At 36.4% G+C, this 144179-nt stretch overlaps 3 protein-coding genes across 6 annotated transcripts; 2 read left to right on the forward strand and 1 right to left on the reverse strand.

The window, feature by feature from the left end:
* Positions 1 to 49342: 49342 nt before the first annotated feature.
* LOC142528336 (uncharacterized) lies at positions 49343 to 49888 on the reverse strand. Its single transcript, XM_075633380.1, has one exon. The coding sequence runs from the start codon at positions 49886 to 49888 to the stop codon at positions 49343 to 49345; it is 546 nt and encodes a 181-aa protein (XP_075489495.1).
* Positions 49889 to 67083: 17195 nt separating this feature from the next.
* On the forward strand, positions 67084 to 76929 carry LOC142529047 (uncharacterized). 4 transcript variants are annotated; one of them, XM_075634416.1, is made up of 15 exons: positions 67084 to 70098; positions 70186 to 70314; positions 70410 to 70601; positions 70695 to 70738; positions 70836 to 71151; positions 71265 to 71349; positions 71446 to 71628; positions 72233 to 72328; positions 73948 to 74129; positions 74258 to 74473; positions 74604 to 74879; positions 75026 to 75173; positions 75307 to 75440; positions 76061 to 76147; positions 76231 to 76929. In XM_075634416.1, the coding sequence occupies exons 1-15, from the start codon at positions 67357 to 67359 to the stop codon at positions 76315 to 76317; spliced, it is 4917 nt and encodes a 1638-aa protein (XP_075490531.1). In that variant the 5' UTR covers positions 67084 to 67356; the 3' UTR covers positions 76318 to 76929. The 4 variants fall into 4 exon arrangements, with proteins under 4 accessions (XP_075490531.1, XP_075490533.1, XP_075490532.1 ...); XM_075634418.1 differs by having other exon boundaries at positions 71280 to 71349; XM_075634417.1 differs by having other exon boundaries at positions 70848 to 71151.
* Positions 76930 to 78040: 1111 nt separating this feature from the next.
* LOC142529576 (LOB domain-containing protein 27-like) lies at positions 78041 to 79682 on the forward strand. Its single transcript, XM_075635144.1, has 2 exons — positions 78041 to 78913; positions 79429 to 79682. The coding sequence occupies exon 1, from the start codon at positions 78275 to 78277 to the stop codon at positions 78887 to 78889; it is 615 nt and encodes a 204-aa protein (XP_075491259.1). The 5' UTR covers positions 78041 to 78274; the 3' UTR covers positions 78890 to 78913; positions 79429 to 79682.
* Positions 79683 to 144179: the final 64497 nt, after the last annotated feature.

The following is a 144179-nucleotide window of genomic DNA, read 5'->3' on the forward strand; positions in this document are numbered from 1 at the left end:
AAAAATGTAAAAACTTCATAAATCCTTTAAAAGTGTCATTTTCTTCACTTGAAATAAAATAACACATTTTAAAATTGCCAAAATCGTCTCCGGTCTCTTTCCCTCGATCCCGCTTCGAATATTCGCCTGAAACATAAACTCGAGAAAATATTTTAACGTGCATCAAATAAACATAAATAATTAAAATAATGAAATTTCATAAATCATGCATCTCTAAAATCATTTTAAACTTAAATAATTAATTTAAAAAATTAAATAAATGCACGGGTTTTACGTATACTGATTTTGGGCTCTACACCAACTCTATTGGATAAGATACGGACTTCTGAAGTGACTCGGGATATAGCATTGAGCATTTGTTCTTGCATCAAATCCATTCTCTTTGTCATGCTAGTTTGTATGAAATCAATCCAGTTACTAAGCATGTCTTGAAGTTTGGAAAAGCGTTGGAACTGTCACTCTGTCCTTCTTCAACTGATCTACTAAGAGAAATAAGGAAGTGATATCCTTAGTAACCTGGTTTAGGCTCTTCATAGTGTTCTCCTTTGTAGAATCAATCTTCAATGTATGAAGTAGTTGAGTTGACTTCATATCGGAATATTTGAAATAAGATTGTTCAAACTGGACTGAATTTCTTGAAGCATAAGATCAGCAGCCATAAGTATTTGAGGAGACATGGCTTCAGGTGTAGCTGAAGCTTCGTCCTTGTCTTCGTCACTTAAAAATACCATGGCCATCTGTTGTGCTTCAGTCTCAGTTTGAGCTAGTTCAGTAGTGATTTCTTCAACTGGTTACTGAAGAATGACTTGAGCAGAGAGAGAGGGATGATAAGCAGTGGAGCTAGCTGGCTCTTCAGTCGGCACATGAACATCTTCAATTTGTTCTGAGTGCAACTGAGGCATTTCGGATTTATTCTGTTGTTCAGTCGTGGCAGCCGACTGAACTAATTATTCAACTTCTTCTAATATAGCCTTTGAGGCTATTTGTTCTGTTGTAGTCTTGTCTTCAGCTGGTTGCTCAGTTGTAAGGTTCAGCTGGATGTCAGTGGCAACTGACTGGATAACTTCATCAATATTTTCCAATGACAACTCAACTTCTATATACAGCTGAAGACTCACTGGAGGAGATCTCGGAGGAGCAAAAGAGAAAGATGGTTGAGCATCCTGAATAGTAGGAACAGTTACTTTCTCAGCAGTTTGTTCAGCAACTAGTTCCTTAGATGGCTCTGTTTGAACTCTAGATGTTCCACCCTGCTCTATTGAAGTTGGGCTTTGTGAATCAACTGGCATGTACAGTTCTTGATCCATTTTCCAAGCTTTATTTGCTGCGATAATAAATCAGAATCCAACTACTGAAATACTGCTCTATCATTGTCGACAGTTGGACTGATTGGATCATAATTCATTCTGAGCTGAGCTGCTATTTCAGCTAGCATTTTCATGGGAATCAGATCGAAAAATAAGTTCTCATCTCTAGTGCTTGAGTTATTGTGACAGATTTAACTGTATTCAGAACTATTGTTTCCAAGGCGATGAACTTGCTTAAAACTGCTGACTTCTTCAACCGCCTGGCAAACACTTCAGTCCTGAATCTGACCCATTCATCATATGTTTCCAATTTCGATTCAAAAAACTCGTTTATTTCATTCTATATCAGAACAATGTGAGTTTGAATCGGATTGGTCGGTCTGGGCTCTTCAATCAACTTGCCCTTACCTTTGGGGTCAGTTAAGGCGTGAGAGATGCTCAGCCCTGAGGTGGTGGCATCCATATTTCTTGAATCATCACATCCTTTGATCGAGCAACTGGTAGAACAGTCGGTCTGTTGAAAGTGATGGGTGCGTGGATTCCAGTCAATTTCAATCTTTCATAAGATTCGGTGATGATCTTCTTTGGAGAATCAGTTGGAGTCCGTTGCTGAGTCTCTTCAGCTGCTGATGTAACTGGAACTACCCTAATAGGTATAGCAATAAGAGGCGGTTCAGCTCCAGTTGTGATCAATCTATCAGCTGGAATAGCTTCTACAACAGTTGGTTTGGTCTTTTGGGACCTTGACTTCTTCGTAATTTTCGGAGATGGAGTTTTCTCCGAATCAGTTTCAATGTCAATCAATTTCCTCTTGATTGTCTTCTTCTTAGACAAGTCCTTTGTCTTTTCCTTTTTAACTGATTTGGGAGCTGCCAGCATCCCAATCTACTTCTTGATCTTCACAAATTGCTCAGGAGAAATGTCCAGCTTAGTATTTGGTTGCTGAACGTTCTTGGCATTAAAAAAAATTTAAATTTGGATGACTTCTCAGCTGAGTCATCCACAAGACCATTATTTTTCAGCAGGTAGCTGATTGGCACAGCATAATCATTGGACTGCTTGGAAGACTGAACCATATTCTTCAATATGTTAAATATGATTGTGGACCAGTTCAGTCTCATTCCCTTCATGATAGCAGTCATCACCTGAATCTTATCAAGGGTGAGGGCAGCAAATGAGCCCACCTTGGCGAGTACACCCTTGGCCACTATATCTGCCAGCAACTGAATTTCTGGCTTCAGTTCTTTCTTTGGATCATATATTTATATCTTCCTCCCATCAGAAGATAAGAGAGAGTGCATTTCTTCAATATAATCAATTTTTATCTCAGAAAAATGAGATAAAGCATCATAAGGTAGCTGGAAGAGAGAATTGAAAGATTCTTCATCTATTGTCAGCAACTAATTGTTTACGGTTGAGATAATTTTACCATCGCCAGAGATTGTTCTGTTGGCATAGATTTGTTGAATTTCCTTTGGGTAAAAATCTTGGGTTGCTAATCCAATAAATTTTTTTAAGCCAGCTGCTTCGAGTTTCTGAAAGACACCTCAAACTTCTTCATCTTTGACATAATTAACTGATTCGAAGTCAATAGCCATCACCCTAAATAAATGCATAAAATAAAATAGAATAAGAGAATATCATCCTCGATAATTTAAATGTAGACGGTTGATGGAAGTCTCTTCATATTCTTCAGTTGGTTTGAATCTGTCTATAAATAAGATCAAACTCATTAGATACAAAATAATTCAGCAGATACTATAAGTGTAGATGGACAAGGCTAGCAGTTCCAATCAGTCCAATCTTGCAGAGAGGCTGTTATTTGAAGAAGCTTGGAAGAAGGATATAGAAAACTTTGTCTTCGTGAAAACCATGTCCACCTGGACGAAGATTCAAGAGCTGCAATCTCTTCAGAGAGATAGACTAGTTGCCTCAGATGAACAAAAGGCAACTAATATCAAAATATAAGTGGCGTCTCTCCGTCATGCATACCTCAGACCTTGCCATCGATGAAGGTCTCTACTACTTGATGCTTGTCAAGGAGTATAGAATTTTAGATAAAATTTCCTTTTCAGAAAACTTTAGGAGAACTGCCTTTGAGATGTCCCTTTGGAAAGATGCAGTAGAAAGGGAATTAAACCATGTAATAGCAGATCTGTATTATCAATAAAATTGATATTTTAGTTCATTGTTGCTTATTGATTTACTGCTTTATTATTCTGCAATCTGACGGTAATAATTGATTAACAATAAGAACATATTCAATTGATAATAGAATATATTCAAACTGAATAATATTAAGACAAATCAATTAAGCCAAGAATATTGCGAAAGTAAGAAAACTTAGTATCGGGAAGTGGCTTGGCGAAAATGTCAGCTGCTTGTTGTTCAGTTGATATGTACTCCAGTCTGATTTCCTTCTTGAGCGCATGATCTCTGATGAAGTGATGTCTGACATCAATATGTTTGGTCCTGGAATGAAGAACTGGATTGTGTGTAATCGCAATTGTGCTTGTATTATCACAGAAGATTGGTGATGCTTCTACAATGAATCCATAGTCTTTCAGTTGTTGTTGAATCTAGAGCAGTTGGGTTCAGCAGCTTCCAGTAGTTAGGTATTTTGCTTTAGTTGTGGAAGTTGCTATGGATGTTTGCTTCTTGCTGAATCATGAAATAAGTCTGTCTCCTAGAAACTGATATGATCCACTGGTGTTTTTTCGATCAAGTTTACATCCTGCATAATTTGCATCTGAATATCCAATTAAATTGAAAGATGGGTCCTTAGCATACCATAAGCTCACCTTTTGTGTGTCTTTAAGATATTTTAAAATTCGTTTGGCAGCTGAATAATGCAATTGTTTAGGATCAGCTTGAAATCTAGCACACATGCAAACAACAAATACAATATCAGGACGACTAGCAGTTAGGTAAAGTAAAGAACCTATTAAACTTCTGTAAAGTGTCATCTCAACTGATATTCCCTCTTCATCTTTATCTAATTTAATCAATGAACTCATGGGAGTAGTTGCGACTGAAATGTCTCCATGCCAAATTTCTTAAGCAGTTCTTTCGTATATTAGTCTGACAGATAAATGTACCAGTTTCCAGTTGCTTCACTTGCAGAGCAAGAATGAACATCAATTCACCCATCATGCTCATCTCAAATTTATCATGCATTAACTTGGCAAACTTCTCGCATAATTTTGGGTTAGTTGAACCAAAAATAATATCATCAACATAAATTTGCACAAGTAAAATATGATATTTCTTTGAAAATTTGAACAAAGTCTTATCAACTGATCTAATAGTGAAATCATGATCAGTTAACAATTTTGATAAAGTCTCATACCAAGCTCTGGGAGCTTGTTCAAGACCATACAACGCTTTGTTCAAGTGATAAACATGATCAGGAAAAGAGTGATTTACAAAACCTAGTGGTTGTTTTACATACATTTCTTTGTACAACCGACCATTTAAAAATGCACTCTTGACATCTATATGGTATAATTTGAAATCTTTAAAAGAGGCCCAGGCGAGGAATATTCTGATTGCTTCCAGTCGTGCAACTGGTGCATATGTATCGTCATAATCAATTCCTTCTTCTTGCCTATATCCTTGTGCTACCAGTCTTGCTTTGTTACGCACAACTGAACCATCTTCGTTCTGTTTGTTCCTGTAGACCCACTTTGCACCTATAATGGTTTTAGAAACTGGTCTTGGAACTAAAGTCCAGACATTGTTATGGGTAAATTGATTTAGCTCTTCTTGCATAGCATTTATCCAGTTAGGATCGGCTAGAGCTTCATCAGTTTTCTTCGGTTCAATTTGAGAAATAAATGTTGAATGAAAAAATAAATTAAACATTTGGTTTCTAGTTCTTTCCGTATCAGATGGATTACATATCACCAATTCTTGTGGATGTGATTTCTTCCATCTGTAATTGGGATAAGTCAGATCAATTTCAGCAACTGGTTCAGTTTGTAACTGAACATCAATTTCAGTTGCAACAGCTTCAGTTGGTATTTGAATATTATCGTGTTGTTCCACCAACTGAGTGTTAGGAACAGCTTCCTGTTCAGCTATTTGATCATTATCTCTGGTTCAAGTGTTTGAAGGATATCTCGATTGATGTGAACCTCATCTTCACTATTATCCTCCAAACTTATTTCTGTAAACCGATCAGTTAGCTCAACTGGATCAGTTGGCTTATCAGTTAGTTCCGATTCATCAAATGCAACATGAATTGACTCTTATACATTTAAAGTACATCTATTAAATACTCTATAGGCTTTATTAACTTATTAATATCCAAGAAATATTCCTTCTACAGATTAAGCAACAAAAGTTTTCAAATGATTTTTCCATTATTATAGATAAAACATCTGCAGCCAAATATTCTGAAGTAGGATACCACGCTTTTCTTTCCATGCCAGATCTCGTACAGTGTTTTCAAATGATTTTAATTAATCATTGATCTGTTCTGAGTATAACTTTCTTTGTTTACTAGTTCTTCCCAAAATCTTTGAGATATACCGGAATAAGCAAGCATCGTTCTAGCTACTTCTTTAAGAGTACGATTTCTTCATTTCAGCTACACCATTTTGCTGAGGTGTTCTAGCTGCTGAGAACTCATGCTTAATTACAATATTTTCTAAAAATTGAGAAAAAATTTGATTGACAAATTCAGTCCCTCGATCAGACTTTATTCTGTCAATTCCAACTGATTTTTCATTTAATAATATTTTGAAAAGATTAATCCGTTGTGCAGCAGTTTGCTCTTTTGATTTGAGAAAGATAACCCAAATAAATCTTGAAAAGTCATTAACGATTACCAAGGTGTATTTCATTCCCCCTAAACTCATGACTGGTATAGGACCAAAAAGATCCATATGCAGCAGTCCTAGGCATCTGGAGGAAGATTTACTATCATTGTTTTTGAATGAAGATCTTAATTGTTTACCAAACTTATATGCTGAACAAATCTTTTGAAAAATCAATTTTAGGTAGATCAGTTACAAGATCATGATTACTCAGATGAGCTATGGATTTGAAATTCAAGTGGTTCAACCTTTTATGTCACAACCAGTTTTTAGAAGATTTTGAAACTATAACAAAAACTGGTGCATTAGGTTGATTAGTCCAACTCACCTTGTAGGTGCTACCACAACGATTGCTAGTTATAATGATGTCATCAGTTGAGTTCTTAACTGTGCACGTGTGTTTGTTGAACTGAAAAATTATTGTCGCATAACTGACTGATGCTAATAAAGTTATACTTCATATCAACAAGTAAGACATCATTAATAATAATGTTACCATGGATAAGCTTACCCTTACCCACAGTTTTACCTTTAGAGTTGTCTCCAAAACTGGTGTTTGGACCAGAATATTTGATCAGTTTGGATAGAAAATCAGCATCCCCTGTCATGTGTCGCGAGCATCCACTGTCCAATTACCAAATTGATTCTTTTGCTGATGTACTTGTCACCTGCAGTCACACACAATAAATAATTTTGGTACCCACATCTATTTGGATCCTTAACTGATTAGTCCTTTAGGAACCCAGACTTGGATCAGTCTAACTAACTTTCCAGTTGCTGTGTTTCAAATGGTTTTTCTATATCTGTGTGTGTTTGGTGAATTGTGTGCAGAATAAACAATATATTTTTTAATTTTTTTCAACTGATTGTTCTTCCGATATCTCTTCTGAACTGGCTTACAGTTGTAATAATTGTAATAGTCATTCCTAGAGTGATGATTTTTGTAGCTGAACCATTTAGGTAACCAGCTTCGTGAATCAGTTGGACTCTCAGGGCTATATCCAATTCCATACTGTTTTCATTGTTCGTATTTTCAATCGGTTGGACAATAGGTTTACTTGTTTATGAGAATTTATGTACCTCGGTTGATTTCACAAAGTTAGTATAATTCCCTTTGTGTTCATTCAACTTTGGCATTGTATCACTTGCACTGGTTTCATCATGACTGTTAAAGCCCAAACCAGTTCTGTAAGCAACTGATTTTTGTAAAACTTGCATTTCAGTCAGCGTGAATGATGACTTGTTCCATACTTGAATCAAATCAGTTTGTTTTGAAATTTCGGTTTTTAACTACTGAATCAAGGATCGGTTTTCTGTCATCTCAGCTTTTTGCTTCGCAATCTCCCCTCTTAGACTCAAAAATTCAACTGATTCATCAGTTTCAGTTATGTTGTCTTTGGGATTAGTTTTCTCAGCTTTGGTTTTTTCAAATGACAGAGCAAGCTTGTGATACTCATTAACCATGTCATGAAGTGTGGTAATGAGTTTTTCTCGTGTAAAGTCAGTAGAACTGAAATCAAATACTTGTTCACTTGTTGATTCCAGTTGTGCATCATCTGCCATTAGGCATTTTACTTCCTCTTCATCACGGGAGCGAGCTACTCAAGCTCTCAGATTTTGACTCTTCACAGTCAGTCTCTGCCCATTTTTTTTGCTTTCTTCAGCTAGCAGGACTTCATGTCTCTTCTTGAATGATATTTTTTCATTCTTATCTCATTTTTTGTATTCAATTGACTTCTTTTCTTTTTCAGTTGAATTTCGACTATCTTTCTTTGGCTTTGGACAGTCGGCAAAGAATTGTCCTGATTTGCCACAGTTTTAGCAAGAGTTTGGTTCCTCTTTAGATAAGTTTTTCTGATATTATCGTTAGAAAGAACCTTGATTTCTTCTCATGAATCTTCCAAATTTCTTGACAAATAATGACATTGCGTCATTACTCAGTTGTTCAGCAGACTTCTCAACTGAACCAGTTGGTTCCAATTTGGTTTCACTAGGGGCAGTTGTGATTTTTGGAGTGGATGACTCCCCTTCTCTTGTTTGCAATTCAAACTCATAGGCTTTGAGATCAGCAAACAAATCATGTAATTCAACCTTGTTCAGGTCCTTAGATTATCTCATAGGCATGGTCTTGACATCCCATTCTTTGGGAAGACCTCGAACTACCTTTAAAGCAACTTCTTTGTTTGAATACACTTTCCCAAGTGCATTTAGTTCATTTATGATGCCGCTGACTCGTTCATCATATTCAGTCATTGATTCTCTTGTCTTCATCTTGATTTTGTCAAATTTTTGCACGGCGACTGAGAGTTTGTTCTCTTTTGTTTGCTCATTCCCTTAGCATAGTTTAATCAACTTTTCCCAAATTTCCTTTTTCGTTCTGCACATGTTGATTTTACTGAATGTAACCTTATCCAAGGTTTTGTACAGAATGTCATTTGCTACGTTGTCCAAGTTTGCTTGCCTCTTATCTTCAGTTGTCCACTCATCTCGTGGTTTCTCTATGCGATGGGGAGCTTCTTCAGTTATGAAAACTGTTGTGTTTGCCTTTAATATCTTCATTGGTCCGTCAGTTATGATGTACCACATGTCATCATCCTGTGCAGCTATATGAGCTTGAATTCAAATCTTCCAGTCATCAAATTATTCTATGAAAAACATGGGGATTTTGTTGAAGGACGACATGGTAATCAGATTGTAAAGATAGAAAGTATTCAAAAACAAGATTGATTCAAGCTCTGATACCACTTGTTAGGATCAGTTGGGTGATTGAAAGTGTTTAGAAAGAGGGGCTGAATAAACACTTTGCAATTTTCGAATCTTTTCGAAAGGGGTGAATCAGTTTAGTGATAAACTTAATTCGATAATCTTGTTGTCAATGTCGGTAAGTTAACTTTAAAGTACGGAAACAAACTGAAGGATAGATTGAATACTTGAAATATAAACAACACAAAAATTAATGGATTTTGGAGTCTTCAAATGCTCCTATGTCACCCCTTCTATCTTAAAGATAGGATATTCAATCAAAGACTTTGATTAATTACAGAATCTGTAATAACCCACTTCAGTTTGGCCTTAAACACTGTCAAACTGAAACTCTTAATATCTTTACAACTTTTATCAGTAAGCAACTGATATGTTTGCTAAGCACAACTGATCTAAAAAGATCGAATAAGATAACAATGAGTGCTTGTGTTGGTGCTCAAAATATAGCTTTAAAGCTATGAATATATCTGATAAGGGTGAGCTTCTTGTAACTGATCTTTAAAAGATTTTAACTTAAGAATTAATGTACGCGCTAAATTTCTTTTCTCAGCTGATCTTCTCGGCTATTTATAGGCTTTGCTTCCCAATGGTGATATTGAATTCGTTCAAATAATTATATCCATTGATTTGTCCTTAGTAGACACGTCATCATTCTTCTGACAATCGTACACTGTGGCGTTCTGATATGAGGCGTTCCCACTACAAGTTGCAGTCTGCTCTTGGACAAATTGTCATTTGATAGATACGCTCGTTAACTGATGATGTGTCAAGCTGATTTATCAGTTGACTTTCATAGTCGATTAATGAACTGAATGTGTAACTGATCAGTCTTAACTGATCGTCCGTTTAACTACATAGTTTCAGTTAGATTTTATCAATTTAGTTGCCTTCAATTTTTAACGCATTAATAATCAGTTCGGGCAACTAGAGTTACGTAATTTCAGTTACGTTATGTTCAGTTGAGTCGATAAGTTCGGTAGTCTTGAATTGCTTAATTTGTCAAACTCCAAAATTCTGATTCCAACAGACTTCTTTTTTATGATTTTGTGGATTATTACTTTTATTTATAGACTGTTAGGATGCTAGAATTTACGTAATTAAAATTTAGACTTTTATTGCTTATTATACTTATTCCACATGAATGATTATGGATATTTTGGGAGTTCATTTAATTTGACTATTTATGCTAGTTTATGGTGAATTAATTATGCATGGTTTAGGAAAAAATAGTTTAAATTAAATGAACTTAGAAGTTAGGGTCGTTTCAACCTTGCAAAAGCGTTTGCAAGTTATTGAACCGTTGGATCGAGCTTAAACTTTCATAGTACGTTCAATAGTGTTACTAAATTTCTAACAGTAAAAGTTTGGGTTTGTAATTTGCTTAAGATCATGTTTGGAATTCGCCTAGATATGTAGAGCCCGAATTCAGTACACGTATAACCCACGCATTTATTAAATTGTTAAATCATTTATTTAAGTTGAAAATGATTTTTTTTAGAGATGCATAACTTATGAAACTGCATTATTTCAAATTATTATGTTTATGTGATGCAAGTTAAAAGTTTTCTCGAGTTTCATGTTTCAAGCGATTATTCAATGCGGGATCGAGGAGAAGAGACCGGTGACGATTTTGGCAATTTTAAAATGTGGTAAATTATTTTTAAGTTTAGATTGGGAGCATTTTAAGTGATTTATAAGTTTTAGTATATTAAAAGCCTAAATTATTTATTTAAGTGATTTTAGAATTTTAAAACTTTTAAAGTTATGACACTTGTGCAAGTTATTTTCAATTTAAAGATTTTATTATAATTAGGGGAGGGTTAATATTTTTAATTAGCTGTTAATTATTAACTAAGCAAAACTTTTCCCCTAATTACTATCAAACTCATGCACACACACACACTTTTACACACACTCACTCACGATATCACACACACACACATTTTATTCCACAATTCAGATTTTTGTTTTTAGAACAAAACCTAGGGTTCTTAGAAGGAAGAGCCAACAAGTTTTCGTCACTTTCTTTGCAAGAAAATCGTTACACGATCGTCCCGGATCAACCCTCGCTTCCTTCCCGCTTCGGTGTCGTCGCTTCGGTAACGTTAAAGATTTAAAGGCATGTATATTCTATTTTTCCTGCGTCGATCTCGTCATATTATGCGTTGTGTTGTTTATTATGCGTAAAAATCCATGTGTGGTGTGCAAAGTCTGCGCAGAAACTTGTTAGGTTGATTTTTGGAAACGTTTTTTATCTAAAACTCGAAATTTACTGTTCTTTTAAATACTACGATTCTTCGGTCGCTTTTCTGGAAAAACTTTCAACATACCAAACGTAGAAATTTTTGATACATTCGATTTGACAGTAAATTCGAAACATTTTGATAAGAAATGAGTGAGTTATGATCGTTTTTGTGGGACTGCTCAAATTGCGTTTTCTGAAAATATATGCTATTGACGTGTTCTTGAAGTTTTATTGTTGCAGGCTTCGTTGGGGATCAACGAGTGATCGCTTCTATGTAGGTATATTGTTAATGATGTTAGGATGGTTATTGAAGTTTTTTTTCGTGTCGTTAGGCACTTGGGAGAATGAGTAGTCGTAAAAATTGTTTTGTTGTCAAAAGTCGTATTCGCGGGTTTATTGTGTTACTTGTGATACGTGGTTGTTTGGGGCAATTGTATAGGCTTGAGTCAGTGTTATAGTATCCTAGGATGGGTCTCGAGGTGTCGATTCATGGTCGGGATGATCGAGCTATGGGGATTAAGTCACAAGCACAGAAATTTTCGTTGGTTTGCTCCTCCCGCAGGTATACGGACCCAGGCACGGGGTCCGTGCCTTTGTTTCTTCCGAGATGTCAAAATCCAGTGGGTACACGGACCTGTAGACGGACTCTTACACGGAGTCCGTGCCTGAGTTATTTCAGTAGAGTGAAGATATAGTACCTACACGGGCCCGGACCCGGAGGGGTGCACGTGGTCCGTGTACTCCATTTTTTGGAAAAAGTTTTAGTGATTATTTTGGGGTTTTATGTCATGGTTTAGTACGATTAAACGAGGTCAAGTCCCGAGTAATCTAGAATGTCATAAGCTATTTATTTACTTCGGTAGTGAGCACGAGTACCTATGTCTAAGTTATGAAAGATAAGGGTTTGAACTCACGTTAGTATGTGCAGCAGTGGCCCCAAGCGAGATCCAACGAATCCCTCAACGCCAAGTAAGTATGTTCGACGTGCAAAAAAAAAATATTTCAAGTTTTTGAGGTATGTTAAATGTCTTGTGACCAAATTATGTATGTGATTAGAAAGCGATAAAGCATGACCAAGGACCAATCCACCCCGTTAAAGCATGAACGGGTTTAGATCAGGATTGGAAAGCGGTAAAGCATGACCAGAGACCAATCCACCCGTTAAATCATGAACGGGGATCTCATGTATGTGGCAGTGGATCTTCCCTGTCAGCCCAGTACTGTCGTTTAGTCTGATCAGGCGTATTTATGTATGGGTCACTTGCTTTGAAACATGCATCTACGCAAAATGATAAAGTTTATGTATGTTCAAGTATGTACTATGTAAGCATTTTTAAGAAAAGTTTTATATTGATGGCACGTCTATGTATGTATTTACGTAAGCTCAATCTTATTTATGCAAGTTCCAATATGTACGTTCTATTTTAATGCTACATGTGATCTTATTACGTAGTACTTGCTACTTTCAGTTTATACATGTTGAGTCTATAGACTCACTAGAATTGATCGATGTAGGTGATGATGAGTTTGAAGAGACGAGAAGTAAGGACCAGTGAGCTGGCTTCAACTGAGCGGGAGGCTAAACCCGAGGACCGCCATATTTTAAGTTCTTATGAAATGTTCAAAATACTCTGTTTTCACGTTTTGATTACAATGTTTAAACAAGTATTTTTCTTTAGCAACTTTAATTGTGTTCACTCTGTTGCAAATACTTTTGGTTGGACAATTCATTTATGATCACATTTTGAAAGTTTATTGGTATTTAAAAAAAATTTTATTTTTCCGCAAATTTTAAAGTAGTTCAGAAGTACGGTACGTTACAAGATAAGTGTCTTATTATATCCTACTATACTGTTTTACCAACTTACGAGCTATCTTGAGATTCTACGGGCAGTACCCTAATTGCAAATTCAACGACTATCATTTACTTAAAATGTCCAACACTTGAGATTTGTGTTTGATCTCACCTTTGTTTTTTTGGGCACTGATTTTCGTTAGATATCCCTCAGGTAAATTGAGCTCAACACTATTCAATGTCCCTTATCTTTGATATTCATTTCACGAATAATTTTTTTTTAATATCAATAGTTTTACAAATGCGTTTTCTTCTACCGCATTTTCCTTTTACGAGTCTTATTTCTTTCACTTACAAAACACAAAAATGAATTATGTTGCATTTGATTGATTCCATCGGATTAGTAATTCAATACAATCGAATGTGTGTAATTTTTTGTATTGATTATTTAACCAACATAAATAAAAATCAATAAATTAAATTACAATGTTATTATTTACATCTTTCTTTTCTTTATATTATTTTTTTAAAATAAAAAATTATAATTTTTCATCTTATTTCAAATATAATCAATCAAACCAAATATATTGTTATTTATTCAATATTATTCCACATCATAATCAAATATTTTAAATTCACAATATTATTTATCTATACAATCTGATCAATCCAACTAATATAAATCTTAAATATGAGTAAATAAAAAGTAAAATAATGAATGCGGGATTCCTATTAAATCTATTCTAAAACCATATAATTATGGTGGTGGAACGTATTAGCTTGGTTAAATTAATGAACATGTTTGAGTACAATAATTGTCCTTATTTAATAAATCAATTGAAACTTGGTGTTTGAACTGCTATACGGTTTAAAAGTTTTAAATTTCTTTGTTATCACCAGCTATAAATTTGGTAAAGCGACAAACGCTCGATCCTACAATTAGTATCAGAGTCAAGGTCACGAGTTTAATTAACCTTGATTGTAATAAATGCAATTTTTGGGAGAGAGATTGTTATGTACAATAATTGAGTTGTTATACTGTTTAAAATATTTGAGTTGTATCGTTACCATCAACTATAACTTTTGATAAAATAGAACGCGTTCGGTCTCTGAAAATATTGATGGTCTTCTAATTTTTACAATACCAATTATTGTGGCTCTAGATATGCTGCCTATAATTTGGCTGTACACTTTATAACACACGAATATAGATGGAAAAACGTGGAAATTCCAAATGCAAATTTGTAAATAATTAAATAGGAACTTATAGTACTTGTAATTATATTACTTCCAAATCGACCATCAATCAAATGGATTTTGATTGTTCACCTCTATTAATTTTGTATAGCTCAAACTCAATCTATTATTTAAAGAAAAGACAATTGAATTATATATAAATTGATAATCCCTGGTGTTTGTTGTGTAGATGATATTTTTGTGTATACTAAGTTTTGGTGCAGTAATTATTATGTAAAACATAAGGATTACATTAAAATTCAAAACCTTAAGATGATAATTCGTACGTGTGATATATATATTTATATTTATATATATATCTCTGTGTGTGTGTGTATGTATAATTTCGATAATCAATAAATGTCCAAAGTGAAGTTTACTTATATATGTAAGACTTTAGTTTCTTGTCTATCAAAAGTAAAGTTGAGCTGTAATATCGAAAATGCGATAACATAACCCAACTGTATGTAAATTTAGAAAAATAGAAAATGTCTAATGAAATTATTTTAATTGCATTAATTAAATATGGTAGGCATATTTACATATAAAAATATGGTTTGCTACTAGAATGTAAAAAATTATGTTCTTAAGAGTTATTCTAGACGCGGTCGAGGAACTGAGACAGGAGACCGTAAAGGAAAAATATTTTATTTAATGATTATTTTTAATTATTTAATATATGGTATATTTAAAATTAAATTTTCGAAAATGGTGCTTTTTGAAGTGTTTTTAAACGCCGATTTGTATTTTAAACCGGTAATCGATTTTTGACGAAAATAAGGACTTTTTGGGAACTCGGCTATTATTTTCGAAAACTTTCTTAAACGAAATTATTTCCTACATTCTAGGGATAATGGGCCTATTATACCAAGGTTTTTGGGCCAAGCTTTCCAACGCACATTTTATATCAAAACTTGACCTTTATTCAAGCCCTAAAAACCCTAAAACACACTCACAACGACACTAGGCTCCTAGTTTTCTCTCTACAGCACACGACCACACGTCCAAAGGGGCTTCCTAGCCCTTTAACATCCTAAATTGGCAGCGTACTCGAGCATGTTCATATATACGTAAAACTTTCAAAACTTTAAAAATAATCGTCAAAACGTCACGCCATTTAAACCCTGATATTTTTCATGCAAAATAAGCAAAACATGCATATTATGGATTGACTGATGTGTCAAAGGAAGTTAGAAACGTGCCTTTGCGTTTTAAAATGCTCGAATACGCGATTGTCGGTGTGGGGCGCGAGGAAGAACGAACGGGCGATGAAGACTCCTTGTTTTTCCTCCTCCAAATTTTCGAAAATATGTGGTGATGTGTGTGTAGTGTTTCGGCTGGTTATCATGTAAAAAGACCTCGATTTCCTATTTTATAGATTTTAATTTGCATGATAATGGGCTTGGAAGTTTAGGAGTAATTGAGCCTACTCTTCCTAGGTATATTGGACCCAATAGCACCTATTTTGTTGAAAAATAAAAGTTTATAAAAATTAGTTTTCAAAAATAATGCATTGATATTATAAAAGCCCATCGTTTTCCCAAAACCAGCTTCTCGGATAAAATCGAACTCGTCTCGTAAAACAATTTGAACTCTATCATTTTTAGAAAAAAATAATCAATTTTTAATCGTATTAATAAGCCTTTAAAATATTTATTGAAAAACATTTATTTTGTCCTAGTCATCTCCAGTCTCCATTCCCCAGCGTATTATCGAATATTTGGGTGAAATCCTTCAATTTCACGAAATCATGCCATATAATCATGCAATCATACCTTTAATCATATAATATACACCATGCAAGCATTTAAAATCAATTAACTAAAACAATTATGTAATTTAATTCATTTGCATGCATGTGGTTTTTACGTAGGTTGGTTTTTGGACGTTACACTACTGTACCCTCTTGACCCATCTAACCAGCCCCTAGCCCACGCCACAACCCCCTGCATGATCCGCGGTCGTTCCTTGGAGTCTACCGAACTATGAATCTTCTACTCGAGCCACCACCGAACCCGAGCCCTCCTGACACTCATTGGACCACCCTCAGACCTAGCCTAGACCACCCTAGCCAAGCTGACCAGCCCCTAGCCCGTGCACAACACTTGGCGCACATGAACAAGAGCCGCGCGAGTTTTCCCTCAGGCTTTGATCGAACCACCTTGGACCAAGCCGCACCAGCCTCTGTCCCAATCCTTGACCATCCTCCCTAGACCCTACTGGACCAACCCTGGGCCGCCCTCATGACCAAGCCGCGAGCCACCCTAGCCACAACCTCCCTTGAGCGTGCATGGGGATGATTCCTAACTTATGAGGGCTCTCCATAGCCGCTATACTCGAGCCCTAGCCCTGCTAGGATTCTTCCCAGCCCTTGACCACCACCAGCAAAACCCCTAACCGAGCCCTGGGCGAGCCGCATGGTGCAAAGCTACCTAGCTAAAGCCCTTGCACATCGAGTAGCCTAGGAAAACCCCAGGACTCTCCTCCTTTGCCAAGCTCGATTTCCAGCCGTTGTTTCAACCCTTAACGACTCTTTTCCCGTCCCTTAAACACTTCCGATTGGCATCATGTCCTTAGTAATCATATCGTTAAAGGAACAAGCGTAAAAATATCAAAACTTTGAAAATATTCGTTATATCATTAAACTCATCGAATTCTAATATGTTAATGGGTAAAAGAATTGGAGTTGGTTCTTGCCTGCCCATGGATTCAGCAGCAGTTCGTTAAAGTAAATATTTTTCATGCAAAATAATTCAAACATACATAAGTTTGAATGATGCGTCAAAGGAATTTAGATACGTACCGTTGCATTTTAAAACGCTCGAATACGCAATCGTCGGCGTGGGGCGCGAGGAAGAACGAACGAGCGACGAAGACTCCTAGTTTTCTCCATTCCAATATTTTGAAAATATATGTGTGTGGTGTGTGTAAATTTCGGCTGGTATGGGGGGTTTAGAATCCTATGTTTTTATTTTATAGATTTTAATTTGCATAATAATGGCCTTGGGTATTCGGCTTTCAAGTTTAGGAGCAATTGAGCCTACTCATCCTAGATAAATTGGGCCCAATTTGAAAAATAAAAGTTTATAAAAATTATTTTTCAAAAATAACGCATTTGATATTTTAAAAGGCAATCGTTTGGCCAAACCGGCTTCCCGAATAAAATCGTGCTCCACTCATAAAATAATTATAACTCTATCAATTTAGAAAAATTTAATTCATTTTTTTATCATATTAAGAAGCCTCGAAAACATTTGTTGAAAAATATTATTTTGTCTCGGTCGTCCCTGGTCTCTTTTCCCAGCCTATTATCGAATATTCGGAAAAAAATCTTCAATTCTCATGAAATCATGTCATTTAGTCATTTAATCATGGAATCATACCTTTAATTATATAATATGCATCACGTAAGTATTTAAAATCAAATAAATAAAATAATTAAGCAATTTAGTTCATTTGCATGCATATGGTTTACTTATGTTGGCTTTTTGGACGTTACAGTATTAGGACAGTATCTCATGTTTTCTTTTAGTTGGATATTGCAAAACATGATACCAACTTAAACGTCCACTACTCGATTTTTTTTAAAATATACTAGAATTTTTTTCCTTACAACACTTCGGCTGAACCATAATATAATATATACATATATTTGCATCATTTAACATAAACCAACCAACCTAATATTTGAAAACCCAAAACACAATTCAAAGCATAAATTCGTAAATCGTCAAACCAACCTAAAACTAGTATTTTTCAAAACAAAGCATAAGCATCTTAAATATTTTCATCAAAAGTATCAAAGGTCATAAAATCTTTAAAGTATTCTTAAATCATAAACATAATGCGGAAAACTAGCAAATATGATCGGGTTATGTACATCATCAGTCCAGCTCGTTCAACCATCAAGTCCTCCATCAAAATCATGTTCACTGTGCATCGATCACACCTAGTGAGTCTAATAAATCAGGAAACTTTAATCGTGATAACAAGTAGTACATATACAATCACACACATCAATAACATAATTTTACTAAAAATAGATTTTCATGAATACGCATAACTATAAATCTTTCATCATAAACATTTTCTTTCATCATATACATATACATTTTTCTTTTATTGAATTCAGATCGTTAATTGTGACTTTGTTTCAGCTGTAGGTCGATGGATCCATCTATGTATAACCATGGTACCAGGCGACGGAGACATCAACGACACTCTTCACCTATTAACTGATCATTGGCCTTACATATCATCATATCATTTCGATGGAAATACGATGGTCGGGCTCTCTCTGGGGTCTTTTCCTGTAAATGGGCTCCCTTTGGGGCCTTTTTCTGCATCTGGGCTCCCTCTGGGCCTTTTCCCTCACGATATCCTCAATTATATCCTTTTATGTCACAATCAAGTCACATTCTTCAACATTTTCACCATTTAAAAAATTCATGCATATACATATAATTTTTCTTATAAAACCAAGCATGCAACATGTCTTTTAGCATTAAAGTTTCATCATAAAAATTCATAAACATTTCAAATAAACATTTTAACATTCGTTACAAGCGTTCAGGGTACTGCCATGATATCTAACATTTTTCAGGGGTAAAATGATCGTTTTGCTCCTGAAACCCTAACTTTCTCAATTTACCCTTGAATCTTAACAAGACGACCCAAAATCATTCAAACTTAACATAACACCTTAAAATGCACCCATAAATATTTCTTAGATGTAAATTTAAGCTCCTCGGCTAATTTTCCAATTCAGTTTTAAACCTTAACCCTACGCCTCGTTTTTAACCCGTATTGACCCAAAAGTTAATCAAACCTTACCAAATTTGAACCATAGCTTATTAACACCTAACCATGCCATATACAACACAAATCAAGCCAATTATAACCCTTGCACAAGCCTAGAACCTTGCTGTAATTTTTGCACCTATTATCTCAAAACCCTAGCTTAACTTTCCATGCACCCTTTCGGCCCTAGCACTCAACCAACAAGACCAGCCCCTATGAAACCTTCCTAGGACCATGAATGAACCCTAGAGACCTTGTTGGACCGAGCTTAAAGGACCTAGAACACATATCCCCGAAACGCGATCCTCGTGGCATGCACGACCCCAACCTTCACGCCTACAACCCTCCTCCTTGCACAAACACCCATTTAATCCCTATAGGACCATCATACAACCCTCTTGAGACCCCTGGATGTTTCCCATATGCAGCACGCAGCCTTGCCCTTCTAGAACCCAAAATTCGAAAAGCCTAGTTTATCAAAAACCCAAATTTTCATTCAATATCTTGCCCTAACTTGTCCAGCCTTTAAACATGCACCTAAGGACCTTTAAACATGTGGAAAAGCATCTCTTCCCATAGTCCTACCATGGCACCCCCTTTGTGCAACATAAACAAGAGTTTTAAAAGATGAAAACTCTAGTTTTGTCATGTTTATGTCATAAAAACAAAAATATAGAAAGTGTATCATGTTTTTCGTGCAATCACGTATCAAAGCATATAATATGGTGTGAAAGATGAGTTAAGAAAGATTAAGACGTGCCTTTTCGTATTTCATGCACGAAATTCAATCCTTGACGCGAGGGACGTTGGCGGAGAGACGGAGGAAGAAGATTGCTGAATTTTTACTTCAAAACTCACGTGAAGTGTTGCCCTAAACGTGTGTGTGTGTGTTGCTCGGCTGAAGGAGGAGTCCTAGTGCTCTTCTAGGGTGAGACGTGCATTTTTTGTAGGAGTTGAGGGTTTTCAAACTTTATTTTTAATATAAAATACCATGTCAAAGATTTAGGTCCAATAACCTAGTATAATAGGCTTATTAGGCCCATTAATAGTAATTAAAATATTTTGTCTAGGATTATTTTCAAAAAATTTAACCGAGCCTCCAAAAAGTCCTTATTTTTGTCAAAAATCGAATACCGGTTTGAAACACTACTCGGCGTGTAAAAACACCTCAAAAGTCATCATAGTCCTTTAATAAAAATAATTTTCCGTTACGGTTCCAAGTTTTCATTCCTCGATTACGTCTCGAATAACCTTTAAAACGTATTTTTTTATGCATTCTAGTAGAAATTACATTTTAAACATGTAAACATGCCTACCATAATCATTTGATACAAATAAAATACATAAGAATTTGATAACTTTCATGTATGTGGTTCACGTGGACCTTCAAATTTTCGGGACGTTACAATCTCATGTTTTCTTTAAGTTGGATATTTCAAAATATAAATATTTGTATCATTTACTTAAATTTATGCTTTGATAAAAGTGATCTTGAATGAGCTTGCGACGTATTATTATGGAAGCATATTGTAGTGTGCTCGAAAAAATATACAAATTTATAATAAAATTTTTATAAGATAAATTTATTTGTATCTAATGGTGTTTGAGAACATGTAACTTCTAAATACATCTAAGTTTTTAATGCCCTTACGTTTGTGGCAAAATAATTCAAAAGTCGGGGACATGGAACAATACAAATTAGGTTATATAGGAGATAATAACATGCTCTAATATTGGTTTGCGCTCCGGTCGGAAACACAAGTACCATGATGATGCTACTACACATGATTATCCACATGCCTCTCAAATTGAGTTACATCTCACTTGGACACAATAATAAACAATATTATAAAAACAAACACATGGAATGGAGGTAACACAACCGAAACAACAACTAACTTCCTCTTCCGTAAATGTTAGGTCTGTCTGGAATTGTAGAGGGATGATTGAGGGTGAAAGAAAATCATGCTCTTTGGTCGATGCACAAGTCTCGACCCTAGATGACGAACTCTGTCTCAATGGATAATGGTTAGGTGGCCTAGGTGGCACGATAACAGTAGGCTTGAGGATTATTTCCAACACCGAGCTTGGAGTTGGTGTCTGCATGTACACTGGACTTTCTTTCTTACTATTGCTACGAACTTTGATGGGCCCAAAATCCCCATTGTAATATCTAGCCTCGACTGCACTTGTACTTGTTTGAAAGGGCTATCCATCCGCTTCTACCACCTTCACATCGTCTTTTTTCCAAAATAATAACAGCTGGTGCATTGAGGATGGGATGCACTGGTTTGCATGGATCCAATCCATGCCTAACAACGCTTGGAAGTTGGCGGACGAGTTTACCAGAAAAAATGCACACAAATACGACATGCTCCCCACAGTAACATCAGCGGGGAATACCCCAATCGTCTTGGTGGTTTCCCCTGTAAATGCAACAACCAAAACTTCTGTAGGAATCAAGTCCTCTTCGTTTTTCCTAGACATTTTAACATTCATACTGAAAGAACATTCACAGCTAAACTATTGTCAATCAAAACCCTAGACACTGACTTCCCATTCACGTGGGCCTTGATTTACAACTGCCTTATTTGCTTGCTCATGGCCGGTGTAGGCTTCTCAAGTATCACTTGTTTAGTCTTATTTGGGTGATCGTTCTTAATAACCACTCTTGAACTCCCTTCAAGGAGTTTATTTGCATGATCAAGGAGTTTATTTGCATGATCTTCCTTTTGCACTGATTCCTTGGGGATCAACTCCCCATTCTCCTCTTCCCTCATTTTAAACCTCTCTGGTAGTATCACCACTCTTGTGGCACAATCCACGGTGATGTGAAACTCTCCAACACAAAAATTGATTGTTTTCTTCTTTGATCATCCTCCTCAGTTAACAAATCATCATCACCGTCCACTAACTTATCCTCATTAGCCGATCTTCCAAACTTGAACTTATTCTCCACCTAATCCCTGGTGACTGAAATATACACTGTGAGTTCATTTCTCAACTTAGCAGACTCTTCTCTTTTTACAATAGCTCTTTCTCTCAACAGCCATCTCTCCTGAGTCCTATTCGGTGGCCTAGGAAACTTTTTGTTTTGGGCCACTCTCCAAGACTCACTGAACTCGCATCTAGCTGGAAGGAAGTACCTGGGCTTTGCTCTCCTGCTCTCAATAATTTTTCCTTTTGAGACTTCATCCACACGCCGCTCTCTATCTTGGTCAGCTGACTTTTTCTTGATTTCCATCCTTCGCGACTCGACTTCATATGCATTTCTCCTGTCCGAGTATCTTTGGTGTTGATTGCGAGATGACTCCCCTCTAGACAATGTATTCTCAGGCACTGATCTCTCAAGGAAATGTTGGTTCCTCGGCCTAAAGGCCGCAGATTCACAAACACTTCTAGTTAAACGCCGCGGAAATGTTCTTAGTCGAACAGTACTATACCTTCTAGTGGCTTCATACAGTTAACCCTTTGGTATCCAGCATTTCTTAATTATTCGGTCTTTCAGTGCAAAAGATCGGCTTCTTTTCTCATTGAGAAGATCCCTCAAATCTGTCACATTCACATTAACCGAAGCTACTGGGGGAAAAGGATCATCATCCACTGCCATGGACTCTTGTTTGTTAGGGAGCTTCACGACTCCCTTGTTAATTATGTCCTGTAAAATGTTCTTGAACGCCCAACAAGATTTAGTAGCATGATTGTAAGAGTTGTGGTACTTAAAATACTCTCGATCTTTCAGCTCTTCCTTGGGTGGTACCCTGTGGTCCGGTGGAAAGGTGATTTTTCTTTTACCCGGAAATCAAAAACTTCATCGGTTTTTGACACGTCAAACATGTACTACATATCCTTGGGGAGTTGAGAGATATTATTTTTTTCAGGTTCTGTCGGCTTCTTTTTTAGCAGGGGAACCGTACATGAACCAGCTGATCGAATTTCTTCCAACACAAGATCTTCCACCTCTTGATAATAAGACCCCAGATCAGTTCTCTTCTTGTACGACTCCTCCCGTAAAAGTTATTCATTTTAAACAACTTTGGTAGCCAACTCAAAGAAATACCCGAACTCCATACCTTGGAATTTCTTCCTTAATCCAAAATCCAGCCCTTTTTGCGCCATCTTCACGAACTCGGTTTCAGGTAGGAACACCTTGCACCTATTCTTCATCCTTTTGAACCTGTCGATAAAAGACTCCACAGATTCTCCTTTATTTTGGGTGACCCTGGATAAATCAGTAATACACACTTCTGGTTTTGTTCTATAGAATTGAATGTGAAATTGTTTTTCCATCTCTTGTCAATTTATCACTGAATTTCTAGGGAGTGAGGCATACCAAGCAAATACGGTCCCTGTGAGAGAATTTGGGAATAATCGCAGATTTAAGTTGTTGAAGTTATCCAAGTTGGCTAGTTCCCCGCACTGGATGGTAAATCTAGCTATATGTTCCATGTTGGACTGGCCGTCCTCCCCAGAGAATAGGCTGAAATCGTGAACTCTATATTAGGATCGAATATACGAGTGAAAGTGTTTAGAAAGGGGTGTTGAATAAACATTTCAAGGTTTTCAAATATTTTTCGATAGGGTGAATTAGTTTATTGATAAACTGAATTCAAAAATCTTGTTGTCGAGGTCAATCAGTTAACTAATGTAGTGCGAAAATAACCTGACTGAATGACAGATTTGAAGGATCCTTTGCAGAGCACCTTGAGGTGCTTCAAACAAAATATTCTCTAAGAGCTGCAATAGCTCGTGTTCTAAGAATGTATACACCGATGAATTAGATCGAGTTTGGTATAGAACCAAGCGGAAAACACTCGAAATAATTCTTCGTTAAAGAACACTGATATATTTGTATATCTTGTGTAACTGAATAACCAAAAGACTAGATTAGTTTTTGCATTCATTAGTTCAGCTATGGTGAGAACTGAACCAACGGATGCTCTAAATAGTTAAATAAGTTTGAAAACAATAGTTAAAAAGATAAATACACAAGATATGTTTATGGATGTTTGGAGACTTCAACTGCTCCTATGTCATCCCTTCTACCACCTTGGATAGGATTCACTAGAAGACTTTGATCGATACAAATACTTGTCCAAACCCACCCAGCTAGGACTTACTCACTGCTTAACTGAACTCCTAGACTAGACTGAAAGCAGCACCTTCCAGTCAACACTTCTTTAACGTCTATGTGAGAAAGACTACATACAAAAGTTTAACGTCTTTGTGCAAGACTGTATTTGAGTGGTGGTGTGTGTGTGTGTGTGAGAACTGATCTCTGAAAACTACCCGAAAGTGTTCTCACACACTGAGGGAAATATGCTTCTAAACTAAAGCTAATAACACGTTTAAGTGTTCTATCGACTAGGCTAAATGCTTCTCTCTTAAGCTGATATAACTTTTAAGCTTGCCCTTTTCTTTTTCTCTTGTGTTATTTCTTCACTGATCTTCACCCTCTACTCGTAGGCGTGAAGTTTGATCGTACATTGAGACTCAATTATTGTGTCCGTTACATTTTGAATCTGTTCCTCGAAATTTTTCTTGTTCTTTCTGGAGCACTTTTGTCTTTAAGCTCTGATGTAACGTCCATTATTGTCCTTTGACTGTACAAATGTTTTTGTACCTTTGCGTACATCTGGATTCCACTTATATCATCTTGTCTTGATCTGCAATTGATTGCTCCTAACTGATGTTCTGAACTGGTCAGTTGAACTGGTCTTCAGTTGGGCTGGTGAAATCAGTTGACTCGTCAGTTGAACTGATTTCACTCTTGTTCAGTTGAGCTGATCTTCAAATGGGTCTTTCATCAGATGAACTCTCCTTCGACTTACCGGGCTTCTGAGGTTCTCCTGCTAAATCCACCTATCAACTGAACATTCAATTGAAGTCAATTACGACTCATCAGTTGAACTAGTTCAGTTTCGGTTGATCAGTTGATGCTTTCAATTGGCGTCTTTGACAGCTTCAATTTTGGTTCGTAACTGATTATTTCAGTTTCAACTATCTGTGCACTAGGGTAGATTATTAAAAATAAACAAACAAGTTTTGTTAACATCAAAATTAAGATTGCGAACATGAAATGTTCCAACAAGATTGAATACTCAAAATAATTAAAATAGAGAACACGGAGATTTTATGGATGTTCGGAGACTTCAAATGCTCCAACGTCACCCCTTCTATCACAAATATATGATTTTACTAACAGACTTTAATAAATTAAAGAAACTGTAATAACCCACTTCAGTTTGATGTTAAACACTGCCAAACTGAAACTCTTAGTATCTCTACGAATTTATCAGTAAACTACTGATATCTTTTCTTAGCACAACTAATCTCCAAAAGATTGAATACAATAAAGAGTTGTTCTAGTAATTTTGCTCGAAAGATAGCTTGAAAACTATGAATATATCCGATAAGTGTGAGCTTTTTCGTAACTGATCTTTTAAAGCTTTAACTCAAAAATTTACTCAGAATGTATGTGCACAAAATTATTTTCTCAGATGAACTCCTCGGCTATTTATAGGCTTTGCTTCCAACGGTAATATTGAATGCATTTGAACGATTTATATCCGTTGATTTTTCTTTTTTGATTGTGTCATCATTCTTCTGACAATAGTACACTGTAGCATTATGATATGCGGCGCTCCCACTATAGGTTACAATCAGCTATGTACAATTTGTCGGTTTTTGGTTATGTTTCAGCTGATGACTTGTTCAACTGATTATCAGTTGAGTATATAGCAGAATAGATGTGCTGAGTATAACTGAGCTCTCATAAATGATAGTTCAGTTGTCTTCATACTCAGTTGGCTTTGATCAGTTCGGTTTGCCTTTGATTATTTAACACATTAATTATCAGTTCGAGCAACTTCAGTTCGGGTGTTTTCTGTTTGAGTAGATTCAGTTAAACTGATAAGTTCTGCAATCTTCAATCACTTAATTTGTCAAACTTTGAAATTATGATTCCAACAATTTTCCCCTTTTTGATATTTGACAAAACATAGAATTCAAAAACTGATATGAACTGAACTTTAGTAGATAAAATAATCTCTCATTGTAAATAATCTTTCATTGTACAGATTCGTACAAAGAATGAAAGAATTATCTTCTAATCGATCTCTGTGTAAAATGCTCTTCCATTGTACAGATTCGTACAAATCAAAGAATAAAACAATAAATAATGTCTTCTAATTGATCTTTACTGCTCTTTTGTCAGCAGGTTCTTAATCAGTTGGTTGACTTGGTCTTTTCTTTATTTTTCGCTGCTCCTCTTCTCCCTTTCTGTCAACACCAACACGAGCCGATAGAATACGGACTTCAGAGCTGACTTGTGATATGGCATTCAACATCTTTCCTACATCCAATCCATGCGCTTTTCCATACTTGTTTGTACGAAGTCAATTCATTGAACAAACATGTCTTGAGTTTTAAAGAGAGCTGGAACTGTAACTCTGTCCTTCTTCGGATAATCTAGAAGGATAAATAGTGAAGTAATATCTTTTGTAACCTGCTGGAGGTTCTTCATTGTATTCTCCTTCATAGAACCGATTTTCAGTATGTGTAGCAGCTGTGTTGACTTGATATCAGAGACAATTGAGATAAGATTGTGCAAACCGAACTGAATTTCTTCAAGCATAAGGTTAGTAGCTATAGGTATTTCATGAGATAAGACTTCGGATGTAGCTGGAGCTTTTCCCTTGTCTTCTTCACTGAAAATGACCATGGCTAATTTTTGTAATTCAGTCTCAGTTTGATTTTGTTCTGTTGCAATTTCTTCAACTGCTTCAATCTGAGGGTCTTGAACTGAGGTAGAGGGTTGAGCAGCAGTGGAGCTAGATGGCACATCAGTTGGAACTTGTAAATCAGCTTCTGGTTCGGAGTATAACTGGGCTATTTCAGCTTTATTTTGTTGGTTAGTCATGGTAATTGACTGAGCCATTTCTTCAATATTTTCCAACATAGCCTCTGAGGCTAGTTGTTCTAATAAGCTTTGGTCTTCAACTGTCTCAGTTGGTTGATAAGTTACAAAATTCAGCTGGATATCAGTGGCAGCTGATTGGATAACTTCGTCAACATTGGCCAGTGACAACTCAGCCTCTGTGTACAGTTGAAGACTAACTATAAGAGATTTTTGAGGAGCAGGGGATGACGATAGTTGAACACCCTGAGGGATAGGCTCAATCAATGGCTCATAGCTCTGTTCAGCAACTGCTTCCTTGGATGACTCTGATTGAACTCCAGATGTCTGAGCCTGTTCCACCGATTTTGGGCTTCGAAAATCAACTGGTATATACAATTGTCTTTCCATTTCCCAAGCTTTGATATTCATTTGCAAAGATAATATATCTGAGTCCAGCTGCTGGAAAAATGCTATGTCATTGTAAGCAGTTGGACTGATCGGATCATAATTCGACTTCGGCTGATTTTTTCATTCAGCCATCTTCTTCACGCACATCAGATCAAATAAATAAGATCTCCTTTCCAGTGCCTGAGCAATAGTGACAGCTTTTACTGTCTTCAGGACCATTGTTTGTAAGAGTGATGAATTCATTCAAGACTGATTTATTCTTCAATCACCTTGCAAACACTTCAGTCCAGAATCTGATCCAAACATCAAAATGTTCCAACTGCAATTCAAAGAACTCATTTATTTCGTTCCAAATGAGATCAATATGAGTTTGAATCGGGTTGGTTGGCCTGGGATCTTCAATCATCGTGCCATTGCCTTTCGGAGCACTTAGGGCATGAGAGATACTCTGCCCAGAGGTAGTCGCATCCACCTTGTCACGTATCACCACGCCTTTAGTTCGAGCAAATGGCAGTACAGTTGGCCTAGTGACAGTGAAAAGTGGTGCTCGAACTCCAACAAGTTTGAGCTTGTCACCAGATTCGGTGACTTTCTTCATTATTGGATTAATTGGTTTCTCCTGCTGAGTCTCTTTAATGGATTGCGCAAATGGAACTGCCCGAATAGGTATAGAAGTTAGGGGTGGATCAGCCCCAGTTGGCATCAGCCTTTCAGCTAGAATGACTTCAGCAGCAACTGATTTGGTCTTCTTAGACCTTGGCTTCTTCACAACTTTCGGAGATTGTGCTTTCTCCGATTCACTAGCACTAACAATCATTTTCCTTTTGATTGTCAGTTTCTTCACCAAATCCTTGGTTCTGGCCTTCTTTACGGATTTGGGAGCTGCCATCATCTCATTCTCCTTTTTGATTTTGATGAACTTCTCTGGTGAAATTTCCAGCTTTGTCTTCGTCGGTTGAACATTTTTGGCGTTGAACACCTTGAACTTGGATGACTTCTCAGTTGAGTCATCCACCAGACCAGAATTTTGCAGCAAATAGATGAGCGGCAGAGCGTAACCATTCGACTGCTTCGAAGATTGAACCATATTTTTCAAAATTTTGAAGATGATGGTAGACTAGTTCAATCTTCTGCGGTCGTTATTGCTGTCATAATTTGAAATTTTTCAAAGGTGAGTGTAGCAAATGAGCTTGCCTTCACTAGCCACTACAAGAAAATACAAATTCAACAACACATCAAAATTTGCTCATAGACAACAGTTTGTTTAAACCATTGTCTTTGATATATCTACTACAATGGCTTTTAAAAAACCGTTGTCTATGAGAGTTTTTTTTTTTGGTTAAGACAACGGTTTCTATGAGCTTTTTTTTAAGGCTACGATAATGGTTTTTAAAAATCGTTGTCTATGAGCGTTTTTTTAAGGCTACGACAACGGTTTTTAAAAACCGTTGTCTATATGTGTTTCGTAAAGGATGAAAGACAACGGTTTATTTAAACCATTGTCTTTCAATTGGTTATTTTAGTTCTACGACAACGGTTTTTGTAAACCGTTGTCTTTTCTTATTGTTTATATATGGTATAAGAAAAACCGTTGTCTTTGAAATTTTTTTGATAAAATTTTGCTACGGTTTTTCCTACCCGTTGCTAAATTTAGCGACGGATGTACACAAAATCGTCGCTGATTTAAACTTTGCCTCATTTTAGCGACGATTGTAAGATACACCGTCGCAAATTTAAAATTAGCGACGTTTTAGTAAATAACCGTTGCTATATATAGCAACGGTTTTACACAAAATCGTCCCAAAATTTAAATCGGCGACAGTTTTATAAATAACCGTCGCTTAAACCAAAAACCATCGCAAACTATCTATAAATATCCGTATTTTCGATCCATTTTCTTTCGCACCACTTCACAACACTTAAAATTTTTCTCTCTTACACGATTTTAGTTTCGATTTAGGATAAATTTTTTCGTTTTAATTTTTGGTACATTTTTAAGATCAGGAATATTGTTAGCATATTAAGATCTAAGTTTTTTTTATATTTATTAAATTATTAAAAGTAATTTTTTTTATTTTACTGAAAAAATTAGCGATGGAACACATGCCAAACCGTCGCTACTTTTAGCGACGAACTTTAAAAATTAGCGATGATTTTATGAATACCGTCGCTAATTTTAGCGACGGTTTATTTTCAAAAACCGTCGCTAATTGTAGGTTCGACAACACTTTTAACCCGTTGTCTTCGAGCGAACTCTTTAACCACAGGGCCTTTAACAACATTTTTACAGACCTACGACAACGATTTTTCACCGTTGTCTTTGAGCACACCCTTTAACCACAGGGCCTTTAACAACGATTTTATTTGACCTACGACTTTTAACTGTTGTCTTTTGCCCTTTTTTGTAGTGAGCACACCCATGGCGACGATATCTGCCAGCAGTTGTATCTCTGGCTTCAGCTCCTTTTTGGGATCAGACACCTTGACCTTTCTCCCATCAACAGAAAAAAGAGTCTGCATCTCCTCAATATCAGATGTCTTTATTTCAAAGAAGTGTGATAAGCCATCAGTTGGCAGTTGGAAGTTATTGCTGAAATATTCTTCGTCTACGATCAGTGACTTATTATTGACTGTCATGACAATTTTCCTGTCACCAGAAATAGTGCTTTGAGCATAGATCTCTTGGATTTCTTTTGGATAAATTTCTTGGGTCGCCAACCCTAAGAATTTCCTTAATCCCGCAGAGTCCAACTTCTGAAATACGTTTGATACTGCCTCATCGGAAATAGAGAGGATTGAATCGAAGTCAATATCCATAGCATTGAGAAGAAAAGCTGGGATTTGGCTTGCAATTTCTGTCGATTATCCTGCAAAAAGATTGCTCTGAGATTTTGAAAGTTCGAAAGCTTGAGGAGAGAGAGAGTAACATAAAGAGAACTGAATGGAGGCGACACTGTTATTTATGTTTGTGACTATTCAAATTTGGGACATATGGATGTCCGAGATTTATTTGAGTAAAAATACGTGTACTTCATATAAATATTGAAAATAAAATATTTTGAAAGTCACAATATTTATTATGGAACTTCAATTGAATCGATAATCAGTTAACGTATGTGATAAGATCAGTTAGGTCGAGAACTAAATGATCAGTTGGAAACCAAATCAGTTCAGTTTAAGACCAACTGATAGTTGTCTTATTAGTTAACCGACTTAATTCAATATTCCCCCTAAATGGGTGCATTTTATATTAAATAATCTTATCCTTGGAAGATGAATCATTGTTTGTTGACAGAAGTTTCTTCATATTCCTCTTCTCAAAAATAGTAATTGCCCTTCTCATATTGGTTGCAGTTTATAAATAAGAATGACTTAGTTAGACATAAAATTACTTGAGTAATTCAGCAGATAATAAAAATTAAGAACAGATGGACAAAACTATCAGTTCCAAGCAACCCGATCTTGCAGAGAAGAAGAGGATGTCATTCGAGGCAGCTTGGAAGAAAGAGATTGAAGACTTTTTTTTTTCAAAAGACAATGTCCACCTGGACCAAGATCCAGGAGCTGCAGCCCATCATAAACAAGGGACTAGTTGCCACGAGTGAACAAGTGGAAACTGACATCAAGTATAAGCGGCACCTCTCCAGTCGCTCATACTTCAAACATCAACACAGATGAAGGAGTCTACTTCCTGATGCTCATCAAGGAGCAGAGGGTTTTGGGAATGATTGCATTCTCAGAAAGCTTCATGAGAACCTCCTCCGAAGGGATATCCAGTTGGATGTCCTTATGGCATGATGCACTAGATAGGGAACTCAACAATGTAATAGCAACTCGTTTTTATCAATAAAATTTATATTTTTTCCATTACTATTTATTTTTGTACTGCTTTGTTATTTCTGCATTCAAACTTGTTAATAACTAATTAACATATAAAGATGTAAAAAAACTAAAATAAATCAGTTACTCCAAGGGTATGACTAATAAAAATCAATTAAACTAAGAATATGGCTAAGACAAATCAATTAAACCAAGAATATTTCAAAAATAAGAAAACTGAGTCTCGGGTAATGGCTTAGTGAATATGTCAGCTGCTTTTTGTTCAGTTGAAATGTACTCCAGTCTGATTTCCTTCTTGAGAGCATGATCTCTGATGAAGTGATGTCTGACATCAATATGTTTAGTCCTGGAGTGAAGAACTTGATTATATGTAATCACAATGGTGCTTATATTGTCACAGAAGATTGATGATTCTTCTGCAACGATTCCATAATCTTTCAGTTGTTGCTGAATCCAGAGCAGTTGAGCACAGCAGATTGATGATTCTTCTGCAACGATTCCATAATCTTTCAGTTGTTGCTGAATCCAGAGCAGTTGAGCACAGCAGCTTCCAGCTGCTAGATATTCTGCTTCAGTGTTGGAAGTTGCTATGGATGTTTGCTTCTTGCTGAACCAAGAAATCAGTCTGTCTCTTAGAAAATGACATGATCCACTGGTGCTTTTACAATCAAGTTTACATCTTGCATAATCTACATCTGAATAGCCAACTAAATTGAAAGATGAGTTATTAGCATACCATAAGCCCAAATTTTGTGTGCCTTTAAGATATTTCAATATGCGTTTGGCAGCTGAATAATGCGATTGTTTTAGGATCAGCTTGAAATCTAACACACATGTAATTAGCAAATACAATAGCAGGACGGCTAGCAGTTAGGTAAAGTAAAGAACCTATTAAACATCTATAAGGTGCCGTCTCAACTGATATTCTCCCTTCATCTTTATCTAATTTGATTGATGAACTCATGTGAGCATGTGCAGCTGAACATGTTTCCATGTCAAATTTCTTCAGCAGTTCCTTCGTATATTTAGTATGACTGATAAATGTACAAGTTTCTAGTTGCTTCACTTGCAGACCATGAAAGAATGTCAGTTCACTCATCATGCTCATCTCGAATTTATCCGGCATTAATTTAGCAATCTCTCGCACAATTTGGGATTAGTTGACCCAAAAATAATATCATCAACATAAATTTGCACGGATAAAATTTGATTTTCCTTTGTAAATTTGGACAAAGTTTTATCAACTGTTCCAACTGTAAAGTCATGATCAGTTGAAAATTTTGATAATGCCTCATACCAAGCTCTGGGAGCTTGTTTGAGACCATACAATGCTTTATTCAAATGATAAAGATGATGAGGAAAAGAGTGACTTACAAAACCTGATGGTTGTTCAACATAGACTTTTTTATGTAACTGACCATTTAGGAATGTACTTTTGACATCCATCTGGTATGCTTTGAAATTTTTGAAGGAGGAATAGTCAAGGAAAATTCTTATTGCTTCCAGTCGTGCAACTGGTGCATATGTCTCATCATAATCAACTCATTCTTCTTGCCTATATCTTTGTGCTACCAATCTAGCTTTGTTGCGCACAACTGAACCATCTTCGTTCAGTTTGTTCCTGCTGACCCATTTTGTACCTATAATAGATTTTGAAAGTGGCCTTGGAAATAAAGTCTAATAGATTTTGAAAGTGGTCTTGGAAATAAAGTCCAGACTTTGTTATGGGTATACTGATCCAGCTCTTCTTGCATAGCATTTATCCAGTTAGGATCATTTAGAGCTTCATCATTTTTCTTTGGTTCAAATTGAGAAACAAATGCAGAGTGTACAAATAAATTGAACATTTGATTTCTTGTTCTTACCGGATCAGATGGATTATCTATTACCAATTCTTGCGGATTTGATTTCTTCCATCTGTAGTTTGGATCGATTTCAGCAACTGGTTCAGTTCATAACTGAACATTTCCTTCAGTTTCAGTTGCAACAGCTTCAGCTGGTATTTGAATATCATCGCGTAGTTCTACCAACTGATTGTTAGGAACAACTTCCCATTCAACTGTTTTATCCAATATTTTTGGTTCTGGTGTTTGAAGAATGTTTCGATTGATATGAACCTCTTCTTCACTATTATCCTCCAAACTGATTTCTGTAAAGCGATCAATTAGCTCAACTAGATCAGTTGGCTTATCATTTAGTGTTGATTCATAAAATACAACATGAATTGACTCTTCTACATTTAAATTACATTTATTAAACAGTCTATAAGCCTCGCTAACTAATGAATAACCCAGAAATATTCCTTCAGCAGATTTAGCATCGAATGTTTTCAGATAAATTTTGCCATTATTATGAATAAAACATCTATAGCCAAATATTTTGAAGTATGACACCACACTTTTCTGTCCATTCCAGATTTCATACGGTGTTTTCAAATGATTTTGTTAATCATTGATCTGTTCTGAGTATAACATGCAGTGTTTACTGCTTCTGTCCAAAATCTCTAAGATATACCGGAATCAGCAAACATCGTTCTAGCTGCTTCTTTAAGAGTTCGATTTCTTCTTTCAGAGACACTGTTTTGATGCGGTGTTCTAGCTGATGAGAACTCATTCTTAATTCCAGTATTTTCTAAAAATTGAGGAATATTTTGATTGATAAATTCAGTCCCTCGATTAGACCTTATTCTGTCAATTCCAACTGATTTTTCATTTAATAATCTTTCGAAAAGCTTAATCAGTTGTGCAGCAGTTTGGTCTTTTGATTTGATAAAAATAACCCAAGTAAATCTTGAAAAATCATCAACGATTACCAAGGTGTATTTCATTCTTCCTAAACTCATGAGTGGTATAGGACACAAAGATCCATATGCAGCAGTTCTAAACATCTGGAGGAAGATTTATTACCCTTGTTCTTGAAAGAAGATCTTACTTGTTTACCAAACTGGCATGCTGAACAAATTTTATCTTTTGATAAATCAATTTTAGGCAGACCAGTTACAAGATCATGATTACTTAGATGTGCGATGGATTTGAAATTCAAGTGGTTCAACCTGTTATGCCACAACCAATTTTTTTAGAAGATTTAGAAGCTACAAAGCAAACTGGTGCATGAGGTTGATTTGTCCAACTTACATTATAAGTATTACCACATCGATCACTAGTTATGATGATGTCATCAGTTGAGTTTTTAACTGTCCAGGTGTGCTTGTTGAACTGAACTGAAAAATTGTTATCGCATAACTGACTGATACTAATTAAATTATACTTCAAATTGCCAGTAAGACATTATTAATAATGATATTACCATGGATAAGTTTACCCTTACCCACACTTCTACCTTTTAAGTTGTCTCCAAAACTGATGTTTGGACCAGAGTACTTGATCATTTGGGATAGCAAATTATCATCCTCTGTCATATGTCACGAGCATCCACTGTCCAAATATCATATTGTTTCTTTTGTTGGTGTACCTGTCACCTAAAATCACATACAATAAATAATTTTGGTACCCACATCTATTTGGGTCCTAAACTGATTATTCCTTTGGAACCCAAACTTGGATCAGTTTGATTGACTATCCAGTCGCTATGTTCAAAATGATTTTTCCCAGCTTTTGTGTGTTAGATGTGTGGTGTGCAGATGAAACGATATGATTTTTAACCTTTTTCGACTGACTGTTCAACCAATATCTCTTCTGGACTGGCTTATAGTTATATTAATTGAAGTATTCATTCTTAGATTTCTTATTTTTATAGCTGAATCGTTAGATGATTTGCTTCTCGAATCAGTTGAACTCTTAGGACTGTATCCAATTCCATATCTTTTAGCCTTGTTCGTGTTTTCAATCGGTTGCTCAGAAAGTTTAATTGGTTATGAGAATTCATGTACCATAGTTGACTTTACAAATTTAATATATTTCCCTTTGCATTGAATCAACTTTGGCATAGTATCATTTGCAAATGATTCAACATGGCTATTAAAGCCCAAACCTGTTTTATCAGTAACTGATTTTTGTAAATCTTGCATTTCAGCTAGTCTGACTGATGACTTGTCTTAAGCTTTAATCAGATTAGTTTGTCTTGAGTTTTCAATTTTTAACTGCAGAATTAAAGATTGATTATCAATCATTTCAGCCTTTTGCTCAACAATCTCTCTTCTTAGACTCAACAGATCAACTGATTCATTAGTTTCAGTTTTGTTATCTTTGGGATTAGTTTGCTTAGCTTTAACTTTCTCAAATGAAAGACCAAGATTATGATACTCATTAACCATGTCATGCAATGTGGAAATGAGTTCTTCTCGTGAAAAATTAGTTGAACTGAAATCAAATACATGTTCACTGCTTGATTCCAGTTATGTGTCATTGGCCATTAAGCACTTTGCTTCATCTTCATCGCTTGAGCTCTCAGAATCTGACTCATTAGTATCAGTCTCTGCCCACTTTGACTTATTTTCTTCGGCCAACAAAACTTCATCCAACAAAACTTTATGTTTCTTCTTGAATGATCTTTTATCATGCTTATCTCTTCTTCGGTGCTCAAATGACTTATTTCCCTTTTCAATTGAATACCAACTTTCCTTCTTTGGTTTAGGACAGGCAGCGATGAAGTGCCCTGTGTGACACCCTGACCCGTTTTCTTAAAAAAAATATACTCTACAATGCGGAAGCTTTCAAAAAATAGACTTGGAGGAAAGTTTGAGCTTTAAAAATTTTGACAAAGTTTTCCCATAAAAAAGAACTCACCACATGTCTCAAGCAATAAAACCAATACCTCTTAAAAATTCCCACAACTAATACATAAAGATATACAAAATCAAAAGTATTGCATTTGATTTCCAAAATAATTGAGTCAAGTTTAAACTCCCAAAGTATCAGGTGGGTTACAACAAAAGATATTCACCACTTCAACCATTTCAAACAAAATAAATTCTTAACGATCTATAGACAAAATAATCATTTCATCCTTCCTCCAAGCTTGGCACATTTCCTCCTTCCATCTCGACACCCCGTCGTATCAATCTTGGTTACCTGCATCTAAATCTCATGAACATAACTGAAATGAGTTATAAAAACTCAGAAAGTAGACATTGTAATAAAAAAATACATATACCATAGTGTAAAGAAGGAATCCGTATCATTTCTTAACCGTAGTATGCCATCAGTCAATAAAATTCATAAATAACAATTATAAGATGGCATTACATAAAACATAATTTTCTTTTCCTTTGCATGCATTGTAGGTCATCCGTCGATGGTATACATGTACGTCTCAGTCAAAATCAGTCACACTACATGTCATTATGTTGATCAACTTCTCTCGAGTGGGTTTAGAATTACCAAAGGTAACACCACTATACCATATAACCATCAAGCCATAAAAACATTCATTGAAACATTTTATCAAACACGTGGTGTGCGTGCTAAAACCTTAGCTCCTTTACTTTTCCCTTGGCATCAATTCCATCTCTTTTCAATATATCAATACATACAATATACATAATCAATGAGTTAAATGAGCTAAAATCATTTAAAACATCATTTTGTTAGAGTAGGTGCCCGTCGAGCCAAGTGTTGGCCGAGTGTTCACAATGAAACTCTATGTATAAACAATCTTTATTTTAATAATATTTGAAATTATTATTTTGGCACATCTTTATCTGTATACCCGTGCTAGTTGCATAGATAAAGCCCTTGAATATACAAATAGTAGAAAGAATATGAGATGCTCATATGATGAGTATCATGAAACTCATATTTGGAATACTGTATATTCTAAACAGTTCCTAGTCGATTCAGCCGCCGCTAAGAAGGATATAGGCCGCTCGAGTTCGAGACTAGTATCTGCGATGTGAGTACCATGTTTCATTGGTAGGGGACATTGTGATGTCCGAGCATGCAGATAGGTGTTCCTTGTAGAGTGCACTGAACAACCCTCCATAAAGGACATTCCAAGTGGTTCTCACTTATCGAGTGGAAAAGTCCTAGTTTATGGTTGTACACCATTAGTCCTTATGACCCGGGACAACATTGAGACTCTATGTGCTAGAATTACACTTTGACTTGTTTACCGACTCTCAAGGGGTCATCAGGTGGCAAGGTTGGGTGTTTTGTCGAAACATATAGGAGTCGATGCATTGTAGTCGGGGATTCACCGCTTACCTTCGGGTATAGATATCCTATGTGTATGTAGTATGAAATCTCTGATCAGAGTATGGTGGTAATTATGAAAGAGGTTTCATAGATTACACCATCGATGCAACTACAACATGACACATAGTATCGATTCATTGACAACTCTCGATATACCAATGGTTGTCGATTCGGTCGGGATATATGAGTTGAAGGGACCGTACTGTACGCTAACCATAATTGAATGGTTCTTGCAGGCACTATCATTTGATACCTATGGAATCATGTAAGCGATGCTGCTAGGCGTTTAACATGATTGGTTGGGTACTATCAGGCTTGAGTTCTGATGTTCTTATTATCAAGGAGTTGATAAGTAAGAATGGAGCAATTGGGGTATGCTCATATAAGGAGATGTTTAGTCCGAATCACATGGAGATGTGAACCCACGGCTAGTTGTATCAATGAACCATTGAGGGCCACACAAGTGCTAGCTTTCTAGATCCCGTTGAGAAGTTAAAATTGTTCAATGTGTTGAACGGCTTATAAAGGAGTTTATAAGCATAAATAAAATAGAACTATGACTTCTATAAGGAGAATGTAACTTTTAATTTGAGGAAGTGTTCCTAAATTAAAAGTTGGCCAAACAAATAATGTATTTGAAAATTGTGATTTTCATAAACATTATTATGGACTAAATTAAATTAATTCAAGTGTTGAATTAATTAAACACTAGTGGACCTAGTAGAGTTCAAATAATTAAATTAATTCAAGTATTGAATTATTTAAATTGGGCCTTGTAGAGCACAATTGGAATAATTATTTAAACTGGTGGACTTGAGTAATTCAAGTAAGATTTGATTGGACTCAAATATGTTTGAGACAATTTAAATAAAAGTCCATGGGCCCTTTGCAATTGTTAGAAGCCCACTCAAAAAGCATGCATGGGAAGGTGAAAGGTTGGAGAAAATTTTTGCAACAAACAAGGCATGACATGCACATGCTAGACTTCACTTTTTGCAAGCACCAAGAAAAACTCTCCTTCTCTCCTCCCACAATGCTATGGCCGAAATTTCTCTCTTATTTTCTTAAAAATTTTGCTTCTTCATTTTTGATGAATTGATAGCAAACTTCTCAAAGAAAATGCCTTACATTTTCTAGTGCAAGTGTAAGGTGGATCTTCCTAGTTGGTGGTGGGCTTGATTTTGAGCAAGGTATGCTCAAGGAAAGCTTGAAGATTTGTCATCCTTTCAAGAGCTAAGGTGTTTACACCTTAGTTGGAGCCATCATCAACCTCAAGAAGTTGATAGGTATGATTTCTTTACACCCTATGTATGACAAAGGATGTTTAGTATATGTTACACACTAGTACATAGGTGGCCGAAATTTTCTTGTTGAAAATCAATTTTTGAACTTCCGTTGCGCATTCGGGCACCTAAAAATCGATCCCTTTCACATTTATCTTATACATACTTCATAAGATGCATTCAAATAGAAAAGTCTACTTACAACCCAATACACAAGTGGTTGCTAAGCTCTTGAGAGATTCCTACAACACAATAATAATCATAATACCATCAATCATTATATTAACAACCTTACCTCAACATTCAAATCAAACAACCCAATATCTTCCCTTCAATCACTAACCCAAGGAAATAAGCTTTCTTACCTTGCTCCTGAAGTCTTGAGGAGAAGAACTTCTAATCTCCAAGCAAAGATTAAGGCTTCAATCAAATATTAATGTCTTGGGAGAAGTTGGATTAAAGGAGAAATGAAGAACCCTAGCTTCCAAACCGATGGAGAGAAGAGAAGAAATGAGGAAAAATTGATACAATATCTATTAAAAGCATTCCAAATCCTCAAAACAACTTTTTTAACTTGCTGGGCGCTCGGGCGGTCACATATTACCGCCCTAGCGCGGACCATACTGTTAGAAACCCAAAAATCCAGAAGCAGCCGCGCTCGGGCGGTCAAATCTTACTGTTCGGGTGCGCTCTGTGCACAGATACTGTAAAGATCTCTTCTGAAATGCCTCTTCCCTTCAGAATTAGAAAGAGTAGTAAACATAAAAGTTGTAGCCCTATGTCTTGGCTTGCATCTCCAATTAACCTCATGTCATTTGAAGGTCTGAGTAAAGAGTTATGCTCATTCTCCCAACATATGTCATTGTAGGAACGACGATACGCACGACACACTTCGGGGCGCTTTTGGCTCGTCTTCCCTAATGATTTGAACAAAACGCAAAACACGAAAGTTATAGCCTCATATCTTATCTTTCTAATGAAAGTAGCCTCACATCAATTGGATCAATATACAAAATATTATGCTAAAAACCAGAACTACTGCCACAGTTTCGTATCGTTTCAGCACTTTCATTACCTATTTAACTCAAATTCCACCTTCTATTCTTCCCATCCATTATCTATTCATTCTATAACATTCATTACCATTCATATCATAATTTAAAACCATAAACCATCACAATAAAAATACCTGTAATTCATAATAAAAGAAATGAACGATCGGCTATTACAATTCTCCTCCCCTTATAAAAATTTCGTCCCCGAAATTTACCTCACGACGTAAACAAGTCAGGATTACATTGCTTCATCTCTTCCTCGGGTTCCCATGTTGCTTCTTCGATGACATGATTACTCCATAACACCTTCACACTCCCAATTTCTTTGTTTCTAAGCACTTTAACCTTACTATCCAGTATTTGTATCGGCCGTTCATGATAACTCAAATTTGGCATTAAGTCTAGTGGTTCGTGACGAAGTACATGAGTTGGCTTCGATACAATTTACAAAGCATTGAGACATGAAATACATTATGCACCCTATCGAAATCTGGAGGCAAAGCCACTCGATAAGCTCGCTCGCCAATTCTGTCGAGAATCTCGAAAGGTCCAATAAAACGAGGACTCAACTTCTCCTTCTTTCCAAATCTCATAACTCCCTTGAGAGGAGCTATCTTAACAAACACGTGATCACCTATCTAGAATGCCAAAGGCCTTCTTCGAACATCTGCATAGCTTTTCTGTCGAGACTGAGCAGTTTTCATTCTTTCTCGAATCAATGCTACAACATCAACCATTTGTTGAACCAACTCTGGTACTAACATCTTTCTTTCACCTACTTCATCCCAAAATAAAGGTGAACGACACCTTCTCCCATACAAAGCTTCATAAGGTGCCATGCCAATCGAGGACTTATAGCTATTATTATATGTGAATTCCACAAGAGGCAGCTTCAAATCCCAACTTCCAAGAAAATCAATAATGCAGGCCCTTAACTTGTCCTCAAGAATCTGAATAACTCGTTCTGATTGTCCGTCATTCTGAGAATGATAAGTTGTGCTGAAGGCCAACTTTGTACCCAAAGCTCTATGCAAACTCTTCCAGAATTCAGATGTAAATCTTGGATCACGATAAAAAATAATTGACACTGGTATCCCATGAAGTCTAACAATCTCTTGAACATAAGCCTCAGCATATTGATTCAACGAATAAGTTGTTTTGACAGGAAGAAAATGTGATGACTTGGTTAAACGATCAACAATAACCCAAATTGAATTATAACATTTCTGCATCCTTGGAAGTCCGACAACAAAGTCCATTATGATGTGTTCCCATTTCCACTGAGGTATCGGTAATGACTACAACAAACCTGCAGGTCTTTGGTGCTCAGACTTAACCTGCTGACATGTTAGGCATTCAGAAATATACAACGCAATATCCTTCTTCATACCTGGACACCAGAAGAGTCGACGAAGATCTTGATACATCTTCGTATTACCTGGATGTATCGAATATGGTGCGGTATGCGCCTCAATCAAAATATCTCGTCGAATTTTATCGTCGATAGGAACGCAAATTCGACCTCTGAAGGTCATCAACCCATCACTGTTTAAACCAAACTCAGAATTTTCTTTCAGCTCAGCCTTAGATTTCATTTCCAGCAATTGCTTATCATTCTGTTGTCCATCTTTAATCCTGTCATTCAAATTAGGTCAAATCACCAAGGTTGAAAGTCGAGCTATCATACCTTTCTCGACCAAAGTGATCTCATTCCTTTGCAAGTCCAACAATAAAGGTTTTTGAATCATAGAACTAAACACAACTCCTGACTTCCGACTCAATGCGTCTGCAACTACATTCGCCTTCCCAGGGTGGTCACTAATAGTGCAATCATAATCCTTAACAAGTTCCAACCATCTCCTCTGATGCATGTTCAATTCCTTCTGAGTAAACAGATATTTAAGGCTTTTATGATCTGATAAAATCTCACACTTCACTCCATACAAATAATGTCGACAAATCTTCAAACCGAAAACCACAGCTGCCAAATCAAGATCGTGAGTCGAATAATTCTTTTCATAATCCTTAAGCTGACGGGAAGCATAAGCAATCACTTTTCCACGCTGCATCAATACAGCACCAAGCCCTTTCTTAGAAGCATCAGTATACACCACAAAGTCTTCAACTCCCTCAAGAACTGACAACACTGGAGCTGATGTCAATTTATCTTTCAACTCCTGAAAACTTTGTTGACACTCATTTGTCCATTCAAATTTAACTGTCTTTCTTGTCAATGTGGTCAATAGCAGGGCTATCTTTGAGAAATCGGCTATAAAACGACGATAGTAACCTACCAAACCAAGAAAACTTCGTACCTCAGAAACTGTTGTAGGAATAAGCCATTTCTTCACTGCTTCTATCTTTGTTGGATCCACGGTAATTCCATATTTAAAAACAATATGACCTAGGAAAGTCACTTGGTCCAACCAGAACTCGAACTTCTTTAACTTGGCATATAACTGGTTATCCCTCAATTGCTGCAACACAGTTCTCAAATGTTCTCGATGAAGTTCTCGAGTCTTCGAATAAACCAGAGTATCATCAATAAATACAATGAAAAAACTGTCCAAATAAGGCTTGAAGACTCGATTCATAAGATCCATAAAAACTGACGGCGCATTCGTTAACTCGAAAGACATTACCAGAAATTCATAATGACCATACCTAGTTCGAAAAGCAGTCTTAGGTAAGTCATCTTCTTTCACTTTCAATTGGTGATATCCCGATCGCAGATCAATCTTGGAAAATACCGTTGCCCCTTGCAATTGATCAAAAAGATCATCAATTCGTGGCAAAGGGTACATGTTCTTAACTGTAACTTTGTTGATCTCTCGGTAGTCAATACACAAACGTAGTGACCCATCTTTCTTTTTCACAAACAACTGGTGCCCCCCATGGTGAAGAACTCGGTCTAATAAAGCCCTTATCTAACAGCTTTTGCAATTGGTTCTTTAATTCTTTCATTTCAGTCGGTGCCATTTGATAAAGGGCTTTAGAAATAGAGCAGTACCAGGTACAACATCAATGACAAACTCGACTTCTCTACCGATGGCAACCCCGGCACTTCATAGGCAAAGACATCACTACAAGAAAAAAGGCGAAAGACAATGGTTTTTAACCGTTGTCGTAAGTCAAAAAAACTGTTGTTAAAGCCCATGTTGTTAAATGGTGCGCTCAAAGACAACGGTGAAAAACCGTTGTCGTAGACATCAAAGACGACAGGTGAAAAATTGTTGTCGTAGGTCTTGTAAAATCGTTGTTAAAGGCCCTGTGGTTAAAAGGGTGCGCTCAAATACAACGGTGAAAAACCGTCGTCGTAGACGTCTAAAGACGACGGTGAAAAACCATTGTCGTAGCATTGAAAAATCGTTGTAAAACAAAATTTTGCGACGATTTTTCTAAATAACTCCGTCGCTAATAGCGACGGTTTTTATTATGGTTGTTGTCGCTAATTAGCGACGGTTTTTGTTATGATTTTCATCGCTATTGTTTTTCATAAAATAAAAAAAAATTTACGGTTATAATTTTATAAACCTAACAAAAAAACTAACAATCCTACTAAATTAATATATTTATAATCTTTAACTTAAAATTGAAGTTTAAGGAAAATCATGGACAAATCATGGAAGAAAAAAGAATTTGAAAAGTGAAACTGACTAAGGAAATGACTTAGGTGTGTTAAGAAAATGACTAAGGACGCGGATATTTATAGACAGTGTGCGATGGTACTAGCGACGGTTTTTGTATAAACCGTCGCTATTAGCGACGATTGTTTCGTCGCTAATTTAAAACGTCAAAAATTTAATAATGCGACGGTTTTACGAACCGTCGCTAAATTAAATCGGCGACGGTGTGCTAAAAACCGTCGCTAATTTTAGCAACGAACAAGCGAGAACTGTCGCTAAATTTGCGACAGTTTTTTTAAAACCGTCGGTAAATTTAAATTAGCGACAGTAATTTATAAAACCGTCACTAAATATTAACCGATTTTTTTAAAAAAAATTAGAAACTACGACAATGTTATTTCAAAAACCGTTGTCTTTAACCAAATAAAACACTAAGAAACGACAATGTTTTAAAAAACCGTTGTCGTAGTTAAAAAACCATCCGAAATACAACGGTTTACACAAACCGTTGTCTTTGACCCTTGACAGAATCTTATATAGACAACGGTTTTTGAAAAAACGTTGTTGTAGCCTAAAAAAAACCGCTCATAGACAACGTTTGTTAAAACCGTTGTTGTAGCCCAAAAAAAAGCTCTTAGACAACAGTTTTGAAAAACCGTTGGTGTAACAAAAAAAAAACGCTCATAGACAACGGTTTTTAAAAAACCGTAAAAACCGTTGTCGTAGACACATCAAAAGACAACGGTTTTTAAAAACCGTTGTCGTAGACACATCAAAGACAACGATTTTTTAAAAACCATTGTCTATAAGCGGGGTTTTTTAGGCTACGACAATGGTTTTTGTTAAAACCGTTGTTAAAAGAAAAAAGACAACGGTTTTAATAAAAATCGTTGTCGTATGAGTGTTGTTGATTGAAATTTTTCTTGTAGTGCATCCGCATACCCTCGAACAATTTCAATATCATTCACATCCACATTATATTCCTTGCTCACATCCATTACTGACGCCAGAAATCCTTGACACCCCTTAACCAACATCTTATTCACCTTCAAACAAGAAATAAAAGAAGTCTCAAGCGAAGTACCTGAACGCTTGAAGAACTTGCCGTCACCTTCTTCTGTCGGAAATCGCATCGTATTTTCAACACAATCTATTACTGCACGATACTATGATAGCCAATCCATACCCAGAATCACATCAAACTCTATCATAGGAATCACAATCAGATTAGCAAATAAAATTCTATCATTCACTAGAATAGGACAAGCTCTAATCACACTTGTTGGGCAAATCACATCACCCGAAGGAAGCAAAATATTATACTGGAGAGGTTCAAATATAGGTGGAATACCCAGCGATCTCATGAAAATTTCAGACATAAAGGAATGCGTAGCTCCAGTATCAATTAAAGTAAGAGCTACTTTGCCTGAAATTAGAATATTACTTAATATAATTGACGCATCCGGATTAACATCCTCCTTGGTCAAAGAGAAAATGCGTCCTTGGACTCGTCCTCGGCCTGAAGATTGGGCGCAATTGATGGCAATATGACATGCACCTCCACATCTATAACATTTTTTGGTCCCTACAAAGCATTCACCCTTATGTGGCTTGCTGCATTTGGGACATAAAGGCTTCTTCGTCTCAGCCTGAACCACAGGAGCTTTACCTCGATGTTCTTCTTTTCCTTTTCCTTTGTATCCCCCTTTCCAACTTTGACTCGAAGCTTGGCTCTTTTGATTAAAGCTTTGTCTTCTCAATTGCCTTTCCTTCTCAATCTCTTTCTCGTCATGCTCTACCAGAAGAGATTTCTCCACTATCTCTTTGTACGTTGCGGCCTTGGACATTCTGACATCTCTTCTGATCTCAGCTCTCAAGCCTCTCATGAGTGTTCACCTCGGTATTTGTCATTCGAGGCAATGAAAGGAACAAACAAACAACCTTCTTCAAATTTCAAAATATAGTCATTCATATTCAAGTTACCTTGCTTTAATTCCAAGAACTCCTTCAATTTTCGGGTTTTGACATCATTAGAGAAATATTTGTCATAAAATAACTCCTTGAACTCACTCTATTTAAGGGTTTGAACATTGATGGCTACCTTCGTGGCTTCCCACCAAATGCGTGCAGTCTTGATCAGAAGAAACATTGCACAACTAACTCGATCATTATCCTCAACATGCAGATAGTCAAAGATTGCTGCAATAGCTTTAACCCATTCCATAGCTACAAGAGGGTCTGCACTTCCCACGAACTCAGGTGGATTCATTCTTTTAAATATGTCATATGCTCCCTCTGAACTGGGCTCCTGTCTCACAAGACCTCTACCTCTCCCTTGTACTAGGTTCTGCAATCTCAATAAATGTTGGATCTGATCTCCATGAACTTTAGCTTGCTCCTTGAGCAACTTACTAAACTCATCAACAACTCGTGACGAGGAACTATCTTCTCCCTCTACAGCTTTCCTCTTAGGTGGCATCTCCTACAATGCATCTCAGTTTAAAATCATTTTAAATCATCTTCATACCATTAAATATAATTATCATCATATCAGTACATCAATGAGATGCAGAAATATACATACCGAAGTGTCGCCAACATTAAGTCAAGTGCCAAACATTGGCCCGAAAAACATTTGCTCTAATACCACTAAATGTGACACCCTGACCTGTTTTCTTAAAAAATATAAACTCTATAATGCAGAAGCTTTAAAAAAATAGACTTGGAGGAAAGTTTGAGCTTTAAAAATTTTGACAGAGTTTCCCAGTAAAAAGGGAACTCACCACCTGTCTCAAGCAATAAAACCAATACCTCTTAAAAATTCCCACAACTAATACATAAAGATATACAAAATCAAAAGTATTGCATTTGATTTCCAAAATAATTGAGTCAAGTTTAAACTCCCAAAGTATCAGGTGGGTTACAACAAAAGATATTCACCACTTCAACCATTTCAAAACAAAATAAATTCTTAACCATCCATAGACAAAATAATCATTTCATTCTTCCTCCAAGCTTGGCACATTTCCTCCTTCCATCTCGACACCCCGTCGAATCAATCTCGGTTACCTGCATCTGCATCTCATGAACATAACTGAAATGAATTATAAAAACTCAGCAAGTAGACATTGTAATACCGAATTGTTGAAAACTAGACTCTAAATTCTGGAGTTTGACAAACTGATCAACCAACTGATACGCGCGATTATATTCAGTAACTGGACTTAACAACTGAAATCATCTGATCTAATAAAGAAAACTGATCAGTTGGAAACCGATCAGTTGATACATTCAGCCGTATGATTTTAAACTGATCAACCAACTGATACACGCGATTATATTCAGCAACTGGACTTAACAACTGAAATCAGCTGATCTAATAAACAAAACTGATCAGTTGAAAACCGATCAGTTGATACATTCAGCCGTATGCTTTTAAGCTAAGCATCCTTCAACTGAACATGTCTCGGAAAAGAACACTCAACCGACAAAGAGACATAGAAGACTGCAACTGAATATGAAATGCCGCACTTCAATCAATACAGCTTAGAACAACGCATTTCGGCTAAAGCAGTTAAGACGCCGCATTACGATAAATGAAACAAACAATGCCCAAGAAATAATGAAGTGGCAATCAACGGATACAAAGATTCAAATATATCTCAAGTTACCGTTGGAAGGGAAGCTTATAAATATGACAGAAGAACAACTGAAAAAAAATAGAGAAGATCATTCCATTCAAAGCTTGCTGTTATTCTGCCAAAATCTTAGCTCACTCTTACTTGATTTATTCGTAGCAGTCAAGGCTACAATTTGAGCTCACTGGCACTTTGAAATAATCGTTAAATTCGATAGTGCTAAGATCAGTTACGCATTGGGAACATTTTGTAATACTAAGAGTTTCAGCTTTTGACAGTGATAAGTCCAAACTGAAGTGGGTCAGTACAAATCTTGTATTCGATCAAAGTCTTTTAGTGGAAATCCTATCCTTGAGATAGAAGGGGTGACATAGGAGTAATTGAAATCTCCGAACATCCAGAAACAATCCTTGTGTATTTTATTTTCGTATTCTATCTTTCAGTCAGTTACTTTCCGCAACTACTTTAGTTTAACTGATTGTCATTGACCAACAAGATTCCGAGAATCAGTTTTTCACCAAACTGAACTCAAAATTCGAAAAGATCAGTTTTAATTGTTAGTGTTTATTCAACCCCCCCTCCCCTTCTAAACACTCTTGATACGTTAATCGATCCTATCACAAATACATATAGCATAGCGTAAAGAAGAAATTCGTATCATTTCTTAACCGTAGCATGTCATCAGTCAATAAAATTCATAAATAACAATTATAAGGGCATTCCATAAAACATCATTTTTTTCCTTTGCATGGCATTGATAGGTCATCCGTCGATGGTATATATGTACGTCTCAGTCAAAATAAGTCACAGTACATGTCATTATGTTGATCAACTTCCGTCGTGTGGGTTTAAAATTACCAACGGTAACACCACTATACCATATAACCATCAAGCCATAAAAACATTCATTGAAATATTTTATCAAACACGTTGTGTGCGTGCTAAAACCTTAGCTCCTTTACTTTGCCCTTGGCATCAATTCCATCTCTTTTCAATATATCAATACATACAATATACATAATTAGTGAGTTAAAGGAGCTAAAATTATTTAAAACATCATTTATCATATACATAGTTCATAAGACGCATTCAAATGAAAAGGTCTACTTACAACCCAATACACAAGTGGTTGCTAAGCTCTTGAGGGATTCCTACAACACAATAATAATAATAATACCATCAATCATTATATTGACAACCTTACCTCAACATTCAAACCAAACAACACAATATCTTCCCTTTAATCACTAACCCAAGGAAATAAGCTTTCTTACCTTGCTCCTGAAGTCTTGAGGAGAAGAACTTCTAATCTCCAAGCAAAGATTAAGGCTTCAATCAAATATTAATGTCTTGGAAGAAGTTGGATTAAAGGAGAAATGAAGAACCCAAGCTTCCAAACCGATGGAGAGAAGAGAAGAAATGAGGAAAAATTGATACAACATCTATTAAAAGCATTCCAAATTCTCAAAACACATTTTTTAACTTGCTGGGCGCTCGGGCGGTCACATATTACCACCCTAGCATGGACCATACTGTTAGAAACCCAAAAATCCAGAAGCAGCCGCTCTTGGGCGGTCAAATCTTACCGCTCGGGCGCGCTCTGTGCACAACTACTGTAACAATTGCTTTCGAAACGCCTCCTCCCTTCAGAATTAGTAAACGTGGTAAACACAAACGTTGTAGCCCTATGTCTTGGCTTGCATCTCCAATTAACCTCATGTCATTTGAAGGTTGGAGTAAAGAGTTATGCTCATTCTCCCCACATGTGTCATTGTAATAATGACGATACGCACGACACATTTCGGGGCGCTTTTGGCTCGTCTTTCCTAATGATTTGAACAAAACTCAAAACACAAAAGTTATATCCTTATATCGTATCTTTCTAATGGAAGTGGCCTCACATCAATTGCATCAATATACAAAACATTATGCTAAAAACCAGAACTACTGCCACAGTTTCATACCGTTTCAGCACTTCCATTACCTATTTAACTCAAATTTAACCTTCTATTCTACCCATCTATTATCTCTCCCATTCTATAACATTCATTACCATTCATATCATAATGTAAAGCCATAAACCATCACAATAAAAATACCGTAATTCATAATAAAAGAAATGAACGATCGGTTATTACACCCTGTCTTGCCACAGTTGTAGCAAGAGTTTGGTTCTTCCTTATATTGTTATTCTGATATTGTCGTTGGAAGGAACCTTGATTTCTTCTCATGAATCTTCCAAATTTTTTGATGAATAATGACATGACATCATTACTCAGCTTTTCTACGGTCTTTTCAGCTGAACTAGTTGGTTCCAGTCTCATGGCACAGAGAGTAGCTGTAACTATTGGCGTTGAAGGTTCTCTTTCTCTTGTTTGCAGTTCGAATTCATAGGCTTTAAGATCTGCAAACAAGTTGTGCAGTTCTACCTTGTTTAGGTCTTTCGATTCTCTCATAGCCATCGTTTTAACATCTCATTCTTTAGGAAGACCTTGAACAACTTTCAACGCAATTTCTTTGTTTGAATACACTTTTCCAAGTGCATTCAATTCATTGATGATGACGTTGACTCGTTCATCATATTCAATCATTGACTCTCCCGTCTTCATCTTTATGTTGTCAATTTTTTGCACGGCGACTGAGAGTTTGTTCTCTTTTGTTTGCTCATTTTCTTCGCATAGTTGAATAAAATTTTCCCAAATTTCTTTTTCTGTTCTACACATCTTGATATTACTGAAAGTAATCTTGTCCAATGTCTTGTACAGAATGTCCTTTGCTACGTTGTCCAAGTTTGTTTTCCTCTTATCTTCATTTGTCCATTCTTCCCTATGTTTTTCAATGCGATGAGGTTCTCCGTCAGTTATTGCAACAGTTGTATTTGCTTTTAATATTCTCATTGATCCATCAGTTATGAAGTACCACATATCATCATCTTGTGGAGCTAAGTGAGCATGAATTCTGATCTTCCAGTCATCGAACTCTTCTCTTGAGAACATGGGGATTTTATTGAACGACGACATAGTAAACAGATGTATGGATAGAAGGTATTCAGAAACAAGATTGAAAAATGCTCTGATACCACTTGTTAGGATCGAATATACGAGTGAAAGTGTTTAGAATGTGTGTTGAATAAACATTTCATGTTTTTCAAATCTTTTTCGATGGGGTAAATTAGTTTACTGATAAATTGAATTCAAAATCTTGTTTTCGATATCAATCAGTTAACTAATGTAGTGCGGAAATAAACTGACTGACATATTGAATACTCAAAATAATTAAAATAGAGAACACGGGGATTCTACGGATGTTCGAAGACTTCAAATGCTCCTATTCACCCCTTCTATCACAAGGATATGATTTTACTAAAAGACTTTGATTAATTACAAAAACTGTAATAACTCACTTCAGTTTGGTCTTAAACACTGTTAAACTAAAACTCTTAGTATCATTACAAATTTATCAGTAAACTACTGATATCTTTTCTTAGCACAACTGATCTCAAAAGATTGAATACAATAAAGAGATGTGCTAGTACTTTTCTCGAAAGATAGCCTGAAAGCTATGAATGTATCTGATAAGCGTGAGCTTTTTCGTAAATGACCTTTGAAAGCTTTAACTCAAAAATTTACTCAGAATGAATGAAAAATTATTTTCTCAGCTAAACTCCTCGGCTATTTATAGGCTTTTCTTCCAACGGTAATATTGAATGCATTTGAATGATTTATATTCATTGATTTGTCTTTTTTGATTGTGTCAACATTCTTCTGACAATAGTACACTGCAACATTCTGATATGCGGCGCTCCCACTATAGGTTACAGTCTGCTATGTACAAATTTTTGGTTGTTGGATATGTTTAAGCTGATGACGTGTTCAACTGATTATCAGTTGAGTATATAGCCGATTAGATGTGCTGAGTATAACTGAGCTCTCATAACTGATAGTTCAGTTGTCTTCATACATTCAGTTGGCTTTGATCAGTTCGGTTTGCCTTTGATTATTTAACACATTAATTATCAGTTCGGAAAACTTCAATTCGGGTGTTTTCAGTTTGAGTAGATTCAATTAAACTGATCAGTTCTGCAATCTTCAATCACTTAATTTTTCAAACTCTGAAATTATGATTCCAACACTCTATAACCCCTTGGATATAGGTTATTCACATCTATGTATTCTGGATAGGGTTTGTGGAACTCTAGGCAGCCTATCTGTCTCAAGGATGGCCAGAATCAATCATTGATGCATTTCTATTGGGGAGCGGATGGTGATAATAGTTTGGCCCCGGAGTCTGAGCCCCTGCACTGTAACCAGCATTCCATCCTTGAAAAATTCCATCAACTCCGATTGATACAAATGATTAGTAATCGCATGGACTTGGTTGACAGGTTGTTTCGAACTCCTTGCCCCATCTGTACGTGGATATGACCGAACTCTTCCACCTAAAGTTTAGTCCCTTTTATGTGGTGGTATATACCTTCCTTCCTGTTGGTTTGGGATTGCGAACTCTAGACGGCGAGGATTGCCAGCCTTTGAATGTCCTGCTACCTGGTCGAGTTCAGTGAATTGATTACTCCCCTGATCAGCCTCTTTGACAGTAGTATTTTTCTCTCCTCGGAAAGAATGATTCGATTTATTCAAAAGTGTCTTCAGACAGTCAAACATTGCCTTAGTTAATGCCTGTGAAATTTCTTCAATCTTTATAGCAGTCAATTCTTCCATTACCGTGTCTGAAACTTGATTGTATGTAGTCGGAACATGCAAATCCACTTCTTCGGCCTGTGGTTCAACAACAGGTTGCTCTGGCTGTGGACTGAGTTCTCTCTTGATTAGCCAAAGACTCCACACTTTCCTGATTGATGTTTTCATTCCTTCTCGGCGGCATAATGATGTCCCATCGGGGGTGCCAAAAATTGTTTGCAAAATATTTGATTTGTGGGCATGCCAGGTGTGAAGATGCACCGATTTATGTAAAAACAATGAAAATCTAACTTCTAAGAATCACAACGATTGTGGACACTAAATTTGACCATTCGTTATAGTCTCCTAAACAAATACAATGCCAAAACGAAAGAAAAGAAAATAGAACTTAATGAAATAAACTCCTAACATGATTGTGTATCAACAAATCAGTAGGAAATTACAAAAACGTGAAAAATATAAAAAAATAGTACTAGAATATATACGTGCATGCTAAAATATGACTAGAAAAGAATGAAAAGGCTCGACAAAATCTATGAAAATTTTGCTGTGAGTTGCCTGGAGTTTTTGCGTTGTGTGTTGTGTCCTCTTCTCTGTAGCCGATGCCCCTTTTCTTCCTAGCAACTGTGCTGAAACGTCCACTACTCGTTTGGCTTAAAAAGTACTAGAATTTTTTTTAAAAAAAAACCTTCCCTCATTCGGCGGATCACTCGCATAATAAATAAAGTATTTTTGACACCATTTTTTTAAAATAAAACAACCAACTATTATTTGAAAATCAAAGGAAATAGGTCAAACCGTAAAATCATCCAACATCTTACCAAACCTAAAAACCTTATTTGAAAAGTATAGCTCATACTATCAACCTCTCAAAACATAAATAAATAGTCGTAAAATCTTTAACATAAATCATAAACGTTAATGCGGAAAACTAGAAGCGCTGATATTCGGGTTATGTGCACCTTCAGTCCAGTTAGATCATCCATCAAGACCTCCACTACCCTCAACATCAAACTCACCTGCATCGATCACACCTAGTGAGTCTAAAGACTCAATACCCCATAATCTTGACAACAACATAATACGTATACAAATCACATGTAACAATGAAAATACTTATACGTAAAATAACATTTTCATGAAGATGCATAAACTTAAACATAATCATTTTCATAAACATTTTCATATCGACATATTCATATTCATCATAAACATCTTCATATTTATATTAATGTTCGATGAATTCATATTGTGGTTGTGACTTTCGTATTCGTATTGGTATTGGGCGATAGATCAATCTACATGTAACCACAGTACTGGGCGACGGGGACATCAGCGACACTCTCACCCGTCAACTGAGCCTTGGCCTTACGTGTAACGTCCCGAAAAAATTTGAAAGTTCACGTAAACCACATGCATGCATGTTATTAAATTTATTTGGTATTTTATTTAATGGTTTTAAAGCATTAAATGCATTTTTATTTCATTAATTTGTCTTTAAGTATTTTTATGCATTTTATGCATAATTCATGCATGATAGGATTTAATTCATGAAATTTTAAAATTTCATGCGTTAGGGTTTCTAGGTGCATTTCACGCTGGAACGAGGAACGGAGACCGGAGAATTTTTCGGAAAATTATTTTTATTACATGATTAATTTTTATTAATTAATTTAAGATGTTTTAAAGATATTTTTCAAGAATTAGGATTTATTGGGTATTTTTACCCGCATGATTTTAATTTTTAACAGTACGCAAATTTTAGCGAATCGGGAGCTTTTTTGAGGGTTCGGCTAATATTTTCAAAATCTTTCCAACACAAAATATTTTTCGGGAGTGTGTTTAGATTTAATGGGCCTACTTTTAAGCTTATTGGGCTTAATTATCTTTTTAAACTTTTAATTATTAAATTAGGGCCCATTATCTATTAGGTTACTATTTAATATCACCTAAACTAATCCTTAACCTAAACCCAATAATTGACCAGCCGACAACCCCTCCCCCACCATCTTTTCCTCATGTTTTTCAGCAAGAACTTCACCCAAGAAAGCGTCAGTCGAGTTTTCTCCAAAGAAGAAAATATTCCCGGGTTCCCTCGCCTCGTTCTTTCTCTTCAATCATCATCAAAGGCACGCTTGTTCTTCTTTTGATGCATCATACATGCTGATATTACGTGTAAAAATTGTGTGAAAGCATGTACAATTTCGATCCTTGCATGTGTGCTCATCGGTGTGTAGTTGTGCATAAACCATGATTTTTTTTATGTTCATTCACGATTTTCTTGTTGTGGCTGCAAAGGGGGCTGTCAAAGGGCATTGCTGAAGGGCTTTATGGTCGAGGGTATACTGTTAACAGGTTGGTAATGAGAGGTGCATTCTGTACGCTAGAAGCCGTGTAGATTAGGAAGTTTTGCTTCGGGTTTGAAGGAAATCGTGTGAACGGTTGGAGACGGCGATGCAAGGACCGATCCAAGGCCTAGATCAGACCATCATGGGTCTGAGTCATGGCTCAAGGAGGCTCAACCATCGTTGGAACCACCAATGTAGCCGATCGATCGAGAATGGGAGTGGCCGCGGTAGTGAGTTCTCGGGTGTTAGAGCGTGTAGGTTGCTGCAGCATGCATGGGGCCGAGGGGTGGTTCAAGTAGGTCCACCAGGTTCTGATATTGGTCCCTAGTAACTTGATTCAAGACAGGTTCGGGCCGTGGGCGTCTAGGATGGTGGATAGTCGAGTTGAGTGAGTAGGGTGTCGATGAGTGTCCTTAGCGAAAATTCCAGCAACAATTAAGGGCTGTTCGAAGGTTTAAGGGGTCTAGTTTTGGGTGGATTAGGGACTGATATTGTGTATAATAAGTATGGTAAGAATTTGGGAAATAGTTTGTTAAGTTTCGGTTTGTTTCGGGTTAAAACCGGGACTCCGGTCCAAGTTTTAAAACAATTCGGTTAAGTTATGAAATGAGCTCGAGTTTACGTCTAGGGATGCTTTTAAATATATTTTGGGACATTTTTTAAGAGTTTGGTAAGTTTCATATCAAAATAATGAGTTTTGGATTTATCCGAGATTTAATCGCCGCACGAAACGTTAATTAAAGAATCAATTGAAACGTCTAGATTTAAGCTTAAGAAAATTATGGAAAACTATATTTAAGCTCAAATAATTATTAGAAGTCTAAGTTTTTAGTTTGAGAATTTTATGCTAAGGTTTGGTTTAATTCAGGATTAAAACGTATTAATATGTTATATTTAAAGATTAATTTAAAAGTTATCGATTTAAGCCAAATAAAAATATAGAAAAATTCATGGATGCTTAAATAATTATTTGGGACATGTTAGAGTCAATGAAATTAAAAAATTATTAAAAAATATGAAATTTTACGTCTAGGGGCAAAACGGTAGTTTTTGGGTTTCCATGGGCAAAATGGTCATTTTGCACCCGGGTGAGATTTTGGTCATGCCAGCGCCCTGAGCACAAATTTACTATATTTTAAATGTTTATGCATCATGATCACGATTTTTAAGAATTTATGAAATTATATGTTGCATGCTTGGTTTTAAGAAAAATTACATATGTGCATGCATGATTTTATAAGTAATGAAAATGATGATGTTTTGAATGATGAGAATTAATTGTGGCTATCGAAGTATATGTAAATGCTGATGATGAGGCTTAGGTACAGTGGATGGGTGATCATGTCACTGATGTCCGACAGCTGCCGGGTACCGCGATTTTATGTATGATGGATCCATCGTAAATGATGATGTACGATAGTCACTGTAATGCCCGAGATGTGATCTGGTAATCAGCAATTATTAATGCATGATTTGAGGTATTTATCGAAGACCGAACAAGAGACGTTGCGATTCGATTTTAGTTGCAAAATATATTGTTGGGACAGCACAGACAGTACACCCGCGGTTCAAAAGATAGTGCACCCGCGGTGGTTCATAGGAAATTTTGGAAGAGATACAGAACGGTCACCGCACCCGCGCCATAAAATCTACCGCACCCGCGGTGTTGCTACAGTAGAGTCACCGCACTCGCGGTATAAAAAGCACCGCACCCGCGATCGTTCCTTCTGAAATGTTGGTAGTGATCCAGTATGCACAGCGCACCCGCGGTCCAAAGTGTAGCGCACCCGCAGCGAGACGTGTTTTGTGAAAGGACGAGCCACGTAGCTTTACCATGCAACTGATGTATATAAGTTGCAATTCTCTTCATTTCCTTCGCAAGAAAACCGAAAAGATCCGCCCGTCAGAATTTAAATCCGACTTCAGTACTATGTTCCTATCAACGCAAGCTACAACTGGACGTAAGTTGTGTTATGTTTTGATAGGTTTTGAAATTATGATGTTGTTGGAATCGAATACACTTCATATATGATGTTCTTGGCATGTTAGACATCGTAGAATCGAAGTCAGATTGAGAAACAGATTGATTGCTATGATTTTCTGATCATATTGATTTGAAATCGGACAGATTTGGATTATGAATGAATTACAGATTATATCGGATATGAGTTATGATTTGTAATTGATGTCTGTTGATTTGATATTGACGGGGATACTGAGATTGTGCCGTTATGCTGTTGATTTGACCTAAATCCAGATTAATCAGATTCAGTGTTGAATTGAGTTATACATTGATACAGTATATTCGATATTGTCATTTCAGATTTGATATGGACAGATTTGACTTCGAGACTTCGACTTCGTCAGATCGAGAAGACAAAGGTATAAGTCAATGTGCTATTGGGACATCGACTCAAGTAGGATATACCTGAGTTTCCCTAAATCACATACTTATTATTATTATGTTCATTGATTTGATTTGATATGCTTGTTCTATTGATTTAGAAAGCACGTATTAGATGAGTATTAGACGAGTGATCTTGTGACAGAAGTGCCTGATAGTGGTGGGATCGCTACGAGCACATTGCACGATGCCACAGGATAGGAAATTGGTGAAACGCCAAAGTTTGTGACGGTTAGGTCAAGACATTGGATGCTTGGTTATATCGACGTGGATAGAATCGGAGTTTCTTCTATTACTGTTGGTCGATATGGAATGCCAACGTCTGGAAACCGGGATCCCTAGACTAGGATTGAGTCTAGTCTGAAACATGGAGTCACGAGTTTGATTGGCGATGTTATATGGATTATGTTTCTGATTCTGTTACATGTTTAACATGATTTTACATTGTTGACATAACTGCATGTTTCGTTGATTTATACTGGGATTTATTTCTCACCGGAGTTATCCGGCTGTTGTCGTGTTTGTATGTGTGCATGACACCAGGTGGGACAGGTTCAGGGTCGAGGAGATGAAGATAAATCGTGATTAGAGTGGAGACTACGGACTTGGATTAGAGATAGGGTTTGGACACTTGACATTTAGTTGTTAAACCTTAGTTGAATGATTGTATATATAGTACCAGACTTGTACTTTTAATATACTGAGATGTATATTTGCATGTATTCCATTACGTTCCGTAATTTAAAAAAAAAATTAGACCCTGTTTATTATAATTGATTAAATTGTCCTATTGATGATTAAGAATATGATTAGCGTCCGGGTCCCCACAACATGTGGTATCAGAGCGATAGATCCTTTAGACTGAGATAGGAGCTTTTGAGCGGGGTAGAATGAATTTTCTTTCCTTGCATGTGATTGCTAGCATGTTATTATTATAATGTTGAATTACATTGTATATGCTAATATTTCAGTATGTTTTTACTGTTTTTTTTGAAACTACATGTTACCTGAATATATGAGTTGATTTGGTAATGTGTATTATTTGAAAATGAATCAGAACCCATTCTTGGTCAGAGGTAAGCTGATCAGAAAGGGGCTGAGATGGATTTTATCTCCTGTGATTGCTAACTTTTGTGGTAATCAGATATACCTCCTCGAAGAATTCCAGAACGAGGTAGTATTTCGACTAATCAGATGGATGTGTCAGAAATTCTGATGGAAACACAGTTAAAGAGGTTTCAGTCGTTTCAACCGCCGATTCTGAAGGGTACTGAGATGCCAGTCGATTGTGAGAATTGGTTAGAGGATATAGAAATGCTATTTGAATTTCTTGGTTTCACAGATGATTGTAGAGTTAAACTAATTGGGTACCAGTTACGGGAAGTCGCAAGGAGTTGGTGGCTGGTAACCAAAGAAGCCTTAGAACAGCGTGATCCAGTGATTATGTGGAAAATTTTTAAAGTTGAATTCTATCAAAGATTCTTCCCCGTATCATACAGACATGATAAAGGTGCATAGTTTGCAAATCTGAGACATGGTCAGTTGAATATTGATGAGTATTTGGGCCAGTTCTTTACCTTGCTATGTTTTGCCCCTCACGTGGCTAGGAACGATGAAGTTGTATTTGATCAGTTCATCCAGGGATTGAATCCGAGATACGTACATTGGTAAATGTGAAACGGCCGAATAACCTTGCTGATACTCTGAACAGAGCCAAAAGAGCAGAAACAGTTCTGATGAGACAAAAGGAAGCTTCGTATGTTCTTCCAACACCGAGACCACAGCAACTGCCTCCCAGAATCGAAATTGGTAGCAGCAGTAGTGGAAAGAAAGAACAGTTGAAAGCTCGAAAAAAGCAGTTCAAGAAGTTAGGGAGCGGTTCATCTAGCTCCAGTGGTTCTAGCCCGAGTTATACCGGAGTGTATTGTAGAACCTGTGGAGGAAGACATCTCACAGAGCAATGCCAAGGTGTGTCTGGTAGTTGTAACATCTGTCGACAGCAAGGACACTTTGCTAGAGTATGTCCACAGCGAGGTTCCCGAAGATTCCAGGGAGCAGAAGCATCTGGTCGCAGTGACCGAGGAACAGATCCAGGATGCACTCGATGATGTAGTGACAGGTATCTGTTCTTTTATGATTTTGTTGCATATGTATTGGGAGATTCTCGTACATCTTATACATGATTTCTGAATGAATTGCATTGATGTATGCTTTATCTGTTGAGTCTGTATCTGCGGTAGTTGTTAGCTCTTTACCTTTTTGGGAAGAGTTTTTATATCAGTGAATTCTGGGAGACATCGTATACTGCAGTAAGATGAGAATGAAATTAAATTAGCTGATGTGCACTTGTATTGTCTGATTGTGACTACATTTTGAATAATGTTATGCTGACCAAGTACAGAGCTATTACAGACCGATCCCAGAAGATGGTAAGATTCGGACCTGATATGGCCGAAGGATGAACATTATACGGTAAGAATTCTAGATTTAGAATATCTTTGATATACATGATGTTCATGACTCGATGATTATCGAAAGGAACGGAGTGATTCCTTATATATATATTAATTGATTTACTAAGATGGAGTGTATCATTGACTGATTTGCCAGCGACAGGAGAGTTGCTAAAGTCGTCTCAGATGAACTTCCGGGTTTGCCTTTAATCAGGAAGATTGATTTCAGTCTTGACTTGATATCAGGTACTGTTATTACTTTTAGAACTTCGTACCGAATGATATTGATTGAATTGAAAGATTTGAAAGATCGAATAGCAGATTCATTAACCGGGAGTTACTTCTGATTGAATGTTTCTCGTTAGGGATGTATCAGCTATAGTAGTGAGTTGATAAACTCTGTGTTCAAAATATTTGATAATTATCCGATTTATTTATCTATGGTATTCTGGTATATTCGAAGATTATGACTGCTTTTGTTGAATATTTGAGTATTGTATTGAATATTCTGGGAACTGGAAAGTTGTATGCAGCAACTGTTGAAATGTGCATCTTGACTGAGACAGATTGTGTTCAGGGTTTGTTATATCTGAAGATGATATATTTATTGATTCTAGCACAGTTGAGACCGCGATCAGTTGGCCGAGCCTGATATCAATATCAGAAACTTGTAGTTGCATGAGTTAGCAGGCTACTGTATCTGATTGTTATTTTGAATTGCTTGAGAATGATTATTTTCTGCAGCAGTATTTGATACCGATTGTATACAGTTGAGACTCGATACCGTACAAGCCGAATCAGAGCTGATGTTGAGAGTTAAAACAGTTCAGAAAGTTGATCAGAATTGGCAGGACTTGATTATCGATAGTCAGAACTGGGTATCCATCAGAATATCAGGTAAGTGATACTGCGTTGTATGTGAATAACCGATGGATTGTGCCAGATATTTCGGATTTGAAATAGTTAACGTTGTCAGAAATACGCAAGAGTTTATTTAGTATTCGTCCAGATAGCAGAAAGATATATGATAATTTGAAAAGACAGCTTTGATAGAAACAGATGAGATTAGATGTGGCAGAGTTTGTACTGAAGTGTCTGAATTGCCGATAGATAAAGACAGAAAGAATAAACCCAGGAGATTGGTTATATAGCTTATCGATTCCTGAATGGGAAGGGGATTACATTTCCAGAGATATCGTGACAAAGTTACTGCAATACTTCCGGGATTGAGTATTGATTGAGTTAGGAATGACAGGCTGACCCAGTCTGCGAGTGCTAGCTCATACATGAAAATGTACAGATATGATTATATTACTGAGATTTCTGTCAGAAAAGTGATCAGATTACACAGAGTGTCGAGAATTGATTATATTAGACCATGATTTTGGTTGACTTTGCACGGTTGGCGGGAAGTACAGCAAGAGTGGGTACGAGATTATATATGATTATTGCATATCATTCACCGACTGACGGACAGTCAGAGTGGGTTATCCGGATTTTGGAGAAAACGCTTAGAGTTATAATGCTTGATTTTAGCACTAGATGGCAGGAGTTGTTGTCATGTCGTGAGTTTTCGTACAACAATAGCTATCAGACGAATATCGAGATGGCACCATTTGAAACGTTGTATGGTAAGAAGTGCAGGTTCCCTCTTTAGTGGGATGATATCTCTGAGGTTCCTAAGATTAGACCTGATAAGATCAGAGATATGACAAAAGAAGTGCAGCTGAATTAAAAGAAATGAAGACAGTTCCGAATAGACAGACTAAATATACCAATGTCGGATGATGACTATTGGTATTTGAGACAGAAGAGTACATATTGAAATTGACTGGGATTAAACAGATTTGATAACAGCTGTTGCTGTTGATTTACTATGAACTGTTAATTGGTATATACGGATGCTGTCTAGCCAGTATTTTGAGATTGATTTATCAAAGTTACTTCGAGTTATATTATGATAATATATTCTTGAAGTATTATTCCAGAATGGAATCAGAATCAATTGAATAAAGATAGTTCGGAACGAAGACTATTCCGTTGTTGAAAGTTCAAAGGAATGGTTAGGACATCTAGGAAGCTATTTAGAAGACAGAATCTGGAATGAAATAAAGATTCTAGAATTGTTTCAGTGGAATAAGTTTTCTTTTAGCTTCTGTATATATATATCCCCTTCTTTTATCAGATTTGGTGTCTGATATAATTACCTGTGATATACGAGTTGATTACCTGAGATTTCGAGGACGAAATCATATCTTAAGGGGGGAGAAATGTAATGCCCGAGATGTGAGCTGGTAATCAGCAATTATTAATGCATGATTTGAGGTATTTATCGAAGACCGAACAAGAGACGTTGCGATTCGATTTTAGTTGCAAAATATATTGTTGGGACAACACAGACAGTGCATCCGCAGTTCAAAAGACAGTGCACCCGCGGTGGTTCATAGGAAATTTTGGAAGAGATACAGAACGGTCACCGCACCCGTACCATAAAATCTACTGCACCCGCGGTGTTGCTACAGTAGAGGCACCGCACCCGCGGTATAAATAGCACCCCACCCGCGGTCGTTCTTTCTGAAATGTTAGTAGTGATCCAGTATGCTCAGCGCACCCGCGGTCCAAAGTGTAGCGCACCCGCGGCGAGACGTGTTTTGTGAAAGGATGAGCCACGTAGCTTTACCATGCAACTGATGTATATAAGTTGCAATTCTCTTCATTTCCTTCGCAAGAAAACCGAGAAAGGTTCAGGGGAAAGTTGTGAAAAATCCTTATGCTTTTTGTGAAAGATCCGCCCGTCAGAATTTAAATCCGACTTCAGTACTGTGTTCCTATCAACGCAAGCTACAACTGGACATAAGTTGTGTTATGTTTTGATAGGTTTTGAAATTATGATGTTGTTGGAATCGAATACACTTCATATATGATGTTCTTGGCATGTTAGACATCGTAGAATCGAAGTCAGATTGAGAAACAGATTGATTATGGAATTGCTATGATTTTCTGATCATATTGATTTGAAATCGGACAGATTTGGATTATGAATGAATTACAGATTGTATCGGATATGAGTTATGATTTGTAATTGATGTCTGTTGATTTGATATTGACGGGGATACTAAGATTGTGCCGTTATTCTGTTGATTTGACCTAAATCCAGATTAATCAGATTCAGTGTTGAATTGAGTTATACATTGATACAGTATATTCGATATTGTCATTTCAGATTTGATATGGACAGATTTAACTTCGAGACTTCGACTTCCTCAGATCGAGAAGACAAAGGTATAAGTCAATGTGGTATTGGGACATCGACTCAAGTGGGATATACTTGAGTTTCCCTAAATCACATACTTATTATTATTATGTTCATTGATTTGATTTGATATGCTTGTTCTATTGATTTATAGAAAGCACGTATTAGATGAGTATTAGACGAGTGATCTTGTGACAGAAGTGCCTGATAGTGGTGGGATCGCCACGGGCACATTGCACGATGCCACAGGATAGGAAATTGGTGAAACGCCAAAGTCTGTGACGGTTAGGTCAAGACACTGGATGCTTGGTTATATCGACGTGGATAGAATCAGAGTTTCTTCTATTACTGTTGGTCGATATGGAATGCCAACGTCTGGAAACCGGGATCCCTAGACTAGGATTGAGTCTAGTCTGAAACGTGGAGTCACGAGTTTGATTGGCGATGTTATATGGATTATGTTTCTAATTCTGTTACATGTTTAACATGCTTTTACATTGTTGATATAATTGCATGTTTCGTTGATTTATACTGAGATTTATTTCTCACCGGAGTTATCCGGCTGTTGTCGTGTTTTTATGTGTGCATGACAACAGGTAGGACAGGTTCAGGGTCGAGGAGATGAAGATAGATCGTGATTAGAGTGGAGACTACGGACTTGGATTAGAGATAGGGTTTGGACACTTGACATTTAGTTGTTAAACCTTAGTTGAATGATTGTATATATAGTACCAGACTTGTACTTTTAATATACTGAGATGTATATTTGCATGTATTCCATTACGTTCCGCAATTTAAAAAAAAAATTTAGACCCTGTTTATTATAATTGATTAAATTGTCCTAATGATGATTAAGAATATGATTAGCGTCCGGGTCTCCAAAGTCACCTCTAATGAAGTGAATTCACCAATGATAAATGATGAATGATGAATGATAAATGATGAATTATAAATGATGAATGATGAGTGATGATGAATGATGAGTGATGATGAATGATGAACTGTTTTGACACGTCACTACTGCATATGTCACGTTTACATTAAGCTTTTAAAGTTTATGAAAGGTATGTGGAATATGCTATTTTGCACTGCTGTGTGCTATGTATATGTACTTGTTACTTCGGGTACAGGTGTGTTGAATATTTAGACTCACTAGAGGCGTGTGTGATGCAGGTGAGCTTGACGTTGAGAGGACTGGAGGTGCCGAACTCTGAGTAGGCAGACCTGGTGGGGCGACACGACCCGAGGACCGCATGTTTTCCGCATTATAATTTATGAGATTGAGTGAAGATGAATATTTTCTTACGTTAATGATTTTTAAGATTTTGATTGGTTCATGTTTACGTATGATTTTGAGATGAGTTTGGTTATTTTAAATTGCACTATTTTTACTGTTAAATATTTAAGATCATTTTTAAATGTTATTTCGAAAATGTGAGCTTTATAAAAAAAAATATTTTCGCAATTTAAATGAGTAGACGTTTCATTACGTATTTGTATCATCGTATTAGTCACAATCCATTCACATCCTTCAACATTTCGTATTTCCATCACTTTATAATAACATGCATATAAATATCGTTTTTCTTTTAAACCAAGCATGCAACATATCTTTTAAATGTCTATATTAAATCATGAAAACCCATAAACCTGCAACATAATCATATTAACATATAAAACAGCCGTCAGGACACTGCCATAACGTTTACTAATTTTTGGGTGTAAAATTACCGTTTTACCCCTAGACATAAAAATCTCGAATTTGAATTTTTCTTAATTTCATTGACTCTAACATATCTCAAGTAATTATTTCAGCTTAAATTAAATTTATCACAAATTTATTTAGCTTAAATTCTATACTTTTCAATTATTCCTTAATTATTCATTTTTAATGCGTTTTAATCCCGATTTATTTCAAACTTTAATATAAATTTTCTAAATTAAAAAACTTATACTTTTATATTATTTTAGTCCTCGTCAACCATGATTCGACCTCCGTGCCATGTTTCGAATTAAAACCCATAAGAAAACCCTAACTCGACCCCTATGTGCTAACCTCGAGCCAAGTTCAATTTTCATCGAGCCATGCTCGAGCCATCTTGAGCCCACTTAGAACCAGATCTCTGTGGACCCTACTGGACCATTAGGACCCTTAGGACTTGACCCTATCCCCAAAATCGAAGCCCCCAACCCAGCACAAAACTTGCCGAGAACTCCTAGTTGACAAGGACTCCTTGAACTCGCGCCTAGGACCTAGCCACCGAACCAGACCCTTGTGCACCCTATTAGGACCCTAGTGAGTCGACCTAACCCAGTCCAAAGCCCCCTGGCCGAGCCTCTTACTCCCTGCGCGGCTGCGCAACCAGCGCACTACTATGAGCCTCTCGCTAGGACTCCTCCCCAGCCCTCGACTCGAGTCCTAGCGTGGATAGGACTCCTTCCCTGACCCCTCTCGTGACCCTAGCCAGCCCTGTTCCTAGCCGAGACCAAACCCAAGCCACAACTCCCATAAACCGAGCCCTATGATCATCAAACACATGTTTTCGGTTTCCAGCTTGTTTGGTTCATGTTTGCAGCTTATTTTGTGTGTTCTTAGGACCTTAAAACTCGTGTAAAACATCCTTGATCAATACCCTAATCATGGCAGCCCCTTAACAACATAATATACATGTTTTTGGATCATAAACCATGTTTTAAAAATCACATATGATAGGAAAACAAAAATATTCCATGATGAAACTTGTTTTTCATGCAAAACGTTTTTAAACAATTACTATGGTGTGATAGATAAGTAAAGAGAAGAATATGGCGTGTCTTTGCGTATTTAACGCACGATTAAACGTTGCCGATTGAAGAACGATGACACGAAGACATTGGCTGGATTTTGCCTTGCAACTTTCAAAAACTTTCCCTTGAATATTATGTGTGCCATGTAGTTGGAGAGAAAAGAGTCCTTGTGTGTGTGTGCTAGGGTGGGGCGTGGGATATTATGGCATTGAGGTAGGGTTTTTGCACTTTAAATATTTAATTAACATACTAACAAAGCTTAGGCCCATTAGGAGAGTTAATTAGATCCGTTAAGCCCGTTAGTGCAATTAAAAATTATTTTGCTTAACAAAGTTTGTGAATTTATTAGCCGGGTTGTCAAAACGTTCGCATTTTTGTTGAAAAACCAACACCGATAAAAATTATGTCCCAGCGTATAAAATCACCTCAAAACTACTTATTTTCAAAAATAAGAAAAAGAATCAATCATATTTTAAATAATTAAAAAACAATTATTTAATAAAAATATTTTCCATTTTTTAGCCATCGGCCTCCGTTCCTCGATCGCAACTCGAATAATCCTTAAAAATACATTTTAATGCATATAAGTAGAAAATCTACTAAAACATTATAATAACATATCACATAATCGATTTAGCAATTAAAATAAATTAATTAACTATTTTTCATATTTCCTAGATTTGCATGCAGTTGGATTACGTCGTCTTAATTTTGGACCTTACATATGCGGTTCTTCTCCACTCCCCTATGATCCATGTTCTTCCGCTTTTCATCCCACGATTTCTCTCTCCTCCCACGATTTTCTCCTTTTTCATCGCCTTGTGATCAGTCTGAATCGATATGAATTGATCTGCTACATTTGATGGGCATATATAATTTAATTGGACTTGTAATTAAACTGAGCTTTTATAATTAATTATTTTGGCCCAAAACAACACCTTTTCTGTTAACACAATTGCTTGTTGTTTCACTGTCTGATGCAACTCTGAAATGTGTTGTGTGCATAATAGGGAAGGTATAGTTTCCGTGGTATGATGAATTTCTTTGGATAAATTTAGTAGTATTTCCCTGGATGGCTTACGAATTCTCCTGCCTGCCTGCTGTAGAGCCATTATCCCATTCCCGCACTGACATTTTGGTGGGTTTCTCAACTCCTGCATTGTAAACACGTCACCAAGACCAGTTGAAAATTGTTGAATGAAAGTTGTATGGAAATGAACAACAATTAACCCGGATCCAGGGCATGAGACATAGCGTGGATAAGTATTTTCACAATAAATTTGTAAAATAAATTAATTCATGTTGGGGAACTCCATTGATATGTCAAGTGTTTAATCCCCTTGTATTTTTCGCAAAGGTACGAGTGCTCCATACACAACGACGAAATTTGATTAATACAAAAACCAATTTGTGAAAATCTTGTAACCCTACCTGGACGTCAAGAAGCCCTTATAATTCTTCTCGTGTATTTGTCACAAACCTATTAACCGAAGCGCATTTACAAAGACGGTCGAAAAACAAAAGATGGTGTCAACAATTTTCTTAAAAAAATAGAGATTTCTTCCATTGTTGACGGTGGGAGAATATGAAAATGGGTATATGGTGTGCAACTAGTCGGAAATATAGTCTACCACTGTTTGTAATTTTGTCCATATAAAATGATATTTTCGATGAATCATGTAGAATTTTAATTTTTCATCACTCGGAATCGAAGTACATCAAACAAGATATGATTAATTATCTATATATTATCATACACCACCATCAATTTGATAATACGTCGTCTTTTTATTATATCCAACTTATCAAACAATATCTAGTACAATATAGCATCAATCAAATCGATTATAATACCATATTCAAAGAAAAATTATATTATAAATCAACCAAGAGTAGGTCTCTTGTGAGACGATCTCACGAATATTTATCTGTGAGACGGGTCAACCCTACCGATATTCACAATAAAAAGTATTACTCTTAGCATTAAAAGTAATATTTTTTCATGGATGACCCAAACAAGAGATATGTCTCACAAAATACGACCCGTGAGACCGTCTTACACAAGTTTTTGCCATCAATCAAATAGTTTAAATAAATAACTAACCAACACTTGACATTATCAAATGAGTATATGGTTATTTAAATAAAAGTATATTTAAAAAAAATAAAAAATTTAAAATAAAATTGACAAACAGTATTAATCCCTCATTTTCCTATTAATTGCTACAAAAATCCACCCCCGACCACTATCCAAAAAAAAAAATTTTAAAATAAAAATAAAAATTTCACGCCCCCAACCTTAACTACAGTACAGAACCCCCCTCTCCTGCACCTCCGGTTAGGTTGTGTACACTCTTCTATACATACAATCCGTATATATATATATATACGTCTCTCCTCCGATCGTTCTTCTCCAATGTTGTCCGAGTAAGTTTCCTTCTCTATGAACTCGACATTTGTAGTCACAATTGATCAGCCCATGCGTGTATGTTGGCGGATAATTGTGTATTTATGCATGCTATTGAGTAGATTTGGGAAAGTCTGATATGGGGCATAAGAAGCGAAACATCGCTCCTCGCTCCAAGGCCTCACAGACTCCGCCAGTGGGGGCGGCGGATGTCGCAGACATCGTCGCCGCCGCCACTTCCGACAATCCCACCGCTGTTGATTTTGGTGCTTCTTTACACGACCATTCCCCTAAATCTGGTGCTAGGACACCGGGAAAATCCGATACCGTGGATTTGGAAAGTGATGTTACCAGTGCAAACCCGTCTTCTGCGTCCTATGTTTCGATAAAGGCTGAATGCGAGCGGGCCCTCACGGCTTTGAGGAGGGGGAACCATACCAAAGCCCTAAGGTTGATGAAGGATTTGTGCTTGAAACATGAGAATTCTCCTTATTCTGCATTGATTCACCGTGTTCAGGGGACTGTGTGTGTGAAAGTGTCCCAGATTATTGATGACTCAAATGCTAAACAGCGGCACATGAAAAATGCTATCGAGAGTGCTAGGAGGTCCGTGAGTTTGTCCCCTAATTCTATTGAGTTTGCACACTTCTATGCGAATATGTTGTATGAGGCTGCAAATGATGGGAAGGAGTACGAAGAGGTGGTGGTGGAGTGTGAGAGGGCCTTGGGGATAGAGAAACCCATGGACCCTGCGAAAGAGAGTTTGCAGGAGGAGAATCAGCAGAAAATTCCTACTGCCGAGGCTCGAGTTGCTCATGTTCACGCTGAACTTCGATCTTTGATTCAGAAGTCAAACATTGCATCTATTTCGACTTGGATGAAGAATCTTGGCAATGGAGAGGAAAAGTTTCGGTTGATTCCGATCAGGAGGGCTACTGAGGATCCAATGGAGTTGAGATTGGTTCAGACTAGGAGGCCAAATGAAATCAAGAAGGCGACCAAAACTCCTGAAGAACGAAGGAAAGAGATAGAGGTAAGGGTGGCTGCTGCTCGGCTTCTACAGCAGAAGTCCGAGTCCACTAATTTGGGGAATGATGAGGACATCAGTAATAACAGTAACAAGGGGCTGGATTCTGCTCCAGGGTCAGGCCCGAGAGTAGGAGAAAGAAGGAAAAGTGGCAATGTGAGGAAGAATGCGTCTTCAGCAGAGAGAAGAGATTGGGTTCAATCGTACTGGAATTCGATGAGTTCGGATAAGAAGAAAGACATGCTCAGAATTAAAATTTCGGATTTAAAGGATCATTTCAGTTCATTAAAAGATGGTTCACCAAGTGAGCTGCTTAATAAAGCCCTATCCTTTGGGGAAATAAATAAAGCGTGGAAGTTTTGGATGTGTTGTCGCTGTGATGAGAAATTTGCGGATGCTGGTTCATTCATGCGGCATGTCGTGCAGGAGCATATGGGTAGTTTATTGCCCAAAATGCAGTCAACTCTACCCCAAAGTGTGGAAAATGATTGGGCTGAAATGCTTCTTAACTGTTCTTGGAGACCTTTGGAGTTAAATGCAGCAGTTAGGATGCTTGAAAAACATTTGAAATCTGAGACAACTGATTCTCCTGATGAGCCAATTCCCAGAAACGGCAATGATAACTCGAAAGAATACTTTGTTGATACTTATTGCAATGAATTTGAATGGGATTCATCACCTGGAAAGAAGAAATCGGGTGATAATTTCAATTTCAATGCTCAGGATAGCAGAGACTTTGAAGACGTTGAGTGGATGGACTGTGATGGAGATCAAAGTTGTAAGGAAAGTTTACATCATGAAAATTGGCCTTTGTCTGATGACCCCGAGCGTGCAAAGCTTCTAGAAAGAATCCATACTGTTTTCAAGACACTTATCAAGAACAAATGTCTTGCATCTAGTCACCTTAGCAAGGTCATACACTTTGCAGTGGAGGAGCTTCAGAGTCTTGCGTGTGGGTCACAGCTTCTTAATTCCAATGTGGACCAAACACCTGATTGCATATGTTTTTTGGGCGCTCCAGAACTTGAAAAAATTCAGACATTTTTGCAGGAAATATTTCATTCTTGTGGACTAGGTAGATATTCTGATAAAAGTAATGCCATAGATGATTCAAACACCAAGTTGCGTGGAAATGAAGTTATGGAGAAGATATGTTTTAGCCAAAATGCATCATTTTTGGTGCTTGACGAGCATTTTCTTCCGTGCAAGCCCAAGCGCATATCTTGTGATGTTGCTGTTAATGAAGATTCCAGTTCGACGGCTTCCTCACATGTCAGTTATGATGATGGTGTTGTACTCGATTCAGAAGCTTTGTTATCCTGGATATTTACAGGCCCTTCAAGTGGTGAACAATTGGCATCCTGGTCTCATGCAAGAGAAGAAAAGGCTCAGCAAGGTTTGGAAATTCTCCAGTTTCTTGAGAAGGAATCTTATCACCTGCAAGGCTCGTGTGACAGAAAACGCGAACATATAAGTTATGAGGAGGCACTACAGGCTGTGGAAGATCTCTATTTGGAAGAGGGAAAGAAAAGAGAGCATGTGATAGAGTTTGCCTGTAGAAGTTATGACTCTGTCCTTAAGAAAAGGCGACAAGAGCTCATTGAAAATGACAATGACTTTACCATAATCAGCAATAGATTTGAGTTGGATGCCATAACAAATGTTCTAAAGGATGCAGAATCTCTGAATGTTAATCAATTTGGTTTTGAGGAGACTTATAGTGGCGTAACATCTCGTCTTTGCAACCTAGAATCTGGTGAAGAAGATGATTGGAGAACCAAAGACTATCTGCATCAGGTTGACTCTTGCATAGAAGTTGCAATACAGCGACAAAAAGAGCAAGTTTCTATTGAGGTTTGGTACATCAGTCGGGTTTTTTATTATTTGTTGTCAGTCATGTAGCTGCGCTGCTGGTTTATCTCACATTTTTTAGTGATTCAGATCAGCAAATTAGATGCAAGAATTATGCGAATAGTTACGGGGATGCGACAGTTGGAGGTTAAGCTTGAGTCAGTTTCCACACAAGATTTCCAATCAGTCTTAATACCTCTAGTAAAGTCATTTATGCGGGTTAGTATCTAGTGACACAGCTTTTCATTAAATCCATGTGAACTCTACTAGTGCCTTTGTATGCGAGTTAGATGTTTATTTTTCATCCTTTTCAGTCTCACTTGGAAGATCTGGCAGAGAAAGATGCCACAGAAAAATCTGATGCTGCCAGAGAGGCATTTCTAGCTGAACTTGCACTGGATTCAAAGAAGGGCATTGGTGTTGGTGTGGATATTTTAAAAAATGTGAATGAAAGGACGAAGGATAAGAAAAAGAGCAAGGAGAGCCGGAAGAACAAGGATACAAAGGTTTGAACCGAATGTCTGAACCACCCGTTTATTGAACTCTAGGATATTGAGCAGCTGTTTAATTGTTATCGATTCTGGTTAATGCTTCTTCAGGCTACTAATTCTGATGAGCCACATGATCGGATTGCTGAAGAGATGTATGCTTCTTATTCTGTGGCAAAACATAGTTAGAGCAATATTTTCTTTTGTTTCGTGAAGCTTTTTATTTTTATTTTTATTCCTGTCTTACTTCAGATTGCTTCCCAGTGCTTATCATGATGAGGGTCCAGTGTCCGAAATTGATGTTCATGAGATTGATGATGCCTCACGACTACAGGAAGAGGAGTACAGGCGCAGAATGGAACTTGAAGCTGAGGAAAGAAAGCTTGAAGAAACTTTGGAATATCAAAGGCAAATAGAAAATGAGGCAAAACAAAAGCATCTTGCGGAGCAAAATAAATTTTTTTCCAAAATATGTAAAAAGGCCGAAACAGTTCCAATTTCCTCTACTTACTCAGAGAACAATAATGATGACAAAGATGCCATTGAGCAGTGGACTACTATTAGGAAGGTAAGGGTTCATTTCTCTTCGTTCTCAGTTTGAGGGTCCGAAATTGGTTGGATGTGTTTCGAGGAAAAAATGGTGTTGATTATAACTCTTTTTGTTAATCTGACTTTCTCTAGGAGCCTTTGATGCAGGAGGATGGATTTACTAACATTTCTGAAGGTCTATCAAAGAACAATGCTAACGGGAATATGCTGAAAACTGGTAGCTGTTTTGATGATCCGAAAGTATATTAGCTCTTTTATTTATGTCACTTTGACCAATTTTTACAAACATGCTATTGGATAATCTTTCTGGCAGTCTTAGAAAATGGAGATAATCCACAGAATGGGTTTTTTTCTGATCGCCGGTCAGGAAGGAGAGGTAGACGACACAAGGGTCTCGCTAAGGTGAGCGATGGAAAGCATCCTCCACTGACTACTGAAAAAGAAGATAATGATGCTGGTGAATCAGTGCCTGGACAAAATCTTGTTGCTGATGGCGGTAAACAATTTTAGCAATAAATGGTCTATTGATCTGATTACCTTTCGTACGGTGGAAATTCTGTATTTTTATTCTTGCTCATCTTTTATTTTGTGTTTCTTCTTACAATCTGTTATCCATCAAGTATTTCCTAGTCTAAAAAGCTATGTGTATTTGTGTTATGGAGTCCCCATATTTTTTATCTACAGTGGGCAAAGATGAACAACAGCTGATGTCTATCTTTTTGGTGCTTATTTAGTTGAAATTTTCTTGCCTATCATTATAAGTGTTCTTTTTTCTTCCACTGGATTGTCTTTGCCTTTGCGACCCTCTTCTATGAGGAAGCAAACTATTGGATGGTGATGAAAAATTTGTTAAAAGATGATTTTTGCTCTAAAAATGCATTAAAAAAAAGATGACGTATATGTATTTTGCTGTAAAAATGCATTTAAGAAAATATTTCAATTGGTGTTTTATCATTCTTTTACTGGAAGCCTACATTTTAGATACATTGTGGAGCTATAGTTCTTATTTTCTCATAACTTAGGTAGAAGTTGATGCAAAACCATTAGTAAACTGGATCATTATCAGTATGGTTGAAATTTAGATAGCCCTCATTTTGTAGAAAGCGGGGCAAAGACATTGAGACAGCTTCAGGCAGAGGAAGATGATGAAGAAAGGTTTCAAGCTGACCTTAAAAAAGCTGTACGCCAGAGCCTTGGTATGTGTCGTTTTTTGTTTTTTTATTTATGATTCTACTCTACTCAGGACTTTCCAAGAATCTTCGTTTGCTCATATTTAGCATACTCTTGACTTTTATTGGGTTCTTTTAGAAATTTGAGGATACTCTTCTTTCCATATGGTAATATAATATTTTTATGCCAAGCGGAATTAAGACGAATTAAACCTTTATTTTAGTTCCCACATGTTCCCCTGGTCTTTTTCTTGCTCCAGTTTACTGTTTGGAGTTTTTAACATCACACGTTTATAGTAATATTTTGAGTTCTTATCTTTATGCATTACGTCATGAGTACCATTTTTCTACAACAGTTATTCCTAATATACTCGTAGACGGTTGTGTGGACTTTGTTTGAAATTAAATTCTTATTTAGAACCAAATGATTTTTAATTGTTATTGATTATGTAGGACAAGTCAGCTTTGGCCCTCTTGTTCTATTCGTTAAATATATTTTTAATTCTTTTGTAGTCATTTATCCACCTCAAAACTATGTATCTTGGTCAATTGAATGATCGAGGGCAAATATAACTTTTGGGCTGTGTGCTAGTGAATATTTTGACACTGTTACCAACCCAATATTTCTTAGTCTACTGAAACCACTAATTTGCCTTCTCGATCGGTGCAAGTTATGTGGATGAGTGTACATATTTTTGCGACTGGTTTATACACTCGGGGCATGTTTGAAGTTGTGGATTGGGGGTGGATTGATTCTTTATATTGGACCATCAAATGTTTGCGTTGCAAATATTTGGTCCATTAACTGTCAAGCTTATGCTGATTAAGAGTCCATTGCACTGATTTTCTGCATACATTTGTGAAATAAATTTACTTTACATCCTTATTCCCCACTTTTTTTTTACTATTGCTTGGTCAAAAAATTTCAGCTTCCCACCACGCACCTCTCTAACTTTTTTGAAATGAGGATAATGCAACAGAAAATGTTTTTTTAATACTAAAAAATCCCTATTTTTTAAAGCTTAAAAAATAGGGATTTTACTTGACAATATATGACAAATGCACACTTTTTTAAAAATATATAACAGATTCTAGTTCGTCAATCCCGTAGACAAAATCACCAATCTCTGTTGTAATTTTTAAAGTTTTTTCAAATAATGATAGTATTATAATATGAATAAAAATTAATAATAAAAAGCATTAGTAATCGTTAGTAAAAAATAATAAGTAAGAATTAAATTCATACAAATAATTTAATAATATTTATGGTAAGAATAAACATTTTCTAACAAACAAATTATTGCAAGTAATAATAATTAAAATAAATAATAACAAGAACAAAAATAATAATATTAATAATATGAAATGATTTATGCCATAAAAATGAGAGAATGGAAGTTGGGATTTATTGTTTAAGATTACTTTTGTGGGGTTTTGTTTGGTAAATTTGGAAGGAATTCAAGGGTATTTTGGTCATATGTGAAACACTTTCACAAAATTTTTATCTTCAATTTTATACTCGTACCAAACACCATCTATTTTATCACACAATATTAATTATGTACATACTTCAACTATTTATCAATTTTACAATTATTCTATCTTATACATCAAACGGTACCTCAATGTCCTATATCATCTGACAGACACATTCCATGCACGTAAAAAACCTCCGTCACTATCAAGTTCATCAACACCACAAAAGGAGCTGCTAGAAAACAGTGACGGTGAAATTAGGGCGGATGGTGCTTGTGGAATGGATTCTTATGGAACAGGGTTAACAAATGATGTTGGTGAATATAATTGCTTTCTCAATGTCATAATACAGGTTGGTATTTGAACTATGCTATTTATTTCTTTTTGATAAATATGTCCAGTTTCCATTTGTTTGCAGTCTTCAAGCTGACATCTTCCTTGAATTTGCGGTATTGATTCTGTTTCTTTTTTGTCGATGAGTCCTTGTGGCATCTAAGACGATTCCGAGATGAGTTTTTGCGGAGATCGTCGTCAGAACATGTTCACATTGGTGACCCTTGTGTTATTTGTGCCTTATATGGAATATTCATTGCTTTGAGGGTGGGATCTACGGATAACAGAAGGGAAGCTGTTGCCCCTACCTCTTTAAGAGTTGGCTTGAGCAAGTTGTACCCGGAGAGCAATTTCTATCAGGAGGTGAAGCCACCTACTGCTACGATGAGCTTTTTCATTTCCGATTTAAGGGTTTTATATTTTGAATACATTTTCGTGAAACACAAAAGCTTGGAAAATTAGGTTCAAATGTTTAAGTTTGTCAACCCTGCAGGGTCAGATGAATGACGCTTCTGAAGTGCTGGGCATCATATTCAACTGTCTTCATCGATCATTCACTCCTGCATCTAGTACATCTGATACAGAATCAGAAGATAGCAACTGCACGGGTTCTTGGGACTGCAGCAATGGCTCTTGCATTGCTCATTCAATATTTGGAATGAACATATTTGAGAGAATGAACTGTTACAGCTGTGGCGTAGAGTCCCGATATCTGAAATACACATCTTTCTTTCATAATATCAACGCAAGTGCTCTCAGAACAATGAAGGCATGTCCTTTTAGACCTAAGTGTTGTAATAATGCTTACGGTGCCTGTGGTAGGGTGAAATTACCCTTTAAAATAATGCGTGCGATTTGAAAACCATTGATTCATTCAATTCTGTGGATTAGATTGTTTAATATTTTAGCCTGCAGGTTATGTGCCCTGAGAGCTCCTTTGATGAGCTTTTGAACCTGGTGGAGATGAATCACCAGTTAGCCTGTGATCCAGATGCTGGTGGTTGTGGAATGCTTAATTATATTCATCATATTCTCTCCACTCCACCGCATGTTTTCACCATAGGTAACTCGCAATTTCATGCAGGAACCCTGCTGTTATTTTGTTTATTTGTATTTTTGTATTATACTCTGTATGTGCCAAAGAGTGAGCATTGCTGCTTGTAATTTTAAATGCAATTCTTATTCTTTGCCTTTAGTCCTGGGTTGGCAGAATACTCGTGAGAGTGTTGAAGATATAATAGCAACATTGGCTGCCTTATCTACTGAGACTGACATCAGTGTCCTGTATCGAGGCCTCGATCCGCAAAATAGACATTCCTTGGTATCAATGGTATGCTGCTCTGAATAATTTGGAATTGCAATTTATTTCTGTCATGGTCATCTGTTGTATTTTGTGAGTATGTAATATTTATGTTATTTGTTGCACTCTGATGTAAACATAGTATTTCAACAATCCGTTCTGCGTAAGTTTGAAGTCAGTATTTTATGATGATGCTATTAGTTCTTTTGCAGCCTACAATATTGTCTTCTGTAGGGATCATTAAACAATTTTTTTGCTTTGTTTTTGTGTCTGTATTTAGCTTAATGATGTTACTTCTTATTCTGTGTATTGGCCCATAAAAATACTGTATGCATTTTTTTTGTTGGTTGTGCTTTATTTAATCTAAAATCGATGGTTGTAATCAATCCAAACCATGTTTTACACTCCTCGTCTTTTTTAGCATTTCCTACAACACAGTGTTCTTTGGTTGTTATTAATTGATGTGAATGCATAGTTTCAGTTTTTCCAACATATACTTTTTTTTGGTTTTTTGTTCTTCCCAAAACAAAGCATCTTGATGTTATATGGAACAAGTTTGAGTTTGGCTGCCAGCGAAGATGCCAATTTACCTAGTTTGTTTGTGTTTTTTTGGTTCCTTTTTAAAGGTTTGCTAATTCTGGGACTTTTAGGTTTGTTACTATGGGCAACACTATCACTGTTTTGCCTACAGCCGTGATCATGAACAGTGGGTCATGTATGATGACAAAACTGTGAAGGTAAATTTTCCTAACTAGTTGAGTCTCCTGATATTCAAAAACACATATTTTTGAATGTGTTTTCTTCTATGATTTGTACCTAGGTTATCGGTGGCTGGAATGATGTTCTCACAATGTGTCAAAGAGGACACCTCCAACCCCAAGTCCTCTTGTTTGAAGCTGTAAACTAATATCGATTCAATATGCTCCTTGGTATTCTAAAGTTATGAGGTTAGCTACCGTTCGGTCTTGGATCTAATGATACATTCTCCCTACTCCTGAATGGGCTTTTGAGTTAAACTTATACAAAGCCCAGAACTGTAATGTAGAATAGTGGGGACTTCCATTTTACAGCGAAGTGAAGAAATTCAAAAATTATTCAGTAAAAATAGGAAAATTGGTACTCATTTTGATGCTCATGATCCTAAGTTGCTGATAAGGATTCTGTCTCTTGAATCTTCATCTGGTTCTTGTTGAAGAGAGAGTAAGGATCAAGAACGAAGTACCTACCTGGATTGTAAAATAAACTCAAGCCGATGGGCGATTCTCAATGGTGACCATTGCTGTCTTTCAACAAATATCAGGATTTTGGACATTCTAGTACTTAGGTCCACATCCGACTATTTATTTACAGATACAAAGTTGTGAATAGACAAGAAAGACCTTGGCCTCTTGGAATCTGTTTCCTGCTTACCTTAGTACAATAATTCCCCTCTCATATTTTGGGAAATTTTCTGCATAGGCCATTGTCAAGCATTTTTGTTTGTCATGATAAAGACTTTATTGTTGGCAGAATTATTACACCTCCCTCCCTAGTGGCTTCTTGTCCATCTATGTTTTAATATTATTTTGGGTGATTTTTTTCAGGGTGATAATTTTTTAATTTCGGTTTGGGGAAGGTTTTTTTGTTTTCTCCAGGTTTGAACCCTTGGCCTTTTCCTCACGGGGAGAGGTTGGCAATTTTGATGTCTCTTATCTGAAGTTGTGGGGGAGCTTTTTGAGGTGTGTTATGATCGTTGCAAAAACGTGTTTTATCCAGACAACACGTTTTTTCCAAACACCAACTTGATTGAGGGAGGAGAATAATGAATGATCTCCTTTTTCTAACTAAGCAAATTAATCGAAAAATGTTATTATCCGATATGATACTCCATTTATATTTTTTATAATGTATTTCAACTAAAAATACTTGTCTTTTACATAAATTAAGAAGAGAATGAAAACAATAATATATGGAGCTTGGTTCCCTTGTAGGGTTTATAGTAAAAGCACATCTTTGCATTGTTGGTTTAACTTCAAGGGGGACTATTGAGAGATAATCTTGTCACATATTAAAAAAAAATTGAATGAAGCGTTCTTTTCTTGAAGTTATGGACCTTTCAGCTGACTAATCTAATGTCCTAACTTTTAAAAACACAAGAAATTCTTTGAAAACATCATATTGTAAATTTTTGAATTTTTTTTAACTCATAGGATTTGAAGTCTACAAATACCATGTTTTAATTAGTGTTATATTTGTAAAGCAAGTAGAAACATTGAAAAAGTTCCACGTATTATATATTAATATAATATAATACAGATGGGGTATAAATATAATCCAATTTAATTAAAAATCTACACTAATTAACAATCAATTAACATTAAAAACAAAAATACTAAACTTGCACCAAGTGGCCTAAAAGTTCAGACTTTTCCTCTTTTCTCGCAAGAAACCTTAAAAGAGGTTGTCGATGTAACAACACTTGTCCCCAACGGTCACACTTTCAAAGAAACCATCTCCCACATTTTCGCACCTCTATTTATCCTATTTTTTACTCATTCAAACTCTTCCCTATGAAATCTCTAGAATAAATCCAAGTTTTTTAATCTCCACCAATTGTAACCAATGGATTTGATAATATTACATTACAATTCAAGATGATAAATGGATCGAGCCTGTTGATTCCAATCCACAATAAAATGTTCATTTCTCTCTTTTAAACACATAAATCTCTGTACTTCCCAAATTTTTTCTTTCAACTCTATTTTCTTGTTCTTTACGAACTTAGATTCCATCACATTAAGCTACAACAAAAGGAAAAATGATCCCCATTCTTGCACACCATCATTCTTGAATCCATAGATTCTTTGAATGCCACCTCTACAAAAATGACCCTAAAGAGTGGCTCCGGCCAGGCTTGCGCCGCGTGCAAGTACCAAAGGCGGAGATGCACCTCCGAATGCGTCCTCGCCCCGTTCTTCCCCGCGGATCAGCCAAAGATGTTCCAAAACGTGCACCGGTTGTTCGGGGTGAAGAACATCGTCAACACGTTGAGAGAACTCGACCCAGATCAGAAAGCCATCGCCATGAAGTCCATGAAATTCCATGCCACCATGCGTGATAAGTACCCCGTTTACGGGTGCTTGGTAGAGATACAACAGCTCGCATATAAGATTCAGCTCGCGGAGGAGGAACTTCAGGCAGTCCTGCAGCAACTGGCATATTATCGACAGAATCAGCAGCAAGAGATGTCGTCGACGAACGACTACCTGTCGCAGTTGCAGTTAGGGGTCGCGCCACCTGCCGAAAATTCCGCGATGCCGGTTTTACGGCAGGAGAATATCCCCGCGGACTACGGTTCTGTTAGAGCAGCACTGCCTGTCGCAACATATTCGAACGCTGATTATTTAGATTCCAGGGAGAGTAATGGTTTGTGGATTCAACAGCAATTTGGTAATGTTGAAAATGAGAATCCAGATCAATGGTCATGCAATCACAGTTGAATGAATGAAGTATGATGACTCTAGGTATCCTAATACATGCACACTCCATTATATATTAATTCTTTGAATATTGGGATTACTTTTAGGGTAATTAAATCAAATTATAGAGAGATTGCACATTAATATAAGTTATAATAAGTAGTTAAAAACAATTTTTTTAAAAAGAAAATATTAAATTTGGTTCAACAAGTTATCACTCAAATTCTTGATTATTGGGATCCGTCAATAAAACATATTTCCTGATAAATAAACAAATAAACTTCACCTTCAACAAGATAAGATAATTTACTACAACAATTGTAATCTCGTCGTAGAATTGATATACGAGTGAACTTATAAGTATGCACGCTAGTACAATTATCGTGGGGATGATTTGGAGAACAATAATTGTTTCTGCTGTTGTATATGGTTTGCGGCAACATATGGTCGTTTTTAAAAAAAATTGAGATACACCATTGTTTGAAGGCATATTTATGTATATATGACATATACACGATGTGATTGTTGATGGAAGTTTATGCATTGAATTGTGTTTGCAGTATATAACCAAATGACACGTACAGTTGTTAAATCTTGAAGTCCTTGCAAACAAGCAAATCAAAATCAAAATCAAAGGTGAAAGCTTCAGTGCTAGAAGTTGATCCATCCAATGGTTGAGAATCGAGTGAAAAATTGTGCAGTCAAGAATGAAAATTTGATCAAAATGGCAGCGTATTTTCCTTGAGGAGCTACGATTTATAGCGATCCATTTGTTTCTTTCTTTGATATATCTTCAAATTTCTTCTGTAAATTACGAGACGATTCACAGGCGCCCCAACCCCCTCGGCCACAAAGATTCTTAGACGATTTTGAGTAGCAAATTAATAAAAATCACAATTAAAAATTAAATTTGATACAAGCTATACATAATTAGGAATGTTATACAAGAAGATGTGAACTTTGGACCGGTGGTGTTTGGGCTGAGATGGGGAATATTTTTGTTAATTAATTTTTTTTATTTCAACTTTTTAACATTTTGTATTGTAAAATAAATATAATAATAATAAAAAAAAATGATTCTCCTTCCCAGATACCATAATTTTCTTCGATTTTTTCGTACTGATAGATAATAATATTATTTAGAGAAAATTTATTTATAAGATTTTTTCATAACTTATTCTACAAAAGGCTTTAAGTTTGGAGAGAGTGACTTTGAATCCGCATAAACAGCATCATCACTATTGTAGAAGAGAAATCATTGTGTTCAAAGTGAAGAATTACAAACGGACACAACCTAAACACCAAAATCAAACTAATAACAATGTGATTATACTTCTAATGCCCTACATGAGTAAGAGCAGTTCTGCGAGAAAAATCGCGCAAATCTTATCAGCTTCCTCCTCATTACGATGTTGGTCGATCAAGTTCTAAATAGACATGTGAGAAATATTCCCAAGGATATGGTATGGAATTTTCATGTAAACATCAAGAAAAGGATTGGTTTTGAGGCGATCGGATTGATATTCATTCAGCAATCAAGATTGGCAAGTACGATCATTATGATATTGCTTTACCAAATTCAAAACATGAGTGAGAGCAGTTCTGCGAAGTTTATTGTATGGAATTTGCAAGTAAACATTAAGAAGAGGATCACGTGGCGGCTGAATGTGGGCGGCATTCTACCGGACTCCATTGAGACTTACCTAGTCTACGTTTATTGATGGAAGAAAGAAGCCAAGATTGTTTGAGTGAATGAATGGGAATATAATAATATGGCGTTGAGGGTTTGAATAATTGTAAGGGAGAGTTTCTCAAGTTGAAGAGAAGGAATTCAGCAATCCGAAATAGAGATAAAGGTCCCACAAATCATAAGATATAAAACCTAGTAATTAAATTAAGGTAATTTCAAGAGTTTAATATGTAATTTGCATGTTAAACAATGTATCCAAGTTAATTTAGATCGAATCAATGATCCCCACTTCATAAGAAGCTCCATGTCTTCATAAAATAATAATAAAAAAGATCCCATGATATTTTGATTCGAGTTTAATCGTCAAATATTTGAGAGAATTTAGTCGATGGATGGGGACTGGAATAATTGAATCGTAAGCATCATACCTGATCTGTTCGAACAAACATTTATGTAAAATATTTTATTTATTTTATCATTGTTGGAAATTCTAATCAAAGTTAAAGTTTGGATGAAAATTATGGCTCATGATGTGGGAACGTCTTTTGACTCTCTACATTCTTGAGGTAGTTGTGACTCATGATTAAGGAAGTGTCTTTTGAATTTTTCCATTATTGAGTTAATTGGAGATTTTTGGCTATTCATATTTTTGAGTTAATTGCAAGATTAATTGAGTTAATTAATCTTACATGACTTTTGGTTTGCATTTTGGAGCTTATAAATAGCGTGTCCATCTCAATTCATATAAAAAAATATATTTTTTACAAACACACTCAAGATCTCACTCAAGCATTCTCTTGCATTTAATATTGTTAGCTTTTCATCTGACATCGTGAAATTTTTGTGATAAAGTGAAGGTACGGTCTCAGTTCATTGGTGTATTTACTACGTGCTAAGTTGGTGCATGGTTTTGTCGTTGTATATTAAGAAACGGTTGTCCGTCCTGATCCTCGAAGCACCTTCGAAGGGGACAAATCTGTTTTAAGGAAACTGAACTTCATACATGCCTCAGTTTGATTTACTTGTTTCCAATTGTTTTACATACTCGATATTTATACTTCCAGTTGCACACTGTTTTTTTAGTTTTTTTTCTGTATCTATACGATTCTACTTTCATTTACTGCTCTATAATTTTTATTTTCATACTTCAAATTTAACATTTTGGCTAACAAATCTTAAAACAGACTTTGTTACACTCATTACGATTTGTTAAAGATATGAGTTCTAAAACGAACGTGCAAAGGGAAACAGGTCATGGTGTCCCTCATGTCATTGTTCCTGTTATGCCTCAAGTCGTTCTTCATGTTACTTCACGTGCTATTGCAATTGTTGTGCCAGCCAGTCACGGAGAAAAACCAGAGAAGTATACTAGTGTAGACTTCAAAAAGTGGCAACAGAAAATTTTATTTCACTTGACGACACTGAACCTGGCTAGATTACTATTTGAAGATGCTTTTAAAGCCAAATAGGTTGAGGGAGATGTTGAGTCCGTCATTGCTCTGGAGGTATGGAATCATTCTGATTTTATATGCCAAAATTATTTAATAAATGGATTGACCGATTTGTTCTACAATATTTTTTGCCAAAAGAAAACGACTAAGGAGCTAGGGAATTCCTTGACAGAAAGTACAAAATCGAGGATTTCGGGGCCAAGAAGTTTCTTGTAGATGCTTTCTGGATTTTAAAATGGTGTATTCCAAGTCGGTCATCAGTGAAGTTCAATAAATCCAACTGTTTCTTCACGAGATTCACGCCGAGGAGATGACTTTGAGCGAATCTTTTCATGTGGTTGCTGTTAAGGAAATGAATGTCGAAGAGCTCAATGTTGGAATTCGCATTGAGGAAGACAACAAGAATTTTGAAAGAAGATTGTTTTCTCCAGTTGCTGCAAAGACAAATTTTTTCGAGCATGGCTGAAACTCAAAAAGGAGAAACATTTTTCCTTCCAACAAAAAGATGAACTGGGACCCAAATGAGGCATTTCAAAGAAGAAGTTCTCTAGAAAATACTACAATTGTGATGATATGGGTCACAAGATCTCTGAGTGTAAGAAGCCGGAGAAAAACCGAGAAGGAAATGTGGTAGAGAACATATATAAAGAGGTTTCAAATATGAATCTCTGTTCTGTAATTTGTGAAGTTAATCTAGTGGATTGAAACCTAAGGGAGTGGTGGATTGACACTGGTGTCACTCGCCATATTTACTCTGTTAAAGAGATGCTTGCAAATCTTGAAGAGTCTGAGAATGAGGAAAAATTATTCATAGAAAATTCTGCTGCATCTGATATTAAGGGTCAATGAAAAATTGTTTTAAAGATTGCATTTGGAAAGAGTTGACTCCAAACAATGTGTTGTAAGTACCAGACATATGAAATAACTTGGTGTCTGGGTCGCTTCTTAACAAGCATGCTTTTCACATTGTCTTTGAGACGTATAAAGTTGTTTTTTCCTAAAAGTGGAATGTTTGTTAGCAAAGACTATTTAAGTAATGGTCTGTTCAAACTCAATGTAATGGCTATTAAGCCTGTGATTAATAAAGTTAATACTTTTTCTTACTTGCTTGAGTCTTCTTGTTTGTGGTATGGTAAATTTGGACACATTAATTATGATACAATTCGTAAACTAATTAACATGAAACAAATTCTTGCATTCCAAATTGATAAACAATACAAACGCGAAACTTGTGTTGAAGCAAAACTAACAAGATCATTTTTTTCGAACAATTAAAAGAAATATTGAGCCTCTTGATTTAATTCATAAATATATATGTGATTTAAAAAAGTGTGAAAATACGGGATGACAATAAATATTTCACTACTTTTATTGACAATAACATAAAATTTTTTTATGTGTATCTTCTTAAAAATAAAGATGAAGAAATCAGAAAATTTGTCCGCTATAAAAGTGAAGTTGAAAACCAACTTAGAAAAAATATAATGTGTTAAGAAGTGATCATGGAGGTGAATATGAATCACCAATTGCTGAGTTTTGTATTCAAAATGATATCAAACATGAAAGAACCACACCTTATTTTTCTTAGCAAAATGGCATTGCTGAGAGAGAATTACACCTTAAAAGAAATGATAAATGTATTGTTGTTAAGTTCTGGTTTACAACAGAGCATGTGGAGGGAAGATGTTCTAATAGCAAATTACATTTTAAACAAGGTGTCTTAAAGAACCAAGATAAAAGTGTGATACCCTTGTCCCACATCTTAAAAATGAAAGATTTAAAATGAGTTTATAATGACTTACAATGGACTTCTATAGCAACTTGGGTTAATCATTTTCGTAAAGCAAGGACGAATACGAAGTAGTTGCTATAGGGGCCCATTGTGCAGTCAAGCGGGCCCGGGCTCGGGGCGTGACAGAATGGTATCAGAGCCGGTCACCGGCATGAAACACCGGGAAATAAGTGCTATGCGGGGCAAAGTGCTACGTGCATGGGAGCCACCTCTTTAACCTACGGGACAAAGTGCTACATGACAGGAGCCACCTCTTGAACATGTAGGAGCCACATTTAGATTCTCGGCGCTGGTGGATCGAGAGCTCAGGCCACGACGAGGACGTCGCGTTCTGAAGGAGGGGTGATTGTGATACCCTTGTCCCACATCTTAAAAATGAAAGATTTAAAATTAGTTTATAATGGCTTACAATGGACTTCTATAGCAACTTGGGTTAATTATTTTCGTAAAGCGAGGACGAATACGAAGTAGTTGCTATAGGGGCCCATTGTGCAGTCACGCGGGCCCGGGCTCGGGGCGTGACAAAAAGTCCATACGAATTTTGGAAAGATAGAACTCTTTTCTACAATACTTGCGAGTGTGAGGATGTCTTGCCAAGGCAGCAATACCCATTCTGAAGAAAGTAAAGATAGAGCCAAAAATTGTTGATTGAACTTTCATTAGATATACTCAAGACAACAGCCCTTATCATTTTCTTGTACATGAATATCAAATACTTGATATTCACAAGAATACGATAATGGAATCAAGAAACGCTTAATTCTTTGAACAAGTGTTTCCATGCAAATCTAAAAAAGAACCAAGTTCATCCAAAAGATCATATGAGATAATTAAAAAAGAACAAGAGGTTAACCATGAAGTTAAAGATACATGGAGTTAGAGAGCTAGGACAGAGAAATCATTTGGTCCGGATTTCATCACTTTCATAATGAAAAATGGACCTCCAAGCTTCAGAAAAACAGTGAATTCATATGAAGGGTCTCTGTGGAAAGAGACTATCAATTCCGAAATGAAATCCATTTTACAAACCATACATAAGAATTAGTGGATCTTCCTTTAGGAAGCAAACCACTAGGCTGTAAATGGACACTTATTCTCCTGTAACAAGAATGACATCTGTTCATGTGATATTTGCGATTGTCGCCTTGTGGAATCTTGAAGTACACCAAATGAATGTAAAGATAGCTTTTTTAAATGGAGATTTAGAAGAAGAAATTTACATGGAACACCTTGAGAGATTTTCGGCGACTTGGCAAAAAAATAAGGTTTGAAAACTGATGAAGTCTCTATATGGTTTAAAACAAGCACCAAAGCAATGACACGAAGAATTTGATAAAAGCCACGATAGAAATTTGATTTAAATTAAGTGCATGCGAAAAATGTCTATACATAAAGAACATTATGAATGGTTGTCATTTTATGTCTTTACGAAGATGACATACTTATCATTGATAGCAATGATAAGATAATTAAATCCACCAAGAAGTTGTTAAACTCAAGATTCAACATGAAAGATTTGGCCTTAACCAATATGATCCTAGGAATTAAAATTCATAAAATATCTGAAAGACTAGTTCTAAATCAGTCACATTATGTGGACAAAATCCTTGAGAAATTCAATAATGATGACTCTGCTTTGGCTAGAACCCTGATAGATACAAGTCAAAATCTATCAAATAATCGAGGTGATAATATATCTCAAATAAAATACTCTTGAGTCATTGGAAGTCTGATGTAGATAATGAGTTGTACAAGACCAAGTATAGCTTATGAAGTAAGCAAATTGAGTAGATTCACGAGTAATACATGAGTTGAACACTGAAATGCAATTATCAGACTGCTAAGGTGCTTAAGGTACACTCAACTGAACTACACAAGATATCCCACTGTTATCGAATGATACAGTGATGCAAACTTGATATCTGATATGAAAGACTCAAAATCTACAAGTAGATTTGTATTCACTTTAAGAGATGCAACAATTGCGTGAAAATCTTCTTAAAAATGTAATTAATTTCTTCACCAAGCTTGGAATTGGTGCTTGCATGTACATCAGGCTTTCTCTCTCAATCTTGCTACGAACTTTGATATGCCCGAAATCTCTATTGTAATATCTAGCTTCAAATACAATTGCCCTGGCTTGAAAAGTCTGTCCATTAGCTTCTACAACTTCAACAACATCCACTTTCCAAAATAATAGCAGCTGGTGTATCGAGGATGGAATGCATTGGTTTGCATGGATCCAATCTCTGACTAACAACACTTGAAAGTTGGCATATGAGTTTAATATGAAAAACGCACACAAAGCTGACATAATTTCCACAGTAGCATCAGCAAGAAATACCCCGATTGTCTTGGTGGTCTCCCCTGTAAATGTATCCACATAAACTTATATGGGGATTAAGTTTTCTTCAGTTTTACCCAAACTTCTTAACATCCTTGCCGGCAGGCCATTCACTGTTGAAACATTATCAATTAACATCCTAGACACTGGCTTCCCATTTATGTGGGATTTGATATACAAAAACCTTATGTGCTTGGTCATGAATGGTGTAGGCTTATTGGGTATCACTTATTTGGGCATGTTTGGGTTATCTTATTTGATAATCACTCTGAACTTCCTTCGAGGACTTTATGTAAGGATCATGTATCGTATTATCGTAAATCTTATGTGATTATCGATAATTTATGAAATTGTCATGTGATTATGTATATGATGTATATCATAACAATGAAAATGAGAAACTAAGTGTTGATAATGAAATATCGTACTAGATATTGACTAATTAACATAATTGAAGTTGTAAGAGCTTGAGTGGAGAAATCGGACGCCAATACAATACAAGACCAATATTTTGTACAGAATGTATGGCGCCCGAGCGGTAGAAGATGACCGTCCGAGCGCCAGTGTGGAATAAATTGATGCTCGGACAGAACATTCTGCACCCGAGCGGTAGTTTTTGACCGCCCGAGCGCGGTGCAAGTGCACTCGGGGGAAGAACATCTCGCGCTCGGGCGCGAGAATTCTACCGCCCGAGCGCGGTGCAAATGACACTCGGGGACAGAATTTCTCGCGCTCGGGCGCGAGAATTCTACCGCCCGAGCGCGAAGGCGGTGGTGATAAGAATGAGTTTCCTTCTTAATTTCTTTCATTCCTGGCCGTAGGTTCGAGAGAGAGAAACGAGAGAATCACTGCAAGAAAAACGCCCAACGACAACGCAGCTACGACAACGGTTTTTTTTGAAAAACCGTTGTCGTAGAGTTTTTAACAACGGTTTTAGTGAAAACTGTTGTCGTCTTTGCGTTTTGACAACGGAAATGGTTACGCGACATTGAAAATTGCTGATTTGTGTAATGTCATGTCCGCAAAAAAATCAATAGTAAAATATTAAACGTTAATGTACCACAAAACAAAATTTGAAAATTTAGTGGACCAATTTCTAAATTAGAACAAGTTAGAGAACTCAAATGTAAAACATGTAGTGATATGGCCAACTCTAATTTTGTCTTTTTGAGACGTGAACTAAATCATAATTTATGTTTGGTGTCTGATAGTATTTTATATGTGCAAGATATTTATCAATTTAACAATTGGTTCAAATTATGAGGTGCATAGTATTATATATATATCATGATTTAAAACTGTTAATAAGCATGATTCCAATACTTATTAATTAATGAGGAAAAAGATATAGATTATGATAATTGGATCGTTAATATCTGATTGGATAAACATAAATTAACTAACGCGTAAAGGAATATAAATCTGATAAGATATTTTGTAATAATAACTTTTTAAAATATTTATAACTAACTAATTCAAAGTAAAATAAAAAAACGCTGTATATACATATGAAATAAAAATATGGATATAATGTATTACAAGTATCTTTAAATAATAGTAAAGTTGCTCTTGATGAATGTTCCACTGCAGAGAACTCGTGGGAGCATGATTCATGTAGTAACTATCATAAGTCGGATCCGGATATCGGCCGGGGTTGTTGGTATGGTATCGCACCACCATGTCGACCACTGACGACGGAGCAATCCTCCGCAAGTCACTAAACGGAATCTGAAAGTAAGCGGGAAGATAATCCATTGCTTGCGGCTGAGAGAGGGATGCCATTTGAAGCAGGGTGTGTTTTCTTGAATGGTCGGATGGGAGATTTACGTGAGATATAAGCTACTATTTATTGAACACAATGTTATCATAATTAGGATACGATAGGATAGAATACCTTTAGAAATGGGATTTTAATTCTTTTAAATAAGGTAATTAATTAATGAAGGCAGTTATAAAAATCAAATTTTTTGTCATGTATATAGATCTCGTACGTGTGATCTCTAACACGATAACTTGAGGAATGACTCAAATTTTTTACAATCTCGACTGATATATTTAACCATTCAAAGATGAAGATGAATTAATATATATATATATATATTATGAGCATCATTGAATTTTCAAAACGATGAACCTTTGAATATATTATATATTTCATTTTACAAATAAAACTTTGCGAAATTTTGTTTTCCAAAAATATTTCACAACCAACCGAATACTATCCTTTGAATCTAACAACATGTTTGCCACTCTTCCTCGTACAGACACAGGTGCCACAAAGAAGGACAAATTTAGAGATCTAGTATGATTCTAATAGATTATGGGAATTTGATTGTTAATATCTGATTGGATGAAATTAAATTAACTCATGTAAAAAGATAATAAATAATATGAATCAATGTTTTTATAACGGACTGATAATCGATAAGGTCTATTTTAAAAAAAACAATCAAATAAGTTGGACTGGTTTAATCGGATGGTCGAACATGAATACTGTTGAATTATATAAATATTAATATATTTTATACTTTAAAACCTAAAAGATATATTTAAATATACAAAAAAATATATTTACCAAAATTTTAAAACTAAATAACTATATACATATATTTATTGTTATATATATTTTTTAAAACAAAAACAAGCACTACTAAAATAATATTTTAACGAAGTCCAAAATTCAAATAATCATTTATATATCTCTAATCAAATATTAAATATAGAGTATGTCTCTTGTGAGACAGTCTCACGAATCTTTATCTGTGAGACGGGTCAACTCTACCGATATTTACAATAAAAAGTAATACTCTTAGCATAAAAAATAATATTTTTTTCATGGATGACCCAAATAAGAGATATGTCTCACAAAATACGACTTGTGAGACCGTCTCATGCAAGTTTTTGTCTTAAATTTAAGATTTATATTTATTTAAAAAAAAACTATTAAACAATTTTTGGGCTATCACCGGATCGGACACTTGATCGGATCTCCGTCAAATCGACTGGTCCAGTATGATTTTGAAAACACTGATATAATATGAATAGCAAAAGCTTCAAAAAATCTAATAAACTATTTCTAACAATCACGTTTTATTTTTTTAACTATCAAATTCAAGGTAAAAATAAAAGACATAATTATTGTATTAAAAGTATCTTGAAAATAATAAATTTTTTATACGGGAGTTTTAAAAACAAAAATTATATATAAAGTTATATCTATTACTATTATTAATAAGTTTTCTCTTAATAAAACCAAAAAATTTGACATCATGATCTGTTTTTATTTTACTTACATTAAAATGTCAAGTTTTTGTTACAAAGTTCATGAAACGCAGTTGATATACTTACGCTTTCTAAGCAGAAGATCTTAAGTTCAACTCTAATTTGGTTCATTTTTTTGAACAACTCCCATTTTAATTTTTTCCCTTTTTCTAAATTTATTATTTCAAAATTTCAGTTTATTTCCTCATTATTTTTCACAAATACGGTATGACCTTAATTTAATATAAACCAAATTAAAATTAATATCAGCTTAGATGAAAAATAGACAGTAAATAAGTAGACAAGTATTTGTTTCTGGAAATTCAAAGATTAAGCTTTGACATATCTCATTCTTATGTTTTCAGATAGATTTTATTATAAGATTTGATCGGTACAAATCTTGTACAAACCTATTTCAACTAGGTTCAACAACCTTATTGAGATGAAACTCCTAACAACTAACTTCTTAAATTAATCTATCAAAAAAAAAACTTTCGACAGTTACAAAGATTTCTCACAACATAAATCAGTTTAAGATAAAAAAAACAAAAACAAATTTGTGAGAACACAAGTGAATTTGCATGATACTTAAGCGATCTAATGAAACTTTGTGCGTGTGCAAATAAGTTTGAATTGGATTTTGATAAGAAGCTGAAAAATCAGAGAATGTATTAAGATGCTTTCAAAATAGTAATTGTTCTAAATGGCTCTGTGCATTCAACTTTCATCGGTGCCGATCCAGCGTTCATAAATATGATCGGTACTCACAGTAGTGCTATATGCCCGAAAAATTTATAGAGGTTTTCATGTGTCTTTATCATCTTCCCAAATATAGTATTGGGCTAATTCAAATTCCTTAAACACTAGCTGAAATAGCACTACAAAAAATACTCTTACAGAAGCAATTACCGGTTGCAAAATCGCTCCTCTTATTGATGCCCTTATATCTTATAGAAGCGGATTTTTCAACAGGTGGTACAAGTTGAAGAACCGCTTCTATTGTTCATTTTAGGTGCGGTTTGATAATGCTCGTACCCATCACACATATTTACAAAAAGTTTCGAACCGTTTTTGTTGTTGTGTATTTAGAAACCGTTTCAAAGTGTTCTAAAGGGGGTGAAATGTGAGAACAATCTTACACCACTCCTACATGCCATGGATATAAGAGCGATTTGCAACCGCTATTGATGTCAGAAATTAAAGCGTGGGTTGAAACCAATTATACACATTGTGTGATATGAATCCTCGTACGCAAGAAAGACAAACACGATTAATTGGAACCACTTCCTCAATTCAATAACGATTAAGGATCCGTGTTGTGGTGTCCCGATGTTTTGAATCAAGTAATGCGTGATTTTTACCCCTAAACTACGCGGTCTAGTAATAAACAATCACAAATAAACAATCAATGATAAGTGAAAGAATTGCACTTAATTTATATGTTAATCCATTTGATCTATGCTAGTTTCGAACAGATTTATGCTTAGTTTTTGTTGTTTTTGTGTAGTGCATGGGATACACAACTATGGGATGGTTTAGAGCAATCAGAGATGTTTATGAGCGTGAAACGGCGATAAAAGAAGCCCCGCAGCGCCACAACAAGCGCTGCAGCGCCACAATGAAGCGCTGCAGCGCCAGCATGCCGAGAGACAAGCGCCTAGACAGCGCCGCGATGCCTCAAAACCTGAGAGATAAGCGCTTAGGCGCTAAGGAACAAGCGCCGCGGCGCTCACACCCATGAACGACGGGCGCCTAGGTGCCACGTACTCAGCACCGCGGCGCTAATGGCGGCGAGACAAGATTAAATGGGCTTCGACTTATGGCCCAGAAAAGGGGATAAAAGAAATCGAGGGTTCAGAACTGAGGAGGCCGTTTTTTGGAGAAATACAGAGAGAAGAGCAGGAGCAAACAGGAGACGACGATCCGGAGCGCGAAGATCGATTGCAAATACAAAGAACGACGAATCTCGGGACAGAGACGACACTTCGGATTTTTTGTTCTGCTCTTCCATTTTTATATTTTCTCGTATTTCGATGTCTAAAACTTTGAACATGCGTTGTTTTTATTTAGATTTCGTCATGAACTAATTTTCTATTCTAGAGGATGATGTAGCTTTGTGGATACGATAATTTGACGTGGTTATTTCATATTATTGAATTCCATTTTATATTTAATTGTGTTTCTCTGTGTTTATTTCACTGCAATTTACTGGTCATAAATTGTGTGTTGTCTGATTAATTCTATGACTCGGGAGAGGGACTAGGATTATAGATCACTAAAAACACATCGTTGAATGTTTATATCGTTCGGAAGGCGTATAACTTTAGCGAGGCTTAGGAAAGAACATTGTTTGCATTTATCAATTAAACTTAGATTTTATTAGGAATAATTTAATCAAAGTTTGATTGATACATTTTATTCGTCACTTGGGAAAAGGGGGAATAAAATAATTAAGTGTTCTTAGTCATTAAATAATTGGAATCATGATTATAAATTAAACTGGGAATAATTATCGTGGAAACTTGGTGAAATCATTTCTCTAGATATTTTCTCTCATTGTTATTTCTCAACTCGGTGATTTGATTATTTATTTGTTTTCAATTAATTCGTTTAAGTAAACTAAATCTCTTTTAATTTTTTCTAAATAAAGTTGAGACTATTTTAAGTACAAGCATTGATATAATTTTAGTTCACACTCCTCATGGGATCGACACTTTTATTCAAAAATACATTTTACTATAACTTGATGTCGTGAGCTTGCGAGCAACTAAGAAAACACGCAACAAGTTTTTGGCGCCGTTGCCGGGGAGTGTCAAAATTTGAATTTATATCAGTATTGTTACCAATTAGTCTAGATTTTAATTTAGAGCCTTTATTTTTATTTATATCGATTGAGTCATTCATTTTCTCTGTATAACAGTGCATGCGAAGATCGCAAAGGCCTGACTTGCTTATCTTTGATCCAAAAATCGAAAGAACTGCACGGAGGCTAAGAAAAGCTAGAAGGGAAGAAAACCTAGCCATGGCTGAGAACAGAGAGAATGACAGACATATGCCGCCAGAGGCTATATCGATCAGAGATCACTTCAGACCAGTGATCAATGCACATTATTCTGGCATTGCTCGGGGGACCATAAATGCCAAAAATTTCGAACTGAAGCCTGCCCTGATCAATATGGTTCAACAAAACCTAGTTCGCTGGAACTGCTACTTCAGATCCTCATGTTCACCTGAGAACCTTCTTGGAAATCACAAATACGGTAAAAATTAATAATGTTTTTGACGATATTATTAGATTGCGTTTGTTTCCATTTTCTCTCAGGGACCAAGCAAGAGGATGACTCCAATCACTTTCACGGGGGAGCATCACAACGTGGCAAGAGTTGGCAACAAGGTTTCTGTCTAAATATTTCCCCCTGCAAAGTCTGAACAGTTGAAGATTGAGATCAGTACTTTCAGGCAGACTGATTTTGAGCAACTCTATGAGGCGTGGGAAAGGTACAAGGAGTTGTTGCGGAGGTACCCGAATCATGGTTTTGAAGACTGGGTACAGATTGAGCTTTTCTATAACGGGTTGAATGGTCAGACACGGACAACAGTGGATGCAGCGGCAAGTGGCACGATCTTTGCCAAATCTCCTGCTCAAGCCTACGACTTGCTTGAGTAGATGACTATTAACAGCTACCAATGGCCGTCTGAGAGGTCAGGAGTACAGAGGACTGCTGGATTGTATGCTGTGGATCCTATCACATCACTCACTGTGCAAGTATCAGCATTGACTACACAGATAGCGACTATGAATAAAGTGGGTACATCAAACACTGAGGGACCACCGGTTGTTGTTGAAGAATCACATTTTCCTGAAGAAGTCCAATACATCAACAACAAGAACTTTGGAGGCTATGGAGGATATCGAGGTAACCCTCCCCCTATTACTTATCACCCTGGATTGAGAAATCATGAGAATTTTTCATATGCAAATAATAAGAATGTATTGAATCTTCCATCGGGGTTCAATACATCAAATGGGGAAGGGAAGCCATCATTTGAGGATTTAGTTGGGACATTTGTTGTTGAATCTGGCAAGAGGATTGCTAGGACTGAGTCTAGGCTTGACAACTTAGAGACCCACATGGGAAGTATTGGTGCGACCTTGAAAATCTTTGAATCGCAAGTGGGGCAGATAACAAAGCAACTCACGTCTCAACCGTCAGGCGCAGTCCAAAAGACTGCAGATCCAAATCTGAGAGAAGTGAATGCCATTTTTATATAGCATGAAGAGTTTGGTGTGTTAGGCAGAGAAGAGAAGGAGGTTGAACCCACACCTGTTCGGGATGAAAAGCCAACTCCAACCAAAAGAGCCCGAGGTAAGAAATATGAGAGGTATGATTTAAATGAATGCATTGATATTTCTTTACTTCCCTACCCCCAGAGATTTTTACAATTACAAGCTGAATTTCAAAAGAAAAAAGGTCTTGAAGATCTCAAGAACCTACATACTAATAATGAGTTTGCAGATCAGGTGGAAGGTGAATTTACCGAAGGAAAACGAAGAAATCGTCCTCAGAAGTTGCTAGATCCCGGTGAATTTATCATGCCATGTGAAATAGGGGGTCATTTTGTGGAAAAAGCTATCTGTGACTCAGGAGCGAGCATAAATATAATGTCAAGTTCTCTCTACAAGAAACTTGGATTGAGCAGGATAAGGCCCACAGGACTAAGCTTACAGATGGAAGATAAATCGATCAGGACACCGTTGGGAATTGTGGAAGATGTTGAACTTCGGATCGACAAATTGAAGGTTCTAGCAGAGTTCGTGGTGCTTGACATGGAGAATAGTCAGAACGTTCACGTCATTCTAGGACTACCATTATTGGCTGCTGTTGGAGCCATCATTGACGTGAAATTAGGAAAGATGACAATGGAAGTTGAAGGTCAACTGGTGGCAATAAGGGCATCCAAGAAATCATACGACCCACCTTGAGCAGTCTAGTGACAGTCGGGCTGATGACGTTAAACCAAGCGCTTGTTGGGAGGCAACCCAACCAGTATCACTTATTGCTTTCGTTTTCTTTATTTGATTTTATTTTATCTTTAGTAGTATAATTGATTTTACGTTTCTTTTTATTTAATCTGGCATGTCAAGATTAGACACTGAGTTATGTATTTTTATGTAGGTACAAATTGAAACGAGGCGTGGCAAGGACTCAATTTGGGAAAAAAACTTGCGCTTGAATAGCGCCTAGGCGCTATACAAGAAGCGCCGTAGCGCTGAAAGCCGAAGGCTAAGCGCCGCAACGCTAGATATGTAGCGCCTAGGCGCTGAAAGCCGAAGGTTAAGTGCCGCGGCGCTACTTACTCAGCGCCGCGGCGTTTGTTCATATTATATGAAAAAAAGGGGGGATCTCTCTTCATTCTTCAGAAATTAGAACACAGCGCCACCGCCTCCCAAGCGCCTCCATCGAGGAAACACCGCCGCCACCACTGTATTCCTTCTCTAAACACCACGAAACACCACACTAATCTCTCCCAAGAAAAATCCATCTTCATATCCTACTCTTAAGGCCTTTGGAGCAGAATTTTGACGTAACTTCTACATCGAGCCGACACCGACCAAATTGCAATCATCGTGTGGATACCATATTGTAAGGTAACAATTTTAGACATTGTGATTCTTGACGCTCTTGCTGGTGATTTAGAGGAATTGTATTCTTGGGTTGGTACACATAAGGTGTTTGACAAATTGCCTCGGTGAGTTGTTGTTAAGAATTATTAGATCTGGAATATTGCATGTTGGCGGGATTGGCAATTGATTGCTTGTGTTAATACTGTGGTTGCTTGATCATTGGAATATTGTTTGAGTTATTGTGGAAAGGTTTTGAACGAGTTAATTTCGAATTGAAAAATGCCGCCGAGAAAGAAAAGTAAATAGGGTCCATCTGGGGAGGGTGAGTCGTCTAATGCCAGCTTTGATAGACGACAGTTCTGGGATGCAAGTGCCACCGAGAATTATATGAAACTATTAGAGAAAAACATGCAGAGAGAGCGCGGCATGGATCAGAGCCACCCAAATTGTGCTACATTGACTCGTGCTCAAGCAATGAATTAGGGCGAATTTGTTAAGCCCCCGGCTGATGCTGTGATGTCCCCTGTGAGGGAGTTTTATGCGAATCTGAAAGTTAAGCATTAGAATTTTCACGCGAGGATTCGAGGGCGGATGGCTGCCTTCGACAGCACAACGATCAATTCGCTGTATTCGATGCCAGATTATGAGACAGACGGGTACACACTGTTCATGAGAGAACCGTACCCCTACGAGATGGTCATAAACACACTTTGTGAACCGGGTACAGTTTGGAAACTCAACAATCAACGAGCCCCGGTCACATTCCCCGCGACGTCGATGAAAAGGGAGGCCTACAACTGGTATCACTTTGTGGCCTCGCGGTTGATGCCATTTGGGCATGTGTCTGACGTGACGAAGACGAAGGCAACATTGGTCTTTTGTATCATCACCGGCAGGACAGTGGACACAGGCCGGGTGATTATGACATCTATTTTGCAGGCGGCTATGGGTACATCCACTGTTAGCAGGCCCCATTCATCGACTATCACCGACCTCTGTCATGCAGCGGGGGTCATTTGGGATGCTAATGAGACACTACTGCATACAAAAGGCGATATATCACTGTCTGGACCCCTCCCGAGGGATAGGAGAAGACAAATGGTTATTCGTGGTTCAGGAGAAGCTTCAAGCAGTGGTGCATCGACACAGCCCGCCCCACAGCATTCACGTGCACAGATCGACAGCCCCCGAATGGATGAAGTCGAGCGTAAGCTGGAGAGATTATTGCGGATGACGCACGAGCACCAGGAGTACGTGTATGATTATCATCGCGTGCTTGCGCAGCATTACTCTGCTACTAGTCCATCTGGTGAGTCATTCCCACCACCGCCTACATTTGGTCATGGACCTGATGATGATGAGGAGGAGCCTGAGCTGTCAAGCGAGGACAGCGAGTCCTGATGCTCGCTGTATGAGGTATGTAATCCCCTGTTTTTCTTGCTTTATTACTGTACATTGGGGACAATGCACGTACTTAAGTTTGGGGGAGTCGTCTACTGTCGTTATTTGTCATTTACTCTGCTTTACTTTGTTTTACTTTTGATCTCCATACCTTTATTGTAGCCATGAGCCATAGCCTAACGTTACAAGCCTACAAGACCTATTAACCTTGTCACATTTATCCAATATACTAGTGGAGAAAAGTTGTTCAAGTCAAGCTTATGGATACCTGATAAACATGGTTAACGAGTATAGACTTAAATCATTTTCATGCAAGCATCTCATTGTGTGATTTCATCTTTGGTATACTTGTATTGAATATCTTTTAAACCAAATAATCACCAATAAAGTCCTTTGTGATCTGTGTAAGTAAATGTGTATGTTAATGAAGTGTGAGTTGCACCGAACGGAAGACTTTTTAAGTTTATAAGGCGATTTGGCATTGTGAATCTATTTGCGCATTCGATAAGGTAAATAAACATTGACATATCACACACGCACGTGACTCTCGAGTAAATATGAATCACATGAAAATAAATAAATATGAGGCCACTGTCATTTTTGCATATCCATGACTATAGTTGTCAGCGTTAATTCCTTGCTTGAGTCTACATTCCTATATTTTTTTCACTTTTATTTTGGTCGGGACTAGCATAAGCGCCGCGGTGCTCACACCCATGAATGACGGGCGCCTAGGCGCCACGTACTCAGCGCCGCAGTGCTAATGTCGGCAAGACAAGATTAAATGGGCTTCGACTTACGGCCCAGAAAAGGGGATAAAAAGAAATCGAGGGTTCAGAACTGAGGAGGCCGTTTTTTGGAGAAATACAGAGAGGAGAGCAGGAGCAAACAGGAGACGACGATCCAGAGCGCGAAGATCGATTGCAAATACAAAGAACGACGAATCTGGGGACAGAGACGACACTTCAGATTTGTTATTCTGTTCTTCCATTTTTATATTTTCTCGTATTTCGATGTCTAAAACTTTGAACATGCGTTGTTTTTATTTAGATTTCGTCATGAGCTAATTTTCTATTCTAGAGGATGATGTAGCTTTGTGGATACGATAATTTGACGTGGTTATTTCATATTATTGAATTCCATTTTATATTTAATTGTGTTTCTCTGTGTTTATTTCACTGCAATTTACTGGCCATAAATTGTGTGTTGTCTGATTAATTCTATGACTCGGGAGAGGGACTAGGATTATAGATCAGTAAAAACACATCGTTGAATGTTTATATCGTTCGGAAGGCGTATAACTTTAGGGAGGCTTAGGTAAGAACATTGTTTGCATTTATCAATTAAACTTAGATTTTATTGAGAATAAATGAATCGAAATTTTATTGATATATTTTATTCGTCATTTGGGAAAGGGGGAATAAAATAATTAAGTGTTTTATTCATTAAATAATTGGAAGTCATGATTATAGATTAAACTGGGAATAATTATCGTGGAAATTTGGTGAAATCATTTCTCTAGATATTTTCTCTCATTGTTATTTCTGAACTCGGTGATTTGATTATTTATTTGTTTTCAATTAATTCGTTTAAGTAAACCAAATCTCTTTTAATTTTTTCTAAATAAAGTTGAGACTATTTTAATTACAAGCATTGATATAATTTTAGTTCACACTCCTCGTGGGATCGACACTTTTATTCAAAAATACATTTTACTTTAACTTGACGTCGTGCGCTTGCGAGCAACTAAGAAAACATTCAACAATCAACACTCGAATGAACCTTCCAAAACTCGTCTTTGATAACCCGCAAAGAACAACCGGCAGAGCCACACTATCGTCTAAATGAAATATATTTTTTAATTATATATAATAATAATAATAATAATTGATGAAATATTTTTGTATCAAAATTAAACAACAAATCAAGATAACCACTTCAATGGTACCAAGCATTTGATGTAAATTAATAACAAAAAATAATTCATTTTTATACCTACAATAAAAAGAAGTTAGCTAAATGAACAGTAATATAGAAAGAATATACAATTATAAAAAATCTTACTTCACTAAGAATTCATCTTCTTCACCTTGACATATTAGATTTAGTTTGCCATGAACTTACTTTTGATCGACACTAAAATCATCACTCATAGTTGGGAAAGTGAAAGAAAATATATTGGAACTTAAAACTTTTATTTCCACACTAATGCACACACACACTTTATTTTAAAATGGTCTAACACAAGGCCTCTATTTATAGGCCAAACGATAGAAAATATAAAAGAACTTATTAATGTCATGTAGTTGTAATAGTAGTTTTTGTCTCCTCCAACTTCAATTCCATAACCCTTCCTTCAATACTATGATCCGCGACTTTAATCTCCGAATTTGACTTTGCTCAAAACATCAAACATGTATGAAATTGTCTGTAGATGAATTTGACATTTTGGTTCACCTCATTTGGTTAAATATTGAAATAGTTATGATTTTTGGACTATAAGTTGGTCATAGTAAAAGTAAATATGTCATCATTTGGATATTTGCACAATCTGATTATCTTAATGAATTTTTTAGGCATTGATGTCTTCTGTAAAGTTGTAGGCACTTCCTCAAGGATTCCAAACATGTTTGAATCAACTCAATTTGAATTTTGTAGCTTGCTTTATCATTATTTTAACAACATGTAGAAAATCTGAAAATAAAACATATTTAGTAAGACATTTAAATATAAACAAACAATACTAAAATAACAAAATAATTATAATTTTAATGAAATTTAAATTTTAAAATACAAATTTTAACATATAACAAATTATTAATTTAAGTTTCATCAACCAGACTTGAACCAACCTCTATTAGACCATGAATGACCCCTCCTGACCTGCCCTAACCTTGGCCCTCGGCCCCATGCGCGCAAACGCATGTGAATCACCTGAACTCCCCAAAACCGTGCGCCTAAACTATCCCATGAGCCAAACCCGATCGGCTACATGCTAGCTCTATCCCAAATAATACCAGACCCTCCTAGCACCATTACACAGGCCTTAGATACCTTTTGGACACAGCCTCCATGGCCAAAAACCCGCCTGTACCCTCCAAGACTTAAACCGAACCCTAACATCCAAGTAACCTAAAGAAGACCAAGAAAACGTTCGGCACTTGTATGTTGCTGTACCAGATTGGTTTGAACTCTTCTAGGACTCCTTGAACTCCCTTCGTTTGTGCCCTCATGGTCCCTACGTCGACATCCCCCTTGTAACACAAAAAACGTGAGTCGTAATGCAAGCAAACTCAATATTTCATGTATAAACCATGTAAAGACGATTCAAATCATTAGATCTAACAATTATCATGCAAAATAATTTGAAAGTACATATTATGGTGTGAAAGATGAGAAAACGAAGGTGTCAGATGTGCCTTTGCGTAGATACGCTCGAAAAACAACTCAACGACGCGACAGACGGACACTGGAGGGACGTGGAAGATCTTGGCTTTGTTTTACCTTGCAAAACCGATCAAAAATTCTGCTGCTGGAAGGGAAGGGAAGGGAAGGGTTGGGCGGCAAAGTGAATGAGGTGATGGTTAGGATTTGAGCGTTTTTAAAAAATAAAAGAAGTGCATATTTGGGCCTAGGTTTTTTTCAAATAGTGAAGCATAGTGTGTTTTACCCAAAAATATACTAATACAAGCTCATTAGGCCAAATAACACGTACGTAAAATATTTCGTTTTGGTACGTTTTCAATAATATTACTCGAACCCTAAAAAATTCCTCCATTTTGCTAAAGCATCGCCTATCGGTTTAAAATACGATTAAATGTGTAAAAATATCTTAAAAGTGCCCATTTTCGAAAATTCGTAATAAATACATCATATATTAAATAATAAAAAATAATTATTTAATAAAACATTTTTTCTCAACTGTCCCCCGTCTCCGTTCCTCGTTCGAGCATCGAATGCTGCTAAAAGCCCTATTTTATGCCGTCAAGTAAACCATGCCATATAATTATAAAAATCATGTCGCGATCATGCACTTAATACGTTAGAATAATAAATCCTACATTTTCATAAAACCCTAGAATTGCATGAAGTCAGGTTACATCGTTTAAATTTCTAGACCTTACATAAGCTGACCATGGAATTGGTCTTTCAGTTGGTCAATCATACATTGCACAGAGATTTTTGTAAATTTTCTTCAATACCTTCTTCATGTTCTGGATGGCTTCAACTCCCTTGTTCTTTTCTTATGGAACTCTTCTTTTTGGAGGAATATTTGGGGTCTACTGAACGTGCCAAAAATTTTTACACAATATTTTGAGTTGCGGGCGTGTCAGGTGCAAAGATGCACCAACTTGTGTAAACAATGATAAAATGTAATGCCTGAAATTTTTTTTAAAAAAAAGTTACTGTTCACGGGTACTGTTCATGGGTACTGTTCAAGAACTGCGGCGCTGAATAGTAGCGCCTAGGCGCTAGTTTTGCGAACATTTGGCGCTGAGGCACTAGAAAGTGGCGTTGCGGCGCTAACAGATGCGAAAATTGATTTTTTAAGCTTACTTCGACTTCCACCACTCATTCTCAATCATTTTCTTCTCCTCCATGCAAATCCTCCTCCATCTCCTCTCAATTTCTACATTTCTTTATTCAATCTATGGGAGATTTGTTCAAGAAAATTATGAAATGAAGTTAGATTTGTGATCCTCTCATCACGGGCTTCACAAGGATGTAAGTTTTTCCGATTTTTATTCAAGTTTGAAAATGGGTTGAAGTTTAGAATTGATATTTGAGTTGATATTTGAGATATTAAAATGTTGAAGATGTTGTATTTGAGTTGATTTGAATTTAAAATGGATATGAGCATGGTTTCTTCTTTCTGTGCAAGATCAGTTTTATACCTTCTGTATTTCGATTATATGGGACAGTTGTGTTTGGATTTTGGAGTTATGGTCTTCATCAAACTTGTATACAACCAAGTTAGTTTCGATTTGGTTCAAGAATCACTCAATTCCATGAAGAAATGAAAGAGATATGCTATATTTACTAAACCTGGTCTAGAATCCCGAGTTTGTGTACATGCCTTCTGTTTATTCGAATTCTGGGATTTATTGGTTGGGAATCTGGATTTCATGTTCATTGAAAGTTATAGAACATTGTCTTATCTTCGAAATGATATAGAATGGGCTTGATTCCATTGAGTATTGAGGGAGTTATGCTTGAAATACTAAACTATGCCAGATTTGTACTGATGCAGAATTTCGAAACTTATGTTCTATGTTTCAGATTATGAACGACTGAGTAAATGACTTTATTTGACAAAATTTTGTGAAGAAGAATTGTTGGGCATTGAGTTTTTCTGCATATCCAATTTACAAATCTTGATTTGAAGCTGTAACGAATTAATTATGAATTTTGTACGAATATTGCTTTGTGTTGATAAGTAATCCGAGTTCTTGATTTATGTATTGAAGATTCGGTTGAAGGATTGAATTGGGTTGGCTCAAGATTATTTAATTTAAGTTGGTTGATAGAGAATCGAGTAGATAGCAAGGGTTCAAGACTTCTCAACCACATATTTTGATCTCTTGTTTGTAATATTCGAAAGATATGTTACGGTCGGTAACATACGAGGTAAAATTATCATTTTTATTCTAAATTGAAAATTCGATGGAATGAATAATTACTTGTGATTTTTTGATAATTTATCTTTTGAGATGAGCTTATTATGATAGTGAATTGATGAGATTGAAATGCATCATTGCATTGCATATTGAGCCGCTTTTCGATTCAGATTTGATATGGCGGAGGTCGCCTTGATTTATTGATTTGTTGGACGTATGGGGCTATAGTTGAATTGGAAAAGTGTATGCGGAGGTCGGTGCTATGGCCTGAACACTCTTTATAGGCGCACCATAGTCCTGGGATATGTAGAACACAGCACTCTACCTCGAGCGGATGAGTCGGTTGATGTTGCTGGGGGATTCTCTTCCCTTGGGTACCCTATGACCAGATGATTCACTTGATCTTGAGATTTATTGATAGCCCACAACTTCTGATCATACATTGCATTATATTGCATCTTTATGAGTTTATATGAACTATGTGAAATTTTAATTCTCATATGTTATTGATTGTATCATACTAGGTTTATACTCACCGGCACGTCGGCTACCTCTTGTTTTCATGTGCTTGACGGTAGGTGAGGCGAGGCTTGGGATGCCAGAGTCCAGCTCCAGGCAAGGAGTTACGAGTTAGAGTGGGATTCTCGGGTCTTAGAAGCTATATGATGATGTTTGGATTACTTTGGTTCACTACTTTATTTTGGCATGTAAAATTTATATTTCAAACATTTGTGACCTTTAAATTATTTTGACGATGTTTATGTGGATTTGTGAACCACAAATTATGTATTTTACTCAATTATTTGGTCTGTTACAATTTTAATTATTAGTATTAGATGTCGAACCCGGGGCCCCACAAAAAATCTTACTTCTAAAAACGCGATGATTGTAGATACTAAATTTGACCGTCCGTTATGATCTCCTAAACAAAGAAAACTAAAGAAAAATTATTGAAAATTGAGAGATAAATTCCTACATGATCTATATTTTCAATAAAATGTAGAAATTTACAAAATATTAACATATAACAAAATAATATTGCTGAAATATGAAAGAAGATGACTTGAACTACTGAAATTTGGAATGAAAACTATGAAAACAATTTATTAAAGCTATGAGAATTGTTCGGTGAGTTTGCTAGAATTTGTGCGAGAGATGTGTTTCCTTCCCCTCTGCGGTACCTCCTTTTCTTATCTATATTGAACGGTTTTTCCCACTCCCTCCTCGATTCAAGATCTATCCATATTTATTTCCCATGATCTCCTCCTATCTACATGTCATTTGATATATTCAAACCAATTTTGAATTATTGTTATTTTTTATCTGATTTTCTTCTTCTAACCTTCTTTTGGGCTTGATTAAGTTTTGGTCTTGTCCAACTTTGGGTGTAATTAAATTATATCCCAACAAAATCAATCAAGTGATTACCCGACGGAGTGGATACACACACATTCTTTTCTCGCATTCACATGCTAAGATCATCAGCGCCGAGGCGTTACAAAGAGAGCAAACATTCACTAAAAATAAAAGCAAAAGACAACGGTTAAAAATCGTAGGTTAAATAAAACTGTTGTTAAAGCCCATGTGGTTATAGGGTGCGTTCAAAGACAAGGGTGAAAAACCGTTGTCGTAGACGTCAAAGACGACGGTGAAAAATTGTTGTCGTAGGTCTTGTAAAACCGTTGTTAAAGGCCCTGTGGTTAAATGGTGCGCTCAAAGACAACGGTGAAAAACCGTTGTTGTAGATGTTAAACTAAATTTTGCGACGATTTTTCTAAAATAAACCGTCGCTAATAGCGACGGCTTTTATACAACCATTGCTATTAGCGACTGTTTATCATATGATGTTCGTCGCAAATCAGCGACGGTTAATAATTTTTCATTGCTAATTAGCGATGGTTTTTATATAAATTCCGTCGCTAATTAGCGATGGTTTCTCATATGATTTCCGTCGTTAAATTTTTTTGTAAAATAAAAAAAATTACGGTTATAATTTAATAAACCTACAAAACAAACCTTACAATCTAACTAAATTAATAATATTTATAATCTTACACTTAGAATTTAAAATAGTTTTTTTATTAAATTAAAATACTATTTAAAATCTTACACTTAGAATTTACACTTAGAACTGAAAATAGTTGAAGAGAGAAGAATTTGTTGTGAGAAGAAATGGACAAGGATGCGGTATTTATAGGCAATTTGCAATTAGCGACGATTTATACATAAACCGTTGCTAACTCTACCGACAGTTTATGAAAAACCGTAGCTAATTTTAACCGATTTTTTTAAAAAAATTATAAACTACGACAACGTTTTTTCAAAAAAAACGTTGTGGTTAACCAAATAAAACACTAAAAAACGACAATGTTTTAAAGAATTGTTGTCGTAGTTAAAAACCCATCCGAAAGACAACGATTTACACAAATCGTTGTCTTTGACCCTTGACAGAATCTTATATAGACAACGGTTTTTGAAAAAACGTTGTTGTAGCCCAAAAAAACCATTCGAAAGACAACGGTTTTTAAAAATCGTTGTTGTAGCCTAAAAAAACGCTCATAGACAACGGTTGTTAAAACCGATGTTGTAGCAAAAAAAAAGCTCTTAGACAACGGTTTTCAAAAACCGTTGTAGCCCAAAAACGCTCATAGACAACGATTTTTTAAAAACCGTTGTCTTTGATCTGTCTATGACAGCGGTTCTGTCTATGAAAACGGTTAAAAACCGTTGTCTATAATGTGTCTACGACAACGGTTTTTAAAAAATCGTTGTCTATCAGCGGGTTTTTTAGACCACGACAACGGTTTTTTCTAAAACCGCTGTTAAAAGTTAAAAACACAACGACTTTAATAAAAACCGTTGTCTTATGAGTGTTGTTGATTTGTATTTTTCTTGTAGTGATTCTTTAGTTGCAGCCAATGTTTGATGCGATGTATGTGATATTCGTGGCCGCAATATAGCTTTTGCATACAAATCATCATGGCTAACAACGCATATGTTGTCTTGTATCTCATCTTCCTCCCTACTTCTCATTGTCTTCAATTGCCAACTTATATTTCGATCAACGTTGGAGTATGGGGCTATAGCAGTTTCTGGAACATCATCCGATAACCAATCCCAATTCTCAAATTCTTCTGCAACATCCAAATCATCGATGATAAGGTGGTGATCGATCAGAACTGTAACTTGGATTGGGATATTGCACGACCATATAGAAACAGAGGATCGAGCAATCCTAAGCAGGTCGTGGAACGGAATTCGCAAGCAAGCTTCAAGAGAATCGATGCCATTTGTACTAGTTAATCAAAGAATATGAAGGAGAATGTGGTGGAAGAAATTGAGAATGTTTGAAAGAGGGATTTACGTTAAATATAAGCTACTACTTATACGACACAAGAAACAGACCTATTGGTGAATGTCATATTTTAATTAATTAATGTAGAGACATAGTGTGATTCTAATATATTATGAGAACCGATTGGATGAAATTAAATTAACTCTCATGTAAAGATTATGAATAATCTGAATACCACAAGCTTTACAAAATCTAAAAAGATATTTCTAATAATCACTTTTTAAAATATTTTTAACTAACTAATAAAAAGTAAAAATAAAATAGATAATTACTGTCACACCCCGGGACGGGGGTTGGTTGACACCGGCATTGCTCTCAAATTTACATTCGAAAACAACAAGCCTCAGAAGTACAAAATTCAGAAACCAGTCTTTTATTCAAAATATTCATTGTCTGATACAACTCAAAGAGCAAATGTTTTACAGCAGAAATGTAAAATCATACATAATAGTATCTTAACAGATGCAGCGGAAATAACATAAACTAGAATCAGAACTGAGAAATGACAATCTTCTTCATCAGCCCCAAAACTAAATCTGCTCTTCTTCTTCTAATATTTCTTCCTCGTTCTTATCTGAGATGGGTTTTAGTGGGTGAGTGATATGGTTGTCACTCAGTAAGCGGGGGCGGGAATAACTCCAAGTTTTCGAAATCATTTTCATACAGAAACAATAATACGAATAATATATAGAAATTCTTATTTTCATAACAGAAATCAGTATTCAGTATTCAGAAATCAGTAATCAGTATTCAGTAATCAAAAATCAGAAATTTAACAATTAAGCACTGAGCACGTTCGTAAATTTCATGGCTAAACTAACATCAGTCCCCTATATATTCTCTCCTCTAAGAGGTGAGGCCAGTAATCAGTAATCAGTAATCAGTAATGTTCAGAATATATATTCTTACCATTAGTTCACTAAGTTTCTGTGCTTCAAAAATCAGAGATCAGAAATACTTAAAACAGGAATTATCAAATCGATTTCAAGATATTTATACATAGCCCACTTACTGTAATTTGCTTAAAGAATTTCGGTTGAAGTCTGAAAATCTGCTTGCCTCGCTACTGGATTTTACAGTTTCGAAAAATGCACTCTGTTAGCTCTATACTTTCAAATGATAACTCAAGATTTTGTTAACTACAATTTCAGATATTGAGGGTGCTATTTATAGGCCAAAATTTGACTGTTAGCCTTCCAATGAATGACCATAATCTGCCATTAACAGCCTTTATTCCGTGTTAAATGCTTCTGTTATGTAAGGCTCGAGATTTATTAGTCTTCGTTGATGTGATATTCGGAAGATATGAGTATGCATGACATGTAATGAGAGGCACTAAATGATATTATGAAGTGTTGCATGAGATATAGACCGCACCCGCGCCTAAAGAAGGGCAGCACCCGCGGTGCATGGGCAGAAAGTTGGATAGAATTACAGTAGCAACACCGCACCCACGGTTCCAGAGCCAGCGCACTCGCGGTGCAGCTACAGTAGTGTCACCGCACCCGCGGTGCAGAACTGACTGCACCTGCGGTCGACGTTTATGCAAATTGGGACGGACTGCCGAAGCTGGAGCGCAGCCGCGGTTCATGAACTACCGCACCCGCGGTCATGAGTGTTACTTGAAAATATAAAACTTGTCCCTCAACATGCATGATATATATATGAGGTGTTAGCATTCTTTCCTTCCCATTTCAGCAACCAGAGGACCGAGACCATTAGCAGGAAAGCTTCAAAGTTTCTTCCACTCTATAATTGGGTTTGTGCAAGATTTAGCCATCCAAACTTAAATCCAATTTCGGTTTTGAGCTCCTCTCTTCAAGTGCTAGCTAAGGATGTAAGTTTCATTCATTTCCTGCATGATTTGAGATATTGTGATTGGGGAAATTGTGAATTTCACTAGATTATGTGTGATTGTGAAGTGGTGATCGTATATTCGTAGTCGGATCGAAGAAATATTATCGTATGCAAATGTTATGAAATTCCAGCGTAGTTATGATTGAACATGTTCAGATTTCAGAGTTTAGAGTGTGTTATGAAGAGAATGGTGAATTGTTGATATTGATTATATTGTGTTGATTTGATCGGTATCGAGAAACTACGCTGTTATGCCGTCGAAATGTACCGAGATTGAATATTGATGTGTACATGTATTGAATTGAGTTGTGTATTGATACATATACTCCTCGATATTGTCATTTCAGATTGATTGACATTGACAGATTCAGATTCCAGACTTTGACTTCGACATATCGACGGAAAGAAAGGTATAAATCGATGTGAATTGGGAGATCGACTGGAGTTAGATTTAACTCGAGTTTCCCTAAACCACATACTTGTATGTTATTGTTTTCATACCTTTGTATGCTTTGTTTGAGTATGCTGATTTTATTGATGTGTGTAAAAGCAGTGGATAGCAGATAGCTATTGAGGGAGAGTCACTGACAGAGGGGCTAGGTTTTGACAGAGCGATCACTGGCCCATTGCACATTGTCAGAATAGGATTGGCAGACATGCCAAGTCTTTGGCAGATCTGCCAAGACATTGGACGTTTGGTGTATCGATGTGCTTAAGAGACAGAGCAGCCTTTATTGCAGACTATTCGATACAGATCAGACCAAAGTCCAGGAATAGGGACGTATCAATTACAACCACCGCGAATGTAAGAGATAGGTGGGAGACTTGTTACGTTCTTATTCAGACCGGGATCCCTAGATGAGAGATGAGTCGAGTCTGAGCGATTGAGTCAGAGTCTTAGAATCACAGAGTGTGATTCAGAGTCTATATTGATTCATATTTCTTATGTGATACATGTTCAGAGTACGAATTACTGTTTGATATCACTTTATGATTTCAGATTATGATACATGTCTTGATATCTATTTCATGCTTTTATATATGTTGTTATATGAAATGCATGTATACATGATTTATACTGGGATTTATTCTCACCGGAGTATCCGGCTGTTGTCTTGTTTGTATGTGTGCATGACAACAGGTGGGACAGGATCAGGGTCAAGAAGATGATGAGAGAAGATGAGTTAGAGTGGTGATTCCGGACTTATTGTAGACTTGGTTTAATACTTGAAATTTAGTAGTTGAACCTTAGACTAGTTTGAATAATTGTTGTACATGATTGTACTTTTATACTGACATGTATATTAGTTAAATTCCATTACGTTCCGCACTTACATTTTTTAAAAAAAAGAAAAATTTTTAGACCCTGTTTTATCTTAATTGATAATTAAATCCTAAAGATCATTAAGAAGATGATTAGCGTCCGAGTCCCCACATGTTACAAGTCATATGCTGAATTAGTAACTGTCTGCTGGAATTCTGTCTGCTGCTGGAATTCTATCTGCTGGAAAATATAAGCTTCTGAAATATTAGCTGGTGCTGGAATTGTTAGCTTCTGCTGGAATGTTCCTTTGCTACTGAAAATTGCTAGCTGCTGAGACATGCTCGCTGCTGAAAATTCAGGTTCTCACATCCCTCCCTCCTTATGAGAAGTTTCGTCCTCGAAACTTTGCTATACCTGATCCTCAAAGAGACTCGGGTGGAAGTGCTAATCTATAAGCAAGTGTTCCCACTTTCTAAAGAATTTCAAATGGTCAGACGTATCTGGGATTCAGTTTCCCAGCCTTATTGAATCGGATTACACCCTTCATGGGTGACACTTTACATATGTCTTTTCGCCAACTACAAATTCCACGGGTCTTCTTTTCAAGTCAGCCCAGCTTTTCTGTCGATCTTGTACAGTTTTCAATCTCTTCTTAATCACAGCAACTTTATCCACTGTTTCTTGGATTAGTTCGGGTCCAACAATGGCTTTTTCCCCTACTTCATCCCAATACAGTGGTGATCGACATTTTCGTCCATAGAGGATTCGTATGGTGCCATTCCAATACTACTGTGGTAACTATTATTGTAAGCGAACTCGATTAAGGGCAGATGTTGGCTCCAATTACCACTGAAGTCTAGAGCACATGCTCTCAGCATATCTTCTAGAGTTTGAATTGTCCTCTCTGTTTGGCCATCGGTCTGAGGGTGATATGCCGTACTAAGAGTAACCTTAGTCCCCATAGCTTGTTGAAAGCTCTTCCAAAATCGAGATGTAAATCTAGGATCTCTGTCTGATAGTATGCTAGCTGGAACTCCATGCAATCGTACAATCTCATTCTTGTACAATGTGGCTAGATTGTCCAAATTATAATTCATGCGGACAGGTAAGAAATGCGCAGATTTCGTGAGTCTATCTACGATTACCCAGATGCCGTCATGAATTTGTCTAGACTTTGGTAACCCGACGACAAAGTCCATGGAGATATGTTCTCATTTCCATTCTGGAATTTCTAGAGGTTGCAGAAGTCCTCCACGTCTTTGGTGCTCTGCCTTGACTTGCTGGCACACGTGACACTTGGAAACAAACATTGCCATGACTTTCTTCATTCCACTCCACCAAAAATTTTTCTTCAAATATCTGTACATCTTGGTACTGCCAGGATGGACTGAAAATTTCGACTAATGTGCCTCAGATATTACTTCTTGTCGAAGGTTATCGATGTCTGGTACGCACAATCGTCCTTTCATTCACAAGATTCCTTTGTTATCCGTCTTGAAATCTGGTGCTTTCCCTTCTTTAACTTGCTCTTTTAGTTTCACCAAAGCGGAATCTCTATCCTGACTTATCTTGATTGTCTCTCGAAGACATGGTTGTGCTGAAAGTGATGTCAGGATCACCTTACTCATATTCTTTCGACTTAAAGCATCTGCTACCTTGTTGGCTTTGCCTGGATGGTAGCTTATCGTCAAGTCGTAATCCTTCATGAGTTCAATCCACCGTCTTTGTCTCATATTTAGTTCCTTTTGAGTGAACAAATATTTGAGACTTTGGTGATCAGTGAAAATCTCACATTTGGCTCTATAAAGATAATGTCTCCAAATTTTTAGTGCGAATACCACTGCAGCTAGTTCGAGGTCGTGCGTTGGGTAATTCTATTCATACGGCTTCAACTGCTTTGATGCGTATGTAATCACCCTTCCCTCTTGCATGAGTACACATCCTAAACCTCCTTTAGATGCATCACTGTAGATGGTGAAGTTTTAACTTCAGTTGGCAATACCAACACCAGAGTGGAGGTAAGCTTCTTCTTCAAAGTCTCGAAGCTTTGCTCACATTTTTCACTCCATTGAAATTTAGAATTCTTCTGTGTGAGCTTGGTGAGGGGTATGACTATTGAAGAGAATCCTTCAACAAATTTTTGATAATAGCCTGCTATTCCCATGAAGTTTCGAATTTCTGTCACATTCTTTGGTCTAGGCCAATCTGAGATTGCCTCTACTTTCTTAGGATCCACAGATACTCCTGCTGCTGATATTATGTGTCCCAAGAATGCGACGCTCTCTAGCCAGAATTCACATTTCTTGAACTTGACGTACAGTTCCTTTTCTCTCAGCTTATGAAGGGTGAGACAAAGATGTTCTTTGTGGTCTTCTTCACTTGACGAATACACTAGAATGTCGTCGATGAATACTACAACAAACTTGTCAAGAAACGGTTTAAACACTCTATTCATGAGATCCATGAATACTGCCGGAGCATTTGTTAATCCGAACGACATCACCATGAACTCATAATGTCCATACCTTGTTCGGAAGGCTGTCTTCGGAATATCGTCCGTCTTGACCTTGAGTTGGTGGTAGCCTGACCTTAATCTGAGCTTGGAAAAGACTGAAGCTCCTTTGAGTTGGTCAAACAGGTCATCTATCCTTGGAAGCGGATATTTGTTTTTGATTGTGATCTTATTCAGCTCCCTGTAATCAATAAACATTCTCATGCTTCCGTCCTTATTTTTTACAAATAGGACAGGAGCTCCCCACGGGGATGCGCTTGGTCGGATTTGCTTCTTATCCAACAATTCTTGAAGTTGCTTTTTGAGTTCTTTCAACTCTGCCGGAGCCATTCGATATGGTGCTTTTGAGATTGGTGCAGCATTGGGTACTAAATTAATCTCAAATTCCACCTCGCGGTCGGGAAGTTCGCCAGGGAGTTCTTCAGGAAAGACATCCGGAAATTCTTGTACTACCGGAATCTCTTCTAGCGTGAGTGTGGTTTCTTTCTTTACCTCGCTTAACATAACTAAGTAAACTTCTTCTCCACTTTTCATGGCTTTCCAAGTTTGAGAAGCAGAAAGAAGAGTCTTTCGTTCTTTTGTTTTACCATGAAATAAGAGTTTCTCTTGGTGTGGAGCTTGGATGGTTACCGTCTTTCCATGACAGTCTACTAAAGTATGATTCTTGGCTAACCAATCCATTCCAAGAATTACATCGAATTCCACCATGTTTAGTTGAATCAGGTTTACCTTGAAATTCTGATCTTCTATGAGAACACTAATATCCCGATATAGAGTGCGAGTTTCTAAAATTCGATTTGCAGGAGTTGCTACTCTATATGGTTCTTCTAAGTTATCAGGCTGAGCTTCTAACTTCTTGGCAAATCTCTTAGACATGAATGAATGCGTAGCACCACAATCAAATAACACATAAGCAGGTATATTATTGATTAGAATGGTACCAGCGACGACATCATTTGAGTTGTCAGCCTCTTCTTGAGTGATAGCATAGACTCGAGCATTTGGCTTGTTTTCCTTAGGCTTGTTTGGAGTTGTTCCTCCTGCTGGACCATCCCTTGGATCCAGAAAAGGGCATTGAGCAATGCGGTGGCCCATCTTTCTACAACGGAAACAAGCTCCAGAATTCTTACGGCATTCACCAGTATGATTGAATCCACAATTTTGGCAATTGACTCCTTCTTTGCTTGATGGAGAAGAAGTGGTTCCTTTAGCTGGGGCACTGGTGAATTGATTGCTTGGAAACCTAGGCCTCTTAAATTGTTGGCCTGGTTGGTATTGACTTGACTGAGGACGTTTGAGTTTGTTCTCACCTTCACGCCTCTTGATGTCATTCTCAGCCCTGATGGCGGCTTCCATCAATTCATCAAAACTGTTGGGCTCGATAACGGCAAGGACAGATTGAATACGGCTGTTCAATCCCTTCTTGAAGCGATGCATCTTCAAGGCCTCGTCTCCCATGATGGTTGGGGAGTAAGTTCCCAATGAGTGAAACTTGGATGAATACTCCACCACTGACATGTTTGGTTCTTGAACCAAGCTTTCAAATTCTGACAGCTTCTGCACTCGAACTGCTGTCGGGAAGTACTGCTTTAGAAATACCTCTCGGAACCTTTGCCAAGTGATAGGTCCCGCCCTTACCATAGCTGGTGAGACTCCTTCCCACCATTTGGCTGCTTTATCCACAAGAAAAGGTGTAATCACATCCACCTTGATCCCTTGTGGAACCTCAAGTAGTCGAAGATGGTTCTCCACCTCCTTCATCCAATTCTGGCCGACCTCAGGATCGGAGCTTCCGTCGAATTCGAGGTTCTTGCTCTTCGGAGAGCCTCATAGTGCTGCTTAGTCCCATTCTGAGCTGGAGGTGGTGGTGGTTGCTGATTAGCATTAGGGTTCACAAACCCTTGAAGAGTGGTTGCCACAATCGTGGCTATAGCCATCAAATCGGCCCGACTGAGGCCAACTGCTGGTGATGGTTGTGGTGGTTGTTGCTGTGCATCCTCATCATTGCGGTTGTTGTTGCGGTTCTTGTAACGAGGATTGCAATTGTTTCTAACTGGTCGTCCGTCCATTTCCTACAATTATGAAAGTTCTAAGGTTGATGGCAGAAAAAGAAACTAAACAAAGGAATCACAATGATCGAGTAATTGCTCCAAAAATTAAATATAAAACCAATGGGTAGAAATAAATTTTTGTTGATTTCTCAAGAAAGTGCAATTACAATGAAACATCGAAATTGAAAACATAAATGTAATCGGAACAAGTGATATTACAAAGAACTACTACTGCTAGTCTAATCTATCACTTCTCCTAATCCCAAATCCATAGGGTCCTCTTCGATTTCTTCTTCTTCTAGATCCTCTTCGGGTTCGACTTCATGATTGGCTATCACTGCTTGCAGGTGTTCGATATGACCATGCAGAACTGCATTCTGGTCGCTAAGAACTTCAACAGTGTCCTGCAGCTCTTGAATATGAGCATTATTCTGTTCAGTATACTGATTATGATGGTGCACGAGTTGGTGATTTTGATCCTTAAGTATTTGGATCTTCTCAACTAATGTATCACGTAACTCGATGAACTCTGCCACAATCTCTTGGGAGGTTTCAAACTCTTCTTGAGTTCTCCTATTCCTCTCTTCTGCCTCATGCAGAAAATGAGCATAACGTTGAACATCACCTCTCAAGTGTTCTGCTCGACGCTCTAATTCATCTTTGTCCAGCTCTAGGCAGTAGTTATGATCTTTTAGTTTCTCTAGCTTCCTCTCTAAACTCTTAATGTAACTACTCTGGTCAGCCATATCCTACATCCAAAACATGGAAGAGAATGTTCAGAAATGATCTCAAAAAAATACAGGTTAAATTATAGAATAATACTGGAATGAACAAAATCAGTACTGTCTATGCATTTAATAGAAGAAATAGCTCAAAATCTTTCGGTCTTGGAATTGCGTGAAAAATTTACTAAAAATCCTTCACATCCAGAACATGAATTGTACAAAAATTTGGTGCAAAAATACTTAGCCCTTTGGAAATGAAAATTCCTCAAAGTTTCGAAAGTTGGAAAATTTTACGGAAATGATGATATCCCTATCTAAACGAAGGATTTTGGGGTTCGTCGACGGTGCTAGAACGAATGTTTCGTTCTAGGTTAGGTTCTCCTCGTCGAGAGCTTTCCAACGCATACTTTTAATAGTAAAAATTCCTCCTGGATCAAAAGTTATGGCCGTTTGAAGTTTGCGCGAAAAACACCTCAACTTCCATGCCATTTGCAAAGTCTACTGCATGCACTTGCTGGAATACACTATCTACTGCAATTCTGGTGCTACTGCAATCAGTCTGCTGCTTTTCCAGCACTGTTAGAACCAGTCTGCTGCATTCCGAGTCTACTGACCCAGTCTTCTGCATTCAGATCTACTGGTTTCCATCTACTGGTTCTGGTTCCAGACTACTGGTCTGATGCTACTGTTTTCGGTCTACTGGTTTTTCTGTTATCTGCTGGTTCCGGTCTACTGATTTTTTTGCCTACTGAAAATTTTTTTTTCTACTCATTTCAGTAGTCTATTACAGTAGTTTATTTTCAGTAGTCTATATCAATAACTTTCAGGACTTATTTTCAGAAGTCTATTAGAACTTATTATTTCTAGTTCCTCCTCCCCAGATTATGAAACCTGGTTTGCTCTGATACCACTTCAATGCCACGCCCCGGGACGGGGGTTGGTTGACACCGGCGTTGCTCTCCAATTTACATTCGAAAACAACAAGCCTCAGAAGTACAAAATTCAGAAACCAGTCTTTTATTCATAATATTCATTGTCTGATACAACTCAAAGAGCAAATGTTTTACAGCGAAAATGTAAAACCATACATAATAGTATCTTAACAGATGCAGCGGAAATAACATAAACTAGAATCAGAACTGAGAAATGACAATCTTCTTCACCAGCCCCAAAACTGAATCTGCTCTTCTTCTTCTAATATTTCTTCCTCGTTCTTACCTGAGATGGGTTTTAGTGGGTGAGCGATATGGTTGTCACTCAGTAAGCGGTGGCGGGAATAACTCCTAATTTTCGAAATCATTTTCATACAGAAACAGTAATACAAATAATATACAGAAATTCTTATTTTCATAACAGTAATCAGTATTCAGTAATCAGAAATCAGAAATTTAACAAGTAAGCACTGAGCACGTTCGTGAATTTCATAGCTAAACTGATATCAGTCCCCTATATGTTTTCTCCTCTAAGGGGTGAGGCCAGTAATCAGTAATCAGTAATCAGTAATGTTCAGAATATATATTCCTGCCATTAGTTCACTAAGTTTCAGTTCTTCAAAAATCAGAGTTCAGAAATACTTAAAACAGAAATTATCAAACCGATTTCAAGATATTTATACATAGCCCACTTACTGTAATTTGCTTAAAGATTTTCGGTTGAAGTCTGGAAATCTACTTGCCTCGCTACTGGATTTTACAACTTCGAAAAATGCACTTTCTTAGCTCTAATTTCAAATGATAACTCAAGATTTTGGTAACCACAATTTCAGATATTGAGGGTGCTATTTATAGGCCAAAATCTGATTGTTAACATTCCAATGAATGACCATAATTTGCCATTAACAACCTTTATTCCGTGTTAAATGCTTCAGTTACAAGTCATATGCTGAATTAGTAACTGTCTGCTGGAATTTTGTCTGCTTCTGGAATTCTATCTGCTGGAAAAATATCAGCTTCTGAAATATTAGCTGGTGCTGGAATTGTTAGCTTCTGCTGGAATTTTTCTTTGCTACTGAAAATTGCCAGCTGCTGAAACATACTCGCTGCTGGAAATTCAGGTTCTCACAATTACTACATTAAAATACCTATTTTGAGTTTTGATCTACTACTTTTTCAAATTTTGGTTTTAGTACTTCAAATTTGAGCCTTTTTTGGTTTCTAGACTTATTTTGTCGGAGTGCTAATGTACCACCGGAAATGGTTACGTGACATCGAAAATTGCTGATTTGTCTAATGTCGTGTCCACAAAAAATCAATAGTCAAAAATTAAATGTTAATGTACCACAAACAAAATTTGAAAATTCAGTGGACCAATTTCTAAAATAGAGCAAGCTAGAGAACTCAAATGTAAAACAAGTGGTGATAGGGCCAAATCAAATTTAGTCTTTTTGAGACGTGAACTAAATCATAATTTATGTTTGGTGTCCGATAGTAAATCTTAATATGCCCACTTAATTGAATGTATTTTATATGTGCAAGATATTTATCAATTTAAAAATTGGTTCAAATTTAAAACTGTAAATGAGGTAATTTATTAATGCAGGGATTATATATCTGATTGGATACTTATTAATTAATGAGGAATAATATATAGATTATGATAATTTGATTGTTAATATCTGATTGGTTAAAATTAAATTAACTCACATGTAAAGATAATAAGTAATATGAATAGCACAATCTTCAAAAACTCTAATAAAATATTTTTATAATCACTTTTTGAAATTTTGAACTAACTAATTCAAAGTAAAAATAAAACACATAATTACTGTTTTAAATGTATTTTGGAAACAATAAAATTTTATTTGGAAATTGTTTTTAAAAACATAAAATTATATATATCAGATAGATACATTTTAGAAGAAGAGCGGACTTAAGAGAATAAAGCCGAGATATATAATTGTCATATTTATTTTTATTTTTTTTGTGCGTTGAATAAGTTAATATTAAATACATTAAATATATGGGAGTTTCAAATACATAAAATACAACATAGATGAAAGCAAAAATCTCAAATTTTTTATATATTTTTTAAATCTAAAATCAACACTATTTTATTTTTATAATGCATTTATGATCAATATTAGTTTGGTTCTCAATTTTCCACTTTGCATTTTGTTACAATCTTATTATAAAAAATCTTTGCCCAATTATAAGGGAAAATAATTTTAGTCCATTAATTTTTTATATTCTGATTTTTGATCCACTTTTGATAATTTCAATAGTTTTTTAAAATAATTTTTAAACAACTCATTTTAATATCTATAACATAATATTTAGTCACCAAATATCTTGAGAGGATTTATACGTTCGAACAAATCTTGTATTTATTTTATCATATTATAAACCTTACATCGTCGAAATTAAAACATGTCATTATTTTTTTTTGTCATAAAATTTTAAAATCTAATTATACGTGAAAATTAATTATAATCCAAAAATGTGTTCATCAAATAGCTAGGAAGCGTGATCGTATATCAATACTTGATTGCATCAAATTTACAGAGAGGGCAAACATTCCAATGTTGCAGCCAATTTTCCATGCAATACACATGATGTCCATGCCCGCAATCCAGACTAGCAATCTTCTCCTTATGCTCATCCTTTTCGCATACCACGCATATCTTGTCGACGTTTTTCGCGTAGTTATATGTATCCCCATCAATTTCAGAGAACAAACACCCATTCACAAACTGATTTTTTGGATTCGCAAGCAGCTGATTAATCTTGAAGTTTTCACTTGCAGCACGACCAAACAGATTGAAATAAGTGTACTCCTGATTAATGTTCCACAAATGTCGGGGACGAGACCAATCAATCTCATCAGATTGTTCGTAATAGAAAGGAACTTGATCGTAAGAGGCAGCGAAGTTTGTCAAAAGGTTCGGAAAAGAATCAGAAACCTGCGGTGATCGGAAGTTGGAAGCCATTTGCAACAGTTGATAGAACGCAAATTTGTAGCAGTGTGTTTTTCGATGGAAGAAAATATTGAGAATGGTTGGATGAGGAGAGATTAAAGTTAGATACAAGTATTTATAGAACACAAAGTTACCATAATTAGGAATTGGATAAAAGGAAGAAATCTATGAGGAATAGGATTCTAATGGCTGATTAAATTGTAAATAAGGTAAATAAATAATCCAGAGAGTTTTAAAAAATCATATTTGTAGAGATCTGATTATGAGAATTTGATTGTTAATATCTGATTGGATAAACACAAATTTAACTCACATGTAAAGGTAATATAAAATCTGAATAGCACTAACTTCACAAAATCTGATAAGATATTTCTAATAATAACTAACTAATTCAAAATAAAATAGAACACGCTGCTATATATACAGGGGAAAAATAGATGATTATGTTTTGATTTTGTTTTTGTTTTTTTAAAAATTATACTTATGAAATGTTATAAAGAAGATAATTACTTTATTAAAAGTATCTTGAAAATAATAAAGTTTTATATGGGAGTTTTAAAAAATATAAAATTTTATAGGCCGCATGACCATTGAAAAAATATATATACACATCAATTTAATAAATCCACGGCAAAATAATTAATTTACAAGATAATATGTAGTTATTTTAGAATACATATTCCAATTTTTATTTTACGTAAATGCATATTTATAGATTTATTATATTTATAATATTATTTCTGAGCTACCAATTACTCATAATGTCCAAGCAAATTCATCGTATATGCTCCAATCTATATAAAAATCGAACTAAACAACAAAATCGAGCTTTATATTTTCCAAAAATCATGAAAACATTCAGTACCATTAATGAAACATAGAATTTTAAATTTCTAACAATTTATGTAACCATGTCAAGATGCATATCAGTCATGAGGCAGCGCAATTGCGTTACAGAGAGGGCAAACATTCTTCCGTTGCAGCCACCGTTTGATGCAATGTATGTGATATTCATGGCCGCAGTTCAGAGTAGCAATCGTCTCACCGTCGTTTTCGCATTCGTACAAACCATCATGGCAAACGACGCATATATTGTCTTGTATCTGATCGTCCTCCCTACTTCTCCTCGTTTTCAAGTCTTTGTATCTTTCGTCGTCTTGCGATCTATTCTGATCAACTATGTAGTCGGGGGCTGTAGCAGTTTCTTGAACATCATCATCTGAGAACCATTCCCAATCCTCAAATTCTTCCACAAGATCAAAATCATCGATGATCAGGTGATGATCGATTTCCTGAAAATTCGCGGCGTGTGGATTGAAAGACGAAGTAGTATGCATCGGATTGATGGTGGAATTATAAACAGGATAAGAAATTCTTCCAGCATGGCCAAGCATATTCAAGTAAAGTTGCTCTTGATGAATGTTCCACTGCAGAGAACTCGTGGGAGCATGATTCATGTAGTAACTATCATAAGTCGGATCCGGATATCGGCCGGGGTTGTTGGTATGGTATCGCACCACCATGTCGACCACTGACGACGGAGCAATCCTCCGCAAGTCACTAAACGGAATCTGAAAGTAAGCGGGAAGATAATCCATTGCTTGCGGCTGAGAGAGGGATGCCATTTGAAGCAGGGTGTGTTTTCTTGAATGGTCGGATGGGAGATTTACGTGAGATATAAGCTACTATTTATTGAACACAATGTTATCATAATTAGGATACGATAGGATAGAATACCTTTAGAAATGGGATTTTAATTCTTTTAAATAAGGTAATTAATTAATGAAGGCAGTTATAAAAATCAAATTTTTTATCATGTATATAGATCTCGTACGTGTGATCTCTAACACGATAACTTGAGGAATAACTCAAATTTTTTACAATCTCGACTGATATATTTAACCATTCAAAGATGAAGATGAATTAATATATATATATATATATTATGAGCATCATTGAATTTTCAAAACGGTGGACCTTTGAATATATTATATATTTCACTTTACAAATAAAACTTTGCGAAATTTTGTTTTCCAAAAATATCTCACAACCAACCGAATACTATCCTTTGAATCTAACAATATGTTTGCCACTCTTCCTCGTACAGACACAGGTGCCACAAAGAGGGACAAATTTAGAGATCTAGTATGATTCTAATAGATTATGGAAATTTGATTGTTAATATCTGATTGGATGAAATTAAATTAACTCATGTAAAAAGATAATAAATAATATGAATCAATGTTTTTATAACGGACTGATAATCGATAAGGTCTATTTTAAAAAAAACAATCAAATAAGTTGGACTGGTTTAATCGGATGGTCGAACATGAATACTGTTGAATTATATAAATATTAATATATTTTATACTTTAAAACCTAAAAGATATATTTAAATATACAAAAAAATATATTTACCAAAATTTTAAAACTAAATAACTATATACATATATTTATTGTTATATATATTTTTTAAAACAAAAACAAGCACTACTAAAATAATATTTTAACGAAGTCCAAAATTCAAATAATCATTTATATATCTCTAATAAAATATTAAATATAGAGTAGGTCTCTTGTGAGACAGTCTCACGAATCTTTATCTGTGAGACGGGTCAACTCTACCGATATTTACAATAAAAAGTAATACTCTTAGCATAAAAAATAATATTTTTTTCATGGATGACCCAAATAAGAGATATGTCTCCCAAAATACGACTTGTGAGACCGTCTCATGCAAGTTTTTGTCTTAAATTTAAGATTTATATATTTTTTTAAAAAAACTATTAAACAATTTTTGGGCTATCACCGGATCGGACACTTGATCGGATCTCCGTCAAATCGACTGGTCCAGTATGATTTTGAAAACACTGATATAATATGAATAGCAAAAGCTTCAAAAAATCTAATAAACTATTTCTAACAATCACGTTTTATTTTTTTAACTATCAAATTCAAGGTAAAAATAAAAGACATAATTATTGTATTAAAAGTATCTTGAAAATAATAAATTTTTTATATGGGAGTTTTAAAAACAAAAATTATATATAAAGTTATATCTATTACTATTATTAATAAGTTTTCTCTTAATAAAACCAAAAAATTTGACATCATGATCTGTTTTTATTTTACTTACATTAAAATGTCAAGTTTTTGTTACAAAGTTCATGAAGCGCAGTTGATATACTTATGCTTTCTAAGTAGAAGATCTTAAGTTCAACTCTAATTTGGTTCATTTTTTTGAACAACTCCCATTTTAATTTTTTCCCTTTTTCTAAATTTATTATTTCAAAATTTCAGTTTATTTCCTCATTATTTTTCACAAATACGGTATGACCTTAATTTAATATAAACCAAATTAAAATTAATATCAGCTTAGATGAAAAATAGACAGTAAATAAGTAGACAAGTATTTGTTTCTGGAAATTCAAAGATTAAGCTTTTACATATCTCATTCTTATGTTTTCAGAAGGATTTTATTATAAGATTTGATCGGTACAAATCTTGTACAAACCTATTTCAACTAGGTTCAACAACTTTATTGAGCTGAAACTCCTAACAACTAACTTCTTAAATTAATCTATCAAAAAAAAAACTTTCGACAGTTACAAAGATTTCTCACAACATAAATTAGTTTAAGATAAAAAAAAACAAAAACAAATTTGTGAGAACACAAGTGAATTTGCATGATACTTAAGCGATCTAATGAAACTTTGTGCGTGTGCAAATAAGTTTGAATTGGATTTTGATAAGAAGCTGAAAAATCAGAGAATGTATTAAGATGCTTTCAAAATAGTAATTGTTCTAAATGGCTCTGTGCATTCAACTTTCATCGGTGCCGATCCAGCGTTCATAAATATGATCGGTACTCACAGTAGTGCTATATGCCCGAAAAATTTGTAGAGGTTTTCATGTGTCTTTATCATCTTCCCAAATATAGTATTGGGCTAATTCAAATTCCTTAAACACTAGCTGAAATAGCACTACAAAAAATACTCTTACAGAAGCAATTACCGGTTGCAAAATCGCTCCTCTTATTGATGCCCTTATATCTTATAGAAGCGGATTTTTCAACAGGTGGTACAAGTTGAAGAACCGCTTCTATTGTTCATTTTAGGTGCGGTTTGATAATGCTCGTACCCATCACACATATTTACAAAAAGTTTCGAACCGTTTTTGTTGTTGTGTATTTAGAAACCGTTTCAAAGTGTTCTAAAGGGGGTGAAATGTGAGAACAATCTTACACCACTCCTACATGCCATGGATATAAGAGCGATTTGCAACCGCTATTGATGTCAGAAATTAAAGCGTGGGTTGAAACCAATTATACACATTGTGTGATATGAATCCTCGTACGCAAGAAAGACAAACACGATTAATTGGAACCATTTCCTCAATTCAATAACGATTAAGGATCCGTGTTGTGGTGTCCCGATGTTTTGAATCAAGTAATGCGTGATTTTTACCCCTAAACTACGTGGTTTAGTAATAAACAATCACAAATAAACAATCAATGATAAGTGAAAGAATTGCACTTAATTTATATGTTAATCCATTTGATCTATGCTAGTTTCGAACAGATTTATGCTTAGTTTTTGTTGTTTTTGTGTAGTGCATGGGATACACAACTATGGGATGGTTTAGAGCAATCAGAGATGTTTATGAGCGTGAAACGGCGATAAAAGAAGCCCCGCAGCGCCACAACAAGCGCTGCAGCGCCACAATGAAGCGCTGCAGCGCCAGCATGCCGAGAGACAAGCGCCTAGGCGCTGTCCGTGCAGCGCCGCGATGCCTCAAAACCTGAGAGATAAGCGCTTAGGCGCTAAGGAACAAGCGCCGCGGCGCTCACACCCATGAACGACGGGCGCCTAGGCGCCACGTACTCAGCGCCGCGGCGCTAATGGCGGCGAGACAAGATTAAATGGGCTTCGACTTACGGCCCAGAAAAGGGGATAAAAGAAATCGAGGGTTCAGAACTGAGGAGGCCGTTTTTTGGAGAAATACAGAGAGAAGAGCAGGAGCAAACAGGAGACGACGATCCGGAGCGCGAAGATCGATTGCAAATACAAAGAACGACGAATCTCGGGACAGAGACGACACTTCGGATTTTTTGTTCTGCTCTTCCATTTTTATATTTTCTCGTATTTCGATGTCTAAAACTTTGAACATGCGTTGTTTTTATTTAGATTTCGTCATGAACTAATTTTCTATTCTAGAGGATGATGTAGCTTTGTGGATACGATAATTTGACGTGGTTATTTCATATTATTGAATTCCATTTTATATTTAATTGTGTTTCTCTGTGTTTATTTCACTGCAATTTACTGGTCATAAATTGTGTGTTGTCTGATTAATTCTATGACTCGGGAGAGGGACTAGGATTATAGATCACTAAAAACACATCGTTGAATGTTTATATCGTTCGGAAGGCGTATAACTTTAGCGAGGCTTAGGAAAGAACATTGTTTGCATTTATCAATTAAACTTAGATTTTATTAGGAATAATTTAATCAAAGTTTGATTGATACATTTTATTCGTCACTTGGGAAAGGGGGAATAAAATAATTAAGTGTTCTTAGTCATTAAATAATTGGAATCATGATTATAAATTAAACTGGGAATAATTATCGTGGAAACTTGGTGAAATCATTTCTCTAGATATTTTCTCTCATTGTTATTTCTCAACTCGGTGATTTGATTATTTATTTGTTTTCAATTAATTCGTTTAAGTAAACTAAATCTCTTTTAATTTTTTCTAAATAAAGTTGAGACTATTTTAAGTACAAGCATTGATATAATTTTAGTTCACACTCCTCATGGGATCGACACTTTTATTCAAAAATACATTTTACTATAACTTGATGTCGTGAGCTTGCGAGCAACTAAGAAAACACGCAACAAGTTTTTGGCGCCGTTGCCGGGGAGTGTCAAAATTTGAATTTATATCAGTATTGTTACCAATTAGTCTAGATTTTAATTTAGAGCCTTTATTTTTATTTATATCGATTGAGTCATTCATTTTCTCTGTATAACAGTGCATGCGAAGATCGCAAAGGCCTGACTTGCTTATCTTTGATCCAAAAATCGAAAGAACTGCACGGAGGCTAAGAAAAGCTAGAAGGGAAGAAAACCTAGCCATGGCTGAGAACAGAGAGAATGACAGACATATGCCGCCAGAGGCTATATCGATCAGAGATCACTTCAGACCAGTGATCAATGCACATTATTCTGGCATTGCTCGGGGGACCATAAATGCCAAAAATTTCGAACTGAAGCCTGCCCTGATCAATATGGTTCAACAAAACCAGTTCGCTGGAACTGCTACTTCAGATCCTCATGTTCACCTGAGAACCTTCTTGGAAATCACAAATACGGTAAAAATTAATAATGTTTTTGACGATATTATTAGATTGCGTTTGTTTCCATTTTCTCTCATGGACCAAGCAAGAGGATGGCTCCAATCACTTTCACTGGGGAGCATCACAACGTGGCAAGAGTTGGCAACAAGGTTTCTGTCTAAATATTTCCCCCTGCAAAGTCTGAACAGTTGAAGATTGAGATCAGTACTTTCAGGCAGACTGATTTTGAGCAACTCTATGAGGCGTGGGAAAGGTACAAGGAGTTGTTGCGGAGGTACCCGAATCATGGTTTTGAAGACTGGGTACAGATTGAGCTTTTCTATAACGGGTTGAATGGTCAGACACGGACAACAGTGGATGCAGCGGCAAGTGGCACGATCTTTGCCAAATCTCCTGCTCAAGCCTACGACTTGCTTGAGTAGATGACTATTAACAGCTACCAATGGCCGTCTGAGAGGTCAGGAGTACAGAGGACTGCTGGATTGTATGCTGTGGATCCTATCACATCACTCACTGTGCAAGTATCAGCATTGACTACACAGATAGCGACTATGAATAAAGTGGGTACATCAAACACTGAGGGACCACCGGTTGTTGTTGAAGAATCACATTTTCCTGAAGAAGTCCAATACATCAACAACAAGAACTTTGGAGGCTATGGAGGATATCGAGGTAACCCTCCCCCTATTACTTATCACCCTGGATTGAGAAATCATGAGAATTTTTCATATGCAAATAATAAGAATGTATTGAATCTTCCATCGGGGTTCAATACATCAAATGGGGAAGGGAAGCCATCATTTGAGGATTTAGTTGGGACATTTGTTGTTGAATCTGGTAAGAGGATTGCTAGGACTGAGTCTAGGCTTGACAACTTAGAGACCCACATGGCAAGTATTGGTGCGACCTTGAAAATCTTTGAATCGCAAGTGGGGCAGATAACAAAGCAACTCACGTCTCAACCGTCAGGCGCAGTCCAAAAGACTGCAGATCCAAATCTGAGAGAAGTGAATGCCATTTTTATATAGCATGAAGAGTTTGGTGTGTTAGGCAGAGAAGAGAAGGAGGTTGAACCCACACCTGTTCGGGATGAAAAGCCAACTCCAACCAAAAGAGCCCGAGGTAAGAAATATGAGAGGTATGATTTAAATGAATGCATTGATATTTCTTTACTTCCCTACCCCCAGAGATTTTTACAATTACAAGCTGAATTTCAAAAGAAAAAAGGTCTTGAAGATCTCAAGAACCTACATACTAATAATGAGTTTGCAGATCAGGTGGAAGGTGAATTTACCGAAGGAAAACGAAGAAATCGTCCTCAGAAGTTGCTAGATCCCGGTGAATTTATCATGCCATGTGAAATAGGGGGTCATTTTGTGGAAAAAGCTATCTGTGACTCAGGAGCGAGCATAAATATAATGCCAAGTTCTCTCTACAAGAAACTTGGATTGAGCAGGATAAGGCCCACAGGACTAAGCTTACAGATGGAAGATAAATCGATCAGGACACCGTTGGGAATTGTGGAAGATGTTGAACTTCGGATCGACAAATTGAAGGTTCTAGCAGAGTTCGTGGTGCTTGACATGGAGAATAGTCAGAACGTTCACGTCATTCTAGGACTACCATTATTGGCTGCTGTTGGAGCCATCATTGACGTGAAATTAGGAAAGATGACAATGGAAGTTGAAGGTCAACTGGTGGCAATAAGGGCATTCAAGAAATCATACGACCCACCTTGAGCAGTCTAGTGACAGTCGGGCTGATGACGTTAAACCAAGCGCTTGTTGGGAGGCAACCCAACCAGTATCACTTATTGCTTTCGTTTTCTTTATTTGATTTTATTTTATCTTCAGTAGTATAATTGATTTTACATTTCTTTTTATTTAATCTGGCATGTCAAGATTAGACACTGAGTTATGTATTTTTATGTAGGTACAAATTGAAATGAGGCGTGGCAAGGACTCAATTTGGGAAAAAAACTTGTGCTTGAATAGCGCCTAGGCGCTATACAAGAAGCGCCGTAGCGCTGAAAGCCGAAGGCTAAGCGCCGCAGCGCTAGATATGTAGCGCCTAGGCGCTGAAAGCCGAAGGTTAAGTGCCGCGGCGCTACTTACTCAGCGCCGCGGCGTTTGTTCATATTATATGAAAAAAAGGGGGGATCTCTCTTCATTCTTCAGAAATTAGAACACAGCGCCACCGCCTCCCAAGCGCCTCCACCGAGAAAACACCGCCGCCACCACTGTATTCCTTCTCTAAACACCACGAAACACCACACTAATCTCTCCCAAGCAAAATCCATCTTCATATCCTACTCTTAAGGCCTTTGGAGCAGAATTTTGACGTAACTTCTACATCGAGCCAACACCGACCAAATTGCAATCATCGTGTGGATACCATATTATAAGGTAACAATTTTAGACATTTTGATTCTTGACGCTCTTGCTGGTGATTTAGAGGAATTGTATTCTTGGGTTGGTACACATAAGGTGTTTGACAAATTGCCTCTGTGAGTTGTTGTTAAGAATTATTGGATCTGGAATATTGCATGTTGGCGGGATCGGCAATTGATTGCTTGTGTTAATACTGTGGTTGCTTGATCATTGGAATATTGTTTGAGTTATTGTGGAAAGGTTTTGAGCGAGTTGATTTCGAATTGAAAAATGCCGCCGAGAAAGAAAAGTAAATAGGGTCCATCTGGGGAGGGTGAGTCGTCTAATGCCAGCTTTGATAGACGACAGTTCTGGGATGCAAGTGCCACCGAGAATTATATGAAACTATTAGAAAAAAACATGCAGAGAGAGTGCGGCATGGATCAGAGCCACCCAAATTGTGCTACATTGACTCGTGCTCGAGCAATGAATTGGGGCGAATTTGTTAAGCCCCCGGCTGATGCTGTGATGTCCCCTGTGAGGGAGTTTTATGCGAATCTGAAAGTTAAGCATTAGAATTTTCACGTGAGGATTCGAGGGCGGATGGCTGCCATCGACAGCACAACGATCAATTCGCTGTAATCGATGCCAGATTATGAGACAGACGGGTACACACTGTTCATGACAGAACCGTACCCCTACGAGATGGTCATAAACACACTTTGTGAACCGGGTACAGTTTGGAAACTCAACAATCAACGAGCCCCGGTCACATTCCCCGCGACGTCGATGAAAAGGGAGGCCTACAACTGGTATCACTTTGTGGCCTCGCGGTTGATGCCATCTGGGCATGTGTCTGACGTGACGAAGACGAAGGCAGCATTGGTCTTTTGTATCATCACCGGCAGGACAGTGGACACAGGCCGGGTGATTATGACATCTATTTTGCAGGCGGCTATGGGTACATCCACTGTTAGCAGGCCCCATTCATCGACTATCACCGACCTCTGTCATGCAGCGGGGGTCATTTGGGATGCTAATGAGACACTACTGCATACAAAAGGCAAAATATCATTGTCTGGACCCCTCCCGAGGGATAGGAGAAGACAAATGGTTATTCGTGGTTCAGGAGAAGCTTCAAGCAGTGGTGCATCGACACAGCCCGCCCCACAGCATTCACGTGCACAGACCGACAGCCCCTGAATGGATGAAGTCGAGCGTAAGCTGGAGAGATTATTGCGGATGACGCACGAGCACCAGGAGTACGTGTATGATTATCATCGCGTGCTTGCGCAGCATTACTCTGCTACTAGTCCATCTGGTGAGTCATTCCCACCACCGCCTACATTTGGTCATGGACCTGATGATGATGAGGAGGAGCCTGAGCTGTCAAGCGAGGACAGCGAGTCCTGATGCTCGCTGTATGAGGTATGTAATCCCCTGTTTTTCTTGCTTTATTACTGTACATTGGGGACAATGCACGTACTTAAGTTTGGGGGAGTCGTCTACTGTCGTTATTTGTCATTTACTCTGCTTTACTTTGTTTGACTTTTGAGTTTCATTTTTCGTTCTTATTCTAGGAATTTCTTGATCAATTATTCTCTGCACTTCACGATAAAAAAAAAACTCGTCTATCTTTTTCATTGCATGTTAGAATTGTTAGGACTAGTCATGGATAAGCTATAGTGAGGCCGATGATGAAAATAAAATCGTGAGTCGGAAGCAGGAATGTGTTCTAGATTACTTGGGAGTCACATTTTAATGCACTGTCATGTTTGTTGATATTATCGGTGCTCAGAGACAATTTGCGTGCCTGTGATGCTAATTAAACGAGGGAAATCTGATTTTTAGTAATTCTCGTATGACATTGACTGACACTTTTGCGAACGCAGAGATGATCTAGGCAATTTTTTTTTTTCAACATCTTTGGGCCTATCTTCTTTATTCATTATCAATTGTTACCCATCGAGCCTCGAGTAGAATGAGATGCATGACTTTTCTTTGTGCACCTAACTCATATATCATTTGATTGAAAATTGCATGTGATTGGTTTGTATGAGGTGACTATTGGATTGACGGAAGTCTAGAACTTGTTTGAACACTGTTCGAGGCAAAATACGGATAATATGTGACATAGGAAGGATTTAGGCGATTTTTGGAGCCGTTTTGAGCCTTCGAGCCTACCAAACGAAAATGAAATATCCCTAGTGTCCCACTTTGAGCTTACTAAAAATCAAGTGGTGTGTGTCAATGACACACAATTAGCCCCCACTTGTATCTATTCTACATCTCACAACAACTACCTAATGAAACTTATACACTTATTGTCCTACCTAAATTTTGAGAGAAATAAGTTCATTGGCGGCGTTGAAATGATTCAAATTCTCCTTGAAAAGAAAAAGAAAAAATTTGAATGTGCAGAAAGGAATTCAAAAAAAAGAGGCAAAAAGAAGAAAAACAATGAAAAGATGTGAATCAAAAGTGGTGAAAAAGAAAATATATGGGAGAGGAAGGATATGAATGAGAAAAATACAATAAGTGGATGGTGAATGAAAAGAGAATGAAAATGAGTGAAATTGATGAAGTTCAAATATTTCTCTCAAATTTTGATCTCCATACCTTTATTGTAGCCATGAGCCATAGCCTAACGTTACAAGCCTACAAGACCTATTAACCTTGTCACATTTATCCAATATACTAGTGGAGAAAAGTTGTTCAAGTCAAGCTTATGGATACCTGATAAACATGGTTAACGAGTATAGACTTAAATCATTTGCATGCAAGCATCTCATTGTGTGATTTCATCTTTGGTATACTTGTATTGAATATCTTTTAAACCAAATAATCACCAATAAAGTCCTTTGTGATCTGTGTAAGTAAATGTGTATGTTAATGAAGTGTGAGTTGCACCGAACGGAAGACTTCTTAAGTTTATAAGGCGATTTGGCATTGTGAATCTATTTGCGCATTCGATAAGGTAAATAAACATTGACATATCACACACGCACGTGACTCTCGAGTAAATATGAATCACATGAAAATAAATAAATATGAGGCCACTGTCATTTTTGCATATCCATGACTATAGTTGTCAGCGTTAATTCCTTGCTTGAGTCTACATTCCTATATTTTTTTTACTTTTATTTTGGTCGGGACTAGCATAAGCGCCGCGGTGCTCACACCCATGAACGACGGGCGCCTAGGCGCCACGTACTCAGCGCCGCAGTGCTAATGTCGGCAAGACAAGATTAAATGGGCTTCGACTTACGGCCCAGAAAAGGGGATAAAAAGAAATCGAGGGTTCAGAACTGAGGAGGCCGTTTTTTGGAGAAATACAGAGAGGAGAGCAGGAGCAAACAGGAGACGACGATCCAGAGCGCGAAGATCGATTGCAAATACAAAGAACGACGAATCTGGGGACAGAGACGACACTTCAGATTTGTTATTCTGTTCTTCCATTTTTATATTTTCTCGTATTTCGATGTCTAAAACTTTGAACATGCGTTGTTTTTATTTAGATTTCGTCATGAACTAATTTTCTATTCTAGAGGATGATGTAGCTTTGTGGATACGATAATTTGACGTGGTTATTTCATATTATTGAATTCCATTTTATATTTAATTGTGTTTCTCTGTGTTTATTTCACTGCAATTTACTGGCCATAAATTGTGTGTTGTCTGATTAATTCTATGACTCGGGAGAGGGACTAGGATTATAGATCACTAAAAACACATCGTTGAATGTTTATATCGTTCGGAAGGCGTATAACTTTAGGGAGGCTTAGGTAAGAACATTGTTTGCATTTATCAATTAAACTTAGATTTTATTGGGAATAATTGAATCGAAATTTTATTGATATATTTTATTCGTCATTTGGGAAAGGGGGAATAAAATAATTAAGTGTTTTATTCATTAAATAATTGGAAGTCATGATTATAGATTAAACTGGGAATAATTATCGTGGAAATTTGGTGAAATCATTTCTCTAGATATTTTCTCTCATTGTTATTTCTGAACTCGGTGATTTGATTATTTATTTGTTTTCAATTAATTCGTTTAAGTAAACCAAATCTCTTTTAATTTTTTCTAAATAAAGTTGAGACTATTTTAATTACAAGCATTGATATAATTTTAGTTCACACTCCTCGTGGGATCGACACTTTTATTCAAAAATACATTTTACTTTAACTTGACGTCGTGCGCTTGCGAGCAACTAAGAAAACATTCAACAATCAACACTCGAATGAACCTTCAAAAACTCGTCTTTGATAACCCGCAAAGAACAACCGGCAGAGCCACACTATCGTCTAAATGAAATATATTTTTTAATTATATATAATAATAATAATAATAATTGATGAAATATTTATGTATCAAAATTAAACAACAAATCAAGATAACCACTTCAATGGTACCAAGCATTTGATGTAAATTAATAACAAAAAATAATTCATTTTTATACCTACAATAAAAAGAAGTTAGCTAAATGAACAGTAATATAGAAAGAATATACAATTATAAACAATCTTACTTCACTAAGAATTCATCTTCTTCACCTTGACATATTAGATTTAGTTTGCCATGAACTTACTTTTGATCGACACTAAAATCATCATTCATAGTTGGGAAAGTGAAAGAAAATATATTGGAACTTAAAACTTTTATTTCCACACTAATGCACACACACACTTTATTTTAAAATGGTCTAACACAAGGCCTCTATTTATAGGCCAAACGATAGAAAATATAAAAGAATTTATTAATGCCATGTAGTTGTAATAGTAGTTTTTGTCTCCTCCAACTTCAATTCCATAACCCTTCCTTCAATACTATGATCCACGACTTTAATCTCCGAATTTGACTTTGCTCAAAACATCAAACATGTATGAAATTGTCTGTAGATGAATTTGACATTTTGGTTCACCTCATTTGGTTAAATATTGAAATAGTTATGATTTTTGGACTATAAGTTGGTCATAGTAAAAGTAAATATGTCATCATTTGGATATTTGCACAATCTGATCATCTTAATGAATTTTTTAGGCATTCATGTCTTCTGTAAAGTTGTAGGCACTTCCTCAAGGATTCCAAACATGTTTGAATCAACTCAATTTGAATTTTGTAGCTTGCTTTATCATTATTTTAACAACATGTAGAAAATCTGAAAATAAAACATATTTAATAAGACATTTAAATATAAACAAACAATACTAAAATAACAAAAAATTTATAATTTTAATGAAATTTAAATTTTAAAATACAAATTTTAACATATAATAAATTATTAATTTAAGTTTCATCAACCAGACTTGAACCAACCTCTATTAGACCATGAATGACCCCTCCTGACCTGCCCTAACCTTGGCCTCGGCCCCATGCACGCAAACGCATGTGAATCACCTGAACTCCCCAAAACCGTGCGCCTAAACTATCTCATGAGCCAAACCCGATCGGCTACATGCTAGCTCTATCCCAGATAATACCAGACCCTCCTAGAACCATTACACAGGCCTTAGATACCTTCTGGACACAGCCTCCATGGCCAAAAACCCGCCTGTACCCTCCAAGACTTAAACCGAACCCTAACATCCAAGTAACCTAAAGAAGACCAAGAAAACGTTCGGCACTTGTATGTTGCTGTACCAGATTGGTTTGAACTCTTCTAGGACTCCTTGACCTCCCTTCGTTTGTGCCCTCATGGTCCCTACGTTGACATCCCCCTTGTAACACAAAAAACGTGAGTCGTAATGCAAGCAAACTCAATATTTCATGTATAAACCATGTAAAGACGATTCAAATCATTAGATCTAACAATTATCATGCAAAATAATTTGAAAGTACATATTATGGTGTGAAAGATGAGAAAACGAAGGTGTCAGATGTGCCTTTGCGTAGATACGCTCGAGAAACAACTCAACGACGCGACAGACGGACACCGGAGGGACGTGGAAGATCTTGGCTGTGTTTTACCTTGCAAAACCGATCAAAAATTCTGCTGCTGGAAGGGAAGGGAAGGGTTGGGCGGCCAAGTGAATGAGGTGATGGTTAGGATTGGAGCGTTTTTAAAAAATAAAAGAAGTGCATATTTGGGCCTAGGTTTTTTTCAAATAGTGAAGCATAGTGTGTTTTACCCAAAAATATACTAATACAAGCTCATTAGGCCAAATAACACGTACGTAAAATATTTCGTTTTGGTACGTTTTCAATAATATTACTCGAACCCTAAAAAATTCCTCCATTTTGCTAAAGCATCGCCTATCGGTTTAAAATACGGTTAAATGTGTAAAAATATCTTAAAAGTGCCCATTTTCGAAAATTCATAATAAATACATCATATATTAAATAATAAAAAATAATTATTTAATAAAACATTTTTTCTCAACTGTCCCCCGTCTCCGTTCCTCGTTCGAGCATCGAATGCTGCTAAAAGCCCTATTTTATGCCGTCAAGTAAACCATGTCATATAATTATAAAAATCATGTCGTGATCATGCACTTAATACGTTAGAATAATAAATCCTACATTTTCATAAAACCCTAGAATTGCATGAAGTCAGGTTACGTCGTTTAAATTTCTAGACCTTACATAAGCTGACCATGGAATTGGCCTTTCAGTTGGTCAATCATACATTGCACAGAGATTTTTGTAAATTTTCTTCAATACCTTCTTCATGTTCTGGATGGCTTCAACTCCCTTGTTCTTTTCTTATGGAACTCTTCTTTTTGGAGGAATATTTGGGGTCTACTGAACGTGCCAAAAATTTTTACACAATATTTTGAGTTGCGGGCGTGTCAGGTGCAAAGATGCACCAACTTGTGTAAACAATGATAAAAATGTAATGCCTGAAAATTTTTTTTAAAAAAAGTTACTGTTCACGGGTACTGTTCATGGGTACTGTTCAAGAACTGCGGCGCTGAATAGTAGCGCCTAGGCGCTAGTTTTGCGAACATTTGGCGCTGAGGCACTAGAAAGTGGCGTTGCGGCGCTAACAGATGCGAAAATTGATTTTTTAAGCTCACTTTGACTTCCACCACTCATTCTCAATCATTTCCTTCTCCTCCATGCAAATCCTCCTCCATCTCCTCTCAATTTCTACATTTCTTTCTTCAATCTATGGGAGATTTGTTCAAGAAAATTATGAAATGAAGTTAGATTTGTGATCCTCTCATCACGGGCTTCACAAGGATGTAAGTTTTTCCGATTTTTATTCAAGTTTGGAAATGGGTTGAAGTTTAGAATTGATATTTGAGTTGATATTTGAGATATTAAGATGTTGTATTTGAGTTGATTTGAATTTAAAATGGATATGAGCATGGTTTCTTCTTTCTGTGCAAGATCAGTTTTATACCTTCTGTATTTCGATTATATGGGACAGTTGTGTTTGGATTTTGGAGTTATGGTCTTCATCAAACTTGTATACAATCAAGTTAGCTTCGATTTGGTTCAAGAATCACTCAATTCCATGAAGAAATGAAAGAGATATGCTATATTTACTAAACCTGGTCTAGAATCCCGAGTTTGTGTACATGCCTTCTGTTTATTCGAATTCTGGGATTTATTGGTTGGGAATCTGGATTTCATGTTCAATTGAAAGTTATAGAACATTGTCTTGTCTTCGAAATGATATAGAATGGGCTTGATTCCATTGAGTATTGAGGGAGTTATGCTTGAAATACTAAACTATGCCAGATTTGTACTGATGCAGAATTTCGAAACTTATGTTCTATGTTTCAGATTATGAACGACTGAGTAAATGACTTTATTTGACAAAATTTTGTGAAGAAGAATTGTTGGGCATTGAGTTTTCTTGTATATCCAATTTACAAATCTTGATTTGAAGCTGTAACGAATTAATTATGAATTTTGTACGAATATTGCTTTGTGTTGATAAGTAATCCGAGTTCTTGATTTATGTATTGAAGATTCGGTTGAAGCATTGAATTGGGTTGGCTCAAGATTATTTAATTTAAGTTGGTTGATAGAGAATCGAGTAGATAGCGAGGGCTCAAGACTTCTCAACCACATATTTTGATCTCTTGTTTGTAATATTCGAAAGATATGTTACGGTCGGTAACATACGAGGTAAAATTATCATTTTTATTCTAAATTGAAAATTCGATGGAATGAATAATTACTTGTGATTTGTTGATAATTTATCTTTTGAGATGAGCTTATTATGATAGTGACTTGATGAGATTGAAATGCATCATTGCATTGCATATTGAGCCGCTTTTCGATTCAGATTTGATATGGCGGAGGTCGCCTTGATTTATTGATTTGTTGGACGTATGGGGCTATAGTTGAGTTGGAAAAGTGTATGCGGAGGTCGCTGCTATGGCCTGAACACTCTTTATAGGCGCACCATAGTCCTGGGATTGTAGAACACAGCACTCTACCTCGAGCGGATGAGTCGGTTGATGTTGCTGGGGGATTCTCTTCCCTTGGGTACCCTATGACCAGATGATTCACTTGATCTTGAGATTTATTGATAGCCCACAGCTTCTGATCATACATTGCATTATATTGCATCTTTATGAGTTTATATGAACTATGTGAAATTTTAATTCTCATATGTTATTGATTGTATCATACTGGGTTTATACTCACCGGCACGTCGGCTACCTCTTGTTTTCATGTGCTTGACGGTAGGTGAGGCGAGGCTTGGGATGCCAGAGTCCAGCTCCAGGCGAGGAGTTACGAGTTAGAGTGGGATTCTCGGGTCTTAGGAGCTATATGATGATGTTTGGATTACTTTGGTTCACTACTTTATTTTGGCATGTAAAATTTATATTTCAAACATTTGTGACCTTTAAATTATTTTGACGATGTTTATGTGGATTTGTGAACCACAAATTATGTATTTTACTCAATTATTTGGTCTGTTACAATTTTAATTATTAGTATTAGATGTCGAACCCGGGGCCCCACAAAAAATCTAACTTCTAAAAACGCGATGCTTGTAGATACTAAATTTGACCGTCCGTTATGATCTCCTAAACAAAGAAAACTAAAGAAAAATTATTGAAAATTGAGAGATAAATTCCTACATGATCTATATTTTCAATAAAATGTAGAAATTTACAAAATATTAACATATAACAAAATAATATTGCTGAAATATGAAAGAAGATGACTTGAACTACTGAAATTTGGAATGAAAACTATGAAAACAATTTATTAAAGCTATGAGAATTGTTCGGTGAGTTTGCTAGAATTTGTGCGAGAGATGTGTTTCCTTCCCCTCTGCGGTACCTCCTTTTCTTATCTATACTGAACGGTTTTTCCCACTCTCTCCACGATTCAAGATCTATCCATATTTATTTCCCATGATCTCCTCCTACCTACATGTCATTTGATATATTCAAACCAATTTTGAATTATTGTTATTTTTTATCTGATTTTCTTCTTTTAACCTTCTTTTGGGCTTGATTAAGTTTTGGTCTTGTCCAACTTTGGGTGTAATTAAATTATATCCCAACAAAATCATTCAAGTGATTATCCGACGGTGTGGATACACACACATTCTTTTCTCGCATTCACATGCTAAGATCATCAGCGCCGAGGCGTTACAAAGAGAGCAAACATTCACTAAAAATAAAAGCAAAAGACAACGGTTAAAACCGTAGGTTAAATAAAACTGTTGTTAAAGCCCATGTGGTTATAGGGTGCGTTCAAAGACAACGGTGAAAAACCGTTGTCGTAGACGTCAAAGACGACGGTGAAAAATTGTTGTCGTAGGTCTTGTAAAACCGTTGTTAAAGGCCCTGTGGTTAAATGGTGCGCTCAAAGACAACGGTTAAAAACCGTTGTTGTAGATGTTAAACTAAATTTTGCGACGATTTTTAAAATAAACCGTCGCTAATAGCGACGGCTTTTATACAACCGTTGCTATTAGCGACTGTTTATCATATGATGTTCGTCGCAAATCAGCGACGGTTAATAATTTTCCATTGCTAATTAGCGATGGTTTTTATATAAATTCCGTCGCTAATTAGCGATGGTTTCTCATATGATTTCCGTCGTTAAATTTTTTTGTAAAATAAAAAAAATTACGGTTATAATTTAATAAACCTACAAAACAAACCTTACAATCTTACTAAATTGATAATATTTATAATCTTACACTTAGAATTTAAAATAGTTTTTTTTTTAAATTAAAATAATATTTAAAATCTTACACTTAGAATTTACACTTAGAACTGAAAATAGTTGAAGAGAGAAGAATTTGTTGTGAGAAGAAATGAATAAGGATGCGGTATTTATAGGCAATTTGCAATTAGCGACGGTTTATACATAAACCGTTGCTAACTCTACCGACAGTTTATGAAAAACCGTAGCTAATTTTAACCGATTTTTTTAAAAAAATTATAAACTACGACAACGTTTTTTCAAAAAAACGTTGTGGTTAACCAAATAAAACACTAAAAAACGACAATGTTTTAAAGAATTGTTGTCGTAGTTAAAAACCCATCCGAAAGACAACGGTTTACACAAACCGTTGTCTTTGACCCTTGACAGAATCTTATATAGACAACGGTTTTTGAAAAAACGTTGTTGTAGCCCAAAAAAACCATTCGAAAGACAACGGTTTTTAAAAATCGTTGTTGTAGCCTAAAAAAACGCTCATAGACAACGGTTGTTAAAACCGATGTTGTAGCAAAAAAAAAGCTCTTAGACAACGGTTTTCAAAAACCGTTGTAGCCCAAAAACGCTCATAGACAACGATTTTTTAAAAACCGTTGTCTTTGATCTGTCTATGACAGCGGTTCTGTCTATGAAAACGGTTAAAAACCGTTGTCTATAATGTGTCTACGACAACGGTTTTTAAAAAATCGTTGTCTATCAGCGGGTTTTTTAGGCCACGACAACGGTTTTTTCTAAAACCGTTGTTAAAAGTTAAAAACACAACGACTTTAATAAAAACCGTTGTCTTATGAGTGTTGTTGATTTGTATTTTTCTTGTAGTGATTCTTTAGTTGCAGCCAATGTTTGATGCGATGTATGTGATATTCGTGGCCGCAATATAGCTTTTGCATACAAATCATCATGGCTAACAACGCATATGTTGTCTTGTATCTCATCTTCCTCCCTACTTCTCATTGTCTTCAATTGCCAACTTATATTCCGATCAACGTTGGAGTATGGGGCTATAGCAGTTTCTGGAACATCATCCGATAACCAATCCCAATTCTCAAATTCTTCTGCAACATCCAAATCATCGATGATAAGGTGGTGATCGATCAGAACTGTAACTTGGATTGGGATATTGCACGACCATATAGAAACAGAGGATCGAGCAATCCTAAGCAGGTCGTGGAACGGAATTCGCAAGCAAGCTTCAAGAGAATCGATGCCATTTGTACTAGTTAATCAAAGAATATGAAGGAGAATGTGGTGGAAGAAATTGAGAATGTTTGAAAGAGGGATTTACGTTAAATATAAGCTACTACTTATACGACACAAGAAACAGACCTATTGGTGAATGTCATATTTTAATTAATTAATGTAGAGACAGTGTGTGATTCTAATATATTATGAGAACCGATTGGATGAAATTAAATTAACTCTCATGTAAAGATTATGAATAATCTGAATACCACAAGCTTTACAAAATCTAAAAAGATATTTCTAATAATCACTTTTTAAAATATTTTTAACTAACTAATAAAAAGTAAAAATAAAATAGATAATTACTGTCACACCCCGGGACGGGGGTTGGTTGACACCGGCATTGCTCTCAAATTTACATTCGAAAACAACAAGCCTCAGAAGTACAAAATTCAGAAACCAGTCTTTTATTCAAAATATTCATTGTCTGATACAACTCAAAGAGCAAATGTTTTACAGCAGAAATGTAAAATCATACATAATAGTATCTTAACAGATGCAGCGGAAATAACATGAACTAGAATCAGAACTGAGAAATGACAATCTTCTTCACCAGCCCCAAAACTAAATCTGCTCTTCTTCTTCTAATATTTCTTCCTCGTTCTTATCTGAGATGGGTTTTAGTGGGTGAGTGATATGGTTGTCACTCAGTAAGCGGGGGCGGGAATAACTCCAAGTTTTCGAAATCATTTTCATACAGAAACAATAATACGAATAATATATAGAAATTCTTATTTTCATAACAGAAATCAGTAATCAGTATTCAATAATCAGAAATCAGAAATTTAACAAGTAAGCACTGAGCACGTTCGTGAATTTCATGGCTAAACTAATATCAGTCCCCTATATGTTCTCTCCTCTAAGAGGTGAGGCCAGTAATCAGTAATCAGTAATAAGTAATGTTCAGAATATATATTCTTACCATTAGTTCACTAAGTTTCTGTGCTTCAAAAATCAGAGATCAGAAATACTTAAAACAGGAATTATCAAACCGATTTCAAGATATTTATACATAGCCCACTTACTGTAATTTGCTTAAAGAATTTCGGTTGAAGTCTGAAAATCTGCTTGCCTCGCTACTGGATTTTAAAGTTTCGAAAAATGCACTCTCTTAGCTCTAATTTCAAATGATAACTCAAGATTTTGTTAACCACAATTTCAGATATTGAGGGTGCTATTTATAGGCCAAAATCTGACTGTTAGCCTTCCAATGAATGACCATAATCTGCCATTAACAGCCTTTATTCCGTGTTAAATGCTTCTGTTATGTAAGGCTCGAGATTTATTAGTGTTCGTTGATGTGATATTCGGAAGATATGAGTATGCATGACATGTAATGAGAGGCACTAAATGAGATTATGAAGTGTTGCATGAGATATAGACCGCACCCGCGCCTAAAGAAGGACAGCACCCGCGGTGCATGGGCAGAAAGTTGGATAGAATTACAGTAGCAACACCGCACCCGCGGTTCCAGAGCCAGCGCACTCGCGGTGCAGCTACAGTAGGGTCACCGCGCCCGCGGTGCAGAACTGACCGCACCTGCGGTCGACGTTTATGCAAATTGGGATGGACTGCCGAAGCTGGAGCGCAGCCGCGGTTCATGAACTACCGCACCCGCGGTCATGAGTGTTACTTGAAAAATATGACACTTGTCCCTCAACATGCATGATATATATATGAGGTGTTAGCATTCTTTCCTTCCCATTTCAGCAACCAGAGGACCGAGACCATTAGCAGGAAAGCTTCAAAGTTTCTTCCACTCTATAATTGGGTTTGTGCAAGATTTAGCCATCCAAACTTAAATCCAATTTCGGTTTTGAGCTCCTCTCTTCAAGGGCTAGCTAAGGATGTAAGTTTCATTCATTTCCTGCATGATTTGAGATATTGTGATTGGGGAAATTGTGAATTTCACTAGATTATGTGTGATTGTGAAGTGGTGATCGTATATTCGTAGTCGGATCGAAGAAATATTATCGTATGCAAATGTTATGAAATTCCATCGTAGTTATGATTGAACATGTTCAGATTTCAGAGTTTAGAGTGTGTTATGAAGAGAATGGTGAATTGTTGATATTGATTATATTGTGTTGATTTGATCGGTATCGAGAAACTACGCTGTTATGCCGTCGAAATGTACCGAGATTGAATATTGATGTGTACATGTATTGAATTGAGTTGTGTATTGATACATATACTCCTCGATATTGTCATTTCAGATTGATTGACATTGACAGATTCAGATTCCAGACTTTGACTTCGACATATCGACGGAAAGAAAGGTATAAATCGATGTGAATTGGGAGCTCGACTGGAGTTAGATTTAACTCGAGTTTCCCTAAACCACATACTTGTATGTTATTGTTTTCATACCTTTGTATGCTTTGTTTGAGTATGCTGATTTTATTGATGTGTGTAAAAGCAGTGGATAGCAGATAGCTATTGAGGGAGAGTCACTGACAGAGGGGCTAGGTTTTGACAGAGCGATCACTGGCCCATTGCACATTGTCAGAATAGGATTGGCAGACATGCCAAGTCTTTGGCAGATCTGCCAAGACATTGGACGTTTGGTGTATCGATGTGCTTAAGAGACAGAGCAGCCTTTATTGCAGACTATTCGATACAGATCAGACCAAAGTCCAGGAATAGGGACGTATCAATTACAACCACCGCGAATGTAAGAGATAGGTGGGAGAGTTGTTACGTTCTTATTCAGACCGAGATCCCTAGATGAGAGATGAGTCGAGTCTGAGCGATTGAGTCAGAGTCTTAGAATCACAGAGTGTGATTCAGAGTCTATATTGATTCATATTTCTTATGTGATACATGTTCAGAGTATGAATTACTGTTTGATATCACTTTATGATTTCAGATTATGATACATGTCTTGATATCTATTTCATGCTTTTATATATGCTGTTATATGAAATGCATGTATACATGATTTATACTGGGATTTATTCTCACCGGAGTATCCGGCTGTTGTCTTGTTTGTATGTGTGCATGACAACAGGTGGGACAGGATCGGGGTCAAAAAGATGATGAGAGAAGATGAGTTAGAGTGGTGATTCCGGACTTATTGTAGACTTGGTTTAATACTTGAAATTTAGTAGTTGAACCTTAGACTAGTTTGAATAATTGTTGTACATGATTGTACTTTTATACTGAGATGTATATTAGTTAAATTCCATTACGTTCCGCACTTACATTTAAAAAAAAAAAGAAAAATTTTTAGACCCTGTTTTATCTTAATTGATAATTAAATCCTAAAGATGATTAAGAAGATGATTAGCGTCCGGGTCCCCACAACAGGTGGTATCAGAGCGATAGATCCTTTAGATTGAGATAAAAGATAGAATGAGCAGGGTAGATTGAGTTTTCATTCCTTGCTCGTGATTGCTAGCATGATTTATTGCTTTAATACTTGATTTCCTGAATATCTGAATTGATTTGATAATATATATGATTGAGAATGAATCAGACCCGATTCTTGATCAGCTGTAAGATGATTGGAGGAGGATTGAAACAGAACTGTTATATCTGGTTACTGATGATTTTGATAATCAGATCTATCTCCTCGAGGAATCACAGAACAGAGAAGTATCTTGATTGATCAGATGGATGTGTCAGAAACTCTGATGGAAACACAGTTATAGAGGTTTCAGTCATTTCAATCGCCGATTTTCAGGGGTACGGAGACGTTTATTGATTGCGAAAGTTGGCTAGATGATATAGAGATACTGTTTGATTCACTTGAGTATCCAGAGGAACAAAGAGTTAAACTGATTGGACATCAGTTACGGGAAGTCGCAAAGAGCTGGTGGATTGCAACCAAGGAAGTCTTAGAACAGCATGGTACAGTGATTTCTTGGAAGATCTTCAAAGCTGAATTCTATCGAAGGTTTTTCCCAGCTTCGTACCGAGAGGACAAGAAGGCAGAATTTGAAAATTTGAAACAGGGTCAACTAAACATTGCAGAATATGTTGCCCACTTTTCTACCTTGCTACGTTTTGCTCCTCACGTGGCTGAGAATGATGAAGCTGTGATTGATCGTTTCATCAAGGGATTGAATCCTGAGATATTGACATTGATAAGTGTGAGCCGACCCTATACTTTTATTGATATTTTGAGTAAAGCTAAGAGAGCCGAAGCTAGTCTAATGAGACGGAAAGGAGCTTCGTTTGTACTTCCAACATTGAGACCACAGCAACCACCTCTCAGACTTGAGATTGGTGGCAGCAGTGGTGGAAAGAAAGATTATTTGGAAGTCAGAGGAAGACAGTTCAAGAGGTCTGGCAGCAGTTTGTCTGATTTCAGTGGTTCTAGCCAGAGTTATACTGGAGTTTATTGCAGCGCTTGCGGAGGGAGACATCCCACAGAGCAATGCCAAGGAGTACTTGGTAGTTGCAACATTTGCAAACAACAAGGACACTTTGCTAGAGTATGTCCACAAAGAGATTCCCGAAGAATCCAGGGAACAGAAGCAGCTGGTGACAGTGATCGAGGAACAGACACATGACACACCTGATGATAGAGTGGCAGGTACTGTTCTTTTATGATTATACTGCATAGGTATTGATATATACTAATGCATTCCCTACGATTATCTTTGACTAAGTTGCATTGAGATATGCTGTATCTGTTGAGTCAGTTTGTACTGTAGTATTGATTCCCTTACTTTTTGGGAAAGAAAGATTGATATCAGAGATTTCTGTGAAATATTGTATACTACAGTAAGATGAGAATGAGGTTGAGTTATAGATTATGATGCACTTGTGTTTCTGATTTGACCGCATTATTGATATTAATATGCTGAACAAGTACAGAACTATTGTAGATTCCTTCCAGAAAAATATAAGACTCAGACCAGATAGGGCTGATGAGTAGGAATTCCACGGTAAGGATTCTAGATCTAGAATTCTTTTGATATCTGTATTGTTTATGACTCGATTGATACAGAAAGGAGCAGATGGTATCCTTATGTATTCAGTAGACATGATGAAATCGAGCCTAGTATTGGCAGATTTGCCAAGTGATGTACGAGTTGGTTGACGTCTTCCTAGATAAGATTTTGGATTTGCTATATATCAAGAAGATAGATTTCAGAATTGAATTGATACTAGGTACTGTTTATATTTTAGAATTCAGTACAGAATGATATTGAATGTACAGCATGTCACTGAATGAATTGAAAGAATTAGAAGATCAGTGGAAGAGTACCGGCCATGAGTTACATTTGATTTAGTGTTTCTTTGTGGCATGTTTCAGTATGTTCAGAGATATTCTGATGATTTCATGCTCGTTGTATCTATGATATTTTGATATATTTGCAGCATCTGATTGATTGAATCGAATATCTGAAAATTGTATTGAATACTCTGAGAATTGTGATTATTGTATACAGAAATTATTCAGATAAGAATCTTGCTTGAAACAGATTGTATTCAGAATAAGCGATATCTGAAGTTAATATATCGATTGATTGTGACACAGTTGAGATTGTGATCAGTGACTGAGAACGATACCAATATATCAGAAAGATCAGAAATTTCAGAAATGTCAGAAATTTATTTTGTCTGAGTTGGCAGATTATCTTATACGATTGTTGTTTTGTATCTGCTTGAGCATTGTTATTGTTCTAAAACAATATTTGAGACATCTTATATTGTTTGAGGGCATATTATATTTGCAGATGATATATAGCAGTTGATCAGAACGACATGAAGACGTGATTGATTAGTCAGAATTGACAATATTGCCAGAAATTGCCGTTTTATGAATTTATTGAACTCACTAGATCAGTATAGATTAGTGATATTGTGAATCTGATTTGATAGTACTGTTATTCTGAGTCAGTGTTGGATACAGATTATTCAAACCGAATCAGAGCTGAATTCGAGAATTTCGACAGTTCAAAGATTTAACCAGAATGTTCAGAACTTAAATTCGATAATCAGAGCAGAACATCGATCAGAGTGGCAGATATGTGATTTCTACTGTATGAGAATGATTATCGTATGATGTCAAATGTGTCAGATTTTCACGACATAATTTGATATCGATAGTCAGAACCGAATACCAGGTAGGTATTTTTTCTTTTAATTTATATTATTAACTGATTTGTTTGTACCAAATAGCTCGAAACGGAAATGACAGGTAGTGTCCGAAACGCACCGTAGTAGATTCGGTTTCATTTTGGTGAATGAGAATGTATAATATTTGAACAGATAGTTTTTGACATAGACAGATTAAATCATTTGTGACAGAATTTGTACCAAAATGTTGGCAGAATTTATACTGAAATGTCTGAATCGCCAATAAATGAAGATAGAAAGA

The sequence above is a fragment of the Primulina tabacum genome, chromosome 16 (genome assembly GCF_025594145.1).
Source record: "Primulina tabacum isolate GXHZ01 chromosome 16, ASM2559414v2, whole genome shotgun sequence".
NCBI classification, from domain to species: Eukaryota; Viridiplantae; Streptophyta; class Magnoliopsida; order Lamiales; family Gesneriaceae; genus Primulina; species Primulina tabacum.

Bases quoted from the DNA above. Each gene is read 5' to 3' on its own strand.
- LOC142528336 (XM_075633380.1), bottom strand. From the start codon at position 49,888: ATGTCGTCGTTCAATAAAATCCCCATGTTCTCAAGAGAAGAGTTCGAT.
- LOC142529047 (XM_075634416.1), top strand. From the start codon at position 67,357: ATGGGGCATAAGAAGCGAAACATCGCTCCTCGCTCCAAGGCCTCACAG. The intron at 71,350-71,445 runs GTAGCTGTTTTG...TCTTTCTGGCAG, and splicing joins CGGGAATATGCTGAAAACTG to TCTTAGAAAATGGAGATAAT. The intron at 75,441-76,060 runs GTATGCTGCTCT...TGGGACTTTTAG, and splicing joins GACATTCCTTGGTATCAATG to GTTTGTTACTATGGGCAACA.
- LOC142529576 (XM_075635144.1), top strand. From the start codon at position 78,275: ATGACCCTAAAGAGTGGCTCCGGCCAGGCTTGCGCCGCGTGCAAGTAC.